Source organism: Puma concolor, chromosome B2 (genome assembly GCF_028749965.1).
Source record: "Puma concolor isolate L17-30 chromosome B2, mPumCon1.1.hap2, whole genome shotgun sequence".
NCBI lineage: Eukaryota > Metazoa > Chordata > Mammalia > Carnivora > Felidae > Puma > Puma concolor.
The window spans coordinates 103967625-104111803 of NC_141671.1; the positions used below are offsets into that span (position 1 = coordinate 103967625).

At 40.6% G+C, this 144179-nt stretch overlaps 2 long non-coding RNA genes across 3 annotated transcripts; both read right to left on the reverse strand.

Moving 5' to 3' along the window:
• Positions 1 to 2095: 2095 nt before the first annotated feature.
• On the reverse strand, positions 2096 to 6233 carry LOC147581155 (uncharacterized). The gene is made up of 2 exons (XR_015251486.1): positions 4035 to 6233; positions 2096 to 3792 (listed from the first exon to the last, which is right to left on the reverse strand). It is a non-coding gene; the product is annotated as an uncharacterized LOC147581155 (long non-coding RNA).
• A 1568-nt stretch (positions 6234 to 7801) lies between these two features.
• On the reverse strand, positions 7802 to 90490 carry LOC147581156 (uncharacterized). 2 transcript variants are annotated; one of them, XR_015251485.1, is made up of 6 exons: positions 90426 to 90490; positions 13098 to 13547; positions 10870 to 10995; positions 10603 to 10770; positions 9849 to 9943; positions 7802 to 8030 (listed from the first exon to the last, which is right to left on the reverse strand). It is a non-coding gene; the product is annotated as an uncharacterized LOC147581156 (long non-coding RNA). The 2 variants fall into 2 exon arrangements; XR_015251484.1 differs by lacking the exons at positions 13098 to 13547; positions 90426 to 90490 and adding an exon at positions 37615 to 38125.
• Positions 90491 to 144179: the final 53689 nt, after the last annotated feature.

The following is a 144179-nucleotide window of genomic DNA, read 5'->3' on the forward strand; positions in this document are numbered from 1 at the left end:
ACTTTAAAAAGTAAAAAATAAAAATAAAATAAAATTAAATTAAATTAAATTAAATTAAATACTTTCCAACTAATAACAGCAGAGCCATGACTAGAATTCTCAGCCCTTTCCAATGACAGCACCACTCAGAACCTGCTCCAGAGACTGGACACCAACCACCTCAGTGTGCGTTTACTATAGCCCTGTACCATTTTCTTGAATCATTGGTTGCAAATTCCACACCCCCTGCAAGGTGTCTATTTTCTTCTCACCGTCTCTTGAAGGCATTAGGTGTTGTAGGATAAAGTCACAGCCAGTAATTTCTCCCGATCCCTGGATATGTATCCCTAGGTCTTATACTCATATTCACCTCTTTCAAATTACAAAGCAGTTGATACATAGATTGCTTCCATTCCCTCTCTCAAAAAGTAAATTTCTTCCTATTTGCTGGGGATGACTCCTCCTCCTCTTCTTCTGTCTCTCTTCCTCCTTTCCTCCCTCCCTCTAAATTTCTATAGATTTCATATAGTTATCATCAGTTATTCTCCTTTTCTAAAGTATCCTCATATTATTTCTGCTCCCTCCTCCATCTTTTTTACTTTAAAGAAGAAAAGATCTTCCCTCTCATGTCAAATCTTTACTTTCCATTGTGACTTTTCATTAAGGGTCTGTAGTCTCTCTCTGCTCACTCCCATATCCCATAATCTAGAGCATATGTTTGTCAAGCTTATTGGGATTTCTTGCTCGAAAGTCACCGGGAAGCCACTTACTATTGTATCTAGCGCTCTTTTCTCAGCCCTCATTCCCTTCCTCACTCAAGAAGTGACACCCAGGTAGGGCGGGGGTATCTCTCTCTGCACACTCTCCCTTGGAGCTCATTGCCTCAATGCCATTCTCATTGTCCTCACAACCTTCCCTCAGGCTTCTCTGTTGTCTTTGTTTTCTTACCTGACTTTTAATTTTTTTCAATTAAAAAATGTCTGTCTTCAAGCCCTAGTCACCGTCCCTCCTTTATTTACTTACCTGTATTATGGATCTATTAAATTCCATCTTCTCACTAAAAGCTCTTCACCTTCTAATGATGTCCCTATTTCATGTATTGGTCATGGGTGACTCTCAAGAGATTGGAAGTAAAAATGGCTTGGGATTCGATCTGAGCTTTGCCATTTACTGTATCATTCAGGGAGAAGCTTCTTAACTTCTCGGAACTTCAGCACATCCTCCATAACATGGGCTTGAGATGAGGAAATTATAAGTGCATACAGTGCCATCCTGTAAAGGGGATCATGGGAAGTTACCCGCTGCCCACTCTGGAGTCCCACCCCACCACACACATCCCTTCCCCGCTTGAGGATTCCAGCACTGAAATCAGCACCAGACTTGAGTCCTTCCCAAGCCCCATCTCCCAGACCCAGTTTGTCAAGTCCACCTGCTTAACCCTCCTTCCTGTGGGTTTTCTTTCCACCTCCAGAACACAGCCTCATGGTTCACTGCTGGCTTGTAAACACAGTCTTCTCTCTAGTTCCACCACCTCCAGTTTCTCCCAACTTTCAATCCACCCTGGACAATGGCACCAGATTAATAAATATTCCAACACACTGCTCAAAACAATTACTTTCCTAGGGTGCCTGGGTGGCTCAGTCAGTTAAGCGACTGACTCTTGATTTTGGCTCAGGTCATGATCTCACGGTTTGTGAGTTTGAGCCCCACATCGGGCTCCACGCTGACAGCAAGGAGCCTGATTGGGATTCTCTCTCTCCCCCTCTCTCTGTGTTCCTCTGCTGCTTGTGCTCATTCTGTCTCTGTCTCTTTCTCAAAAACAAATAAATACTAAAAAATTATTACTTTCCCAAGGCAACCCACCTAATGAGTAGGACACAGATTTGAGCCCAATCTACTCCTGAGTCTATATTCATAACCACAAGCCTGTGCTATCTCCGTATCAATGCTTGGACTTGAAATTCAAAATCCTTCATGATCTGACCCCCTCTACCTATTCAAGCTTTCCTTCTGCCAGACCTATATATCAGTATTTGATTTACTTGCACTTCCTAACATAAGCTTTCTTTATCCTTCAGGATTCTTTCAGCTATGAGTAACAAAACACTAACTCAAGTGGCTTAAACAGTAAGGGGATTTATTATCTCATGTAACAAGTCCAGAGCTGGAATAGTTCCAGAAGCATTTGATATCACATTTGAACAATAATCCTAAGACCCAGATTTCCTCCATCTTCCCTCCACTTTGCTCTATTCAACATGATCTCATGTGAACTCTCTCTGTGGTTCCAAGATGGTACCTCAGTTCTAGAAAGCACGGATACAACCATATCCAATAAAAGTAAAGACAGCAGCTATACGGTGCACCATGATTTGAGTGAAGAATCTTTTCCCATACCCCACACCTGTACCCCAGCCTTTCCCACCAGACTTCCCTTGACATTTCATTGGCCAGAGCTTTATCACCATCACCGAATAATTTGTAAACAAACCACCATGAAGCCAGATACATTTAGAGGCTTCCAACACTTGTGAGATATGTCCACAGTGAAAATTACATTGTACATCCCAACTCACTACATGCATAAACACATTTCATAATTCATATATAAAATGCAAACGAAAGTTTTACAAAATAAAATACATCCTTACTATGTGATGCGTTCAGATATTTTCTATTTTATTTTATTCTCTAAACTACTCTACTCCTTTAATCAAAAACAAACAAAAAACCCACTAAATTGGTTTTGCAGCTCCCTAGTAGACTGACTGTTACCTGCACTTCAAAAAACACTGGCTTCTACTAATGAGAATTTACTCAAGTATTGTCAGAGAGAGGTGAACTCAAGAATATCATCGAGTCAGTATGGTGAAAGGGGAAATGACTCTTTTAAAGACAGCCAATCCTTTCTCATTTTTGTGTGTCTTAGATTATATATTTATCATTTGCCCACACATACGACACCCCTCACGCAACATTCATTTGCTAACATTGGGATGTTTCAAACTTGGGCTGCTTCAACGCACTGCTGAAAAGGCTGGGGTTTTTATTTAGAAAAAACTGACATCCTGCGGTAGTTTGTAAGTCACAGAAAATAAATCAAGCATTTTTTTTTTAATTTCAAGATCTAGTTTCTTTTGATGATACAAGTAGGGTAAAAGGTCATGGGAGTTCAATTAATTTACTTTAAAATGCTCCTTTTAAATGATGCCCAAGGAATAAATCACCAAAGATTAATCTGGAAAAACCGAGTCTCTCCCTCTTGTTTGGGATGTCTTAAGATCTGAGAACAGCTGGCCCCATCTCTGTTCTCTCTTCTCCTGATTCATCTTGCCCGTGATCCCAGGGAGAGGTCACCCTGGGGCCCTAAATAATATGAGCCTGCACACAGAGACTGCCACTTTCTCCCTGCAACTACCTTACCCTTAAGAACCCTGCCAAGCTCAGCAAAGGCTTTAAAGGAACTGGGCTTTGTACCCAGATCTGCTTTTCACCCCCTGTGCCTGGCTCTTCACACATCCATGATCATTTATATTTTTACAGTAACACCTTGGTGTGTCCAAGGTTCCTGAGCATCTGTTAGGAATAAAACATGGTGCAAGGCTACAGGGAACCCCACATGGATAAGCCATGATGCCTATTCTTAAGTGACTTGGAATCGAACACAGGGCCTAATCCTGCAAACAGCTATCTAAACAGAAATTTAATAGTGGAAGTTTCCAAGAAGGGATGTTCGCTAACATTTGGGGAGTGCCAAGAGCCAGATACGGAGTTAGGCCATTTATTTAAACTACCCTCATCAAAAAGCTATACCTCGGGGTGCCTGGGTGGCGCAGTCGGTTAAGCATCCGACTTCAGCCAGGTCACGATCTCACGGTCCGTGAGTTCGAGCCCCGCGTCAGGCTCTGGGCTGATGGCTCAGAGCCTGGAGCCTGTTTCCGATTCTATGTCTCCCTCTCTCTCTGCCCCTACCCCGTTCATGCTCTGTCTCTGTCTGTCCCATAAATAAATAAAAACGTTGAAAAAAAATTAAAAAAAAAAAAAAAAAGCTATACCTCTTTTGCAGTATTATCATCTCTGTTTTGCAGATGAGGAAACTGAGGCTCAGAGAATCCTAGTAACTTTTCCAGTGGCACATGATTAGTAAGCAGTGAAGCCCAAGGGCAGAGATCCTTTAGATTCCAACGTTTAGTGTTTTCTCTGGCATTTTCTCTGAGTCCACAGGCAAAAGAGAATTTTCCCCAGAGGAAAGGAAGGCATATTTGAAATGTGCTTTGAAAAAGAAAGATGTGTTTCCCAGTGATAGGGGGCAGTGCGGGGTGCTGGGTACAGAAGGCAAGGCTTCAATGAGTTTTGCAGGCTGGCAAGGGCAGGTTGGGTTCAGGGGATGCTAAACAGTGCAGGTTGGTTGCTATGTGAGGTGTGAGAGACCTCACAAAAGAAAGCAAATCTAGAAAAGTTGCTAAATTCAATTCCCCCAGTTTTTATAATCCAGTAGACATTGCCAAAGGAGGAAGGGCCTTCTGCAGCTTAACTGTTTAGATTGTAAGTCAGGGGGGCTGGGGGGCATACTGGAAGGGCCATACAGAACAGGAACCTGATGTTGTATTCCTTCACAATGCTCAGAACAAGAGCTCGGTGCTTTGCAGCTAGGAGGTAAACTGCACTTTACCTCAAATGAATGAACGACAGACAAACAAAGGAGGTTTTCCTGCTCTCTCTTGCCATGTTGTTTAAGAGGTGGGTCAGGGTGGGGTGCCTGAGTGGCTCAATCGGCTAAGCATTGGACTTCAGCTCAGGTCATGATCTCATGGTTTGTGAGTTCGAGCCCCACGTTGGGCTCTGTGCTGACAGCTCAGAGCCTGGAGCCTGCCTCAGATTCTGTGTCTCCGTCTCTCTCTGCCTCTCCCCCGCTCACACTCTGTCTCTGAAAAATAAAGAAACATTTAAAAAAAAAAAAAAAAGAAAGAGAAGAAATGGGTCAGGGTGTGCTGTTGGACAATGGGGACAGGGACAGGGACTGACAGAGCAGAACTCAGGGCAAGCTTGACTCGTCCCTCTATACCAGCCTCCAGATGAGTGAGCTAAACGATATGGCCTTTCACTGCTTCTCTGGTTTGGCAGAAGTGATGTGCTGGAGGGCAGAAAGTATTCAAGAGAGAACAGACAGAAGGTAGAAGAGGCAAACGTCCTACAGGATTGGCAGTAGGATCTCCATAGCCAATAACCCCCTGGCTCATGCTACCATACCTCTGAGCCACATTTTTTTACACAACAGCCCGGTATTTTCCTTTGGATGAAGGAAGAAAGAAACCTAAAATTCTGGCTGTGGGTTACTTTCTGCCTTGTGGGTTAGGTGACAAGGAGGTGACACTGGTGTGGAAATTTAGCAGCATGGTGCACCACAGTCGGGAAGCAGCTTTGTGCCAAAGCTCGGTTTCAAAGACTTTGCAAGTTGTTAATATATAAATTCCAAGCAGGAAGAGGCTCCAATGTGTGGCAGAACAGTTTTGCAAGTTTAGTTGGCTCGGCTTTACAGCCAGATAAAAATGGGCCCCCTTGAAGCCACAGTCACAACCTGAGCAAGTGAAGCCCAAACTGTGAGGGCAGTGAGGCGAAAAGGGACACAAAGGGGACACAAGAGATGGAGGGAACGTCAAACTTAGAGATACACCTGCTTCTGATACGGTGAAGGCCCTGAATGCTTAATAAATGGTCATGGTAATGGCAATAGCAGGAGTTACAGTCACATTAAACAGGAAGTTGCTGGTGCCAGTTTCTGTTAATAATGCTCAGTGACACCTTCCATTGGCCTTTATCTGCCAATCACGATGCAGGATGAAGGCATGCTGGCTACATTTAAGGTAGCAGAGGTTAGGGGGAAAATCTCAGAGATTTTCACGCTAGTGTTACCCAATAATTAGAAACACAGATATCGGATGCCGTGGCCTTGGATGAGTGTCACAAGGTTTGTGACTCTGATCTCATGAATAGGATGACTCCAGGTGCACCACAGTAAGTATTCTGGGTTTAATCCTGCAGCGATGTCCTTTTAAGAAGTATTACAATCTGGGGGCACCTGGGTGGCTCAGTCAGTTAAGCATCTGACTTCAGCCCAAGTCATGATCTTGTGGTTTGTGAGCTGGTGCCCTGCCTCGGGTGAACTGAGCCCAGCTTGGGGTGATCCCGGCTTCTCTCTCTCTCTCTCTCTCTCTCTCTGCCTTTTGCTCACTTGTGCCCTCTCTCTCTCTCTCAAAAAAGAAAAGGCACAGTAAATCTGGAAGAGCATGGTAATAGCCAGTATAGGACCCTTGTGTTGAGTTACCATGTAGCCGAAACTGTCACATGCTCACCTGCAGAGAAGTAAAATGTCAATTTCAACCTGCAGTGAGGGAAAACGTTCAGTTTGTAAAAGTCAGATAGGGTCTTCCAAGGTTGTTAAGGTGAACGTATATTACTTTATTAAGATACAGCGCCGTATTAATTGACACATTTGTTCATAAAGCAGGAGATATTTTCATTTACATCAAAACAATGGAACTAACATTAAAAACTGTTTTGAAATCAAAAGAATCCAGTGTCAGAGGCTAAGTGCACCAATGTGGTCCATAAACACTTATGCCCTTTCTATCTTCTCCTTTTCTCATGTCATCTTCAAGATGATGTTGATCTTTAAGCTGTAGACCTACACTAAACTCTGGGGAACACAGCACAACAGTCTCCCCCTTCCCCACCCTCCCCGCCCCCGCCCTTTGTCTGTCTCTTTCTCCCTCTACCTGACATCATAACTACACACACAAATGCATTCCCAGGCGTAGTCAAATTAAACATAACAAGAAAGCAGATTTCTCGAAAAGTCTAAATTCTAAGATGAAGAATTTGTTATGCTTCCAACTTAGGTCCATAGGAAAAGGTTTGAGTTCTTTCAATTTTGTTTTGCTTCTGGACAGGGAAAGTTCAGGATATTTATTATACGTTGGATGAAACTCACTGTTACTCACTTGCAAATCTAGTAACACTAGATTGAGGCATTTGCTGAAACTCTTTCTGCCATCAGTAACCTGCCACCAGTAACAAAATCTTCACCAGTCTGTCCTAGGCTATATTTAAGTGAAGAAATGTTACAGCTACAAAGGGATGATCTTGTGACTTCTGTAAAAATAAAATGAGGTGACGGACCCCTGGGTGGCTCAGTGGGTGAAGCATCCGACTCTTGACCTCGGCTCAGGTCGTGAACTTCCAGTTCATGGGATTGAGCCCTGCCTCAGGCCCTGTGCTGACAGTGCGGAGCCTGCTTGGGATTCTCTCTCTCCCCCCTCTCTGCCCCTCCCCTGCTCTCTCTCTCTCTCACACATTAAACAAACATTTAAAAATAAATAAAACGAGATGGAATTTTTCTCTCATAAGCTGAGCTGATGCCAAGCTGCAATGCCTGGTTTCTGGACTGTGGTTTGTAGGACATGTTATCTTAACAGAAGGCCAGTAAATGTAGAAACAGAGGATGCTATTTGAAGTCTTTGTAGTGTCTAAACTTTGAAAGGGATGCTCTTCTGGATGAATTGGTTGATCTGCCTTACTTCACAGGTAAGGAAACTCCAGCCTCAAATACTATTTTTTTTTTGAGACAGAGAAAAAGAGAGAGCATACACTCGAGTTGGGGAAAGGCAGAGGGAGAGAGAGACAGAATCTTAAGCAGACTCGACACTCAGCGAGGAGCCTGATGCGGGGCTCGATCCCACAACCCTGGGAACATGACCTTATGTCACCATGATGCAGAAAAACAAAGTAAAATTTGTCACTGTGAAATAATGGAACTCTCGTCTGAAAAAGGTAAAGACGTTTGCAATAGAGCAGATACACTTTGCTGTGTCAGGCATCAAGCACCATGCTTGTGGGAGCTTCTCCGATTGTGTCAGAGTCCCTTCTGCACCCATTCCCACCTCTGCCCTCAGGTGCTTCTCGTCCTCTCCTCTGCAGTGGCGTCTCCTAGTTCTTTATTTACTCATGCGTGGTTTCGTAGGCTATATTTGTAAGCTTATTTTCTTCACCACCTGTTAAAGTCATCAAGAACATAATAGTTTAAAAAATAAATTTGTTAAATGAATAGTGAATAAAGAATATATATATATATATATAAATTTATTTTTCTATGTCAAAACAACAAGGATAATAGTCCAGTCTAAATACTATGCTATAATATGTGTTAAATGTTTCATATAGGGCACTTAACCTTGTCAAGTTATATAGTAGTAGCTCGATGATATTTATTGAATGCCTACTCAGTCTTCTCCTGGAGCTGTCGAAAAGTGTTATCTTTCCACTTGCTAATGATTTCACTTTTAGTATTCATTGATTAAGAAGACATAAATGGATGGACAGATTTTCAGATGCTGACCTTACAACTCCACAATCTCCCAAGGGTCCCTAGCCCATGGGTTGGAGATCTCACGAACTTTAGATTGTTCCAATATCTAGAATGAGACTTACGATCCGTCGTGAGAGTCACTACAATGGAGCAAAGCACTCGCAAACATGAGCAAAGGCAAAGGTCTGAGAGCTAAAGAGACAGGAGAGGAACAAACAGCAGATCTCCATTCCTTTTTTGTCTTACTGAAAAGTTTAAGGGCAGAGTAGCTTCACGCAAGGCTGGATCCAGGAACTAAAAAAATACAAAATAAAAAGTCACCAAGACTCAGTTTTTCCCTACCTCTGGTTTTCTCTGAAGAACTATTGTCAATCAGGCTCTCTCCTCATGATGTAAAGAAGGTTAGCTGAAGCTCAATATAATAACTACTGCAGAAAGTGAGGGTCTTTTCCCCAGTGGTTCCCACAAAATCTCATGAGTGGCAGCAGGTGTATATGTTCTAAATCTGATCCACTCACTGCGGCCAAGAGGATAAAATGTGTGGATGGACAGGCATGGTTTACACGTGGGATGATGAGCCATTCGGTTTTGCTTGAGATTGTGTTGGCTTTACAGTTGCAAGTCCTGTGTCCCAGAAAACCCTTGGGCAAATCAGGATGGTTGGTCACCCAGCTTTCATACAGGGGACTGAGGATGGGATTATTTCTGAACTACAGGGGTTGAGAACGTGCATAATGGCAGGGAAAACGTTGCCTACACCTACATGTGAACTCTAGCTCTGTGCTAAATACAGCGGTTACAAGTGCACATTGTTGACCTGAAATGCAGTAATCTACATCATAGTCAAAAGTAGGTCTGAAATGGGGCGCCTGGGGGGGGCTCATTCGGTTAAGTGTCCGACTTCGGCTCAGGTCATGATCTCACTGCTTGCGGGTTCTAGCCCTGTGTCAGGCTCTGTGCTGACAGCTCAGAGCCTGGAGACTGCTTCAGAGTCTGTGTCTCCCTCTTTCCCTGCCCCTCCCCAGCTTGTGCTCTTTCTCTCTCAAAAATAAATAAACATTAAAAAAAGTTAAAAAAAAAAAAAGTAGGTCTGAACTGAGATGCCCATTAAGTTAAAATGCACACTGGATTTTAGAAACCTGCTATGAAAAAAATAACGTAAGTTATCTCATTAGTAATCCCGTTAATTAATAATATTAATTGACTTGCTGAAATGGCAAGGCTTTAGATATGTTGAGTTAAATGAACTATACTATTCTTTTCACTTTTTTAATGTGCCTATTAGAAAATTTAAAACTCACATTGTGTTTCTGCTGCACAGCACAGCTATAAGATTTTTAACAAGGTAATAATGTAATTATGTCGTGTGTAGGTGGGGACATATTTAAAAAGATGCCTTGAATGTATGGGCATCTTAAAGAGCAAATGATAAATTAGAGAACATCAGGCCCACAAACAATGGGAGATAAAAATACCAAAGTCAAGACCAAATTTATTCACTCACCTCTTCCTGTCCTCATCTGTGCCGGGATCAGCCTTAAGTCCTGGGACTTCAGGCCCAAATGTCCTTCAAGAGCGCAGAGACCAGAAGGGAAAAGACTGGCAAAAAAAGAAAATTGTAATGCAAATAATGTCAGTAATATGATAAACTCTCATGCCCCTGGTCTGTATTGATTTAATTAATTCTATCATCCAAGTAAGTTTTGTTTATTCAATACATACTGAGCCTTTCCTCTTTTTATTTCATGCCAAGTTCCTTGAGACTAGGAATCGTGTACTACTAAGCTGCATTGCTTACTAACCAATTGCTGTGGTTTCAGAGCTCCCTTTTTACATCATGATCAAATGTTTCTTCATCCCTTAGTCACTCTGACCAGAAGCAGGTGAGCCCCAGGAAAGCTGATGGGCTTACGTTCTAAATATCACCAATGTTCCTCACCAGCTCCCTTACCTAAGGAAAGTGGTTAACCACTCTGTGCCTCATTTTCCACCAACAGCACTGAGAAACAAGATCCTAGGTGACTCTTCCAACACACACACACACACACACACACACACACACACACACACACACGTCTTTGCTCGCAATTTAGCTTATTATTGTCAATCATCTGTAAATACCAAATGCTTACAAACACTCCAACTTACTGTCATTGGATTCCTTCGATATAACTATTTTCAGTCACGGGGAGGGTTCTGCATACTAGCGACTGGGTTCCCTCTAAACATCCTTGAGAATGTTTATTTGAAAAGATTACCTTGTTTTCCTTCAGGATTAAGTCATGGTCACCGCAGAGAGAGATGATTTGGAAAAATGACAAACAGTTTTTGATCGTTCCTCAAAGGCTGCCCTTGTTAAATGAATATGCCCACAGAAAAACAAAATGTATTCTAGCCCACACACGTTAGAGGCATTTTTCAAACACCTAGATTAGAGAAGATAGGTATTACAAATAACATATTTGTTGCATAGAGTGAAGAAATCACAAACTTGCTTGGATAAACACTATTAAATGCATACTTACCCAGTGGATTGCGACAGTGCCCCTCTGGCCCTCACTGAAGAGCTTGACTCCAGCTGTAAATTTGCTTGCAAAACTTCCTTGTCAGAGAACTCGCCCTGTTAGGAGGACTCAACCCTGGCTTCGAATCTGCAAGGACAGAAAAATCGATGTGACAGAAAAGCGGTTGCTTGTGTCAGGCCTAACTAAGGAGAGAAAAGGCTTTAAATTAATCATGATTTAGGGATGCTAGTGAGGCCGTACAAAGGCACATTCCTCTGGAGTCTCTGAGAAAAGGGGGGGAAAAAAAGAGCCTGGAGCGCTCTGGTTATGCTACCCGCGGATCCTGCCCTTCTGTTATAAACAGAATTCAGTGTTTATGGTGGGAGTTGATCTTGTGTAAGCAGATAAAAATGCATCAAAATCTACCAGCTGTTGGTTTAAGCGGTTATGCACAGAATCTCTCCACGTATAGGGTAAAGGTAAATGAAAGTTTCATCTTCTCTCCTAGAACCTGTGAACTGAGTTCCATAAGCTGGGAGGATTTTAGATTATATATTAAATTTTGATTCCCCACAAAAGCAAAAGCTGATTTGAGCTTCTTATCTGGAGAGAGGTTGAGCATCACCCTCTGGATGTGCCTTTGTTCATTCCTCACCTACTTTGTACAATCAGAGCATCTAAATATGAAAAAGAGGGGCACCTGGGTGGCTCAGTAGGTTACACGTCCGGCTTCGGCTCAGGTCACGATCTCACAGTTTGTGGGTAGGAGCAGCACGTTGGGCTCTGTGCTGACAGCTCAGAGCCTGGAGCCTGAGTGGGATTCTGTGTCTCCCTGTCTCTCTGCTCCTCCCCCGCTCATGCTCTGTCTCTGTCTCTCTCTCGCTCGCTCTCTGAAAACTGAAGATTAAAAAATGTTTAAATATGAAAAAGTAATTTGTGTGTGGCTTATAGTCAGTGTCTTACAAAGCTGTCACGAAAGACCTACTAAGGTTCTGCTCAACTGCCACCATCAGATGGCACCTGTGAGGCAGCAAACCTAATGCCACCTCGGCCATCAATCTCTGTTGGCTAAACAAGGCCGCTTCAATTAGGAGATGTCTGCCTCCATTACAGTTTGGGTAGTTGAGTCTGCATCGGAGAGAAAGACATCCTGGTCAACTGACTTCAGACTGACTTTGTTCCTGCACCAGGCATCACACCCTGTTAGCCCAACAAACATCAGCCATTCCAGGCTAAATTAGGAAAAATGCACCCCCCTCTAATGAGCTGCTAACCACAGGGGTGGGTGAACATGGGATTCAGTGATGGAGAAGGACAACGTCCAGGGTTGAGACATGTTCAGAGATAGAAGGGAACTTGGTCTTTCATCCTTAGGCTAAACCTTTGTCTGGCATCAGAGGCCAGGTCAGTGAACCAGATTCATTTGTTTCCATGGCCATCTCCAACAGGACCAGGATTTTGCAGGCCTTTAGAAAATCACTGGCCTGGGCCATTTGGCCACATTTGCTTGTCATGATGATACAGCGCTTCTTCCTCAGTTCTTTACTCTGTAAATAGAGAGACACCCCCTAAAGACCCAACAGCAAAAGACCCTATTTAAAAAAAAAAATAGTCCTTTGAGGGGTGTCTGGGTGGCTCAGTCAGTTAAGTGTCTGACTCCATCACGGTTCATGGGATCGAGCCCTGCGTCGTGCACTGCACGGACAACGTGGAGCCTTCTCAGAATTCTACCTTCCTCTCTCTCTGCCCCTACCCCACTCATTCTCATATTCTCTCTCTCTCTCTCTCTCTCTCTCTCTCAAAATAAATAAGCTAAAAAAAAAAATTAATGTTCTTTGAAAATAAATAAATAAATAAATATTAAAATAAAAGTAAACAATGTTCCTTTAGCTTCATTTTATAGTGACATCTCTGTCATCATAAAACAGCCCTGGGGGACAAGAAGTTCCACCAAACGCTATACAAGAGAAAGGTGTAGAAGCTGTTCCCGCCCCCCAAGGGCTCACAGTAGAAACCACAGAGCACTTCATCTATGCAGATGTAACCAGTACCTATAAACAACAGAATACAAATGCCGAATCCACGAAGCGAAAAATAGAAAATACAAGAGTCTACAGAAAACAGAGTTGTAGGGATGAATAATGTAAGTAAATAGATTTATTATACGTTTTCTTTTTCATTCGTGACATTTTGAAGTGTAATCCAGGATAAGGAAAAGAAAATCTCTGTGCAACTCTGCTGCCTCTTACCTTCAGTGGTCCTGAAACCAAAACGGAGACACGGCCAGGTAACTAACACGTGGCCACTTTCACAACAGACTCTTTTGAGCCGCACTGTGTATTAAGCCGTTCTCAAAAACAAAGCCGTTCTATTTCTTTCCACAGAGGAGACTTACAGACATCAGTGCAGTCTTCTTTGAAAATCAAGAACAGTCTTCATCTGCACCAAGGGACCTTACTAGGAAAGGTTGTGGGCACTCCCTCGGTAGAGATCTTTACAAACAGGATAACCTTTCACCTGTTTTGTGTGACTTTCCCTGAACACAGATAATAGGCAAAGAAATCCCTTCAAGACCCTCTTTAGTTCTCTCATTCAGGGGTTATTTTCCAGTCATTCCATCCATTTGCCTTTTCTGTATCTTGCAGTCAACTCTTGAGAAAAGACGATCAGAGCAGATGAAGCCAATAGGGTCGGAGTGCCTGATAGGATAGTGACATTCGAACAGTTAATAAATATGCAACCCTTTCTGTATTCCAAGAGCTACTTAGTACTCTACTTGAGTTAGTGGAAAGGAGGCAAAAAATGTTGCAATCTTCCTGTCTAGACCAAATCAGTAGCCAACTTTATAAAGAACCTTCCACGAGCCAAGTCCTATCCTGAGCATTTTACATGAATGATCATAATCTAACAGCAACTCTGTGAAATAGATATTTTATTATTCCCATTTTACAGAGGACACAACAGAGTCTTGGAAAGATGGCCTCGCACAAACTAACAAGACGGGGAGATGGATTGGTACACAAATTGATTCTTTTATAGTTCTGGAGGTCAGAAATTTGAAATCAGTCTCAGTGAGCTAAAATCAAAGGGTCATCTGGGCTGGCTCCTTCTGGAGGCTCCAGGGGAGAATCTGTTTCTTTGTCTTTTCCAGGAAGGATGTTGTCCTCATTCCTTGGCTCATGGCCCTGCATCACATAATCTTTTCTCTTCTTATCCTGCATCACATTGCCTTCTCCTTTTCTTTATCAAATTGCTCTCTGCTTCCCACCTAAGAGGACAGTTGTGATTACATTTAGATTCTATTCTACCCAGAAAATCCAGGATAATCTCCCCATCTCAAGATCCTCAACTTAATTACATCTGAAAAATCACTTTTACCATATATAGTGGCATGTGTAGATTCCAGGAATTAGGACCTGGATATCTTTGGGGGCCGTTATCTAGCCTGCCACGAATCAAACTATCTTCCACTTCCTTAAACACTATGGTACCTTCTTCCCAAATGAGTAATTCCTAACAAGCTGAGTGACTGATGTTCAGCAAGTGAATGGATATCTCCTAAAAACTAAAAAGGTTAAATTAAGTCATTTTTATGGACGGTAGCACAATATAGTGGCAAAGACCTGGACTTGCAATCAGTAAATGGAGTTCTTCTCATTAATTACACACGCAAACTTGGACGAAGCCCTGCATCTCTTAGAATCAGGGATCGTCAAGGGGTCTCAACATGTGCCAGCTCTGATCAAATCTCTTCAGGCTTCATGGGAAAGGGTGAACCCAGCTATCAGTGCCTGCCTTGCTTAATCACTGGAGTCCCTTTTAACTCTGACTTTACATGATCAGTGATGTATGAATTATCAATTGCTGCCTAAAGAATCATCTTAAAATTCAGTGGCTTACAACCACAAACACTTATTATCTAAAACTTTTTATGGGTCTGGTATTTGGGAGCGGCTTAGCTAGTGGCTCTGACTCAGAAGTCCCTCGGGATTCCTGCTTGGGGCTGCAGCCATCAGAAAAGGCTTGACAGAAGCTGAAGAGTCTGCCTCCAAGACGGCTCACTCACATGGCAGTCACCAGGAGGCCTCAGTTCCTTCCCACACGGGGTAATCCACAGGCTCCTGGAATGTCCTTATGACATAGCGACTGGCTTTCCCCAGAGCACATAAATGAAGAGAGAACGAAACAGGCGATGCCCCAGTATATGTTAGGACCTAGCCTTAGAAGTGGCAAACCATCCCTTCCTCTGTGTTCTGTTTGATACATAGACCTGCACTAACTCAGTGTTAGTGAGGATTATACCAGGGCATGGATACCAGGAAGTAGGGCTAAGGCCACGAAGGTTCAGTGACTTATGTGGACTAGTGCTTCCACAATTAGACTTTCGTGTGCATGTCTATCTAGAGGCCTCATCAGCCTGTGGAAACCCATATTACATAATTCTTCATGATGGATGAGTGGCTTTGTGGCTTTGAGAAGGGTATTAACATCACAAAACATATTTTTAAAAAGATAGCCCTGACGGCACAGCGGGTGAACTAACGTGTGTCCCTACTGCCCGCCGGATGCCCCAGCCGGTCATCCAGTTGGCTAGCCTGGCCTTGTAAATTTCACATGTCCTCGGTCTCTTCTGTCCTCGTGTTTTCTCTCTAGCCACTGTGACATTCCCATTGTATCCTGAACCGGCCAGTCACTCCAGACCATGCCCTAAGTAACCTTCCCAGCTCCAATGTCAGACGCTCCACGAAGCTTTCCCCTAATCCTGAGACAGCGCAAGTATCTCTTTCTAGCATTTTCATAGCACTTTATTCACCTCTCTGTTACAGTATTTATCATACTTTCCTTTCAATAATTCGATTTTGTTTCTTTCCCTAAATATCGTGTGTATCCCTTGAAGGCAGGGACCAACACCTCGCACTATGGTTAGGATCCCAGAGCGATCAACAAATTTTTTTTTTTAATTTAATGAATAGACTTATTTCAATAAATCATATTTCTAATATACTTAGTGAACACTAACCAAGGGAGAGGCCTTGTGCTAGGTCCCAAGTCATATAATAATTACCAGCACGGGCAGGGCCCTACCCTCAGGATACAGAGAGAAGACCCACAGACGTTGGTCTTGACAATGATTATGTCCTTGTTCTCTCTCTTCCCCACTGCATTTTCAATTTTCCTACCTCCTTCCCACCTTTTCCAATTATCCTTTCTCTTCTGACTCTTTCCTAAACACAGCACTGCATACATAGGCATTGCCTGGTCTCTCTGACAGATATCATGGCCAAATAGTTGGCCATTCCAGGGCCAGGGGCAGGGCCAGGGACAGGTTATGATGTTTATGTTGCTGGCAAACCCCTGTGTATATGAAAATCCATTCATTTCTCAACTCCCACTTAGAAAAGAAAAATGAGGGATGAAACAAGCATTCTCATGTCTGTATGACTCAAATTTTTTATCGTTTTCTGTCTTTACTATCTCAAGTGAATTGAAGGCTCAGTTTTTCTCTCTTAACATGTTGGTTAGAGTAGCATCCATTGTTTTAGTGGAAATGGCATGACCACCTAGATCATAAACTCCATGACTGCAAAAAAAAATGTTGTTTCCTCTTTTCCTTTTAAATTCATAGCTCCTAGAATATTCTTTGACACATAGTGTGTGTTCACTGAACATTTATTAAGTGCATTCCTCGAAGCCATGATTTCTTATCATGCTAAGTTTATAAATGACCTGTTCTCTTTCCCATTACAAATGGCTAGATGGCCTCAGTCAAGACACTTACTCTGAGTTTTCTTTCCTATAAAACAGGGACATCAACAGTTACCTCTCTTACACGAGGGTGTTGTGAGTATTAGAGAAAACTCTTGTAAAGCAGATAGTTCTTTATAGAATAAAACAGTGTCTTTATAGAATAAAACTGAACAAACGGTTTGATGCTGAATCCAGAATCTTTCTGATAATCTTATTTCTCTGAACATGTAGGTTTGGTGAATGCTTATCTCTGATTGGTTATAATCCACTGAATAGATTTGCTTTCCTAAAAGTCAGGCTCTTCATGACTTTTTGAAACACAGCATATATTCAGTCGATATTTATTAAGTACTTATAATAAAACTGCAGTTATGCTAGGCACTAGAAATACAAAGAAAAACTAACCCGTTACCTAAAAACTAGCCCTTTATCTAAACAACTTTATTCTTGGATAAGGAAGACAATATAACAAAAATTACAGAATACTGTGAGATATGCTAAGACTGAAATAGGCGAAGACTGAAATAGACATTCAGGAAGAGCACCCAACCCAGCCTGGGAGGGAGGAATAGCAGAGGTTTTCCAGAGGATCTTAGTTATAAAGGAGTTAGAAAGAGAAGAATTTAGCCAGAGAGGGAAAGGGATGTGCGACATTGGTCCGAGTAGAAAGACGAACCAGAGCAAAAGCATAGGGAGCAGAAATGACATGGTCAATTAAGAGGGTGCAGGAGATAACATTCTGATTAAAACATGGAATGAGAGACAAAATCCGGTCATGGGCTAAAGTCGTGCAGAGATGCATGGAAGTCAGATCTGACTTTGTATGTGTTTCTGTGATTTTGTATGTGGTGCTATGGATTCTTGACTATGCCCTTGTGGTTTATAGAGAGTCCATGAATAATTTTAAGCTGCTAACCTGGTAAATTGGACTCCATTAAAATTTAGAATATTTTTACCTCATCAAAGTTAAAAATATTTGCACCTCATTTTTTTTTAAATAAAAAGGCAAGTCACAGACCAGAAGAAAATATTTGCAAATCATGTGTTTGATAAAGGACTTGTACCCAAATAAGTAACACACACTTATGACTCAGTGATAAGACAAACATCCCAATTTAAAAAGGGGCAAAATGGGGCACCTGGGTGGCTCAGTCGGTTAAGTGTCCAATTGCCACTCAGGTTATGATCTCACAGTTCATTGGTTCAAGCCTTGCGTCGGGCTCTGTGCTGAGAGCTCAGAGCCTGCAGCCTGTTTCAGATTCTGTGTCTCCCTCTCTCGGCCCCTCCCCTGCTCATGCTCTGTCTCTCTCTGTCTCTCAACAAAAAAATAAATGTAAAAAAAAAAAATGGGCAAAATATTTTTAGTCATGTCACCAAAGAAGATATGCACATAGTTGATTAAGCACATGAGAAGATGCTAAACATCATTTGTCATTAGGAAAATGCACATTGAAACCATAATGACATGCCACTTTACATCTACTAATATCACTATAATCAAAAAGACAGAGAATGCAATACCAAGTATTGATGATGGTGTGGAGGAATGGGAACTCTCATATATTGTTGGTGGAAATGTAAAATGGCATGGATGCTTTGGAAAACATTTAACACTGTCTTAAAAATTTAAACAGAAACTTCCTATATAATAAAGCAATTCAATTCTCAGGAATCTATGTAAGACAAATGAAAGCATATGTCTACACAAAGACACGTCAATGCATGTTCGTAGCAGCATTAGACATAATGGCCCCAAACTGGAAACAATTTAAATGTCCATCAACTGGTAAATGGATTTTTTTTTTAATGTGACATATCCATAAAACGGAATATTATTCAGCAATCAAAGGATAGTACAACCGATGCATGCTGCAACCTAGACCGATCCCCAAAACAAAGTAAGACACAAGAGGCATAATTACCGTTTAATTCACTTACATGAAATGTCCAGAAAAAAAAAAAAAAATTTTGTAGAGAGAAAATGCAAATCGATGGTTGCTGGGAGCTGGAAGTAGAAGCAGGAAGGCCTATATAAAGTGCACAAGAGAAATTTCAGGGGTGATGGAAATGTTCTAAAACTGAAATAAGGTAAAGGTTACATTGCTATATACATTCACAAAAATTTTTGAATTATCTACTTACAATGGGTGAATGCTATGGGACATAAATTATACTCCCATAAAGCTGCTTTTTTAAATAATTACACTACATCAGAAGGTATATGGTCATAAACTAGTTAGTAAGCAAGAGGTCTGCTTATTTTAAAGATATCCTCAGGATTTAAAAACTCTGACCTATTTTTGAATTACTTTTCATCTGGACCCAATCAAAGTAATAGAAAGTTGATTTAGTTAGATTCCCCTAAACATGAACACATCTTCAGTGTGCAGGGAAAAAAAAAAAAAAAAAAAAACAAGTCAGCTCTCACATGACCCAAATTTGTTGGCCCATCTCTAAACATGAGTCATAAAGGCAGTTTCTTCCTTGCTTATGAAAATGTTTGAGGAAAAACTATGTGCTTGCTGTAGCATAATTGACCACAGTAATTATAGTTCATGCAAATTTACGTTGTATTTATAAGACTGCTGGATTTGGTAGTGGGAGATTGGGGTGGGGGGGGCAGTCACTGCTTGAAATCTAAGTCTTTAATCCACAAAAAGCCATACTTTTTTTTTTTTTTTTTTTGGTCCAAACTGGCAATTATGGGTTGTAGAAGTATTTGTGCTTGTTCAGATGTTCCGTAGCCAAGAATTTGAAGATGTCCCTTTTCTAAGTAAATCCAGTACTGAAGAAAAGTATTAAACTGTCAGATCTGAGAGCTGTATCTGTTTTTATGATTCACCATTTCACTGGTAAGGAGGTAAAGACAAGCTCATCTTTTAAGAGAAACCAATTGTGTCCGGCAGTTATTTAGGAAAAACAGTATGATTCCGATTCTTGGAGAAAAGAAGACATTGATTCCACTTATAATTTGGACTCCATCATTTAATTATTAATGATGGTTTCAGAGCTTCTTTTGGCTTACTTAGGGTCACCAATTTGATTTCAAACCAATAATAATAGCACAAAGATCCCTTGGGTTTCTCCAGAGCAACAGAGTGATCACATCTCTTAGGCAATTGCTACTTCAACTATCAATTGTGCCATTTGTTCAAAATCAACGTGTCACCGGGGCACTTGCGTGGCTCAGTTGGTTGAGCGACCGACTTCAGCTCAGGTCATGATCTCACGGTTTGTGGTTTCGAGACCCACATCGGGCTTGTTGTTGTCAGTGCAGAGCCCACTTTGCTTCGTATCTTCTCTCCTCCCCTCTCTCTCGGCCCCTTCTCTTGTGCGCTCTCTCTCAAAAATAAAGAAATCTTAAAAAATCAATCAATCAATCAATACGTCACCAAAGCCTTTATTTCAACCCAGATTGGGATCACAAGGTCATAAAGGCATTTACTCTTCTGGGCCTCATCTATACATTACAATATCAAAGTTATAAAGACCAGCTTTCAAGTTTGATATCCTACAACCATTCTGAGACAAGATCATTTCAACTAAGCTCATTTGGTAGACTATGACAGTGAAAGCAGATTGCCCTTACATACGATAACTTCCTATATGCCAAACATTTAATTTTGTTTCTGTTTCTCCAAGTAGGCAAAGAAAACAAAGAAAAGGAGGGTGTTGGGGCAACTGGGTGGCTCAGTCAGTTAAGTGTCCTACTTCAGGATCAGGTCATGATCTCGTGGTTCACGTGTTCAAGCCCCGCAGCAGGCTGTATGCTGACAGCTCGGAGCCTGGAGCCTGCTTTGGATTCTGTGTCTCCCTCTCTCTCTGCCCCTCCCCTGCTTGTGCTCTGTCTCTCACAAAAATAAATAAACATTGAAAAAAACTTAGAAAGAAATGGGGGGGGTGTTTAACTGTACATCTAGATCATTTAGTAGCTTATGCCTAGTAATGTTGGAAAAGGAGAGTTTTGCTTTCTTTTTTTTAATGTTTATTTATTTTTGAGAGAGAGAGAGAGAGTGTGTGCGAGAGGGGGAGGGACAGAGAGAAAGGAAGACACAGAATCCAAAGCAGGCTCCAGGCTCTGAGCTATCAGCAAAGAGCCCGACGCGGGGCTCAAACTCACAAGCCATGAGATCATGACCTGAGCCGAAGTCAAATGCTTAACTGACTCAGCCACCCAGGCACCTGAGTTTTTCTTTCTTAATCAGTGGTGAAAAGAGCCAGGAGAGTATCAAAGCCCCTCATTTCTGGCCCTTTTCCTCCCATCAGAGCAACTAAAGGAGATTGGCTCACATTTTAAAGGGCAAAATTCCAAACCCTTAAAAAGTTTCCCGGAACCTACATTCAGCTACTCAATCATCCCATCTGCAATCAGGTGACATTAGCCCTGATTGGCACTGAAACATTCGGACCTACATATGACCTGGAACCAGTCACTGCTCCGGCAGGAAGTAGATCAGAGGCACTTGGCTGAACCAAGTTTTTCTTTGCAGGGCTTAACCCGTAGCTCCATTACCCACTCTTCTGTCAGGTTCAATATTGTATCTACACTGACCTCTGGGTGCAGTTCTCTCACTAATCTGAAGCTCATCTGCTGGAAACACTTTGAATTCTTGTCACAACATGCATTTTTAATGTTTTCCTGATGTATGGCGACCTCTGACCCCTCACCCTTTCTAGCCTCTCAGAACTTTACGTCTCTGTACTGTTTTCAGACTCTGCACGCCTGCCATTCGCCCAGGGACCCCATACTCTGTGCTGGCACTAGACCCAGCCTCACCATGCCACAGAGGGACAGGAATGACTGGCCTTGCAACAAGGTGTTGAACTGCCATGTCGCACCACAGCGTTCCAGCCAGCCAGTTGCAATTTGGCAACATGAGGCTTTTAATCCAAATTCATGAGTCCCCTGTTGTCAACGTAACGAACGCTTCTTAAAAACCTACTCTCTGCCAGGTATTCCTGTGAAAATTACTACCTACACGTCACTGCCCAAATCCACACCACTCCCCACTCCCACCCCAAGATTTTTCTGGTTTCAGCTGGACCTGAGAAAGAGTTACGAGTGAGGGAAACAGCTAACCCCGAATGCTTTATTCTCTGAAGCATGAACTCAAAGTTTTTGCTTACTTATGAATCATAGTCATGATGACAATATCCTTTGAAGTTATTTTCCTTGAAATGCTAGTAAGAGGCATTTTTCCATCCATCTCACAGGGGTTTTGTGTAAATGAATGCTGTTTCTGGAGTACTTCAAAGGAAGTATAAATGCACAAAGTATTCCTGAGTCTCCTTCCATGATGTTCGCTTCCAAGGCATCTAGATAAGCACCCTCTAATAGAAATGGAATGTGAGCTCCGTATGTAATTTTTAATTTTCTAGTGGCACCATTTAAGAAAGTAATAAGAGGGGCACCTGGGTGGCGCAGTCGGTTAAGCGTCCGACTTCAGCCAGGTTACGATCTCGCGGTCCGTGAGTTCGAGCCCCGCGTCGGGCTCTGGGCTGATGGCTCAGAGCCTGGAGCCTGTTTCCGATTCTGTGTCTCCCTCTCTCTCTGCCCCTCCCCCGTTCATGCTCTGTCTCTCTCTGTCCCAAAAAAAAAATAAATAAATAAACGTTGAAAAAAAAAAAAAAAAAAAAAAAGAAAGTAATAAGAAACAGGTGAAGTAAATGTTGATAATATATATTTATCTAGTCCTTTGTATTCAAAATAGTATCATTTCTCCTGTCTTTAAAATCTCATGCGTATTTTAGACTTGCAGTACATCTCAGTTCAGAGGACTAGTCATTGAAAGTGCTCAGTAGTCACCTGTGGCTAATGGCTACCACATTAAAGAGGTCTAGATGCTCAGTTAGTGAAAGCCATCCAGAACAAAGCTAGAGACTTGGGAAAATTCTTTTAAACTGTTAAGTTTTTGTAATTGACTGAAATGTGCCCAACGGCCATGACAGTAGATCTTCCTTAAAGGTAAGCTATAAATCAGAAGTGATGTTTTCGATTTGTCAGAGCTTACAAAATCACGAAATTGATGAACTTGGTCCAAGGACTTGCTTACGTCTTGTGTAAATGTAAAAGGCTTTCTCTTACAGGTCTGGCTGGGAGAATTTAAGATGTCATAGTTAATTGGGTAAGGATTTTGATGCTAGACTATTCCACCTTTTGAACTGAGCTCTCTCAAAGGCACCCAAATGCGTTCTGATGAGAATCTCTGTATCAGCATCAGAAGACAAGTTAACAAGGCTATTCAAGTTAGACTCCATCCTTTGCCTATGTAGTGGTATGCCTAGAGGCACTGTGCCCTTGGAAAGGTCAGAGACACAGACATGTAGCCTGGAGGACCAGTCTACAATCTCCCGATAATTAAATTTGAAGACATAAAGTTCCTGACCCTGAAAAGAGAAGCCTTCTTCCAGTGAGAAAGAGTGAGAAAGAGTTATCTAGTCTCTTCCTGTGTGAGAATGTTTTGCCTCAATGTAAACAAACTAAAGAGTTGAAAAATGAGGTGCAAAAATGCCCTCTTCAGGGTAAACAACAAACCGGTTAGGATATGATTTTCTTGGAATGTGTTGCGAATTCCAGAGGCAGGCTCACACTTGTCAAAGAACAGGCAATCCTTCTGATGGACATAATAACCTCAAGACTTAGTTGGATACATTCATGCATTAAGCTTCCCAAATCCAAATCTGTGCTTACATTTTTCATATTTCTTATGTAACCAGATATTTTCTGCATCTTAATGGAAGAAAAAACAAGGCACAGCAAGTATTTGCTTCGAGAACAACTGGGTTCTGAAGACCATTAGAACCAACCTTATTTCGTTGCTTCACTGAACATTACAATCACTTTCTAGCACCTCTGATGCTAGTTTTGTTTTTCCTTTTATGATAACAGAAATCCAACATACTGACTAAAGAAATAAAAGTTTCTGAGACTATTTGAGTAACTTCGCACAGTCACGGTAGGGTATGGGTGATTCAGCTACTAAATATCCAGTCACGTAGAAATGTATCCCGTGTTCCTTATATTTCTATCTGGAAAGGCCTTTGTTAATGTTATCCTGCAAGCTTCTTGCAGGGCTGGGACTAGGGTGATGCTAGTGACTCACTCACCTCAGGTACAAAATCTAGGAAGGTGCCAAAAACACTCAATTAAAACAAAAAAGTTTTAATGCGACATCTTTAAAAAAAAAAATTGAAATGAATGTAAAAAAAAAAATAACCCTATAATGAACAAAATATCAAAATCTTACTTACATCAAGACAGACTCTGACCCTGCGCTGGCTTCCCCCCAATTCTGGCCCTGTTCAGGCCCCTGCTTGGGAGGAAGAGGGAGTGTTCTGTCGGTGAGCTTAAGAGAAAAAACAGAGCATGCCCTTCCTTCAAAATCTGCCAGCCTGCCCTGCTTGTCTGTGAGGTCGGTGTGAACCAGGTGGGCCCCCATGAACGAGGGCCTGCAGTTGGCCAGAGTGGCCAGGAACGCCAAAGTACTGGCAGGATTCATGTTCTTGCTACTTTATCACTGAGGCCTCAGATCCTTTAAGCTGCCCACTGTGCCAAACCACGCGGTCATCTTTCAACTGTTCACGTGGTAGCAGCTTACTCCTTCAAGGTCAGCGGAAGAGTCTCTCTCCAGTCTGCGAAGACAAAGGATGTGTCTGCGCATGAGGAAGCAGAATCAGGAGAGCAACAACCCCATCACCTTTGCCATTTTCTATTGGTTAGACGCCGGTCACATTCAAGAGGAGGAGATCATACGAGGGCGTAGATCACCAAGGGTCACCCTAAGGCATCTCTGTATAGTAACCAACCGTGTTACAGAGAAATCAAAAAGAGCTTCAGTGAAGCTTGAAAGCACCCTCAGGTCATATGACAAGTAAGGAGGCAGTTCTAGGATGAAGCTCAGTTCTGTCTGAGGACTCCACAGATATCCCACTAGGCCAGCGTTTTCTAAAATGTCTTCTGTAGAACTCCACTTCTGCAAGATGATATCTGAGGTACTTGCAGAGGGGAACTTTGGTATTTATTTATTTATTTTTTAACTTATTTATTTATTTTTTTTTTATAAGGGACTTTGGTATTTAAATAGATTTAGAGAACGCTGGGATAACTGAAGTTAAGCAGGGTTTTTATTATTTTTTTTCATTTTTATTTAAAAAAAAATTTTTTTTAATGTTTATTTATTTCTGAGACAGAGAGAGACAGAGCATGAGTGGGAGAGGGGCAGAGAGAGAGGGAGACACAGAATCTGAAGCAGGCTCCAGGCTCTGAGATGTCAGCACAGAGCCCGACGCGGGGCTCGAACTCACAGACCGCGAGATCACGACCTGAGCCGAAGCTGGATGCTCAACCGACTGAGCCACCCAGCCGCCCCAAAAAGCAGGGTTTCGTCTAGCACTTTTGTTGTAAATCCCCCACTTCCAAACTTCCGATTTCCCATCAATGTCTGAAGAGGATAAAGAAGGGTGAGCTTAACCTTGAAAGAGAACAGACTATCCCACACATCTTCAGGCAGAGGTACTATTACTGAAACAACTACTGAACGGTTCAGATCCAAATCTCTTGATTCCAGATCCAAATCTCTTGATTCCACGTGCTAGACGTCACGTGGCATCGTGTGTTAAAGAAAAGGAGTGGCTGATTTGCTAATCAGTCATTCTCTAGCAATATTCGTATCTGAAAATGTATCTGGTAATAAATGGGAGAGATCAGAACCCGCAGCTTTGATGGTATTCTTCCTGAAGTTACCAAAATTGCTTTATTTTATTTATTTTATTTTATTTTTTTTCCATTTTGCTACAGTCTCTTCCTTTCTTCCTGACTTCCTTCGCCTGGCTATCCATTCCCTGAGATTTGCTTTCTTGAAGGGACGAGGATGCTGCTAGCTGATGGCCAGGAAGTAGATGTCACCCTCCATCGAAGGTCAGCACGGAACTATAGCCAGCACCACGGGAAGGGGCCCTTTAGCAAGGAAACGAGACCATGCATTTCTCCAAGGCCATGGGACAACCAAAAATCTTTCAAAGCTGAACAAGAGGAAATATTCCAGGAATGGCTTTGTGGTTGATTGTACCATTCCCACAAAGTCTGAAGGGAATTTCAAGGAACCTGCCCAAATTCTGTCTGTCCATGTAAAAACTGTTAATCTAATCCTTTGTTTCTTCATTTCTGCATTAAGACCAGCGTCAAAAGGAGAACATAATTGGGCAGTGAGAACTGCAAAAGGAATGAACTGAGTTTTAACCAATAACTGAATAAAACTTAATAGTACACATACATAAAATGATTTTTAGGTTTTTTTTTTTTTTAAACAAACAAGGAAAGTTTTGGAAAACTTCCAGAAATAATCTTTCGCAGAAGTGATGGAGGTCGATAACAGTTTACAATATTAATCTGACCCTTTTATTATTATTATTATTTGTGTCAAAATCTCCTTGCTCTAGATCGTATTCTCTTTAGTTACTGCTTTTGATCTGCACTGGATTGTTTGCCTTTTTTCAGTTAATGGAAGGAATTCTATGCATGAAATGGTACAAACTAAGGTCAGATATCTGGGGCCAGAATGTCAGCAGGAACCCATGTACTGGACTGTGAGGGGTAAATCACCACTGGTCACAAAAAAGAGAGAGAGAGAGCGTAATTGAGAATTGGTTTTCTGTTTTCCTGAAGGAAGAGAATGGTGTTTTTCACATGTATATTTCCACTTAAGAAAAAAGCAATACAAGTAGCAGTTTACAATTTCCCCAAACGTTGGATTGTCTTTCTTTACCTCCATTTTAAAAGCAAAAACACTTTTTCTTCACCTGGTTAACCCCTGAGTTTCTGTCTTCCTTCTCCTTAAAAAGAGGATTTTTTTTACACCCTGTGTTTATATAATTTGAAGACTAGTTAGTATTCCGAACTTCAGTCTTGTTGCTGTCCTTTACCACCTACTAATGAGAATTATTCTTGAATAATTGCGGCCAGAAAACAAGATTCTACTTAAGACCGGGGAAGGTTAATTCCAGTTAGCGTAAAGGTCAGGAATTGAATTTATGGTGTTACTGTATTCAGCTACGAAATAATCAGGAAAAGCCACAGCTTTTTCTATGGGAACTCAGATTCCATGTGTGTTAACTCTAGCCATACTCCTTGAAGAGGCTGGACAATCAAACAACAGTGAGTCCTGGAAAGGACTAGGACAGCATTAATAGGAGTTAGAAACAATATATCATGTAATCCTTTAGACTGGGGGTCAGCAAACTTTTGTAAAAAGCCAAATAATAAATACTCTGGGCTTTGTAGACCACATCCAGTGTCTGTAGCATATTGTCCTTTGTTTTTCTTACAACAGTTTAAAATTTAAAAGCCATTTTTAACTCTTATACTGTACTCAAACAAGCCACATTTGGCCTAAAGGCTATAGTTTGCTAATTCCTGCTTTAGTCCATTTATATTCATTAAAATAAATTCATTTTTTTATATAGATTTAAAATTCAAGGCTCCTAGTTGTTTAAAAATAGCTCAATAGGGGCGCCTGGGTGGCGCAGTCGGTTAAGCGTCCGACTTCAGCCAGGTCACGATCTCGCGGTCCGTGAGTTCGAGCCCCGCGTCAGGCTCTGGGCTGACGGCTCGGAGCCTGGAGCCTGTTTCCGATTCTGTGTCTCCCTCTCTCTCTGCCCCTCCCCCGTTCATGCTCTGTCTCTCTCTGTCCCAAAAATAAATAAACGATGAAAAAATAAAAAATAAAAAATAAAAAATAAAAATAGCTCAATAAAGTAATGGGTCAAATGTGATAAAAAATTTCACGTTGTACAAATATAATCCAAGGTGTCAAGTCAAAGGGGCTGACTTACTTGCCAGTTTTTATTTTCTTTTTCTACCTCAAAAAAAAAAATTAAACTTAAGAAAACTATTGTAGAGTCTAATTAAAATTGTGTAGCTTTTCAAATAGGAAATTTTCTTCTTTAATATATCTGTCTAAAATTCATGAATTGTATGTTCAAAGGCAAAAGCTGCCTAATATCACCTTAGCTGGCAAATTATGTTTCCCATAAATACCAAGATAATGTTAATTCTTGGGTTAGTTATGAAAAAGGAGGAGGAGGAGGGGGAAGAGAATGAGAAAACTATATATGTAATGTTATAACCACTAAGTTAGAAACATAACACCAGTAATTAATAACAATTCAGTTGACCAGGTTAGCTTTCAAAACACAATTGATAAAAAGCAAAAACTTACTTTTCCTATGGAAAAGTAGTCAAAGACTAGTTACTTAAGGTGACTCTCCCAAGAGGCTGATCAAGCTAAGATTAGTCTTATATTGTGGAGTGGGGGGTGCAGCTGATCTTGGGAATACAGAGCCAACTGTCTTTCTCTGTAATTTCTTTGCAGTACCTTAATGTCAGGGAGGAATACTTCTACATTTTACATTTTATATTATGCCCACCTCAAACACCTGATTACTTTAAAGTCTTTAGGTGAATTTTGAATTCTACCCTATAATATAGCCACATCATTTTTATATCAGAGAATAGGAGATTGGTTAAATTTCTCCAGGCGCTACTCAAGTTCCCAAATGCCTACCCACGTCTACCTTATAGGTTCATCTGCACCTCCTGTGGAGTAACTCTGTTCCCATGTGGGCTTCCCAGGAGCCAACAGAAACGAACTAAAGAACTTCCCTTTCCAAAGCTCACCTTTCTGCCACAGTGACTGAGTCTCCTGTTAGGGACTCCCAGCTCTGAGCTAAAGCTTTTGGATAGGACAAGAGAGAGGACAAAAGCCAGACACCAGGCTTTCTGGAATGTGCCTAAGTCAAGATTTGCATATATCAGAGAATATTTTAAATGTGCCAGAAAACTGCTACTTAAAAGACAGAAACTAGAAGTCTCTTGGTAAAAATTACTTTTTAAAAAATGTTTATGTTTTGACTTGTTGATTTTAGGGATTTTGAGAAAGAGAGACGGGGGAAGGGCAGAGAGAAGGAGAGAGAGAATCCCAAGTAGGCTCCACACGGTCAGCACAGAGCCCGACTTGGGGCTCCAACTCACAAACCATGAGATCATGACCTGAGCCCAGGTCAAGAGCCCAAGGCTTAACCGACTGAGCCATCCAGGCGCCCTGCCAGAAGTTCATTTTTTTAACACAGATTTTTATATTGCTTACAGTACAAAATTACCTACTTAAGATTATACTATAACAATGACAGGAATACTGTATTACCACCCACTTTACAGAAAACGGAGCTGCAGAGAGGGCAAGTGAGTAACTTCCAGGTAGTCCCCGGGCTGGGATATAGTAGAGACCAACCTGAACCCAGGCTGTTTGACCCCGTAGCCTGTTTTAACTCTGTGCTCTTCGTGATGCTATTCTGACACAGAACGACATTAAAATGAAAACACTTCTTAGCATTTTAGCAACTTCTTACGGTTCTGCTTTATGCTGAAATTAGCCCTCCTTCTATTTAATAACCCCATCACTGATTACTATCGTAATGCCAGCTGAAATATTATACTATAAAGAGGAAAGAAAATGAGTACTCCTAGCTCTTCGCTTCCTATGGATCATTTATGCTGGTAGAATCTAAAGCATCACTCCATTAGCTTGTACTTAATAGCAAATCGTTTGGGGCCTGCACAGCCCCTAGCGATTTCACCAGCCACCCTCTGTGCTTCCATTTGTTAATGTTCACCTGCTCCCCCTCATTAATATGCAAACATGCAGTGACTTCAGCTTATTCCCAAAGCCTCGTCTTGACATGAAGTCATCTTTTCTCTCCGTGTGCTTCTCGGAGAGGCCATTATCTGAACTCAGAAATGTCCTGTAGCAAGATAGCTTTTTCTGAGGAATAGAAACATCTCATAACCCTGACGACAGAAACAAAAGGCATCATTGCCTGATAAAATGGCAGTCTAGCCATGAATCCCCATAATCAGCTATTTAAATCCCCATCTCACCGTGAGGTTTTGCTCTAGCATAAGCTATCATGCCCACAAATACTGACGAGCACATGATCGTCGTGGACTCTGGCTATAGAAAATGTCTGGCTGATGTGTTTCATGCTACTCTAATTGTGTTCCTTATATTTAACTCGGGTCACCTTTGTTAGAGGTGCCCCCAATCAGACCAGCAGTCATTTTTTCTTGCTGCATAAGCATGACAAAGTTCAAGTGCTGCCCCATTGTGACCTTACAGCTCTCCTAACAAAAACTTCTCTCTGCAACTACCGGGATGTGGCAAAAAGGCAATCTGAGCTTCCTGCTTCTGCGTGCTTTGGATACGTGACCTTTCCTGTCCAAAGTTCAGTGGGGGTCGAGGATAAAGTTCTGATTCCGGTATGCATCATTTCTGGTGTGTAGATACGAGGCACGTAAGCAAGCTTTAAACAAGAGGGTGTGTGATTTTTAAACTTGGCTGAAAATATTTTCATTGACCTTTTTCAGGAGTGTGAAAAACTTTCTGCCCTCGAGTGAACTCTGTCAATCTTTGATTGCGCTTCTGGTCTCCTTGGTATGGTTATAAGAAACAATATTGAAGTGTCTAATTCTTCTGTTTGCAAGCATCATGCACACAAGTGTATAATAGTTTACCATTTGTTCTAGCACAGAATTAGGACTGTATAGTCCTAATTGTCCATATAGTTGAAGCAGAAGCCCTTTAATGACGATTTTCTACATTTATCGAAAGGTAATGTTGTGGTGTTGGCCTGATATATGGGTGAGTTGCCTCCAATTCTTTGTTTCCTTTTGTATCAGACTAGAAGAAATTTCTATCCCAAACCTAGAAGTACCACCCGAACACCATCCTTTTAACACATCCTTTTAACTCCATCCCTTTAACATCATTTACCTTGGGTTTTACGAAGTGTTCCCCTAAAGTCTTACTTGTGAATGTCACTCTAAATAAACCACACTGTAGTTAATATGGAGAGGCAGCCCCAGACATGTGTATAACAATCAAGAGATCCAAAAAGAAGAGGTTTTAAAATCAAGATTTGAGTCAAGTTAATTACTTCCTACTGGTAAATTGCACCCATTATAAAACAGAAACATTAAGATCGTGTTGTGAGGATTAATGAGATCACGTTGGTTAAGCACTTTAAGCCCTTTGGAGATAGATTCCATCATTTTGCCACCTGGGTGCACGATAAAAAAGAAAATACCCCAGTTTTCTTTGAGGCACAATGTATAGAGTTAGCAACAGCCAGCAGGCTTTATCAATCTTTTTTTCTTTTATCTTTTTAATAACTAATATTGTTGGAGGAGGGAATGTTGCAAACCAAGGCTAAAAGTGAGATAAAGGCAGATAGCTGATTCCTGTAACTTCTACCCAATACATTAGACTTATAGCCAAATTTTACCAAATTCACTTGTCAGTCTACATGACAGAGCAAAATGAGCAAGAGGTTTAAGATGAGAACAAACTGGATTGAAGTTCTGGTTCTACTGGATGGGTAAGTCTCTTTACACGTCAATTTCTGCAACTCTAAAATGCAATGACAAGCTTCCTTCTAATAATTACAATTGAAATAATTCAGACCTACACTTTTATGGAGAACAAATGAAACTTGCTGAACAAAATATTTATGATAATAATAAAAACAATAATTGCTTCTTAAAAACATCAAAGAGATAATAAGATGCTGAGGAATTACTGGACCAAAATCTAAAAGACAAGATCCCTGAGAAGGAAAGCCAAGATGTAAAGCCACTTTTGCGCCAAAGTCATCTGCCGATCTAGAAAAAAATAAAACAGTAGCAAAACAAGCTGAGCTTTTGTTAGCCTTAGAGACTGAGAGGGAGGAGGCAAAGCCCAGAGTCTACCAAAGCTGGGGACTCTGATAAACTGATGCCAGTCTAACCTGGAGCCCTAGGATGAGGGGGCTCAAAAGTCATCCAGCCCTCACAGACCTGCAGGGCTCTGGGTATCCTAGAGAACCTCAGCTTTGGACTGGGATCAGGAGATTTTCTAAGACTCCCGGGAGCATGATGTGTCTGGGACAATGGTGGCCAATTAACTTTCATTCATAATGCAAGCTTTTAGATTTAACATAGATTTTCGTAAGTGCCTTAGATTTTACTTATACAGGGCTTGTTAATGCCTATTTTTCAAGTTTATGACTGGAGTCTGATGATACCGCTGATATCAATGGTTACGCATAATGGTGAATTAGTCTCCTATGTTATTCTTACTTATGTTACCTTCATTTCTTTCTCTCAATTTAGTATCTTTTCTTTTGCCCTTTGCCCCTTTCTCCCTTCAACTCCCAGGTTCAACATCCTCTCTCAGTCACCTTCACCTAAGAGCCTTCCCATAGCTTCTTCACCATATTATGAATTATTCTCAAGTTCAGTCATGTCACACAGGAAATAGTATAAAGAAAGGGCACAGCGGGATCACAACAACATCAAGGCGACTTTAGGACATGTGTTCCCTCCACAATTGTTCCTAGTATAGTAATTTTGAAGAGTTTGTTGTATTATGATATTTGCAAATTCATCTATCTCAATACCTTCGTTACTAGACGCTGAGCAGATGATATGTGACCAACAGTAGCCAGGTGCTGAAGAGAGTAGAAAAAAAAAAGCCCATTAATGATTCCCGTCCCTTAGGAAGCACTTCGTCTGCAGCTGAAGGAAAGAAATGAAAACATATTGGGCAATGAGAGAAACAATGGGAATTCAGAGAAGACTGTATGAGGAAACACTGTATGACTACCACTGGGAATATAAGAGGAGGCACTGACCAAGGAAGTAAGAGAGCAGATGCTGGGCTACCTGGGGGGCTCAGTCAGTTAAGTGTCCGGCTTTGGCTCAGGTCATGATCTCACTGTCCATGGGTTCGAGCCCCATATCAAGATCTGTGCTGACAGCTCAAGAGCCCGGAGCCTACTTTGGGTTCTGTGTCTCCCTCTCTCTCTCTGCCATTCCCCGGATCACCCTCTGTCTCTCAAAAATAAATAAAGCATTTTAAAAAATAGAAAATAGGGGTGCCTGGGTGGCGCAGTCGGTTAAGCGTCCAACTTCAGCCAGGTCACGATCTCGCGGTCCGGGAGTTCGAGCCCCGCGTCGGGCTCTGGGCTGATGGCTCGGAGCCTGGAGCCTGTTTCCAATTCTGTGTCTCCCTCTCTCTCTGCCCCTCCCCCGTTCATGCTCTGACTCTCTCTGTCCCAAAAATAAATAAAGGTTGAAAAAAAAAATTTTTTAAAAAAATAGAAAATAATGAAAAATAAAAAGAGAGAGCAGATACTATGCGTGAAAGCAAGGACTATAACACAGAGGACAGGGGCAGAGGGAACATGACCAGACAATAAAAATAAATAAATGAATCAAAAGCCCACTGTGTGTTGTATGCTATTCCACACGTCTTACAGCTATCTTAGACACCTCAGAAAGCCTTACCAGGAGGTATTACCATCAGTTACAGATAGTCAATTGAGGCTTAATCCATTGAGGCCAAACCACAGAGTCTATAAGTAGTGAAGCTAGAATTTGAAACCGGTTCATAAGGACACCGAAACCTGTGCTCTTAGCTACTACCCCAAAATGATTTTACCAGGGTCATTTCATGGAAGGCCTAGCAAGAAGGTAAACAGGGGTTATTGGCAATAGGCAAATGCAGTCAACCCTTCTGGGTTCTTGAGGAAGGAAGTGAAATGCTAAAAGCACCTTTTAGAGCAATTCCTCGGATCTTGACACGGAAGAATCAACAGAAATTAGTTATGACTAAATCAATTAGACCCAGTAGAAGATTGTGGGCTATATCCAAGGTTTGACGTGTTCTGGTCTGAAACCCAGTGGTGGGTGTGAGAACAGAGAGCAATTGATGAGTCTAAAAACTAGTCTAAAGGAAGAAAAGAAAGACATGTTGACATTGGCTAAACAAATGAAGAAGGAAGAAAAGCCAAAGAAAATCTTAGAGAGAAATGGCAAAAAAAAAAAAAAAAAAATTGACAAGATAACAGTAGAAAGGGAAGCAATCTCTATGAGAAGAAAGGGAGTTCAAGTTCCAATGTGTTCAGCTTGGGGCAATGGCAGGACGTAGGAGGAATGGTGTATCATGAGTATTGAGAAACCCTTGGATAAGAGACCATAGTAAGATGCCTGTGAAGGAACAGGAAATGTAAAACACCAGAGTGTCAGTAAGATAACTTATTTTGTTAAGTCTCAGAAGCTTCTTACAGGGAAAAATACAACAGAAGTACTTAATAAATAATGAGAACACTTCCCCTAGCTGCCACTTTGCCTGAATTTCTCTTCACTTCATGCTTTCCTCTTAGTAGGCACTAACTGCCAGCCATTCGTGTTGCAATATTACCTCCCACTTCTTAATTTCTGCCCGTGTTTGTTTGTTTAGATGTGCCTATGCCTTTAATCCTGCTTTTCTTCTGTGCTGTCTCAAATAATAAGAACAACAATGACTGGAATCTACCTCTTTCGGCCTATCCAGCAGTGATTGGAGTGATATCTTCCTATACCATGTTATTTCATAGTAAACATGACATTAAACTCAATTACATCGAAGATTAAGTTCTTGAAAGTCAGCCTTTCTAATGAGACTGACCTCATAACTCTTTGCATGACCTTTGTTGAATCACTTTGGGTCAAGGCTGAGCTACTATTAAAACAAACAAACAAACAAACAAACAAACACAAACTCAAAATATAGGGGCTCAACTACATGGAATTTTTTTTTCACCCATGTCATAGCTCAATAGCAGTTAAGGTCTGGTGGGATCGGTCTGATATCGTCACTGCATAGCTTCTATGTTAGAGATTAAGGAGGCTGTTCCAGTCACTGGAAAGGGGGCAAAAGAAAGTAGAGGGCAATAAGCTTCTTTTTCCCAAAGAAGTGACACAAAATGTACATACATCACTTCTGCTCATACTTTATTGCGCTGGACTTAGTCATGTGACTCTGGGCTAGCTCAAACAAAGCTGGGAAATATAGCTTCTAGCTGGGTGGTCTTGTACCAGCTACATGATTGTAGAGGAGAGCAGGCAGTTCAGGGCTTTATTATTAAAAAGAAAAAAGGGAGGATGAATTTGAGGGAACAATTAGCAGGCCCTACTACATCTGGGTTTAGAGCCCCACTCCTCATTATGCTGTTCTCTTCATTTAACGAGACCTCCCTCTCCAGGTGTCCAAATAATTTTTAAAACAGCTAATCTATTCCGTAGTACTGTTTTCAAATGGAACACATTACTATTTAGAAGAGCTGAGGGGAGTGGCTCAGTCGGTAGAGCGTCCGACTTCGGCTCAGGTCATGATCTCACAGCTCCTGAGTTCCAGCCCCACGTCGGGCTCTGTGCTGACAGCTCGGAGCCTGGAGCCTGCTTCAGATCCTGTGTCTCCCTCTCTCTCTGCCCCTCCCCTGATCACATTCTGTCTCTCTCTCTCTCAAAAATAAACATTTAGGGGCGCCTGGGTGGCGCAGTCAGTTAAGCGTCCGACTTCAGCCAGGTCACGATCTCGCGGTCCGTGAATTCGAGCCCCGCGTCAGGCTCTGGGCTGATAGCTCGGAGCCTGGAGCCTGCTTCAGATCCTGTGTCTCCCTCTCTCTCTGCCCCTCCCCTGATCACATTCTGTCTCTCTCTCTCTCAAAAATAAACATTTAGGGGCGCCTGGGTGGCGCAGTCAGTTAAGCGTCCGACTTCAGCCAGGTCACGATCTCGCGGTCCGTGAGTTCGAGCCCCGCGTCAGGCTCTGGGTTGATGGCTCGGAGCCTGGAGCCTGTTTCCGATTCTGTGTCTCCCTCTCTCTCTGCCCCTCCCCCGTTCATGCTCTGTCTCTCTCTGTCCCAAAAATAAATAAACGTTGGAAAAAAAAAATTAAAAAAAAAAATATTAAAAAAAAAAATAAACATTAAAAAAAAAAAAAGTGAAGGGAGAACTGCTTCAATTAGCAGTTGGAAGTGAGGGGCCAGAATTGGCATCCGAGTCTCCTCTTTTCCCTCCGCATCTCACTACACAGGAGACCCTTGATTCTGAGAAATAAAATTTGGAAACTGCCCTCACAGAGTTTTTTTAATCAAAAAGGAATGTGTTATGCTTCCTAAGCAGTCAGACCCAACCAGTGAAAATTACTCTCTCCCATTTAAATAATGGAAAGTCCTCTTCAAGTCCTGATTTACATCCATCTTGTCAGCTAAGTGAACAAGCGAGCTCAGAGCCATTTTCCCAGTCTGCTCTGCTAAGCTTCTGACCTTGCAGAACACCCTGCCAAGTGTGAATTAATAATCACTTTGATGCAAAGGGTAAAAGGGGAGGATATTTCTGTGATTCTTCCCCACAAATCTAATCTTGACAAATGGAATCGCATTATGTCTCATTAGCTAATAAACTATCTAGATTGAAATTGCATGTAGGGCGAGAAATGAACTCAAATTATGCCTAACACTCCTGGAAACAACTTTTCATCTTCATTTCAAGAATAGAGGAGATAAAAAAAAAAAAAATCCCTGAGGAAAAGTCAACAGAACTGAAAACAAAACACGAAGAAGTTTTCATTTTAGCCACTAATCCCATAGCCTTCCATTACTGAAATCTTAGAAAACATGGCAAACACCTTGACTGTGGGGGGGGGCCTTGGTTGATTATTTCAAGTCCTCTGAGCCAAAACCAGGCCATGAAGATCATCAGGGCTTTCTGTCAAAATCAGAATATTTAACAGCTTTCTTTCTTCCTTTCTTTCTTTCTTGTTTTTGTTAGCATTGTACTATAGTTTCTCATTTATTCACCCGTTTTCTGATGAAAGTTCCCAGTGAGAGAATCTCTTTCTTGAAATGCCCATGTGTGGGGTGCAAATCATTTACATTTCAAATTTCTGAATGTGGGGGTAAGTTATATCCAGCTACTTATTAATAATATTCCTAGGATTAGTTCAAAATGGGTCATATCAATACTTGTGAAAGGAAATTCTTTGCAGGACAATCTCATGGTCTGAATTAACAAAATGCACATGCTTTATCACAGAGTGACTTTGTCATGGCCTAAAAGCACTCGTATTTAGGTTATTAATACTGTATAGAATTCAAACAGAAAACTCAAAATACTGATGCACTTTATATTTGGAAGAGTAAAGCTTCTCCGTAAAACAAGAGGTCTCTTGTTTTATAAAGAAATAACTTCCAAGATATACTGATATTTTTATTGTCTTACTAGTGATTACTTTGCTCAAAAGAATTACAGAAGAATAATATTTAGGATTCATAATGAAACACACATTAGAGCATCTATAATTTAAGTTTTGTTTCAGTTTCAATTCTTTTCATTTGCACAGGACCTGATGGCAAACTCATTCCAGAAAATTTTAGGGTTTCAGAGATTGCTTTACATGTTCTATCAGATGATATTTAGATTATCAAAATACTGTTTTGCAAATCCTAGTCCTTGAAGAGTTATGAATAACCACTTGTATTCAGGAGAGAGAATCCGTGAAAACAAACCTGACGATACGAATGCAACGTGTTATTTTTCCAGCAATTCATATTCTAGGTGCCGGATCAAACCAGTAATTAAACTATCTGAGTCTTACAGAGACAAAATCAGATTAAAATCAAATTATGGCACCTGGTCAAATACTTTCCCAAATAAAAACAAAAAGAGAGTCGATAATCCCTTTTTAAAGAGGCCAGATGCTTCAACTCACAAGATAAACAGCATTTAGCAAGTCCCAGCTCAGAGGCAGTACCTGTTCCAGCGGTGCGATGGCCCTCACAGTAAACTTCCCTTAGCCTGTATCTTTCTTGTTGTCTTTAGTCTTTTAAGTGTGTGTATGTATATGCGCGCACACACGTATAATAAGAGTCTGTTTTTAAGTTTATCTCTGCATGAAATTATAGCTTGTCATTCCAGTAGAATACTCTAAACTTCTACAGGATAAGGGCAATGTCTTCCTTATTGACCTCAAATCCCCAGTGATTGGCACAAAGCAGGTGCTCAACGAGTATTTTAAAATGAATAAGTGAATGAATAAACCAGTGCCAGGATTTTCACTCCCACACCCTATAAAAACTACTTTTGTCAGGGTCACCAATTACCTTTATGTTGCTGACGTCAGCCGTCCATTCAGCGTCCATGCGGTTTTGACACAGCAGCCCATCTGACAAAGTTGGTCCCTGTCTCTTCTCTGAGATCTTCCTCCTACAACACTGATCCCTCTTTTTCAATCTGTTTTTGTCAGTTTCTCTTCTCCTCCCTGAGTTTTCGTGTCAGACAGCCTGGATTCGGGGGTGGTCCTCTTTTTCTCTATTCCTCAGTGAGCTCACCTAATCTCATGGCTTTCAAACGACATCACTAACTTTCAGGTTTATATCTACAGCCAGCTCCAAACTATCTAGTCACTTATTGATCTCCCCATTTGGATAGCTACTAGGCATCTCAAACTTCCTATATCCAAAATTGAACTCCTCCTCTCTTCCCTATTCATCCACTTACTTCTGCCCCAAACATGTCCCATTTGCACCCATCTTCCCATCGGTTCATGGCTTTTCTGTTCTCCAGGTGCTCAGTCACCCACTGCCCCTACCACCATGTGACTAGAAGTGCCATCAGAAGCAGAAAAACTGGCTTGTCTCTTCCTCCTACACTCCTCCTCCCACCATGCTTTCCATTGGCAGATTTTACGTGAAAGCCAGCTGGCAAGAGAGCCTAGGAATAATGGTCTGCAAGCTTCCAGACTCATGGTACACAGAGGAGAGTTTAGAAGCCTGAGAGTGGAGCTGAGCATCTGTGGACGCTATCTGCCACAGCCTACTAACTCATCTCCCTGCTTCCCCCCTTATCCCCTTGATTATTCTCACCATTGCACCCAGAGGCACTTTTTAAAAATGAAAATTAGATGTCACTCCTCTGCTAGAATAGAGAAAAATAAAACAAACCCTATTTGCTCTCTGTTTCACTGAATAAAAGCCAAAACGCTCACAGATGGCTACAAATAGAATGTGATCTAACCTCTGTGGTCTTTCTGACTTAGCTCTGTAGCAGCTAACCTGGCCTCCTGCTCCTGGGACACCTGTCCGCTCCCTTTTGCCCTTGGCACTGGTTGTTCTAAAAGCCTAAAACACTCTTTCCCCACGTGGTCACCCTCACCACTGTCTTTTCTTAGTTGTTACTTTTCTAATGAAATTTTATTTTAAATTTAAATTTTAATTTTAAATTTTTTTTTCAACGTTTTTTATTTATTTTTGGGACAGAGAGAGACAGAGCATGAACGGGGGAGGGGCAGAGAGAGAGGGAGACACAGAATCGGAAACAGGCTCCAGGCTCCGAGCCATCAGCCCAGAGCCTGACGCGGGGCTCGAACTCCCGGACCGCGAGATCGTGACCTGGCTGAAGTCGGACGCTTAACCGACTGCGCCACCCAGGCGCCCCTTAAATTTTAATTTTAAATCCCATCCCCAGCATTCCTAGTACCCATGCAATATTGTGATTCAGAAGAAATATATATTTTGGTCACTCAGTTGACTAGATGTGTTTGGTCTTTGTCCATAGTTCTTCACTCACTGCTCCTAAAACTCTTGGAATTTCCTGTGATGACAGCAAATAAGGTGTCCTTTATTATGTTAATAGAGTGACTTTTGGACCCCACCTAAGGGTAGGGGCTGGCTGCCAGAAGAACCAGCTGTGTGATTTAAAGGTTTGGAACTTTCAGTTCCACTAACCTCACCCCCAATCTAGAACCGGAGAGGGGCTACAGGATGAATTAGCCAATAGTTGATGAGCTAATCAATTGTGCCGATATAGCAAAGCTTCCATAAAAGTCCAAAAGGACAGAGTTTGGAGAGCTTCCAGGTTGGTGAACACTTGCAGATCCAGGGAGAGTGGTATGCCTAGAGAGGTCAGGAAAGTTCTGTGCCCTTTCCATATCCTTCACCCTCTACATCTCTTCATCTGGTTGTTGATTCATATCCTTTATCATATCCTTTAATGAACTGGTAAACAGAGGTGTTTCCCTGAGTCCAGTGAGTTGCTTTAGCAAATTAAAGGAACCTAAGGAGGAGATCATTGGAACCACCAATCTATAGCTGGTTGCCTAGACTCGCAGGTAACAGCCTGGGGCTTGTGCCTGGTCTCTGAAGTGGGGAGGTGGGATTGGGGAATGAGGCAGTCCTACAATACTGAACCCTTAACCTGTGGAATCTGATGCTATCTCCTAGTAAATAGTATCAGAATTGAGTTGACACCAGCGGGGTGTCCAAGAATTGTTTAGTGTTTTGTTGGGGGGAATTGCCCCCTACACTGGAAGGAAGTCCTAAAACTCTAAAAGAACCCCCTTCTCTGATTTCTTTGCTGTTGGTCGTGTTTTTAACACAACACTTATCACTTACTAGCCACAGAATAATTTACATGTTTAGTTTTTCATGTTTTTTAAAAAAATTATCTCTCCCTGCATAAAAAGATAAACCCCACAAAAGCATGAAACTTTGTCCAATGACATTTCATAGGCCTAGGCCAGTGTTGTAAAAGTAATGAAATCAGTTCCCCACATGCTTGCCCCAATGGACATCAAGTCAAGGCTATTAACCAGGCAGTTGGTTTGTGCCGAGAATAGAACACCTGCAGGACACTCTTTCATGACTTTTCTTGTTTATTCTTAACAGTTAAACTTGACTTTCATGCCTTCTCAAATAAATAGCTTTGTAGGAGGAAAAATAGAAAATGGATATTACAAGGAAATGGTAGGGTAGCTGCACAGTAACAAAAACCCAGTCAAACCGGCCGAAGCCGAAAGGTGATTTATTGGCTGCATAAGTGGAAAATCCAGGAACCGACATGGAAATGGCTTGACTGGATCCGTATACTCTAGGTGGAACACCAAGAATCAGTCTCTCTTTTTCCACATGACTTTTGTGTTGACCTTATTCTCAGGCAGGGACTCCCTAACTGCTGTCAAACCAGGCCATCAGCTGCAATAGTTTCCTTCCTGCTCATGAGGACCACAGTGGAGAAAGCGGCTCTTTCCTAATGCTTCCAAAAAATTTATCTGACTGACTCTCGTTGGCCTGGATGAATCCCTGTCCTTCTTGAACCAATCGCTCGGCCTGCAGTTGCCCTGGTTTAAGTCATATCCTGTTCCCCAAGCCAGGGGCTGGGGTGAACCCACTCAAATCAGATGAGAATGATGGATAAGTGGTTTCACAATGACAAGTCAAGAACTTTTACCAAAATAAGGAAGAAGGGACACTGAGCTGGCATTACAACTGATGTCTACTGTATTATGAAATACCCAGAGTTCTGAGAAAAAGTGAACAGAGTGTTGAGAGTGAAGTGATAGGAAATGAGGATGAGAAATTAGATTGAAGTCTGATTGTAAATAGCTTTTTTCCCCCCCTCCTTTTTTTAAAATTAGAAAAGCATGTGGTCTCAGAAGATCTGAGTTCTCGTCTCAAATCTTTCTGGAACTATCTATGTGATCTTCCAAGTAACTTAATATCTATATAAATGCGTCCTCAACTACAAAATGTAATTCGTCTAGAGTAATCTCTGCGTTTCCCACCAGCTCTGTCAACTGATGATTCCAGCGGGGCAAGGGGAGGTGTTGCGGCCAGCTAGTGTACCTACCATAGACGTCCTTGCTATCACAGAAGGGAAAGAAGAGGCAAGCACCTGTTCCCTTTCCCTTGCCACCAGCTAGAGACACTGTTTCATACCCACATCTAGTTCAGGAGAGCATTCTGACAGATGTGAAAATTAATCCAGGCGGAGAGAACTGGGTTCTTGCTAGTGCTTCCCAAACCTGGCCATGCTTCAGCACTACCTAGAGAACTCAAAAAACAATAGAGACCCAGGTCCATGCCTATGGTACTGACCTAGGCTCATGAATTTGTATTTTTAGAATTCCCCTTGTTTTTGCTTCCTCCTACTCTTCAGTCTTGGATATGGCAGTTTTCTTTCGGTCAAGATTACCAAATACTAATCAAAAATCTTATATATCTACACGCGAAGAGAGATCTTGATTTGGAAGATGTATCCGCAAAACATCGTCAGTTTTGCTTGACAGTAAAATATGGGAGGAAAGAGGAAACACCGCATTCACTAACACACTTGAGTGTTTTATGCAGAAGAGATGCGTTTCGTTTGACAAGAATTATGGTTTTCATAATATATACAAGATGCATTCTCTTTATTCTGCCAGTTCCAGAGAACTAGTCATAACTTTTCAATTTTCACATAACATCCAAGTCATAATAAGAATGAAGGCATCCTTCACAAAGCTTCAGTCACTGATTGTTTTCAATAAATCTCCAGAAGTGATGGCAAAATCAATTATATCCAGCACATCTTCCACTTTTTGTGATGAATTTTTGAATAGTTCATGACACTACATTTCATCAAATTCTTAAGTTTACGGATCAATAAGCTGATTTTGCCCTAATTTTTCTCAGAGCACTTTTCTTAGATTAGTTTAGCCAATATTTGAATGTTTTCAAGTCCACCATGGAGATGTGACAAAATTAGCCACAAAAGACGCCTGAATTCTGAGGAAATAATAGCTCAGTGCAGACGTGTTTACCTTCAATAGTGTTGTCATTCTGACTTCCTTGTCTGTGCGAACATATGCTCTGGGTTTGTCAAGAAATAGTTAAGTTCGGCGTGATGCATGTTCCTGGGACTAAAGGGAGGGAGTGCTGAGAAAGCCGAAGCACGATGTAAATACAGTATTTCCTTTCCACAAACCTAAGAAAACAAACAAGCAGCAGACGTGCATGGGCGCGCAAGCGCACACACCCGCACCTCCCCCATTCCCCCCCACCCCCCATCCCCCACCCCCACCCCCACACACGCTACATTTAGGATCTGTATGTAAGGTGTCCTGAGAAAAGTTTAAACAAACAGTTGTTTCGGGTTCAATGGGAATAATCTCCAAACATCAAATAAATCCTGACTTTGCTATAAGAACTTGAAAACAATCAACTCTGCCTTTACCCTAGACAATAAAGGTGACATTTCATTCTTTAATAAGGTAATCTCCTTGCCAGGGCTATTTTGGAACAGAAAGAATTAATATTTGAGTCACCAATTTGTTCAATCATTAATGTATCAAATATTTACTTAACCTCTTCTGTGTCTAGAGGAATCACTTGGTACCAGGGAGATTTTTAGTATCTTCTCATATAAACCATGACTGATACTACAATAGTTGTTTGAGTACATTTCCTGAGACCACGGAGTTGTCACAGCCCTCCAAATCAGAGGAGGGCTCAGAAGCACCTCAGGGTCCCTCCAGCCCAGATGAATCACCTATCAGGACCCACGATAGAGATGCACCTCTTGCCCATGTTCGTAGAGCGCATGCCCAGCGCTGCCCTCATCCTAATTCTGAGAATAGAGAGGCAAGTCAGACTCAGACCCTACCTGCTGGAGCTCTCATACCAATGAGGGAACTGAGTGTGTAAGATATACCATGCGTGACAGAAGCTCTGATCCTTGCAGGTGCACAGGGCTAGAGCACAGGGCAGGCAGCCAGCTCCATCTCTCAGACAGGAGAGGCGTTGACAGAGATGTAAAAAAGCAGGCAAGAAAGACCAGGTGTACGTGGCAGAGAGAAACATGGGTGCAAATGCAAAAACAAGCATGGCACGTTTGGTTCCGGGGGCGGGTAGCTCTGAATGGTTTGAGAGAAAGCAAACAGGAGGGATTACAGAGAGAGGAAATGTGAAGAGAAGAGAAACGGGTGGTAAGAAATAAGGCTGGGCCAGATAAGGAGGGCGTTACTTACTTTGCAAAGACTTTTCCGCATGTTACTTGAAAGCTAGAGTGGCACAGGCAGACCATGGCAGAACCATCCCTCCAGTGTTACTGTGGGAATGAATGCAGGTGAGGAAATCTGAAGTCAAGGAAAAGGTTAGAAGACTATCTGTATCATATAGACAGCCCTGATAAGGCTCCACAAAGGGTGGGGTGGGGGGGCTTCCAGGAGGAAAAAAGAGGGGTGGAGGATGCAAGGGAGGAATCAGGGATGACTGTCAATTTGCCCTTGGAGAAACAACATGAATGATGGCGGCTTTGCTAAATGTAACAGGAAGACGTAAAGACGTGGGGAAGGTAGGGAGAAGGGTTAGATGCTGAGCTCATATTTTTTCATCTTAAGTTGGAGGTGCTTGTGGATCCTCCAACAGAGGTTTCCCCTGGGCGAGGGGATGTGAGTCTGGACTGGAAAGACAGCTGAGGGCTGGAGATGTAGATTCGGGAAACCTCCGCGTGCAGGTGGCAGGTGAAGATGTGAGGGAGAAAGAGATCAATCTGGAAAGTTGCCCAGGGAGCGCAGAGGTAGCCTGAGAACAGAACTCTGAGGAAGGCCAACATTCAGGGGAAGAGTAGAGGAAATCCACCTACAGAGGAGAATAAATTGGGTTAGTCTGGGGGAGAAGCAAGGACTGAACAGTGATCCTTTAAAATAGCAACAAGGAGTTCATTAGTGACTTCAGAAGAGAATTTCAGTGCTGCATATGGACAGCAGCTAGATTAAGAGTCTAGGGGTGCCCGGGTGGCTCGATCAGTTAAGCGTCCAGCTTCGGCTCAGGTCATGATCTTGGGTTCGAGCCCTGTGTCAGGCTCTGTGCTGACAGCTCAGAGCCTGGAGCCTGCTTCGTATTCTGTGTTTTCCCCTCTCTCTGTACCCCTCCCCCACTCACATGTGCTCTCTCTCTCTCTCTCTTGCTTTCTCTCTCTCTCTCTCAAGAATAAATAAACATTAAACAAATAAATAAATAAGATTAGAGTCTAGAACAGTGAATCAAAGGCAGAGGCAGAGAATGTGGACAATGAAGCTAGACCAAGAGGGAAAGGAGAAAGAATGAATGCCACCGGAAGAGAAATGAGGCTGTGCCACAGTGATTTTATTGTACTGTTTTATGATAGAAGATGTTTATCTTCCAAGAGGAAAGAGGCACTAAAATAACGACTGGACAGTATACGTTAGAGGAAATCATAAATGGGTGAGGTCTCTGAGAAAACTGTACAGAATGGGTGAAGAGGGTGTAGGGAACAGATTTGGAGTTAAATAGAGAGAAGGCCACCACTTGTCCTGAGAAGGGAGGGGGAAGCACTGAGTGGCTGCAAAGGTAAATGTAATTGGGGTGAGGGGCCAGAAGTTGAGGGCCTTCATCCTGCATCACCATTTTTCTCTGTATACGGTCTGACTCATCTTAGGAGGGGGAGCATCTTGAAGGCTCCACTGTTGCAATCTCTTCCTTGGGTGACACGAGGAATGTGACCATCTTGTCACCAGAGGCTGACAGTTAAAATGCACAACTTCGTGGGGCCGGAGCTGCGAAAGGATCCCTCTTGTTAACTTCAGGGGTGAGCTTCACTGGGTGGGGATGAGATTCCACTGGGAAGTATCAGATGATTTGGCTGGAAGGTGGCAAATCTGGCAGTCAGAGGGCAGGGTGGAAGAGACAAAAGAAGGTCATGTCCCAGAAACATTGGGCCCTGAAGAATGTCAGGGTTCCGAGCAATCTCCAGAAAAGATGGATCCTGATTTAACGAATCAGGTGAAGAAGAAGGCTGTTGAAAAGCTAACCTTTAGGTATGATTTTCTGCTTTCATTTTGGCAGAAATTCTATTTACCTGAGATATTGTTAAGGAATGCTATCACATTATCAAAACTCGTTAGCCGTACATCAAAGGCCATCCTAAGCCTTCCAGGGTTACTTCCCTTTTATGCAACCTTCTCTCCACAAGTCCTTGTCTGGTCAAACTGCTGTATTCAAATATAATTTTATTTCCCTCTATATTCAAGGCTACCTTACTGTTTGCCTAAAATCCCTTCCCGGCTCCTATTTTTCTGGATTGTGTTCACCCTCAAGATACAGGTGGCATTTCTTCTTCTCCACCGTGAAGTCCATTGGTAGTTCTTCCTTGTGATGATGTCATATTTGAAGCTCCAGAGCAGGCATTGCGGATATCACTCTTTCAGTACTGGCAAACGTCACCTTTATTCTATTTCTTATTTGTCTTCGTATTTAGCCTCCAATTCGAATTGTGAACTCAATGTAGCTAAAATCCTTTCCTCCGCTTTTGTGTACCTCCTCCCTCTCCATCACTACTCTGTAACACGATCTCCAAAACCTTCCTCTCTGACAACAATCCTCTCTATGCCCCTCGTTTCTCTTCCCCTTCTTCCCACCATGAATGTTCTCCTGCTTCACCTTTGTTGCCTCATCCTTCCCTCCATTTTCTCTCAATTTATCAGTCACTTCTTTTTGTTTCCTTTTCTAGCCAGTCTGGATCTTATGGAGGTCCACCTCTTAGACCCTAATGCTGTTAACACCATCAGCTTCTTTCTAGTTCAAAATGGCCACCCAGTAAAACGTCCAGCCTCAATTCATCCAACCATCCAACCCTGACTACTGTGTCCAGATTGCTGACGTCCCTTGAACACCAGCACCACAGTCTCCTGTCACAACAAGGCTCTGCCATCTTTCCATTTAACCCCAGTCACCTGCTTCTCCCACTTTGCCCTGCAATCTTTCCAAAATGTTTCCACTCTCTTCTAGGAACTCCACCAATACTCCTCTCACTCACAACGGAGATTTACCTTCTAATTCACAGAGAAAATAGAAGCTATTTTGCCTCATCTCTCATAACATCAGGCCTCCCTTCTCCCAATACATTTATTCATTCCTATATTATTGCTTTTCTTCAATCCCAATGAATGAATTTCTTTTTCTAATGAAATATAATCGTGTTATATACATCATATTATATATTACCCTCCTCTGATTCCTCAAAAACCTTGTTCTTTTTCCCTTTCCTTCCTATACTTTCAGTTTCTCACTCTCTACCACTCTTTTCTCTAAGCTTATGAACATGCTGTAAGATACCCATATTTTTCTGATGAAGCTCTCCCTGATTCTATGTCTCATTCATCTATGGTCACATATTTGTATCCACTTACAGCCATGCTAATACTCTGTTCAATTTCTTTATTCCCATACTTATTGTCTCTCACTGCAAACCTACTTCAGAACCCTTGGCTTCATTGGAGTGGCTCATGCAAAAGACACAAATGACATCCAGAAGAATATTTAGTCCTTGTCTTTGTTGATTTCAGTACCTAACACTGTTGGCTATTTTCTGTATCTCTCCCAGTTTCTGAAAACCCACCCCTTCTGGTTTTTTGTCTGTCTCTCCAGCCATCCTGTTTTTTTTGGCCCTGTCTTGTTCCCTCTTCCTAGGTATTTCCCAGGACCATGTCCTCAATTCTCTTCCTTTTATATTATATAGTTTCCAACCTTAATTGCACATTGGAATTACCTCCAAGACTTACTTGTAATTATTGATGCCTCGTTCCCATTCCCAGAGATTTTGATTTATTTGATCTGGGGTAAGTTTGTACATCAATATTAAAATAAGATAAAGTAAAATAAAATAAAATAAATTTCACTGGTGATTCTGGTGCACCACTAGGTCTAAGAACCACTGCTCTATAGAGTTGCCTTGTGTAATTCTATCCATTTCCATAACTGCTTACTATCCATTATCAACTTGAGGTTAGCCAGCACAACAGGAGAAGAAAACCTTGGACAATCGTGTCATGGAGAGAATATAAATAGATGAAATATACTGCAAAATACTTTGAAAGCCAACTTATTTATAAAGACTTATTTTACATATTCAGGGACATATTACCCTTCTAGAGACATCATTCAAAAGTCCAGTGGTTTAAAATTACATTATTTAAAGAAAATTGGTCAAAGCCATCTTTCTCATGTTGCTGTCTGTCAGAGCTCAGCTCTTCCTTTGTTCAGATATGAAAACAAAGACTACACACCATCCGTTTCACTCTGAGAAACTTCTCCTCTTCACCTTTTAAAAATTTTTTTTTCAACGTTTTTATTTATTTTTGGGACAGAGAGAGACAGAGCATGAACGGGGGAGGGGCAGAGAGAGAGGGAGACACAGAATCGGAAACAGGCTCCAGGCTCTGAGCCATCAGCCCAGAGCCCGACGCGGGGCTCGAACTCACGGACCGCGAGATCGTGACCTGGTCGAAGTCGGACGCTCAACCGACTGCGCCACCCAGGCGCCCCATCCTCTTCACCTTTTAAATGGTCCAGCTGAACGCTGGCCTCGTAAAACCCACCTCCACGGGTAAACTCATTTTTGCTGGTTGACCCCTACCCTTCACTGTCACTGCCATTTTCCTTCTCTCCAAATCATGTTTTCTTCTTTCAGAGCCCCATACCCGAGTTCACATATAGTATAGTCAAAATACTCATTAAAAACAAAAACAAAAACAGGATGTCCGGGTGGCTCAGTCAGTTAAGAGTCAGACTGTTGGTTTAGGCTCAGGTCGCGATCTCGAGGTTCATGGGATGGAGCCCCGCATCAAGCTCTGCATTGACAGCACAGAGCCTGCCTGGGATTCTCTCTCTCCCTCTCTCTCTCTGCCCCTCCCCCATTCTCTTTCTCTCTCGATGAATAAATAAACTTAAAAAAATTAATTTAAAAAAAACACAACTTTCTGGCCTCAAAAAAACATGATTTGCAATTTGTGTTCACACCCACAGAATGACAGTTCTCCCAGGCCTGCCCCATAGCCTCACGTCTGTTTGGTAAGAAAGTGGGGTTCCCAAACTGTTATAACCACTATGTAAGCTATTGTAACATCCAGATGATAAATACCTTCTAAATGCTGCCTCATGGACATTTTATTTTTTCAGTTAATAAACTGTTTAATACTTTTTAAACCACATGGAATCCACAACCTGCAAAAAGTCTATGCCGATCACTACGTATATGGTTGGGGCTCCCACATCTACAGCTCTACAATTCCAGCTCAAATTCTCCATAACAGTTTCAGACTGTCTTGCCAGAGGTCTGCTGAAGAATCCACCTGGGTATTTACTCCACAGACATGTCACGCCTAAAATGTCCAAAATGAATCTGCAATCTCCATCACCCTTTCTCAGGAGCCTGTTCCTTCTCCAGACTGCCTCTTTTGGTGATTGGCACAACCAACCCCTTGTTAGCCACCTGGCCAAACCCGGCCGGTGCTCAGGGCCCTACACCAGTCTCTGCCTCTTTGCTGTTATCTTCCGTCCCTGGCCCTCTAATCTCTTTATCTCGTATGAAAGAGGGTGAGGGATGTGGAGAAAAGATAGAAATCATTTTTCATCATTGTTTCACGTCTGCTGTTGTCGCCAATTATTATTAGGTTTAGACAGACACATTCATTGTGGTCTCTTTAGCATTCTAATATCTCCCTACTAAAACTGATACAAAATCGAAACGTACCATAGCCTACCTGACCCCCAGGAGCTAATCCTTTTCTGTTTTTAAGATCCTCTTTTCCCTTTCTCTCTCACACTCACAGCTACACAGGCTTCTTACCATTTCTTGAACATGGCACGCTTGTTCCTGATTTGGAGCCTTTGCCACTGATATTCCTTCTGTACAGAATACTCTACCCCAGTCTTCATAAGGCTGGTGCCTTCTTGCCCTTCTGGTCTTAACTCAAAGACCTTGCCTTAATGAGTATCTCCCTGTCCATTACCCTAAGTAAAGCCAAGACCCCATAACTATCAAAACATCACATTTTACTTTCTTTATAACATATATTACCCTCTGAAATTACTGTGCCACTTAACTTTTTTAGTGTTGTCTGTCTCTCCTCATTAAAATGTAAATACCCTCTGAAGAGCCGTATCTTTATTGTTCACATCTTTACCTCCAGGAGCTAGAACAGTACGAGTGCAGAGTAATGCTCAATCATTTTTAAACTAATAATAATAAATACTAAGCTGTCCACTACACAGGGTATGTCCAAAACATTTGTTGGAGGTCAGGGGAAAGGGAACATCAAGAGAAATACTAATTTGGAACATATAACAGTCTGTTAAAATCCCCACATGGACGATTTGGATCAGAATTAAAATTAACAGAAATAAAACAACAACAACAACAATTTGTAGGAAGTCATGGAAACTAAGACAGAACACATTTTCAGCAATTGTTTTGAAATCCACCTGACCCAACCCTGAGTCCCTGGATAGAGAACGACTGCCTCAGGAAGCACATGTTTATGGTGTCCATTTTGTCATTTAATTGCACCATACCCGGTGTAGTAATCTGACTCTTTAACGTATGCCTTTTCTTGAGAGGCAGGGTGGTGCATTGCAAAACGTACTCACCGTGAGATCAAAGACCCATATCCTACGTCATTAACTAGCTCTGTGACCTTGGGGAAGAGCTAAACCTGTCTAACTCTGCTGACTAGTCTGTCTCCTGCCCTCCAAACCATCTAGGACACAAAACCCTTCTTTTGGGGTAGGATTTTCAAATGCTACTGCTTTTCCCACTTAGTACTTTCACCTGGCTGCTCTTAGATTTAGCCCACACTCAATTAATTTTTTGCACATTCCCATATATATATATATATATATATATATATATATATAGTCTTATTCAGGTTCACATCCCATCTTCCAACCCAACTCCTTATCCCCACCTATTCCCAATCCCACCTCTCCACAATTATGCATGCAGTTAAAAAATAAAAAAAGTTTAGGGCGTCTGGTTGGCTCTGTCGGTTAAACATCCGACTCTGGATTTTGGCTCAGGTTGTGATCTCATGGTTTGTGAGTTTGAGCTCATGGCCCATGAGTTCAAGCCCTGCGTGGGGCTTTGTGCTAAGGGCGCAGGACCTACTCGGGATCCTCTTTCCCTCTGTCACTGCTCCCCCACCCCGCTCACTCGCTCGCACACTCTGTCTCTGAAAATAAGTAAATAAAACTTAAAAATAAAATAAAGAATGTTTGTTAAAATGTTCACCAAAAATTTCTGGAAAACAAAGTAACAATACGTATCAAGTGCTTTAAAAAGAAAATATTCTTTGACAGAATTATTCTTTTAGAACCCTAATCTTAATAAATAATTTCAAACGCACACAAGAATATATGTGCAAAGATGTTTAATCCAGAGTTTTCTTAATTGCAAAACAAAACAAACAAAACAAAACAAAACAAAAGACACAATCCAAATAGTCATCAAGAGCAGAGGGTTGAGTAATTCATGAAGTATCCAATGATAGAAGCTATATGTATATGAAAATATCACATGATATACGATAGATGGATATTAAGCATTCTTGCAAAATGGTGTTTTTGTGGACAGGAAAGAAAAACATACTATTAAGTGAATAAATCAAGTTTTAAAAAGTTCTATGCATTATCATTCCAGTTGTACAATATTATAAACACACACACAAAAAGACTGAAAATATGATAAAATGTTAACCGTGAATATTCTTGGAGTGAGATTATGCATGATTATTTTTCTTGCAAGTCCTTTTCTGTATTTTAAGTTTCTATAATGTACATTCATTTCTGCTTAATAGCCAGAAGAAAAAAAGTCTCAAATCTTTGCTAATTAGTGGACTGATGAATTTTTAAAAAATTGTTATTGAACTCGTTTAACTATAAAATGCCACTAACAATACTATTTCCCCTCTCAGATCCTCATGTGTGAAGCTTAATGAAAACACTCTTCTACTTTGCACTCCGATTGTTAGTATTAGTTTCCTTCCGTAGGCTAGTGAAATTTTAAAGAAAAAATGATGATGTCTTCTATTTCTTCCCATTTAGTGAATTCCAGTGCACACAGTGAAACATGGCCAACACATAGTTGTTAAGAAATTATGATTTAGAAGCATTGATTAATTTTTGAACTCTGAAATTCACAGTAATGCAAATCAGTGCTCATTCATAGACATTAGAAAAGAAGAAAGAAAAGAGCTGTTCGTTCAGACCATACTGCATGTCAGATAATTCACATTTGTTTACTAGGAGCTATTGTATAAGACAGGGATTGTTAACCTTGCTTTCCAGTTTGAGGGGGCTGAGATTTGGAGAAGTAACTTCACTAAAATCACTGAAGTAAATTATATTCCAAGTACTCTCCAAATGTTTTACTTCCAGTGGGCCCTTCCCTACACAGAGTTCTACAATCCAGCTTGGCCTTGGGCCTTGTTTAGGTCAATGAGCAGAAATATCACATTGTTCACCATGAGCCTTCTCTTCTCCCTCTCCCATGAGGCCAACAAGGTCCTCAATAACAAGATACAGGCTGTGTCTTTATTTTAGTTTCTGGAATAAAGACACCAGGGAGCAAAAACACAGCCAACCCAATAAAACATGTAATGCGAGTGAACAATAAATCTTTATTGTAAACTACCGAGACCTGGCAGCTGTATATCCTAACCTAACCTCTGCTAAGACTCTCTAGCAACTGCTGAGGACAAAATTCAAACCCAAGTTTGTCTGGCTCCAGTGTCCATGTTCTTTCCACTACATCACTCTACTTTATGTTTTCAGTTTTTGGATGAAATTTATTTGTATGCTGAGAAAGAATGCATAATAAAACAATAGCTTCTGTGGACCAAGGATGTTTTGTAAATGCAAAACTGAAATAACCAGTGTTTTGTTTCCCCGTGATGTCTATATCTTCTATTATACCACAAGTAATTTTGAAGATCTAATCTAATACCCTGGCAATTGTCACTCATGCCTCCTGACTGACGTCTCGCTAAGATTTCATGTGTTGGGTTCACTTTATCACCAAGTGGATCCCTTGCCTTTTTGCTTTGGGAAGATTCATGGAGTTCACGGGTGTGTGTTACTTCTTATTTGTGAACCATTTCTGTGGGTGAGGAGAAAGGCTCTTTTAAAGTCTCTGTATTTGTCTTGGCAAGGTATTATTAAGCCACTCCATGGGTGGGGACCTCTCAGTCCTAGCATTGAGATGGCTCAGACCTATCAGGAAGCCTTTCCTAAAGAAATGGGGATCCTCTCCTACTGGGCGTAGCTATTTGCTACCATGGAGACTCAAACTCTTGGCAGCTGCTACTGGACTTTCTATAGGATCATAGAAAATTCCTGGCAAGCTCACCTGTACTATTTTGAAATCTGGAAACTGAAAGTTAGTTCCTAATGGCTCACGGTTATAGCAGTAAGATTGATGATCAAACCTAGTCAAGCTCATTAAGTTTTGACCTTGGGGCCCCAGAGCACACACATGAATATAACATATACTATTTCCTTTTTAAGGCAGCGTAGAGCCCCTGAATTAGCCCTTGGCTGCTCACCGGTCCCGAGTATACCTGAAGTCGCAGTAATTTTTACACCCGGTGTCTCTGGCTCATCTCTCACTTCTTCGTGTAAAATTTCAGCCTTCTTTAACCTGACATCTCTTCTCCCAAGATGTATTTGGGAAGTATCCCCAGCAAGGACCTCCTGTGCATTCTGGAACAGGTCTAATCTACTGGACATAGTATAACTTTTCCCAGGTTCTCTGATGGAAAACCAGCATGATCGGGAGCATCCGTCTCTACCACTATTTCCACTATTTCTAGATGACCCAGTCTTGCTAAAGGTGCTGTCTCCTGATACATTGACGTTACATGGCCCTCAACACACTGAAATACAGCTGTGTTCACACCCTCTGTAAGCTAGAGACCTGAATCACTGTGCCACCATCACTTGTCTTTATTTCTATCCTCCATCCCCTCCTAGGAACGATGAACAAGCTGTCTCCCCACAAAAACCATAAAGTAGGTTAAACTGATATCTCAACACCGCCCAAACCACGTCTTCAGGTTGCCCTCACTGAGGACCAACACGAATTTACCTTACAACTTTATGTATGTCTCTACCGCATCTTATGACTTTTCTTTAATTTATGCTCATGGTGTTCTCCTGAAGTATATTTTCCTTGCAGTCTAATCAAAACCTAAGGTGTGCAGCTTGATGAAATTTTGTATACTTCAGGGTGGCCTATTCAAAATAGAAAATATTTCCACAACTCCAGAAAGTTTCTTCAGTCTTTTCACAGTCAATAACCCTCTATTCAAAATTCTATAACCATAGATGACTTTGACCTCTTCTTGAATTTTATGTAGCTAGAATCATACTTTTACTTTTTGTGTCAGGATTCCTTTGCTCAAAAAATTTTTGAATGCTTTAGTAGTTTATTCCTTTTTATTGCTGAGTAATAATTAAATATATGTGTGCCACAGTTGGTTTTTCCATTCTTCTTCTGTCAATGGATTTTTGGGTTGTTTTCATTCGAGGCCTATTATGAACAATGCCACCATGAATATTCTTGTCTTTTTTGGATGTATGCCTAAAAATGAAATGGGCTGGCTGTACGGTAAATGTCTTCTTATTAGAACCTTCCAAACAGTTCTATAAGGTAAAATGCCATTTTATATTCTCACCAACAAAAAACAAGAGTTGCGGGGCGCCTGGGTGGCTCAGTCGGTTGAGCATCCGACTCCGGCTCGGGTCATGATCTCACAGCTCATGGGTTCAAGCCCTGCGTCAGGCTCTGTACTGACAGCTCAGAGCCTGGAGACTGCTTCGGATTCGGTGTCTCCCTCTCTCTCTGTCCCTCCCCCGCTCATGCTCTGTGTCTCTCTGTCAAAAATAAATAAACATTAAAAAAAATTTAAAAAAAAAAAAGACAAGAGTTCCAGTGGTTCCACATACAGAAAGGTATGTGGTGGTATTTCCTTGTCTTTCCAGTGAGTTCCTGAAAATCCGTGAGCCAATGAATCCAGTCATATGGCGATCATAACATAATTTCTGTGTTTAGGTTAAACAATAATTTTTTTAATTGAGACATAACTGACATAACATTATGTCAGTACAACTATGATTCTTACAGGCTTGTAGGCTTCTAAACACTAGAAGCTCTACATAGGTTTTCCTTTTCAAATATCAGAAAAAGAAAGTACAATAAAAGCCTGGAACTTTCATCCTAATGGCGTTTCTCTACGTGGGCTGTTACTGCTGTGCACGCCTGAAGGACAAGTTTTTCCTTTTGTCTTGACGTTTTTATTGCTTGATTGCTCATTTTCAGAATCCCTCACGTTGAAGGATAGTTTGTGATTTCACACATTCACTGACTCTCCCGTTGCAGCCTTTGAAAGTTAGGGAGATAAAAGTGTTATCACTCTGCCTGGAACTTCATGGTTGGCGACGGGGGCCGGGCGGAGCCAAACCAGTGGCCGAGATACCGAGGTTTCCCAGAGGCGGACCCTGCGCGGAGAAGCTCCCTGCTGGCCCGGAGCTGAAATAGGTTCCGGAGCAGCCCCAGAGCTAGAGCCAGAGAAATGCCACATCAGGAGATAGAGTCACTTGATCCCCCTCTGCCCCTGAACACACCTCAAACATGCAACAGTGCGGATGACACAGCAACGATGCTCTTTACCTCAACTGAATATTTCGTAACCAGCTCGACCCCGGCCCGAATCACCAGTTGGAAGGTGGTGAGATTCAAGGAGATGATTATTTCTTGAGAATTTGTTTCCTCATTGATTAAACAGACACCATCCCTTCATTGGAATCTTCCCATACCAACAAAATACATCTTAGGTTTCCCTTTACTCTGCCATATGTATGTATGTATATGTATATATGTATGCGTATATATGTATATATATATATGTATACTCTGCCATATGTATGTATGCTATGTGTATATATGTATGCATATATATATATGTATGTGTACATATGGATATATGTATGCATATATATTTATATATAAATTTATTTATATATACACATATTTATATATGTGTGTGTGTATGTGTGTATATATATGTATGCGCATATATGTATGTGTATACTCTGCCATATGTATGTATGTATATGTATATATGTGTGCGTATATATGTATATGTATATATGCATATATGTATATGTATACTCTGCCATATATATGTATGCCATGTGTATATATGTGTGCGTATATATATATGTATGTGTACATATGGATATATGTATGCATATATATTTATATATAAATTTATTTATATATACACATATTTATATATGTGTGTGTATGTGTGTGTATGTGTGTGTATATATATATGTATGTGTATATATATATGTATATGTATATATGTATGCATATGTATTTATATATGTGTGTATGTGTGTATATATACATATATATGTATATATATGTGTATATATATGTCGCGTTCAAAGCTAATAAATGCATGATTTGACCATCATATTCCCTGGATTAGTCTTCTATTTTCTCTGGGTTCCATACCTTGCAGTCAACAAGCATCTGCCTTGTGAGCTTGTTGGCAGCCCAAGATGCAGCTGTGACTAGTGCTGCTGCTGCTGCTTTTTATTCTTCCTGAAGTCACTTGCTTTCCAGTTATCTCAAACTAATTATGGGAATTTCTTAAAGCCACTTGAGGGAATGGCCTAAGTGATTCCCTAAGAGAATATCCAAGGCACATATGGTTCTTGGTCCACCCACTCTAAGTGGCTTGACCTTTCAAAGCATCAGTTTTCTCCTCTGAAAAACAAAATTCATAATATTTCCTTGTGGGATAGTTGTGAAAGGTAAGTAGACTAGTGAATGTGAAAGTCCTTTATTAATTTTAAGCATGGCAAAAATATTTTTTGTTATTCTTAAAAACAGAAAAATCAAAATGAGTGCATAGAACAGGATATCACCAAATGTCTGCATCTGAATGTATGAATAAGATGTGTAGCATTTCTCTCAAAGCGCTCTATACCTCATGTCGAGGGGGAAAAATAAGAAAAACCTTGTCCAAAAGAGAGTGAGTTGACAAAACATATGTCAAGATGATATCTGACAGAAGATGTTATTAAAGCCAGGGATAAAAGAAAGGGAGACTAGAAAACCTGAGAAAACAAAGGAGTTGGTACAGAGATGATAATGAATGAAATATAACTGTGCTCATAAAATCTAGCCATAAAGCTGTTAGGGTATATGATATCTGACTTCTCCAAGATACATAGTAAGAGTGACATTCAGGAGTTGTATAAATCAAAGAACTGTGTCAATTCTCTTTTCAGATCTACCTGATGTTTGCAGAACCTGTCCCTACTTACTACACATGCCTTGGGGTTGTGGGATCACTTTGAACCTTTGGCCCAAGATCCATTCTAGTGATTATATTTTAAATGCTCGGTGTGCTAGTTTATTGTCTACATCCAGGAGAGGCTCTTCTGTGCTCTGGACTATATTTGTCCTAGTTCAGTTCATCTTACTAACATTCCACAGGCATCTTGCTTTCTATATCCTCCGATAGCTCAGTAGAATTACACTTGGATAAAAAAGACCTGACTTTCAGGATCTATTACTGCTGATCAGGGCTTCATTTGCTGAAGTGAATTTGGAGGTGACTCTGATTAAAGTTCTCTGGCTTTGTCTCTGGTAGGATTTCGTCTACTGTAGATACTGTTACACTCCCACCTGACAAAGCCTGATTCACACACATACCAACCTTTTAAATGGATCCATTTAAAAATGCTCTTTGGATACATGAAAATATTTGCTATAGGATTTCTTTAAATAGCTCTTTTACCGCATTTGAATGAGATTTTATTTACCAATTTTCAGGAACACATCTATCACCGGTAAAATATGGTATCACTGCAGAAGAATAGCACAGGAAGAATATCCTTAGAAGTCTAAAGGCCTGCTTGGAAAGCATAAGAAAAAATGCCAAATATTAATCTTGCTCATAAAGAAGAAAATGGCCTCATTTTTTCCCAAGTTTTGTTAAAGTTCTATCCAAACATGTGACACCCAATATCCAGTGTCTTTTGCATTCTAGTTGCTGGAACTTGACAACTAGAGGTATACAGAATCATTTCTTGTTTGTTTGTTTTTGTTTTTAAGATAAACTCTCTTTCTTACACGTAAAAGAAAGAAAGCAGTGCCGAGAGGGAGTCGTAAGGTCAAATATTTATTTGGAAAATAGGGCGAAAGTAGAGTAGAAGCAGCCCTCAGTAATCCATGTTAATAAGGCGCAAGATTAGTTTACTTAATCCAGACAGTTTTATTTTATTTTTTTTTTTAATTTTTTTTCAACGTTTTTTATTTATTTTTGGGACAGAGAGAGACAGAGCATGAACGGGGGAGGGGCAGAGAGAGAGGGAGACACAGAATCGGAAACAGGCTCCAGGCTCTGAGCCATCAGCCCAGAGCCTGACTCGGGGCTCGAACTCACGGACCGCGAGATCGTGACCTGAGCTGAAGTCGGACGCTTAACCGACTGCGCCACCCAGGCGCCCCAAGACACTTTTATTTTAGATACCACATTCTACTTTTTAATTCATTTGTTCATGGTAAATATCGGTTTTCATTCCTTGTTAATAACTTCACCAATTCTTCTTCCTAAATTTTCATCCAATTTTTGTTTTCTTTTTTTTAAATTTTTTTTTCAACGTTTATTTTTTGGGGGACAGAGAGAGACAGAGCATGAACGGAGGAGGGGCAGAGAGAGAGGGAGACACAGAATCGGAAACAGGCTCCAGGCTCTGAGCCATCAGCCCAGAGCCTGACATGGGGCTCGAACTCAAGGACCACAAGATCGTGACCTGGCTGAAGTCGGACGCTTAACCGACTGCGCCACCCAGGCGCCCCTCCAATTTTTGTTTTCTAAGACCTCCGTGGTATTCTGCAGACATGAAGGAGTTAGATCACACCTCTTTAACTAACCCATCGAATTACCCAACTCCCCCCACCCCCCCCAAGCAATGTGCTAACCAGAAAGACAACCTATTTCAGTAGTGAGTAACTGCAGTTTGCAGAACTGGATCAACCAGACTCTGCTCTGCCAACGTCCAGGTTTCTGAATTTCTGTCCTCAGCGAAGCTCTGTAGGTTAGGGAAATATATTGGAGACACTGGAAGCTTGGGTTCATTTCTGACTTCTTCTGCTGTCCCTGCTCTCTTCCAATAGTCTTCAAACATGTACAAGACTCTCCCATAATCATTAAAAACAAAACAAAACAAAACAAAACAAAAAACAAAACAAAACCTTCTTCTTTGATCCCATTCTATCTCTTGGACTACCATTAAAATTTTTTTATTCCCTTCTTCAAATTCGTCGGAAGTGCAACCTACATTCCCATTTGCTTGACAAACAAGTGAAATCTGGCATCTGCTTCAGTACTCGATTGAAATTGCTCTTATTGTTCCTTCTAAAGTCACAAGAACTCCTAAGTTACCACCTCCAAAGGATATTTTCCAGTCTTTACCTGGGGAAGTCAGCTTGTTTTTTTTTGTTTTTTTTGTTTTTTTTAATTTTTTTTTTCAACGTTTATTTATTTTTTGGGACAGAGAGAGACAGAGCATGAACGGGGGAGGGGCAGAGAGAGAGGGAGACACAAAATCGGAAACAGGCTCCAGGCTCCGAGCCATCAGCCCAGAGCCTGACGCGGGGCTCGAACCCACGGACCGCGAGATCGTGACCTGGCTGAAGTCGGACGCTCAACCGACTGCGCCACCCAGGCGCCCTAGTCAGCTTGTTTTTAATACTCTTGATTACCTCCTGCTTCTTAAAGCTCCACTCCCTTGGCCTCCACGCTACCAGGGTTTTCCTTATATTTATGTAAGTCTTCCTTTTGCCTGTTTTCTCTGCACAGCCAGTCAATATTGCCCAGGCATATAGAACTTTATCTCACCATTTCCCATCTATGTTCCATCCCGCTGTGGTTCTATCTACCCTTGTAGTTCAAGAGCTGTATGTTTGCTAAGAGCTTCCAAGTTCAAATCCTTGGTCCAGATCTCCTGCTGGAGACTGAGATTCTCATGCTGAACAATAGGCAGAATAACACCACGAGAATAAACAATAACACTTCAAATTCAATATTTCCAAAGCTGAAATTATCAAATTCTCCCGTAAATTTGCCCTTATTCCTGTATTTTCTATTTAGTTTATGGTACTGTCATTCAAACAAATGTTTAATCTAGAAACCTGGGTGTCATTCTCCATTGCTACCTCCCTCAATCCTTAGATATAATCAATGAAATCACAAACTCTAGGTTATTTTACTTCTAAAATGTTTTGTTTATTACCCCAACTACTAGTATTATAACTAAGGCTCTTGTCTCTGCTTACACAGTGTAACATCCTCAATTATCTAATTTACATTCTTTTCATCTTCCACTACCCGCTAAAGTTCGATCTAAAGTGTCTATCTCTTTAATGGCTCCCTATCTCCCCAGAATGAAAACCAAGCTCCTTTACAGCGAACACAGCCCCTTGCCCACCTCCATGCCCTCATTTCTTGCCACTCAATCTCACTCTTTTAATTTTTTAGCACGCAGTCCCACACTTCATACTTCAGAAAATTCAAATGCCTATAGTTTCCCACACAGCATTCAATTTCTTGCTTTCATACTTTGCTCATCTCCCTTCCTATCTCTTCTTATCTTCCACTCACCATGGCCAACACCCCCCACCTGCCTAGCTTCTACTCATCCTTTGAGAATGAGCTAAATATAATCTCCTAAAGCTTTTCTGACAGCAACACCCTCTTTTCCACCCCAGGGTAGTTGAACTTCTCTCTTCCAAGACCTCAGATGTCTTGTATATCTCCCTCTGCATACTCATCCTCAGTATTCAGTATAATGCCTGACAAGAACTGGCTCTCATGAATGTTTTTTGAATGAATGAATGTGGAATAACAGGTTGGCTTCCTGCTGACTGGGCTTTTAGCATTGTATCAGTCTAATATATGACGTCATTTCTTTCCATTGTAGAGGAGACAGAGAAGAATATGACAAATGATTTTATCACACTTCCTTTTAACAGTTCAGCTTTATGATTTTGTTTGAAATATTATAGGCTAGTGGAAGATCAAACACATCCAGATCTAAATGTGGCCATCAACTTACGTTTCAAAAGTAATAATTTTAAAATAGCTTCCATTGTGGAAAGTGTGACAAGTTTCCTCCAAGAGAGGACATGGTCAAAGATTGCCTATAGGTTTCATGTCCTTCTATTACAAATTTTTCATAGGAGACACCAACAAGTAGGACTAAGTTTCACCTGTGTGTCTACTTTCTATCCAGCCACCAGTGCAGGGGTGGTAATTTAACTTGGTTAAAGTTGGTCACCAAAAAGAAGAGAAGGAAAATCTAAAAGCATGGGAACCACCCTTCCAATAACCAAGAGATAACATAGTGCATTTTTACACTATTTTAGCATTTTCGACTCCAGCAAAAAAGAACAATGCTTCCTGTAACTCATAAGTCAGCGCCTGGGCTTTGTCTCACAGGAAGCATCTGGGTGCTGCAGGTCAGAGGCGAGGAAGGTTACAACGGGCAGGTTTCACAGGGAGTGATTAAGCATGTGGAAACTGGAAGTTTCAGGGAATAGGACGTGAATACTTTTTAAGACAAGAGCAAAGAAGCGAAGACAACAGAAGAACTATCAGAAGATACCTGAAAAAGAAACCAAGAGGCTTCAAGACATAACAAAATAAGTCAGTGTTAAAAATGACAGAAAGGGAAAAATTAAGAGACAGAGTTTTTAAACTTAAAAAAAAATGTCAGAAGATATGCAGCAGTGACTGTGGATGATGCATCGAACATCCTTTGGGGGATGATGGGGAACAAGGAAATACTGGGAGGGAGAATAATAGTCCTTTTGGTCAAAAAGTTTTCCAGTTGTATCGACAAGAAAGTATTTAGTTCTTTCCCTCAAAGTGTTTCTTTAGTTAAATCTTACATTACATTTCACTAATTTTCATTAAAACCTTAAAATAAAGATTTTAAAAATTGTCTTAAATATCTGATTCTAGATAAGATACAACTCATTAGATTATTCCACCGACACTGGTTTATTTTCTGATATTGCAGTATCAGCCATTTGGAGATTTATATTCCACTGTCATCCGTTGGGTATCCTCCATTCAAAGTATCCAAAAACTCTCCGGGCTCATGTATCCCTTCAACTGACAGAAAGACTCAACCTTGCTTTTAATTTTCTGGTACGCTTTCCCCAAAGGCGTTTGACTCCCAGCTCAGCCATTAAGAATGCCCTAAGTTTCCTAAATGATAGTTTCTAAAGATTCAAGTTTTTATAACAGAATACAGTTTATTTAAAGAGTTTAGTTTTGTCCCTCTGGTAAATGAAATAATAGAAAAAGACATATACATATTATTTTAGATTAAATGCAAATGTGTTTGGTCTGATCTTGTAAAGCTTGTTCTATGGGATTGGATTAATAATTTGGAATAACACAATATATGTGTACCATTAATAAAAGCTATATCTTTAGAACATTTAGACAACATCTTTAAAATTTAGTATCGCCAAGTCATTTTATATACTGGAAGCCAAAGCCTTACATATAATAACCTATAATCCACAAATGTTTTAGGCCTAGAATCGGGGGGGGGAGAGCATGGTATTGGAGAGCCAAATGTATTGCCGTGTTGTAGAATCCTAAATTCATCTGCTTATTATGCAAAACAGTGATTTTTTTTATTTCTAAACTATAAACACACCTGTAAATGTTATAAATATAACATCCTCTTGATACCTAAATCAGCTGACTCTATCATGGAACCCTTACTCCAGACTGTTCTCTGTGAGCTATAGAGACAAAAAGCAAAAGATAGAAGAAAAGGCATCAGTACTTTATATTTTATTTGGTTTAAGCAGTTCTTTTTGTTTTAGGATATTTCCAGGCAGTAATTTCATTAATTTTCATGTAGGGCATTCTTACTAATCCAGTGAGAAAATCTTCTAATAATATTTCTCCATAGCAGTTGAAATAAAAATTAAGGTACCAGGAAAAAAAACAAAACATTCTCTGCCATACAGGAAAGTAGGACCTGGAAAATTCTAAGCTGAAGTATAGAAAATTACAGCCTATTCCCTTGTATTTTCCTTGTTCAACATCCTTTTTGGTAGGGACAGAACCTGGCTTCTTGGTACAATATGATATGTTATATGCATTACTTACTCATTGCTGGTTACAAATTACCCCCACATACAGTTTCTGGAAAGTCAGGAACCTGACAGGGGTTTTGCTGAATAGTTCTAGCTCAGAGGGTCTCATGAGGTTCCAGTCAAGTTAGAGTGACCGATAGTCCCAGTTTGCCCACGGCAGAGGAGTTTCCCAGGAAACAGAATGTCAGTGCTAACACTGAAAAAGTCCCTGAAAAACCTAGACAGTTGGTTCCCATAAATCAAGTGTCATTTGGGCCTGTAATCTCTAAAAATGACTGGGGTTAGAGGATCCACTTCCAATTCTACTCACACGGTTGTTGGCAGGAAGCTTTAGTTCTTTTCTATGTATTCCTCTCCATAGAGCAAGCTTATAACTCAGCTTCCCTCAGAGAAAATGATGCCACACTGCATTTTATGGCCTAATCTCCAACACATACAACCTAACTCCTGCTTTAGTCTATTTGTTAGAAGCAAGACAGTAAGCTTAGCTTACACTATAAAGTAAGGGATTATGGAAGGGGATGCGTACCAGGAGACAAGGGTCATTTTAGCTATCTTGGAAACTGGCTATGGTATGGTATGGTATCGTATGGATACTCAAGGAACATGTTGAAAACACCACAAGTCGTTCCCAGATGAGACATCAGTTTTTCATTCAACAAGCATTTGTTATGGACCAGATATCATGTTAAATACTCCTGTTTGAGCTTATGCCAGGAGAATGATGAAAGCCGAGGTCCCCAAAGCAGTGGGCTCTCTAAAAAAATCACTCCTATGGGAATTTTCATAGAAAAAAAATGGACTTAAAAGAATTTCAAGGCTAACCTTGAAAGGGACAATCAATTTAAAAAGCAAAAAGTCGGATAAAGAAACCATCCCATTTTGTAGCTTCTTTGGAAACTTTTTAGGCCAAATTCTTGGTATAATGTAATGTAATGCATGAGCTCTGGAGCAGACTGCCTGGGTCCAAATCCCACTTTTACTGTCTTCTAACTGCATGACTCTTGTGAAGCTACAGCTATAAAATGGAGATAAAATGGCTATAAAATGGCACCTACCTCATGGAGTTGTTGTGAGACCCAAATAAGAATTGTCTAAAGTGTAGAGTCACCTGGGTGGCTCAGCTATTTAAGTGTCTGACTCTTGATTTCAGTTCAGGTCATGATCTCATGGGCTTGTGAGACTGAGCTTGCCATCAGGCTCTTCTCTGACAACATGGAGACTTCTTGGGATTCTCTCTCTCTCTCTCTCTCTCTCCCGACCCCACTCATGCATGTGCATGCATGCACTCTCTCTCTCTCAAAATAAATAAATAAACATTTCTTAAAAAGAAGAATTGTATAAAGTGTCTAGAACAAGGCTTAGCATACAATGTGAACCCATAAGCCTATGTTAACGACCATCACCATTCTTGAACCCAATGTCCCTTACTTCTTTACCACTGGATACTTTTAGTCCCCTGTCCGCTTTGCAGATCATCTCTTCATTAACTCGTCATTGGCTGCCTTTCCTCTTCCCGCCCATGTTTCATAGGATCCTAGCTTCAGATCAGTTTTTTTCCCCGACACATTCTTCCTGGGAAATGCCATTCTCCACACAACTTCAACCACCACCTGTATGCCAAGGATTTCCACAACATATTTGCCTGTTCACACTCCTCTCCTGTGGGCTCCAAATATCAACTAGACGCATAAGCAATAGCAGCATGGAGATCTAAAGTTGTGATTACTACCATGCCTGCTCTGTTTCCTATTTGCTGTTTCCCCTTCCTTGGTAAATGGTGTCACTATCTCTCTAGTTGTCCAAGCCAGGGTTCCACCCAAGGGTCATCTAGGCATGTTCCCCTAAGTCACATTCAATATTCAATCAGTCCCCCATCTTATCCCTTAAAATTTTTCAATTTGTCTCTGTCCCACTGCTTCCATCTAATCCTCAGCAAGACCTTGCTACCCTCAGAGAAATTGGCATAGTATGCAGAAAGGACATGGGCTTCAAGTCCCAGCTCTGTCACTTTTTGATTATATGGCCTCGCTAAGCCTCAATATTCTTTCTTTCTAAAAGAAAACAACAACAACAGCAGCAATTCGAAGAAAAACAAAAACCTTCTCCCCACCACCCTAGGAACCTTGGAGCTCCCTACTCAAGGCTCCCGCAGTACCATCTACCAGGATTTTTATATCTATCCGACCTCCGCCCTGTTCTGGGAGCTCCTCAAAAATACAGATGTGCCTCGATGATTTTGTAGACCCAATAAAGTGTGGTGCCTGGCTCAGAGAGCCCAAAAGATGTTTGTGGAATGAATTGCATTGTGATCCATGGGCCTCAAGCTTTTCCAGTACCCAGGGTTAGAACCATCACTGTTCTCTTACCAACTGCATCCCTGAGCCCAAGTCCATGGATGTTCACCACATTACCCACCTTTGACCACCATGAACCACTAACTGATCACCTGCTGGCCATTTTACCTGAAACTGCCACAAGCATTCTTTCCAACCACAAGCATATTTGCACTCAATGGAATGAATTTTCCTCTTCTTCTTATTTTAATTGACTAATCAAATCCATCATAAAATCACTTTAAGCTGGTAAGAGTCATATTGTTTATACAAAATTTTTCTTCAAAGATAGGGAATTGGGAAGTAAATGGTATTCATCTCATTTTATTTTCCTTTAAAAAATAATAATAGGGGCGCCTGGGTGGCGCAGTCGGTTAAGCATCCGACTTCAGCCAGGTCACGATCTCGCGGTCCGTGAGTTCGAGCCCCGCGTCGGGCTCTGGGCTGATGGCTCAGAGCCTGGAGCCTGTTTCTGATTCTGTGTCTCCCTCTCTCTCTGCCCCTCGCCCGTTCATGCTCTGTCTCTCTCTGTCCCAAAAATAAATAAACGTTGAAAAAAAAATTAAAAAAAAAAAAAAAATAATAATAATAATAATCTCCTATGTAACTTTTTTTTCCACTGTAGGCCTGACAGTTGTGATAATGATTTGAATCAAGTTTGAAAAATATATAATAATTTTTGCTGATATAAGTCCTTGAAATATAACTGGGTTTCATATTGGAAAAAAGCATGAGCTCTTATCAGGCCTTCTCAGGTCTCAAACTACAAATATAAGTTCTGAGTGATTCAGGTGTCCAGTAGTAAGAATAGGTAGAAATATTCCAGTTACTGGCAAAAAACCACAACTATAATATTGTGTCTCCAGAATCTACAACTCTGCCAAGGCTTCCCCAGCCCCAGGAAGTCCCCTCAACATTCTGAAGTACTCTGTGACTCTGGCTGCTGAACTGGTTTGTCCCTAAGAAAATGTTCTTGTTAAACTCAGGTTATTTTTATATTTGTGATTTCAGAGCAATTGACATTTGACATGCGGTACGAAACAGCAAGATGTTTTATACAAAGCAACCCTCCATTTATCACAGGCTTAGTAACAGTGGAAAACTCCAATATGATTTCATCTCCTGTCTAGTTTGGATTTCTTCCCATAATCACTCAGACATGGTAAATGACATCATCGATGACAGGATAAATACTCTTAGAATGGACAAGCCTATTGACGTGCAGGTTAACCTGGATAAAATGAAACTAAATTTGTAAAACTTCATATCCTAAGATGGTAAACATGTGTAATATTTAACTTTGGAACATCAGGATGGTTCCTAAGATTTTTTTAAGAGGATTTTTTTTCTCTAGGAAAGATGTTTGTTATCTTCTCTCATTATTGTGGTTGTCCTTTATTTCTAAATTTAAACTTTATCCTTTGTCCTTTTAAAAATTGATTAAGATAGTGGGATATCATTGATCAAGCTAGCTGTGGCAAGCAACAAAAATAGTAATATAACTGATTCATGACATATCATTCAGGTTCTGTAACCATATTACAAATATATGAGAAACATCTCCCTTTATAACTTTTTTGAAAGACTGTTAAGCACTGGTCTGGTCTCTTACTCTCTATCCCCTGATGCATAACTCAAAGTTCTACCAACAAGGGGAACCAAGGAATGATTATTATTAATGATGATGATCAGAATTAACCACTTTTCAAAATTTTTAAAAAAAAATTGATGTCCTTTTCCTCACTCCCAAATGATCTAAACTTCATGTGAAAACTGTTAGAAAATGTCAGTAAACACAAAGGAGAAAATGTAAAATATGCATGCTCTCACTTCCCTAGAAAACCACCGTAACATTTAGAGATGGTCCATATCTCTATCTCCCTAACTCTTGAAACTTAAAAATAAAATATCATGCTCCATCTATATTTTCATAAGCATCGAAAATATTTCACGTCAATATCTTCAAGAATACCTCCATGCCATTATGAAGAAGGAAGCAGTCGACACGCTCCAATGCCTCATGCAGAGCATTTACACAAGTGTTCCATAAAAAATGAATGAAAGAATGAAGGAGCGAACCAATGAATCCATAAAAGACCTTATGAATAATCATCTTTGTAGAAAGCTCAATGATTGCTTTAACAAAGCGCCTTTGGCAAAATGAGAATAGATAATAGTGCCCACTTATTGGCATTTTTTTCGCACACTGCTAACCTTCACAGCAACCTGAGAAGGTAAGTTTTGTCATTTATGACCACCATTCCAATGATCTCTGAGAGAAGGAAAAAACTTCCCCAGTTTTGAAGTTGAGTCAAACCCAGACCTGATGAATTGAAAACCTTGCAGCTCTTTCCACCATCACACGTTGCCTTTCAAATATGGCTAATAGACTCGAGTGAAGTTTTGTTGAAAGGACATCCCTACCACCTACAATACAGGGAATTACATAGTGACAAGAAGCCTTTCAGAGCTGTGCACTGCGTGGACAATCGCCATCTTCCCCGGTGGTATAGTACAGCTGTTACCATCCATTTGTGCGGTGGCTGTTTCATACTGGTACCGTCAGGGTCATTGAAATCACAGACACATTCACTCGGAATAAAATGACTGGATTTTCTTTCTCTTTTTGAGAAAGCTTTTTACAATAATCCACTTAATCCCATGACTGATTTGCCATTGAAATCAGAAGCAGAGCGTCGTTTACCAGGAATTTCCTAACTTTGAAAAAAAAATTTAAATTAGCCAATAAGATTTTCTTTTTGCTCCTTCCTTAACGTTCAAAAAAAAAAAGTGTGTGTGTGAGTGTGTGTGTGTCTGTGTGTGTGTGTGTGTCTGTGTGTCTGTGTGTCTGGGAGAGTGAGGATGGAGGGGTGAAGCAGATGGATTCTTCCAGCAAAATGAATATTATTTTACCTCTGAGAAGAACTACAGTACATCCCATAAAAGCAAAGACATTTTGATTACTTAACAGTAGCTAAAAATAATTTATTTTTTTTTAAGACAGGATTTTGGATACAAGCGTTATATAGTTGTCAAAATCTAAAGAATGCACAACACCAAGAGTAAGTCCTAATATAAACTTTGGACTGTGGCTGATAATGATACATCAATATAGTTCATCAGATGTAACAAATGTGTTATTCTGATGGGGGATGTAGATAGAGGCAGATGCTGTGTGCATTTGGGGGCAAGGGGTAATGGGAACTCTGTACATTCTACTCAATTTTGCCATGAAGTTAAAATTGCTTTTAAAGAAGTCTTTTTTTTTTTTTTTTAACATACTGGCATGATGAAAATAAATGTACTCCTAGGTTGACCAAGAAGTAAACAATGTTTTCCTCATTCCAGTGGAATAAACAGAACTATGTATATATATCACTAGTCTTGCAACATACTCATTTACATGAGAAGTGATCCCATAGCCATAGATTTCTGCCTTAGTTCTCCCTGGTTTTGAATGACATCACAATCCCCCATTACTGGGCTGAGCCCAATGCAGTAAAAGCATCTCCTGGGAACTTAAAAGAAATGCAAATTCTTAAGGCACCACCCAGACCCACTGAAACAGCAACTCTGGCAGTGGGGCCAGGCAAGCTTTTAACAAGCCCTCTAAGTGATTCTGATGCAAACCAAAGTTTAAGGACCACTGATTTAGAGTACAGTGCCACTGTATTCTCTGGCCAGATCATTCTGAGTTGAGAGGCCCTCTCATTTCACAAACACGGAGCCCAACTTCAGGAATCAAGAGTTCAGTCATCTAAAAATGGGATAGCAATACCTACTTTACAAGAGTGCTATGACAACTAATATAAAATACTGAAAACGAAGCCTGGCACATATGTGGCTACTAAATATTAGTTTATTATCACTCCCATTGCTACCATTATAGATATTCAGCTTTTTGAAATGGTTCATGAGCATAATTTAAAAACTATGTTGGGACCACTGAACTTTGATGCCGTTAACTGCTCTTAAATTCTTTTTGTGGGGAAGTTTTTGTACTTGTCGCAATGATAGTAACCTCTCAACCCCAAAGTAGGCTCTACACACGGTTCTTCATTGTCTAGCCTAATAGAGCCACTGATAACAGCCTCTCCTCACAGGTGCAGTGTGAAAAAGATGTCGTGAACCAGCCTTGCTGGACACGATGCTGAGAACAGGAGACTTATTCAAACAGACGTTCAGTTATTGGGGAAGTGGGAGATGGATGATGGATGACAAACAGCTAAGGGAAAAGTTGTGAAGACACATTGAAGAAATAAGCTGTGTAGGAAAACAAAAGTAAGCCGCTCAGTCTAGCTTTGGAGACCTAAACAGGATATTTTCTACAAATGAAAGAGTAATAAAGAAGGAGGGAGGATCAGGGATGACCAGATGAATGTCAGGAATCAAAGATGGCACCATCACTTCAGTACATTTAAAAAGTAGGGAAGTTCAATGATTGGTTTTAGTCTGTGACCAAACTGCCTTGTCAAAAGGGCCTCATCAAATACTCTTGCCATGCTAAGATATTATAGACTCAACGAGGACAAAGTAAGGAAGAATCTGAACTAGAACAATCACAATGGCCACTGCCATTACCTGGTCTCTTAAGATTCAGATGAGATTGGTTAGCTCAGTTGGTTAAATGACTGACTCGGTTTTGGCCCAGGTCATGATCTCATGGTGTCTGAGTTCGAGTCCCACATCGGACTCTGTGCTGACAGTGCAGAGCCTGCTGGGGATTCTCTCTCTCTCTCTTCCTCTCTCTGTCCCTCCTGTGCTCTCTCTCTCTCTCTCTTTTCCTCCAAATAAGTAAAATAAACTTTAAAAAAAATTATTAAAATAAAAGATCTAGATGAGAGTGATATAAACTAAATTCTCATGGCTCAATGCCCTGTTAAGATTTCCATGTCTTTCCAGTAGATTTATGTCGCTATGGTCCTCATCAAATTAATGGAGTTTATGGATTCATAATAATAGCTAACACACATACTACTTACTTTGAGCTAGGTACTCTTCTCTGAGCTTTACAAACTAACTCATTTACTGTTCATAACAACCTTGGTGGGGGGTGGGGGTGGTATTACGATTACCAGAGGAAACAGAAACACAGAGAAGGTAATAGCCTCCTGAGAAAGCAGTGCTGGTGAGTGCTGGTGTGAGGTTCAAACCCAGACAGCTTGGTTCTAGAGCCCGCGTTCTCATCCACGGAGTTTTGCTGACGTAATGTTGCCCTGTCTTGCATGCGTTGCATCTATTGTCTACTTCACGGACTTGGAAATGGAACAACCCCTTTATTTGATAGACCTAAAAAAGAAAAGATTATGACACGAGATATGTATGTGTCTAACTGACTTTATTAGAGGTTCAAAAAGATGAATGGAGCAAGTCTGCCTTATAGCCATTAAAACAACTCAAAATTGAATTGTAAATGCCCGTGTACATTAAAGACCTTTTTTTTTCTGTCCTGATCTTCAGACTGAAACCAGGTCTCTGTTTTTTCACATCCTAATGACCCATTTAACTTTGTTCAGAAAGAAAGAAGAAAGAAAGAAAGAAAGAAAGAAAGAAAGAAAGAAAGAAAGAAAGAAAGAAAAACAGTCTGTTCCCTAAAACTCATTTTTATCTTGCCACCAAGATAATCATTTTTATTTATCCTTGTTGCCCTGGCATTCAGATAGCAGAGAAAGATAAAAGCCAAAATCTCTCTAAAGGGCTAAGAAGCTGGAATGATATTAACGATAGGCTCTAAAGTGGACCTGACTTCATGGGAACTCAATGTGTAAATGACTGTTGATCATGTTTTTTTTTTGGTTTTTGTGTTTGTTTATTTTTTACGTCGTGCACATGTATTAAGGGACCACTCTGTCAGCAACAGCACCTTTGAGTTTATATACCACGTGGGGCCCAGTAGACACCAGGATCAGCTGCACCAGGATGCCTCTTAGAGCATCTGCAGGGCAGGTACCTGATGTCTTACTAAGGTGTCAAGTTCTGTGACAGCAGTTTAAGGACCCTCTTCAGGGACAGCATTGTAGGTATGTGACCTGAAGGCCCTGCCTTCAGAACAGCTCCGCACTTAGTTTAATGCTCTGTTGTCACTACCTTGAAATTCTTAATAATTTTGAATAAGGAGTCAAAATAAGGAGTATTTTCATTTCGCACTGAGCCCCACACATTATGTAGCCATTGCTGGCCCCAGTAGCTGCCTTATATCCATCGTCTTACGTGCTAGTCAGCATAATACCTTCTAAATGGACAGGAAGGTGAGTTAAAACTGTCATAAGATATTAAGCCAAACAGCATCTCAGCTTGATCACACGCCAACTAGAATTTGACTTTGAACAGTATAGGTACCTTGGAGCCATGGTCCTCCAAATATAGAGCCCAGACATGTCAAGCCCATCTGCAAACTGTTAATCCTCCAAGAAGCAAATACAGAAACTGAGAGTAAGCATTTAGAATTTTTTTTTTTTTTTTTACAATTTGCTGTTGGCATGATGATGTCCAACTACATGATCATTTTTCTAGTCATTCATTTTCATTGGATTTTATAAAAATATGAGTTCATGACGGACAGGGGGAAGGGGGAAATACTCTGATCCCGGCCACAGATGTTTTGAAAAACACTGCCCAAATCAGAATCTCTTTTCCAATCAAGACTAAGAAACAGATCAAGAATACCAAGGAAAAAGACACCACAAATAAAATGTCGTATTGAGACGTTGAACTTAGGAATTTGAGGCTCTGGTAACGAGACATCCTAAAGAGATTTAAAAAATAAACAAAACACCTAAAATGTTTTAGAAACTCTTTCCTGCCTAACAGCTGCCATCAAAAACATAACTTTATTTCTTGGAAAGTTTTCTTGATGTTATTGAATTAAAAGTATATTCTTTGGGGTGCCTGGGTGGCTCAGTCGGCTAAGCATCCGACTTCGGCTCAGGTCATCATCTCGCAGTGTGTGAGTTCAAGCCCCGCGTCAGGCTCTGTGCTGACAGCTCAGAGCCTGGAACCTGCTCCGGATTCTGTGTCTCCTGCTCTCTCCGCCCCTCCCCCACTTGTGCTCTGTCTCTCAAAAAAAATGTAAAAAAAAAATTTTTTTTAAGTATATTCTTTGAACTTAAACGTAGGACTACTCCAGGCTGGACCTGGCCTTTCCACATCTCAGAAGGGTCCAGCTACACTCTGGGCATTATTTATCACCTGGGGTGCTGGTCTGAAGTAAAGATGGCACATAAAGACATCGCATGCCGATTTATCTTCTCTGGAGCTCAATTTTCCAGACCTGCTTTCTTCCTCTGTTGGTCGAGTATGACTGTTAGCTCACATTTCATGTAGGTGAGGAGCTACAGGTGTTTGCCTCTGGTCCAACTAGGATGCCTAAACCATCTGCTTTCATTTCCACTCCTGTGCTTTTTGAGTCACACCCTTGTCTACCCAGCGGATAAGAAAAGGCAGAGCAGTGACTATGGCTCACCAACTCGTTACTAAACTGAGTTTTGGCAAGATGCCATCCACTCACATGGAGGGTTGCCCTCTGGAAACAGCCCCACAAAACCCACTCTTATGCCCACTAAGAGGTAGTTTGTTGGGTTTGTTGTTCGTCACATTATTCCCTCGGGAGAAATTCCTGCCTGTCCTTATTACAATACTTTGGTTTTTCCTGTCCAATTAGTCTCTCTTTATGCCATGGCTGCTATAAGTTGTGTAAGTGATCAAGCAGCTTTCTCTTTCTTCCTGGCTGCTAGGATGCCAATTAGTACCAGATTCACAGTCCTTTTGTACAAACTGTGCAGGCTTTTATGGGATGTGTTTTTTTTTAACAAACAATGGTTTGTTCTTAGTTCCATGCTATCCACCTTCCTAGATTGCTTTTTCTTTTCTCGACTACTTATAATTTATGTTATATCTCATTGTAAAATACCTCAGTTGTTACCAAAAGGAGATATCAGGTAAAGAGAGAATGGAGAAGGAAGAGATGGGAAACAGATGGGGGGAAAAGAAGGATGGGAAGGATGGAGGGAACGAGGGAGGAAGGAAAAAAAATTAAGAAGAAAAGAGAAACTGTAAGGCAAGGAAGGGATAGGCCATATTTTTTTGTGGTAATAAACTGAAATGAGAGTCTTGCAGGATTCAAATAGTGAAAGGGTCATAGAAAAGGAAGTACAGATAGATTATTATAGTCATGAATTACATAAAAATCATTTCAAAACTGGGGCGCCGGGGTGGCGCAGTCGGTTAAGCGTCCGACTTCAGCCAGGTCACGATCTCGCGGTCCGTGAGTTCGAGCCCCGCGTCAGGCTCTGGGCTGATGGCTCAGAGCCTGGAGCCTGTTTCCGATTCTGTGTCTCCCTCTCTCTCTCTGACCCTCCCCCGTTCATGCTCTGTCTCTCTCTGTCCCAAAAATAAATAAACGTTGAAAAAAAAAAATTAAAAAAAAAAAAATCATTTCAAAACTAAAAATCGGGAACTCTCTAAATGCATTGTTCATTATTTGTTGCTATTTAATTATGTCCAAGACTTGAAATATGTAGCCAGAGATGGAATGAAGCCTTTCCTGTTGTTTCAGAAGTTTGGCTTCAAATCTAAGAACCAAAGGTGACTATTATCTCCCACATTCGAAAAAGATGTTCTAGACACATTCCTATAGAACTTACTACGAGGTAGCTAAACTGATTTCTTCAACTACCAAGTCAACCAGCCAACGCCAGCCTGGAGGAGTTGAAGATGCAATAGGGGAGATTTTTCCTGAAAGACATTAGTAGGAATGGAAAGCAATTGATGTTTTCCCTTGACTCCTCCTGGGGTGCATCCTCTCCTACACACACACACACACACACACACACACACACACACACCTCTGAAACTACAAGTGAGGGACTTGAGGGAAGCTCTGATAGAGACTGAAATCATCTTCTCTAAGATCCGACGGGCACCTCAGCCTCCAGGTGGATATTTGCTGAGCTGCAGACTCTTGGGTACCTGCCCCTTTAGAGAAGGCTGGGGAGAACTTTGCCTGTTGAGTGTCTTCAGGAAATGGGAGCCATGCATGGAGATAGACAGTGAGGCGGCTAGAGAAGTCTAAGGATGGGAGGCTGGCTGGAGGAAACTATAACAGACGATGAGGAGAGAGCACAGCAGTGGGGGAGATCCGCACTTCCAGAGTTTTCCTTCAGGCCAAGCGAAAGTTGCAGAAGGTAGCCAGACTCTAGACAGCTTGAAAGGGTCCCAATGGAGAGGATTACCAGCCAGCTGGAGGAAACCCCTGGAGTGGGCATCTGTAGTAAGACAGAAGGAAAGTTCTGAGAGGCGAACCAGAGGAACTCTCACCCGTATCAAGAAATTGCAGTGTGGACATCCCCAGAAGGGCCTTCCCAAAGAACCCAACCAACACACCTGGCAAAAGAGGAATCATTGGGCACCTACCCCAAAGAAGGCTGACACCTGGCCTTTGCACAACAGGCCTTTACTCCTTTTCTTCTCATGGCTGGGGGAGTAGAAGCCATTCCTGGGTCAGGCCACAGTTGAATTGAGTGCCGGCCTAATTTTGGTTTTGATTTTAATTAAATATTTTTTTATAGCTAGGAAAAACAAATACTGACGTAATTCCTAAAAGTAATTTCAAAAGCAATGGGATCTCTCATCCTGGGATGGAAAGCCTGAAAGATGATGGGCAAAAAGGTTTTCATGATTTATATGCTCTCAGGTCTAGCCCATTCAATAACTCACTTACATAGCTACATGACTTTAAGTATTCCAATTCAAAATAAAAGACAAAACAATTGAAATGCTACCAAAAAAAAAAAAAAAAAAAAGACTGGGATACCTAGTAATATAAACTACCTGTATTCGTGTGCCTGGACAGTTCAGTTGGTTGAGTGTCCTACTCCTGATCTCAGCTCAGGTTGTGATCTCCTGATTCATGTGTTTGAGCCCCGCATTGGGCTCTACACTATCAGTGCACTGCTTGGGATCCTCTCTCTCCCTCTTTCTGCCCCTCCCTGCTTGTGTGCTCTCTCTCTCTCTCTCTTTCTCTCTCTCAAAATAAATAAACTTTGAAAGAAAATAAACTACCTGTATTCTCCTCAGAGCACTTACAAGATGTGTCAATTAAAAATTATATTGATGGTATTACCCCACACCCTTAATTTTTCTCTTTCTCAGATAAATGATTGGCCTCCCATCTTCCTTCTCCTTTCCCAGATTATCCTTTTTTTTTTTTTTTTTTTACTTTTTTCTATTTAGCTTAATTAGAGTAAAAGGGGGAAAAAAAGGAAAGGCAGGAGTTTGTAAGTTTCAGAAAATCAGTACAACTTCTAAATTCATCAGGAACAGAACTTATAATAACATGGTCAGAGAGACATTTTCATACAACAGTGAATTCATTCAATTTTGTACGCAACACTCTATCCCATGCCTTGCTCGGAGGACATACTCCCTGACAACAGAAGACTTATATGCCTGATAGTGACTTACTCAGACTACATCCCTCTCAACAATGCAGCTTCATGAAATCGGTGTTCACCAGGCTTCCGTCTCAACACAGCCCCGCATTCTTCCTGCGGTCAGCCATGCCAAATGTTTTATCGTTTGGATATAAAATTCTCCACTAAGTAATCCTAAATCATTTGCAAATTGCTTTCATAACTGTACCCTAAATTGAGCCTTCAATTTTTTTCTCTCTCTCTATAAAATTGAGTTTTCTAAATGAGTATGGTTCATCTTCTTTCCTAATGACTACTTTCAAAATGTCTGCATACAGGCTATTTTAGCTTACTCGAAACAGGTGGCCAGAGCCAGAAAAACGGGGGGCCTGAGTCTCCAGCCCATTGAAACGCATTTCCTCCCTAGCAGCAGCTGCCCTTCTGGGCATTTTTTGAACTGTGAGTCCTCCCACTAGCAATACAATTAATCAGCGACTGCTTTTACGTTTTGTTTTTTTGTTTTTTTTTTTTTCAACGTTTATTTATTTATTTGGGACAGAGAGAGACAGAGCATGAACGGGGGAGGGGCAGAGAGAGAGAGGGAGACACAGAATCGGAAACAGGCTCCAGGCTCCGAGCCATCAGCCCAGAACCTGACGTGGGGCTCGAACTCACGGACCGCAAGATCGTGACCTGGCTGAAGTCGGACGCTTAACCGACTGCGCCACCCAGGCGCCCCCAGAGACTGCTTTTAGAGAAATGCATGTGAAATCGAGAATACACAATTAAATGAGACAAAAATTGGTCTGTACAGTAAACCAATTTTGGTGGACTGTATGTGATCCTTCAATCCACAAATTGTTCCAGAAATACATAAAATGAATGGTTTCCTATGTATCTTCTGATATCTGGTTACGCTTGCTGCATTACAAATCATTACAAAACTTGGGGCTTTAGAGCACCTGTTTTATTTGGGACAGTACTCTGTGGATCGGGAACGTAGGAAAGGCTTGGCTGGGTAGTTTTCGGCTGGGGACTCTCAAAAGGTTGCAGCAAGAGTTGGGCTAGGAGTTGGAGCCAACTTAAGGGTCTCCTAGGCTGGTCATTCCAGGTGTCTGTCTCCACAGTGCTGGCGGTTGATATCGGCTATAGCTGGGCACTTGGCTGGGGCTGACCAGAGTGCCAGCACACTCCATTCTGGAAGCCTCGGGTTAAGACTGTAGGGCAGTTACTTTCCCTGGAGCGAGCATCTCAAGAAAAACTAGAGGAAGTTGCATGGCTTTTTAGGAACAAGCTCCCAAAGTTACCCAGTGTTGCTTACCCTGCATTCTGTTGCTTACGAACTAGTTAGTATGGTTAGCCCAGATTCCATAGGACAGGACACAGACCCCATCTCTCCATGGGAGGAATGTCAAAGAATTTGAGTACAAGTTTTAAAACTGCCATATTTCAATTCATTTATTGTAACAACAATCCTTCTCCCACCTCATACACTAACAAGTCCCCTCGCACACAAAAGAAAGCTTCTGTAATTACATTCTCCTTAAAAAAAAAAAAAAAAATCCTGGCTGAAATGTAAAGCATTTGAAAGTACAGGATTTAATTATTTAGTTTAAAATGAACATTTTTGGTTGTTAGGGGGGGAAAAAAGTTGAAAGATATTTTGTCTTTTTTCACCTGGACGGTAAGGATGGAATTTAAACATTTTTAAATGGGTCTGACATTGCTTCACTGAGACTGAGAAGTCTCTATGAACAATTCAACTAAGATTTTGGTTCTAAGCCACAGTTTGATTAGCATTTTGACACCACATGCTTAAATAAATTTTCCAAAAAGATCCCGTTCTATTAACTACAAAATAATGCATCTCAAGGCTCCTGACAATGCCAAAGTCATTGAGAAGCATCTCTATTCCTTTTTCAATGCATAAGGTACTTAAATGTTATTGTTTTTTCATGGCTCTGGAGTTATCTTGCTTTGCATTATCTTCTTCCCAGGCAGACCAGATGCACGTAACTCTTAGTAAGGTGATTGAATTCATGATCTTTCCGGTAGAACTTCTGAGAGTTGGGACATTTCTTTTTTCTTTCTTTCTTTTTTTTTTTAGTTTATTTATTTATTTTGAGAGAGAGAGAGAAAGCACAGGTGGGGGAGAGGCAGAGAGAGAATCCCAAGCAGGCTCTGCACTGTCAGCACAGAACCTGATGCAGGGCTCAAACCCAAAAACCTTGAGATCAGGACCTGAGCTGAAGTCAGATACTTAACCAACTGAGCCACCCAGCTGCCCCTGAGAGTTGGGGCATTTCGGAAACTCATTTCTACCTGGAAGGTAGAATCACCTACCCTATCTTCCCTGTCCCACATGTCCTGTATGAAGTTCAAAAATAACAGGTTGTACACTTCATTGTTCACTTGTCTATCTCTTCTGATAAACTATACACTCAGTCAATGGCAGGAATGGAGGTTTCAGTCACCTTTTCATCCCCAATGGCTGGAACATAGAAGATGATTAACAAACATTAGATCATTCTATTTTCTTGTTTTTCTTGTAAAGGCATTGTTACTGAAGCTTTAAAAAAAAATGTATGAGTACATCTTGCTTATTTAAAAGCATGTTGAATACCGTGGGTGGGTTTTCAAACCTTTCAGGAACAACAGTTTTGGTTATCTAAATCAGTGGTTCTCAATCCTGAGTCACACTGAAGGTCTTGCAACGTTCCAGCTCAAACTACAGCTTAGTTTTGCAGGGATGTGCTTTTTCTGGTCCAGGATCCAATCCAAGATCCTACACTGCATTTAGTTGTCATATCTCCTTAGTCTGCTTCAATCTGTGACATTTCCCATTCCTTCCTGGTCTTCCATGACCTTAGCACTTTAGAAGGGTATTGATCAGTTGACTTGTAGAAGGTGCCCCAACCTGGAAGCATTTCATTTGCTGATTATTACATTGAGGCTTTTCATTTTTGCCAGAATACCATAAAAGTGGTTTGCCCTTCTCAGTACATAATGTCAGCAGGTGCATTATGTCAATATATCTTATTTCTGGTGATGTTAATCTTGATCACTTGGTTGAGATTGTATCTGCTGGGCTTCTCCACTGCAATGTTGCTAGTTTCACTGATGTAATTGATGAATTTCCTGGGGAAAATACTTTGAGACTATGCAAATATCCTCTTTCTTCTCAGACTTCTTCCCCAAACATTGAAACTAACTTTAGCATGTGTCCATGGATCTTGCCTGCAAAAATTCTTACCATGGGGGGTTCTAATGGCAATTTTCTATTTCCCTCATTTCTTCCACAGTTATTGAATTCATCTGTAAGGAAACACTATCCCTTCTTCTCCCATTTGTTTAACTATTCATTTATTTAATTATGTTAGTATGAACATATGGATCAAATTTTTGTAAGCTCCCAGGTGATTCTAATTCGTTCTCAGGCTTGAAAACCACCACTAGGTGATCTTTGAACCTGGCTCATAATGTGCTTCCCTTAGTTTGCCTGCTAATATAATGGTCTTTGTCCTTTCAATATGTGTATTGTTGATATGATCTGTTCAACAGGCTTGTTGATTCTCTAAAATTTCTAGAGAAATTCAAAGGACCCAAAATAGCCAAAAATTTTTGAAAAAGAAGAAACGTAAGAACTAGCACTACCAGATTTAGACTTATTGTGAAGCTACAAGAGTCAAGGCAGTGCAGCATTGATATAAAAATAGGCAAAAGATCAATGCAATGGAATAGAAGCCAGAAATAGACCCACACGTGTGTACAGACATATCTCTGAGATGTTGTGGGTTCACTCCCAGACCACTGCAATAAAGCAAATATCACAATAAAGAGAGTTAAATGAATTCTTCGGTTTCCCCATGCATATAAAGATATGTTTACACTATACTATAGTCTTTTATGTGTGTAATAGCATTATGTCTAAAAAAACAATGTACATACCTTGATTAAAAAGTACTTTATGGCTAAAAGATGCTAACCATCGTCTGAGCTTTCAGCAAGTCATAATCACTGATCACAAATCACCATAACAAATATACTAATAGTGAAAATACTTGAAATGTTATGAGAATTACCAAAATGTGACACAGAGACACGAAGTGAGCAAAAATGCTGCTAGAAAAGTGGTGCAAATAGACTTGTTTGCTACAGGGTTGTCACAAAACTTCCGTCTGTAAAAAAACATAATAACTGCAAAGCACAATAAAGCAAACCTGCAATAAAATAAAGCATGCCTGTAATCAATGTATTTTCAACAAAATTACTAAGACAATTCAGTGGGGTGAAGGATAATCCTTCTGGCAAGTGGCTCTGGAACAATTAGACATTCATACGGAAAAATATAAATAAATCTTGACCTTTTCCTTATAACTAATTCAAAAGGATCATAGACCTAGATATCAGGGCAAAAAGTAGACAACTTCTATGAGAAAATTTCAAGGAAAATCTTAGTGACCTGGAGTTTGGCAAAAGCACAAGCCACAAAAGGAAAAGTCAATAAATAGACTTAATCAAAATCACAAATTTTGCTCTTCAAAAGATAGTGTTAAGAAAATGAGAAGGCAAATTCACAGAGTAGACTTTTAGCTATAATATATGAAAAATCCTTACAACTGAATAATAAAAGGACAAATGACCCAATTTTTAAAAAGTTGAACAGACACTCCACGAAAAAATACATATGGTTAGTAAATAAGCAGTGTGCTCAACATCATTAGTCACTAGGTAAATACAAGTTGAAGCCATAAGGAGACATCACTATGGGCCTATTAAAAATAAGTAAAAATTTAAAAAGTGATCGTATCAAACGCTGGCAAAGACGTGAAGGAACTAGAACTCTTGATAAAAATGGTACACTCACTTTGGAAAACAGTGTGACAGATTTTTAAAATTTACACATGCATTTACCACATGACCAAGCCATTCGACTCTTAGATATTTATGCAAGACAAATGGAAATATACACCTATACAAAGACTTGTCCATGAATGTTCATAGTGGCTTTATTTATAATAGCCACAATTCAAATACCTATCAATAAATGAGCTGTTAAGAAAATTATGGTTTTTCCATACAATGGAATGTTACTTAGAAAAAAAAAATTTTTTATTAAATGAGCCATTAATACATGCAACCTCTTTCTGGTAAAGCACATGGGAACAAAAGAGTACATATACAATTCCGTTTATATGCAATTATGGAAAATACAGACAAAACAGTAGTGACAGAAATCAGGTTGGAGGTTGCCTGGGGATGGCAGGGAGGGACAGAAGGAAGAGTTTACAAAGGGACATGAAAAAACATGGATACGCTTGATCGTGAGCTTATCGTCTATTAATCACACTTCAAGAAAGCTGTTTTTAAAGAAAGACATTACAAGAAAACAAAAGTACTGGCCCCACACTTTAACCCATGTTCCCTCATGAACACAGATTAAACGACAGCAATGGGGAATCTGATCCTGGATCCCTTACCTAGAAATTTGGATTTAATTGATAAGCAATATGACATAGATTTCAAAACTTATATCACGGTTCCTCACATGATTCTGATATACAGCAAAATTTAAGAAATGTAGGGTCTGTTCCATGACCCTAGACTATACTGCTAGCCCTGAAAAATCCTCACTTAAATTAATGACCTTAATTACCGGGGCTCAGTGTTGGAAAAATATGAGTGGGTCATGTAAATCCATCATCACTTCCAGAAAACAACCTGAAGCCCTGAATATTGATGGCTAATCAGTAGTGCCATCTCAGTAAAATAAAGGATAACTTGTTTATGGAAAAGGAGTGAGCTGTTGAGGGTTCAGTGCGAGTGCTAATAACCGAAAAACACGCAACCATACCTGCAATGTGTAGGGAATAAGTAACTCAGAAAATAAACTTTTCTGAAATGCCCTGATGAACAGGAACAGATAAAAGGTACAAGAGAAGTTTTTTGTTGTTTGTTTCTTGTTTTTTAAAAAAAGAAAAAATTCAGAAGTTCTGGGCAATGGGTCAGGAAGTCAAGGAAGTCAACAACTTGACTCATCACTCTGAAAGGCATTATCTGTCAATAGAAGCTTATGTTCGCTTTCATTTGGCATCCTCTATATTTTTTCTATTGTATAGCATTCAGTGTTGTTTTCGTTTTTAATATACTTGTTTTATTGTTCCTTTCTTCAAAAAGATATCTGAAATTCTTTTCCTTCTTCTTATCAGCCATGTAAATAGTTGTGCAGTTTAATGTTTTGGTTTATTGGTTTATTAATTTTAAGGATTTAGGGCCTCTTTTTGAACTTCTTTTACCATAAGAATGTTTACATTCCTTTTCACCAACTACAGCTTATTACAGGGTGTGAGGAAATGAGTTCACTGTGCTCAATCCTCAGCTGTTTTCTTCCAGCAATGCTGATAAGGCCCCGTAGAATTCCTTTAGGAACAAGGAAAGAGACAGAAATTGTAGATTTCAGTCATCTGTCCCTCCCTAACGCTGACTAACATTTGTCCTGAATTCCACTGAAACACTTCGTAGATAATGACAAATCTGTATGATCCTAACTGAAAACTTGGCAACCTCACTATTTTATAAAGGCAAGAACCCAAGAGGGAAGCAAGAGCACTTCCAGATCATGTTTGACCTTCAACCGGTGTGCAAAACTAAAGACGCTAAAATCCCTGAGTTTTGTATAAGGAAAAACTCCAGTTCCCGGTATTTATTAGAAATGGCAAAAATTAATGTTTGTTTTATAATTCTTTAGAGCTGGGATACTACTTAACTAGGAAAGGTACAGGACTCTTTTACAGAAAAAAAAAATGAAATAAAAGAGCTCAGATCTACATCATTTCACACAGAAATATACCAGGTAACATTACATGTTGCTTACAACATGGATCAAAAATGGCTTCTGAATATTTGTAGCATTAAGTCACAAGTGGATTAAATAAGATCGAAATCTTTTTTTTTTGGTTTGTTTTCAACTTATTTCTGTTCATAATTTTTAATTTTGTAAGAATTTTACAAGTAGTGATTTAATAATGAGTCATACACAGGAAGTGACTCTAGCCCCAATTTAAAAAAATGGACACTGGTTCCACATGGCCACATTAAGAGAAATTACAACTTCCAGGTTCTCACTGTTGTTTGGGGCACAGTCTTAATGAATTAAGCCATAGAAGATGAAATATACTGGGGTTTCTGGAAAGAATCTTTGACTAAAGGAGAGAATGACCACATGTGATCTTGAACACAGTTTAATAGACATGAAAGTCATGATAAGGAGAGCATGAGAAAAAAAAATCAAAACAAATGGCATATATTATTACTGACAAGCATGAGGGCAACTCAAATACAGAGAATTGCAACGTAAATTTGTATGGCATGCACAGTCATGACCCAAGTCCCATATAGATAGAATGAGCCTATAATTTAATACCCAAACAGGATACTTTTGAGAGTAAAAGGGCACAATTAACAGCTGCTCTGGGGCAACAGGCATAAACCAGGACTATCTTGGGTGAACCAAGAAAGATATGTAACTCCTTACAGAGAGCAGAGGGTAATGAGATTTGAAGGAAGAGGGCAAGAGGAAGACCAGAATCTCTTGACAAGCTGCTTAAATATGAAGTGACAGGTCACTAGAAACTACTACAAAAGAGATCGCGTACGATAAAGAAAATGATATTTTTGGCGTTCATGCAGCTAATCAGATGAAGACAGACTAAAGGCAAGCAGATTGGCAAGGAAGTTGCTGGAGGCGGCAAGCTCGAGGCTGGGTGGCTGTAGGATGAAAATATGCCGAGAGTGAATTTAGGAAGCACCTGAGGGGAAGACATCCAGGATGGACAGCACATTCATTGCAGGCCAGTCAGGCAAAACAGTACAGTGATAAGACCAGCAATGTAGGGATGGGGGAAAAGATCAAAAAGAAACCTGGAGAAACGTCAGCACGGACACAAATGCTCAGGAAGGACATGCGAAAAATGTGGTGTGTAGATAGAATGCAAGATGAGAAATTAGGAGAGTCCAGGAAAAGGGTAAAGGAAAGAAAAATAATAGTGTGAGGATGATGAAAAGAAAAGAGTAAGTTTGAAAGGAAGAGCATCCAAGATGAGAAGGGGTTCAGTGATGTTAGTACAGTGTCAAGACTGAGAAGGAAAGAAAAGTTAGTGTATTTGACTTGAGGGACAGCATGAAAAGTTTTCATTCTGAGCAACTGTGCAGTTGCAACCAGAGTTCAATTTTTTGTAAATGTGGTTATGAAAAAGGAGAGATATTTCAGTCTTTAGAGAAATAGCTGTAATCCTTGGCACATGATACAAGGAATCAATTGGAAATATAATCAGAAAATGGGAATTTTATTTGCACAGCAAAGGAAACCATCAACAAAACAAAAAGGCGACCACTGAATGGGAGAAAATATTTGCAAACGATATATTTGATAAGGGGTTAATATCCAAAATATGTGAAGAACTTCTATAATTCAACACCAAAAAAAGAACCCCTTTGAAAACTCCATTTAAAAATAGGCAGAGGACTTGAATAGACATTTTTCCAAAGAAGATGCAGATGGCCAACAGACACAGGAACAGATGCTCAACATCACTCATCATCAGGGAAGCAAATCAAAACCACAATGAGATATGACCTCACACCTGTCAGAATGGCTAGTATCAAAACGACAACAAATAACAAGTTGGCAAAGCACGTGGAGAAAAAGGAGCCTTCCTGCACTGTTGGTGGGACTATAATTTGGTGCAACTACTGTGGAAAACAGTATGGAAGTTCTCCAAAAATTTTTAAATAGAAATAGCATAATAATCCAGTAATTCCAGTACTGGGTATTTACCCAAAGAAAACAAAAACACTCATTCAAAAAGATATATGCACCCCTATGTTTATTGCAGCATTATTTATAGTAGCCGAGATATGGAAGCAACCAAGTGTCCACTGATAGATGAACGGATAAAAAAGATGTGGTATATGTACGCAATGGAATATTATTCAGCCATAAAAAAAAATTAGATCTTGCCATTTGGAACATGGATGGACCTAGAAGGTATTATGCTAAGTGAAATAAGACAGAGATAGACAATTACCATATGGTTTCGCTTATATGTGGAATCTAAACAAAGAAGCTAACAAACAGAAACATACAGAGAGCAAACATGGTTACCAGATGGGCGGAAGTTCCTGGGGGTGCGGGAAATAGGTTAAAGGGTTTAAGAGGTACAAACTTCCACTTACAGGTGAAGGGGTTTGAGAGGTGCAAAATTCCAGTTACAAAATAAATAAGTCATGGGGATGAAAAGTACAGCATAGGGAATATAGTCCATAACATTGTGATAGTGTTATATGGTGACAGACGATAACTATATATGGTGGTGAGATAGCGTAATATAAAGAATTGTTGAGTCACTACATTGTACACTTGAAACTAATGTGACATTGAATGCCAACTATATACCAATTTAAAAAAGAAAGAAAATAGAAATTTTATAGAATTTTGGACACATGTGCTTGATGGCTGCTTTTTTGCTGCATTTATTTATTATTGAATTCACCATGCAAAACTCATTGTTTCACCTCTCTTTTTTTTTTTTAATTTTTTTTTTTCAATGTTTATTTATTTGGGACAGAGCATGAACAGGGGAGGGGCAGAGAGAGGGAGACACAGAATCGGAAACAGGCTCCAGGCTCTGAACCATCAGCCCAGAGCCTGACGCGGGGCTCGAACTCACGGACTGCGAGATCGTGACCTGGCTGAAGTCGGACGCTTAACCGACTGAGCCACCCAGACGCCCCATGTTTCACCTCTCTTAATACTCTCATTCTTGGTAACTCTGGGCTCTCCTTGGTTTACTGTTCATAACGTTACACTCAGTTTTGACTCCAAACTCCTATTTGTCAAGCTCAGTTCAATCAAATCCCATCCAAGCTAACCAAACAATTTTAAACTATTACTCTTTAATGAATAGATTCATTTTTTTACTGTGACATAATTTGAGGAAGTGTTGGGTATGAGAGAAGTCTCTCTTAATGGGATTACAGAAATGGGGGAGAAAATGGAAATATCCTTCAGACAGGTTCCTCCAATGACCTAGGAAATGTAGAACTAGGCCTGTCAGTCACCTGTGAAATTGAAGTAGGAAAGAATTCCTCTTTTCCTAAATTTCTTGACACCTTAAGCCAGGTTGACTCATTTTCTAATTAATTCTAAATTTTTTTGAAAATTAAATGTGACACATGAAATTTTGGTATTTACAGTCTTGTCCGATGGGACACATAAGATGGCCGAATTTGCTGATTATCTTTTTGTCCTCAAATAAAAATTGGATTGTACTCCCATTTATTGCCTTCTAGATGAATTGACCATTACATAAGAGTCCTAATAACTTTTCTTTTTGGCTTAATTCTCACCTTTTCTTGATAACTTTGTTCTGATTCAGGCCTTACTTGCTTTGAGCTTTTGTATATATTAGAAAAAGCAACTCTTCAACACTTTGCTTCGATCTGTTGGAAAATATCATAATAAATGTGAACATCTATAACATCTTTGATGTAAATGGTGCCCCTAGCGTTGTGCAGTATACAACCTACACAACCACACACAGCAGCCATGGGAAGTTGTTCTTTGTGCCTTTCTCTCTCTGCTCCAGTGCAGACTCACCTAGATGAGGTAAGACATAGACCTGAGGCCCAGAGGAATGAGGCAGCTCTTCCATAAAACCTCATAACACACCATGATAAAAAAGAGAGAGAGAGAGAGAGAGAGAAATAGAACTTCCTGGCACTTATGACCAGGATAACCTGAATTCTCAGTAATCTGCCCGGAGCTGCCAACCTCCCACTCAGTGGTGATGCCCTAGCATGCCCTAGGAAGGATGACATCAATGTTACCTCTGCTCAGGGCTGAACCTTAGGGAAGCAGCCTTGTTCTGGAAAGGAATTTCATTTTCTGACATTGTATAGCTAATAATTGTCTGTGCTTATACATATAAAGAGGGTGGTGATACTCACCTGCATACCTTACAGACTTTGAGGTTCTCAAAAGAGATAATCTATGTGAACATTTTATTAACTATAAGATGCTGAGACCAGATACACTGTTATAATCTTGAAACATAAAGATATTTAATAAAAGGCGAAGAAGAAGAAGAAGAAGAAGGAGGAGGAGGAAAAGGAGGAGGGGGAAGGGGAGGAGGAGGAGGAGAATGAGGAGGAGGAGGAGAAGGAGGAGGAAGAAGAAAGAAAAACTTACTTATAATTAGTGGGAGGAGAACTTTGGGTCGGGCTTACCCCCGGGCTTTGTTCTAAGAAGACTGAGTGCCAGTGCCCCCCTCTCTCTGTTCGCGCTTTTGCAACGGGTAGACACAATCTCCAAAAATAACCTGGCTGCCAGTTTAACCAGGTGACGCGCATCCAATCCAAACACATACCCGGCTCCATGCGCTACTCTGGAATGAGACTGCTTTAATTTTATGCAGCACCTTTCATCTAAGGATTTCTAAATATATTCTAGTCAGTAATTAAGTCTCATAGCATCGTCAGCCTCCTAAATTTTAGAGGAGTTGCAGAACTTTAAGACCAAAGATCAATGCCTGGATGGGAGTGACATATCATTCACTGAAGTTCATTCCTCTTCCCAGGTACATGAGCTCATCTCATTTTTACTTCTCTTCATTGTGAAGTCAATGTGCACAAACTGAATTGGGAACTAAGAGTCTCGACACGGTGGGCAAACTGTTAAAGACCCGGGCACCAGTTGTGGCTTTGCAGCCACCTGGACCTATGGCCAAGCCACTTTACTTTCCTGGGCCTCAGATTGTGCACACGTGAAGGGCCTGAGGTCACTGGACTCATTGGGTAGAGCATCGACAGGAGGATAAATACGAACCGACCCACACTGAAAGGAAGATTGAATAGCAGACACCTGCCCTGTGATTCCGATGTGAGTTCTCTCTCTCAGCCTTTCATCTTCTGTTCTGTATCTGGTCTTTGCCACCAAACCTCTCAACCTATTGATCTAGTGCAAATGAACAGTAATGAGACAGTGATTAATTGGTTCAAACCAGTGAAGATACAATCACGTCATTGTTTTGAATAACAAACACTTTACAGCAGAGCTTTCAGAAAATCTATCAACCTGATTTGGTTATTACTAAGATAACCTGAACCTCTTTTGTGAGTCGATTCTGGTAGTACCTATCTTCCCCCAAGCTTTCTTCTTGCTTCGTTAGATGCTCCTGACACTTAGAAATGCTACATACCCAAGCAAACTGTCATAAGATAGCTCAAAGCCTCCTTCCTGCCTGCTGAGTCCTCACAAATGTCCTTCATGCTTGGATTCCTTTGAAGTTAGCAGACAAGAATGCTTGATTAGATTTTTTAAGCTTCTCCCCTGACCCTCATTCCATGTTGCTTTCAAAAGCCTGCCATTGGATTTGTAATGAAGAGGTGGAGGGATGGAATAGAAAAAGGGCTAAGAGAGGATATGCTTTTTATATATCCTTTCTTTCCAGAGATATGGAGCTGCTGCTATTAAAGCACGGCTTTCACAGCATTAGTTTATATCTTATATTACTTTATATCCTAATCTCCCAAGCAGAAGCGGTCTGAAGAAGTTCTTCAGCTACTCAGTTCCTTTCAACTACATGGGATGCCTCTTCTTTAGAAACCGCAAGAGATAATCAATGCTCTTCTGAGGACCCTCCTTCCATAGAATAAGACTCCAAAGAAGTTTCAGAGTGGTACTTTGTGTTTTGTTTTATTTTAACTTGGGTACTGGCTATGCCAGACAGCTCACTCTTTTCATGGTTTGGGGCTGACACGTGACTCCTGTGACCTTCTCAGCATTATAACCCGAACATCGAGAAGGTAGGACTGAATGACCTTCAAGATCCCCCTCTCACTGAGAACCTGGATACCTTGGAGGACCTATGTGATTAAGAGTGCAAGTTCTGGGGTCAAACTGCTTGGCTTTGACTCTTGGATCCAACACTGCCCTGCTGTAATTTCTGTAATATGGTCTTTATTCTCTCCCCAAATATGGCCCCTGTGTCCATCAAACTCTGCTCAGATGCATATGGAGTGAATCCTTTCCCAGATGGTCTTGCTCCTTTCATCACCAGATTCTCTCCAGATACGTCACAATCCTTCCTCTCCATATGGCCCAACATCCCATGGCTGCATGACATACAACCTAACAGGGAGGGCCCGAAATACTGCAGCACTACCTGTCAAATTGCCTAAGTAGGGTTGGACAGGATCTGTTCATAAATTCAAGGTACTCTTGCTAACCTGTAAATCTCAGTGATAAGTTCAAGTTGGAATTAGTATGAGGTAAGATATTGGACGCTTTTGCGCTCCAAGTGAAGATAATCATTTACGTTTACCCATTTATCCTTTGTAAATGACCCTTATTTATTTCTTGGCATTTTTCTGTTTGATCGTTGTGGTGGACAGACCCTAACGTGACCCTCTTGATCACTGCCCCAAGGTGTTTACATACCCTTCTGCAGTCCCCTGCCCTTGAGTGTGGGTGAGACCTGTAACTTGTTTCTTACCAATAGAACAGAGCAAAGGTGATGGGATACACATGATTACATGTTTGTGGTTACGTTACATAAAACTGTAATGCCCTTCTTACTAGGAGACTATCCCTTTAGTCTTGGTTTGAGGAAGCTGGCAGCCATGTTTAGAAGGTCCCATGGCAAGGAGTTGAGGAATGACCAACAGCCCACAAAGCAATGGAATCTGACAGCCCACAAGGAATGAAATCACCACTGCCAGCAACCACTGGAGCTTAGAATTGGGTCCTCTCCCTGTCAAGCATCAGACGAGTCCTCAGACTCCCCCAATAGTGATCGCAGCCTTGTGATACACTCAAGAAGAGATATTAGCTAACCCGTGCCCCAAATTGGGATGTCAGAAGCTGAAGACAATAAATGCTTTCTTCAACTACTCTGTTTGTGCTAATTTTGTTATACAGCAATAGACAAGCAATACAATCCTCAAACTTTCTACTTGAGTCAAATTGTTTCTTCCTTCTTGTTTCAGTCACCTTGAGTTGCTATGACAAAATACCATAGACTGTGTTTCGTAAACAATAGACATATATATCTCACAGTTCTGGAGGCTGGGAAGTCCAAGATCAAGGTGTAGACACATTTAATTCTTGGTGAAGGCCTTCTTTCTGACTTGCAAACAGCTGCATTCTTGTTGTGTCCTCCATGGTGGAGAGGAAGTTCTGGAGTCTCATTCTCTTCTTCTAAGGGCACTAATCCCATCATGAGGCTCCATTTTCATGACCTAATCTAAACCTAATTACCTCCCAAAGTCTCACCTCCTAATACCATAGAATTAGGAGTTAGGGATTCAACATATGAATGGGGGGGGGGGGATATAAACATTCAGTCCATAACACCTCTCTTCCTATTTCTTGTCTCCATACTTTTGCCCACTTTATTACCACTTCCTGAAATATGTTTCCTCTTTTTACTTCAATTCTTTCCATTTTTCAAGGCCAAACACAATTGGCTCTTACTTCTCTGGACTTTTATGATATCAGACTAGAACATCAGTTCTTTAAGAGCTGGAACCTTATTTATTTAAAAATGCCACTACATGGATAGTGGTATTTGCTTTTTGAAACCCAAATGAATAACATAATGCCTTGCATGTAACAGAAACTCAGAAATGGTTATCTTTAAGTTATAATAGAGGAAAATATTTGTGTTGATGAAAAAGTGCAATGATACATATTTTTTAATGAAAAATTTAATTACTGTTAGAAATAAGTGTTAATAGCCCCTTAAACCAAATACATATTTTAGGGACACCCTAAACTTAAAATTCAGTTTAATACTCCATTCGTAAAAGGTACAAATACTCTGGAAGGAATTCTTGACAAACAGGTGAATAAAAAATAGCTTTAGAAATAACACTTCTTATTTTGCTTATTATTTTTTTCCTTTTGGAAATAAGTATTTCTTCCAAAATGCTACTTATTATAGAATTCAAAAAGTTAAAATGTACATTAAAATGTCTGTCTTTGGAAATTATCTTTAGAAAAAAAGATAATTGCTTGCTTTAAAGACAGAGTACATTTTAAATAATTCATTCATAAATACAAAAGACTCTTTAATATCCTAGTCTGTTAAAACTAACCCTCATTAAATTGCTCATAGTAGTGAAAAAGAATAGTCAGACACTAAAATGCTGAAGTTTAAAATTACCCCCGGCGCTAATGTTGTTTGCAGAGTTCACAGTGAGCTCAGGCAAGGCAAGATTTGGCCTCTCTCCTTGACCAGGGCTCTGAAACTACATGTGTTTGCACAGGGGTCTGTGGGAGGTGGGGTGACTCACCCAAGGATGCTCTTATTCATACAAATATATTACAGCACTGCTCTGAGACGCAGACCAAATTGCTCTTGGGCAAATCAGAAGAGTAGGAGCTTTGTCTGTATTTGTGGACTAAGAAAATATGCAATGTTCATTCTAAAAGAGCCGTTGAAACCAGATAAGGCCAAGGAGGAAGGAACTATGAGTCTAATATGAAAAGAATTATAGATAAGCATTCATTTTTACTTTGTTTAAGGAAAACTAAAATGGATTTGCCTTAGAAGAAAAGAGGTTGACAATTTCTGATGAGAAAAGAAGGGATAGTTTGCATTTCTACTCCTTGACCTTGTAGGTTCCCAGCATTGTTCCTCTTTTTGCATTTTATCAAACATACATAATGTAAGACACATAGAGGGAATGGACACGTACACATATGTTTGTGTGTATATGTATATATAGAAGGTAGAAGAAAGTGAGAGAAGAAGAGGGGGAAATAATAATTTTCCACCAATTTAAAATATCTTTCTACCAGTTCCTTTAGGGCTGAAATCCACTCACTCCCCAACACCCTACCCCCACCATTTAAGTATGTATACATTCATTTATGTTATAGAAGGCATAGGAGTGTGTTAAAAAGCTTGGCCATATTATTAATAATATGTTTAAAGTAACTGGGAAAAAAAAGTTATTTGTAACCTTAAGGCTTATATATTGGTATTAGAATATACAATGTCATTGAACTTGAAACAGACATGGAAAGTCTAAAGATTAAGGAAAAATGAATTTAAACCAAAGGACACATACCTCTATAGTAAATATGACAAATGCCCTTCATCTCATTGTTATTACTTAGCTCTAATGACACACATCACTAGGAGGTGAATGCCCATACTACTAGGAGAAGAAATCTGACTGGTGATGTAGGGTAGCCTGTGGGTATTAAGAAAATGAAGACTGGAACATATTATTGGTTTTTCTTAGATGATGTAATCTTAGAAGACTCTAGATATGTTGTATCACAAACCCAAGAGAAAACCAAAATACATTATCACACAAATATTTTAATTTTCCCCAACTAAGTGTATCCACTTAATGGTTTGTCATGAGTATAAAAAAAGTGTTTAGGGGCGCCTGGGTGGCTCAGTCATTAAGCAGCTGACTTTGGCTCAGGTCATGATTTCATGGTTCATGAGTTCGAGTCCCATATCAGGTGAGTTCTGCTTCTCTCTCTCTCTCTCTCTTCCTCTCCCTCTCTCTCTCTCTCTCTCTCTGTGCCCCTCTCTCACTTGCACGTTCTCTCTCAAAAAAAATAAAAGTGTTTAAAGAAAATCAAGTTTGGTAGAATGTTAACTCTTTAAAACTAAATTGTCACATGATTGGGTGCAACCTAGCTTCCAACGAAAAAATTCAAGATAGTCATGAATTAAATAATGTCACATGATTGTTTGGTTTCCTTAATTCTTTTTTTTTTTATTTTTTTTTTAACGTTTATTTATTTTTGAGACAGAGAGAGACAGAACATGAACAGGGGAGGAGCAGAGAGAGAGGGAGACACAGAATCTGAAGCAGGCCCCAGGCTCTGAGCTGTCAGCACAGAGCCCGACGCGGGGCTCAAACTCACAGACCGTGAGATCATGACCTGAGCCCAAGTCGGACGCTTAACTGACCAAGCCACCCAGGCGCCCCTGGTTTCCTTAATTCTTAAGGGCCATGAGAAGTCCTAACTGAGATCTCTCGTTCCCAACTGAAGCTGACCGGAATAAATCTCAACTGTTCAGCTGGTAAAATGCCTTGCTATATTTTTTCTTTGCTGACCAAGTTGGGAGAATTTGGTTGTGGTAAGTACCCTAGCCATATTGCCCTTAGCAGCACTTTAACTTTCAGTAATTTATGATTTATTAATAATTTATTAATAAATTACTTTCAGTAATTTATTATTTCATTTATGAAATGGAGCAAAGCTCCAACCTATTCGGAATTCCACCATGAAGAACCAAAGATAAAAAGAAGTGGTAAGAGCATTTTTAAATGCACCAAATTGGTCTTTCTTAGAACATTTGCCTTGGGGGGCCAACCTAAACTTCTGCTTCTCTCTCAGAGGGGCAAATGGCCTTAGGTAAAATCCCAGAGTATTCAGTTTCAGCTCCCAAAGCCATCAACAGTGGGGGCCCCTCTAGTCCAGAACAAATGATTTGCAAACGAGCTATCACATTCTCCATTGTGGATAAGAATCTAAGTCAGAGGGGCGCCTGGGTGGCGCAGTCGGTTAAGCGTCCGACTTCAGCCAGGTCACGATCTCACGGTCCGGGAGTTCGAGCCCCGCATCAGGCTCTGGGCTGATGGCTCGGAGCCTGGAGCCTGTTTCCGATTCTGTGTCTCCCTCTCTCTCTGCCCCTCCCCCGTTCATGCTCTGTCTCTCTCTGTCCCAAAAATAAATAAACGTTGAAAAAAAAATTAAAAAAAAAAAAAAAAAAAAAAAGAATCTAAGTCAGAAACAATGGTATGTTTTTCTTTTTACTTTCCTATTATCACAAATATAAAGAAATTCCAAAGAGCTCCGCTGTTTAGGGCTATCGGTCAAAACACAAGGCTGCAAAGTTTCATATGTTTGTGCTCCAAACTCTCTCTCCAGTGTCTCCCCTCAAATTCTTCTCCTCCTACTCCATCCTCAAAACCAAACCCACACATAAACATACTCCAAATCTGTCCTTTGAATCTCTATGAAGATTTTCAATGTCAATGGCTAATAATCATGTTGAATTATTCTTCCCATAGTTCTTTGCATTTTGCCAGAATCAAAGCCATACACTTAAGGGTTAACGGTCCACTAATGCTGTACCAGCCAGAGCAAAGACTAAGGTCTTGGAACATGAGAGACAGAAAGACATTTAATTCTTAATTTTACTAATTGGGTGGACTGTTTAGCACCTGGCCAGTAATCGGAGAGCCTGTCGGGAAAATGAATCAAGTCTTACACCATAAGATGGCCTATGGGACTAAAACAAGCTCTGGTCTCTATGTTAGAGACCTTTCTCCCCAGTTCTTCTTGCCCTGTTTGTCACAGGTGTGAAGACCCGCCACAGGTGTGAAGACCCGCCACAGATAGGGAAGCTGGCAACTATAAATTACCCTTCCCCCTTCATTCGGAGCTCAGATCTTTGGAGAAACGGTCTCCTCTGAGCCTGCCCGTGTTAAATAAATCTCCAACCTACCAAGACCTCCGAGTGTCAATTGGTTTTTCTGCCAGCGTTCCAGCCTGGTTCTCTAACACATTTGGTTCCCTGACCCGGAAACACAACCATGCTGGCCCATTGTTGCCACGGGTTTGGGAGAACTGCGAGGCAGTGACAGAACGAGGAATCGCAAGGAAGAAGGCGCGCCCTGCCTGAGTTTTGGCAGTCTCCTGCTTGGTCACCTCCCGCTGGCCCCCTCTCCGCCGTTCCTGCCAGACTCAAGGGGACTTGGCAGGTGAGGACCTGGACCGACGTCGGAACCGGTAGGGCTGGGGCCCAATCTAGTCAGGCCCACTGGCAAGAGTGGAAGGGGGACCTGATCACTCCCTAGAGACCTCAGAAGTCTCACAGGTAGGAATTCTGTGGGAGGGAATGTAATAACCTCTGGTGTGTATATGAGTGTGAATGTGCGACTCAGTCTAGCTTGCCTGCCGAGTTCAATTCTGTGGCTCCACGGGCGGGCCCCCTTAAGGTCCCCAAAAGCCCACGGAGTCTGAGTGGGCCCATCTGTGATTCCGTGATGAATGGCACACGGTCTGTGGCGGCATCAGAATAGTTTCTGATCATAAGTCACAAAGCTGAGCTTTGTCATGTAAGAGTCACCTAAGTTCCTTCAGGTTATAGCCAGAGGGGAATCTGACTGGTCTCCTCATTAGAGGGGGCACCCCAATCCCTCTGTCTGTCTTTGCGACTCCACCTCAAGGGAATATTATGGGGTTGGGACAGAGCAAAGAAGGGGGTTTGGGGAGACTATGGAATTAACCCTATGTGAGTTAGAATGGTCCACTTTTGGTATAGGAGGGCCCTCTAAGGGAACCTTGGATGTCCCAATGGTCTGTTGCATCTGGCATGTTGTCTCCAGAGATCCAGGTCACCCTGATCAATTTCCACACATAGACTTCTGGCTTGAAATTGCCCGAAATCCTCAGCCTTGGGCGCGATTCATCTATAGCAATCAGAGTCAGGCAAAGGTGTTAGCCACCTTATCCCAAGACTCACCCAGGAAACCAAAGAAGCAACCCACCGCACCCCTAGTGTTTGCAAGAGACCCAGAGGAAGATCCCATCTTTCCGCCACCTTATGACTCACTGGACTCCCTCCCCCCTGCCCCTGAGCTTGAAACTCCTCCCCCGTCTCTCTCTCCTCCATCCCTGGATGCCGCCCATCTCTCCTCCCCGCCCCCCCCCCAAACTCGGAGAACCCTCCCCCACAAGGACCAGCGGCCAGATTGCACCCTTGGCCAGGCACAGGCGCTCTCCAGATGCCGGTCCACATCCTCCAGTACCAACAGGCTCTCCTCTGGGGGATCAGAGAAGGGGCTGAAAAGCCCATGAATATGCCCAGCAGCAAAGGGATTCCCCTGGGGATTATCATAAGAGACTATGTGAGGCTTACACCCTGTTTGCTCCAGAGGCACAAGAGAGCCATGACAAAAGGATGGGGAAGGTCTAGCCGCCAAAAGGGGGGATGCCCTGAACCTCCTTAGCAAGGGGTCAGTGAGCCTACTGTAAGGAGAAAGGACATTAAAAGAATAAATGTCCCAACCAGGGAAAGTCCCAGAAACCCAGCTGATATCAGGAGGACCCTCAAGAAGGGGACCTTATTGGTCTTGCCAAAATAGAATCAGACTGAAAGAGACACTGACTCTCTCCCTGTTCCTCTGCCTAATAGATGTGACGGATTCTCCCTCACTTCCCAGGTTAACAGCTATAATTGGAGCCAACTGTGGTTAGTCTACCTTGGGATGGGGACTTTAAGGAATGTTCCCAAGCAGTTGCTGAAACTCCATTTGTTTTGGGGAAATTTCCGGACTTCTCTGGCCTGATATGGACTCCATATTTCCACTTTGGTGGAAAAAACATGGCGTCTGCGCCTCTGAGTTAAGGTTTTGAATTAGGTTTTCCTTCTCTGCCTTCTACTGGCACCTTGCCTCTTCTGCCTTCCCCTCCCCACCCCTGTTTCTGCACCAACTTGGGTGTGGTCTACAGAACTGATTCCTATACCCTCCTCAGTGCCTCAGGCACCATTGGCTCCTCCTTCCATCCTCACGGTCAAGGAGCAAATTGCACCCCCTTGGATATCTAGGTCTTTTCCAAATAGAATGAATTGCTGAAGCTTTGATTACTGAACATAGGTTTGTGTTTTTAACTTCTTATTGAAGAGAAATTAAGGCTATTTGGGCCTATTGGAAAACATGCTTTGTACTTAATTGGCTCATGAATTTACCATCTAAAAAATTCTGGTATAAACACCTCTCAGTTGGTTACTGAGTCCTCAATTGGAGACTAAGTTTTCCTAAGAGTGAAATTGTGCTAAGTGTACTTGACTGATGGAAATAAGGAAAGCAACCCTGTATGTAGGAAAGTAGGGGTATGTAAGAAAGATATAAGGAATGGAAATACATTTTTGTTGAGGGTAGAAGAAAGTAATGTTGTCCTAAATGAGACTGGTTATTTGGAGAGAAATGGCTTTGGGACAAAGTTTGAAGACAAAAAAAAAAAGTTGTAAAAGGTTCATAAAAGGAAATCTTTAAAAAGGAATTGTATGTGTGCTCAGGATGAACTAAGGTTGAGATGAATGGAATTTTAAAAGTACACTGGCATAAGGTTGAAATTCTGCTTTTCTTTCTGCTCAAATGACAAAGTTTTCTTGGACTGTTGATCTGCTCTTGACAAGACAATGCAAACAAAGGTTTGTCTTCCGGGAAAACCAAAGTTTTAGGTTTCATCTTTATCAGGTCTTTGATTACTTAGTTAAAACTTCTCAATGTTAAAGGAGCTAGGTTTTGGTAACAACTATAACATTCACCTTTAGGATCTTTTATTGCCACCTTGGTTGAATAAATAAAGTTTTAAGATTTGTAATGATCTGTAATCCTATTTAGGTTGTACTTATAACTTCCTAAGGTTTTACAAACTTCCCAGGATTTAAATGGTAAATGAGGGGCGCCTGGGTGGTGCAGTCGGTTAAGCGTCCGACTTCAGCCAGGTCACGATCTCGCGGTCCGTGAGTTCGAGCCCCACGTCAGGCTCTGGGCTGACAGCTCAGAGCCTGGAGCCTGTTTCAGATTCTGTGCCTCCCTCTTTCTCTGCCCCTCCCCCGTTCATGCTCTGTCTCTCTCTGTCCCAAAAATAAATAAACATTGAAAAAAAAAATTAAAAAAAAAAATTAAAAAAAAAATGGTGAATGAAGTCTTTTTCACCAATTAGGCCCTTATATTTGGGATGCTAAGTTACTTGGAAAAGCACTGTCGTACAATGGTAAACCTTAGGTTGTATTGCACAGCTAAATGCTGTAACTGCCCAAATATATATGCAATTCCTAAAGTTTTAATGTTTTGGTATAAGGTCATCACTTAATATTGTGATTACTTGAAGTGTTATGTGTCACAGAAATAACCGAATTTCTTTGTCAATTACATCATCATGAACTCTCATTAGATCTTTAACAGTGTCTATTTCTGAGATTTTGTCATTTATAATTGTTCTTATTCTCTCACAAAATGTGTTTCTTCTTCAAGGAGATTTATAAAAAGGACTTTGGGGACAAATGCAGGTATATGACATCCTTAAGATTAATATTAAAATGGGTAAGAATTTCCAGAACTAAAAGCTTTCACTCAAATTGAACAACAATTAGGAACATGGGATTAAATGAACTGAGGAAGATTATAGTTTTGCAATTCTTGTTGAAAATATTGCTGGTTCTCTAATGTTTGCTCTTCCAGATTAAGGAAAGTTGCTCTTAAGATAGCTATGATATACAGAAATGTCATAAAGTATTCATTTGTAAACTGAAGCATTTATCTTTTCTCTCTACATAATTCCCCTGAAATTCAAAAACTCTCAGTGAGTATTCTTTCTTTCATGGCAATTACAATTGTTTGCATAAGTTCAATAAAAATTTGTTCATCTTGTAACAGGTCACCATTGGAAATACTGGGTTTTTTTACCCAGGCTTTGACTGGAATATCATATTTGAGAGTGACATTTATAGACTCAGATAGGACCAGACAGCTTTAAGGAACTAAGGTTGGCTGTATGAAACATGGAGCTATAAAGCCCCTTGGAAATGTTGGCCTGATACCTTGCTTCCAGAGTTCCCAGCAGCCTCACCAGGTGAGTAAAGAAGGTCACTTCCTGGCAGGTGCAGGAACCTCAGGATATCTTGGGGACCTCATGAAGAGGAATTCACCCAATTCTACAGGTACTGCAGGCCTGTCTGATGGCAAGTATTTGGCTTGGCTTCTGGCCGGGAGAGGCTACTAAAAGTTCAACCCGGAGATTCCTTATAAAAGGTTCCAGCAAAGCAAATCTTAAAAGATCCTCATGATCAAACGCTATTCTTGCTGAGCTTAGATAAATAATCAGGCTAAGTTTGTTAAGACTGAACTTGTTCCACACATGCATTGGTCTCAGTTTGGCTATCTCTGGAAAGGGGAGTTTTTAGAGAGAAAAACTGTGTTTCAACAATGCACTGTTATGGATGTTAAATTCTAGTTATGATTGTCTTTAAATGTTTGTTGTTTGCCTAAACTAGACAACTTGAGGTGAACTTCAGAAAAATTGTCACAGTATTTCATATATAGGCAATCTTCTGTGCTTGTTATTCTGTGGGGATAAGACCCATGGGCATATGATTATTTAAACAACTGGAGGGGCGCCTGGGTGGCTCAGTCGGTTAAGCGTCCGACTTCGGCTCAGGTCATGATCTCACGGCTTGTGAGTTCGAGCCCCGCGTCAGGCTCTGTGCTGACAGCTCAGAGCCTGGAGCCTCTTCAGATTCTGTGTCCTTCTCTCTCTCTCTCTCTCTCTCTCTCTGCCCCTCCCCCACTCACACTCTTTCTCTCTGTCTCTCAAAAATAAATACACATTTAATAAATAAATAAATTAATTAAATAAACAACTGGAAAATAGGACGGATCTCTAAATATGCAAACCATATCTTCCCTAAACCTGATCTGACAGTTACCAGAAACTCTCCCCTTTCAAAGACTTGGAGGTGAACTTTACAGACATACAACCAAATAGAGGATTCACTTTCAGGTATCACCCCATGGGTCCATCACTCCAGAGTTAAGAAGGCCAACTCAGAGGAAGCCTCAACCTGGCGAGGTGATCCAGATCCAGTCAACCCGCTTAACCTGACCCTCAAAAAGACACTGGCCCCTGAGATCTCCAGCCCTGTCCCAGCAACACCCCAGAGACTGGCTGACCTGAGCACGGCAGAAGCTTGAGGAATCAACATGTGGACCGAGCCCGGGGCTTCGGATGCAACTCTGCCGGCCCTTGCCCCTCACTGGTGTCATAGCCCTGATCTTGCTTCTTGCTGTTGGGCTAATAGAGACTGCACCAACCAACTAGGACATGGAACGGATGGCAGACTCCCTGGTAACCTGACAAAGCCAAATAAACTCCCTGGTAGCAGTGTCCCTCCAAAATAGGCCAGCCCTCGACCTCCTCACTTCAGAAAAAGGAGGGACTTACATCTTTCTGGGGGAGTAATGTTGCTATTTTATAAACCAATCAGGAACAGTCAGGACTAAGGTTAAGAACTCAACGGAAAGAATTCAACATAGACAACAGGAAAATATCAGTCAATGGAGAGGATGAGATCTCACAGACCGGGCATCCTGGCTCCCTGCTCTGGTAGGGCCCCTCCTTTCCATAATTTTACTTATGACCATCGGCCTGTATACTAAATACCCTGGTACTTCTATTGAAAACGCTGTTGCTCGCCAAACTACAGCACATAACTTAGCCCTCCGAGGGTACCAACCCCTAAGAGCTAAAAAGTGACGCCTAATAGAATTTTTAAAAGGCATCAAAAGGGGGAATGTTGGGAAAACGAATAAAGTTTTACACCATAAGATGGCCTATGGGACTAAAACAAGCTCTGGTCTCTAGCTTAGAGACCCCTCTCCTGGGTTCTTCTTGCCCTGTTTGCCGTGGGTGCAAAAACCAGCCACAGATATGGAAACTGACAACTATAAATTACCCTTCCCCCCTTCATTCGGAGCTCAGATCTTTGGAGAAACGGTCCCCTCTGAGCCTGCAGGTGTGAAATAAATCTCCAACCCAACAAGATCTCCGAGTGCTGCTTGGTTTTTCTTCCAGCATTCCAGCCTGGTTCCTTAACAAGCCCAGTAGTTAAATCATCATTGCCAACAAGAGCAGAAAAAGGAAAATTCTTTCAATGGAATAAGTTGCTTTCACATCAACTAATCTAGTAGATGATTTTGAGATGACGTGGTAGAGTAATAAGTTTACAGAATTTGAAGGCCACAGTCCAAGTTCAAGGCAGTAACCACAAAGATTTTGATGTTAAAAGACATGTATGGACACAGGGCATGTTCACTGTGGAAATTTTGAAAGTGTGGAATTACAGAAAAATCCAAAGGAAAGAATGAAAATCACCTTCAGCTACGCTATTGAAAGAAAAAAAAAAATCCCTGTTATGATTTTGTTTTATCTTTTTCTGTCTTTACATCATGTACAATATAAATTTGGGGGGGTTACAAAGTTATGACTTGATCTTTTAATCAATATATAACCAATATTTTTAATGCCATTAAAATATTATTTCAAGGCATAGTATCCAATTTTGGCTACATCATACTCTAATCTGCCTGTTATTGACATTTAGGTGGTTTCCAGTTTTTCACTATCATAACAATGCTGCCAAAAAAGGATATCCCGGTACATAAAACATTTTATACACCGCAGTAATTTCCCTGACATTAATACCTAGAAATGGAATTGGTAAGGCATAGGGAATTAACATTCTTTTTTTTTTTTTTTAATTTTTTTCAACGTTTTTTATTTATTTTTGGGACAGAGAGAGACAGAACATGAACGGGGGAGGGGCAGAGAGAGAGGGAGACACAGAATCGGAAACAGGCTCCAGGCTCTGAGCCATCAGCCCAGAGCCCTACGAGGGGCTCGAACTCACGGACCGCGAGATGGTGACCTGGCTGAAGTCGGACGCTTAACCGACTGCGCCACCCAGGCGCCCCGGGAATTAACATTTTTTTTTTTTTAATTTTTTTTTTCAACGTTTATTTATTTTTGGGACAGAGAGAGACAGAGCATGAACGGGGGAGGGGCAGAGAGAGAGGGAGACACAGAATCGGAAACAGGCTCCAGGCTCCGAGCCATCAGCCCAGAGCCTGACGCGGGGCTCGAACTCACGGACCGCGAGATCGTGACCTGGCTGAAGTCGGACGCTCAACCGACTGTGCCACCCAGGCGCCCCGGGAATTAACATTCTTAAAACTGATGCATCCAGCCTCGTTGCCCTCCAAGAAGACTTTATCAATTTTATACTGCCACCAACAACCAGTTAAATGGCTGTTTTGCCTATGACTTTATTAAAATAGAGTAAATTACTTCGTATCTACCCATGTGTTGAGTTGAAAAGTAACGTCTGCATTACTTTCCCACGTGATGCATTTCTACCAACCGATAGGAAATTCAAATGTACAAACATTGAACAATAAACAAGGCATCGTTATACTTGAAAATCTGTTCCTTGAAAGTTTATAGGATCTCATCCATAAAACATCCAAGTCATGCTTTTCTGGAGGTAACATCAACAACTTCTGGCGGGTTTTTTTGGGTTTTTTTCCCCATAATTATTGGGGAAAATAGGTTTCTGTTTCTTTGAAGTCAATGTCATTACTTTAAGTTTTTGTAGAAATTGTCCATTTCAATAAAAACTGAGTTTATAAGTATAGATTTATTTTTTTAATTTTAATCGCCTTTATTTCCATACTTACTTTATTTTCTTATTTTGGTTTTGTTCCGCTGTTGATTAGATTAGCTAAAGGTCTGCCACTTTGGTGTTGCTATTTATTTTATTTTGTTTGCTTTAAAAGAAAACAACCAGATTTTGGATTTTTTATTACTACCATCTATTTGTTCATGTATTTTCCATAAGACATTCTATCTTATGTCTCTTGCTAGTTTGGTCTAGATATGTGGATGATTTCTTCTTTTCTATTTTCCAGTTTTCTAATTCTCTTTTTTTTTTTTTTAATTTTTTTTTTTTTAACATTTATTTATTTTTGAGACAGAGAGAGACAGAGCATGAACGGGGGAGGGTCAGAGAGAGAGAGGGAGACACAGAATCGGAAACAGGCTCCAGGCTCTGAGCAGTCAGCACAGAGCCCGACGCGGGGCTCGAACTCACATACCGCGAGATCGTGACCTGAGCCGAAGTCGGACGCTTAACCGACTGAGCCACCCAGGCGCCCCTCTAATTCTCTTTTAATGAGACCTATGTATTCAATTTTTACTTGCAATGATTACATTTTTTTCAGTTCTCAAATTTCCTTTTAACTTAGCTATAATTTTCCAGTTTCCTGCTTAAATTCTCCATTTTTTTCTTTGATTAAATGAATCAGGATATTTTAATATCTATGCCTGATAATTTCAAAATCTGGATCAACCGCGGGTCTGAATTTATTGTCTGTTTAATTTTTTTCTCTGGGGTTTTGGCCAATATGAGCAGCTATTTTTTTAACGTAATGCTGGACATTGTATTTGAAAAATAATTTGAAACTCTGGACAATGTTGTCTTTCTCCAGAGAGAATTTACTTTAGCTTTGGCAGTGAAATAAGGCAAAGGTATATCACTTTAATCTAGTTGATTAAAGTTGATTGAGCTGACACAAAACTGGGATCTTGTGACAGGGAAAACTGATTTCCTTGTGACAGCTGGCCAGTTAGCCCACACTCCTAGGATATAGAAGTTTTTGGGAGTCCTTAAGTATTTACCATGACAACTCTTCCTTCGTGGGGCTCCCATCAGCTCCATTAGACCACCCCAAACTCTGCTCAGCTTCTCAGCTTCTCATATACCACTTTCTGAAAAACTTCTAGCCTCTCAGAATTGACCATGCTTCTAATCAGCCAATGCCTTATGTGAAAAGTGGTGCCAAAAATAGGGTTTATCTCTCTGTGTTCTTCTTTTCTTCCAGGATCTTGGCCCTCGAGTCCTTGCTACCTGGTAGATTTTCAGTGTCTTCAAGCAGATTTCATTGTTGCTATTGGGCTTATTTAGGTTTTTCCAGTGGGTAGAGTTGGTTTAAAAGTGAATAGTCTCTTGGGGCACTTGGGTGGCTCAGTCCTTAAGCGTCCAGCTTCTCCTTGGGTCATGATCTTGTAGTTCGTGGGTTCAAGCCCTGTGTTGGGCTCTGTGCTTACAGCTCAGAGCCTGGAACTTGCTTTGGATTCTGTGTCTCCCTCTCTTTCTGCCCCTCCCCCATTCACACTCTGTCTCTCTCAAAAATAAATAATCGTTAAAAAAAATAAAATAAAAAAATAAAAGTAAATAGTCTCCCACGGCCACAAAAGGAAAATTTCATTGTTTTCTCAATAGTTAATTTCTGCTTTTGTCTTCATTCATTTCTTTAGTGTATTTTTCTTTGGTTTGTTTTATTGTGGTTTTTCCCACTGAGTTGAATATTTAATCTATCTTTTCTTTATTGCTTTTATCTTTGCCTTTAATGTAAATTCATTTTGACCTTGTTAAATAAATGTCCAGGAACAGTGACCAGCAAGATCATAGAAACTGATGTGTTGCCCCAAAATTAATCTAGTAAATACTTGATGATTTTCTGCCTGGTATCCATTATCTATCCCCCACTTTTTAATAGCACTCAGATTTGTTTCAAGTATCTGCTATTCTCCCTCCAGTTTGAGAGAAACTGATTTCACCCCATTTCCAGTCTTGGGCCCTGGAATGGTTTAAATCAAATGACACATTTCATTCTCCAGGGCACAAAAATTGATTTAGGTATATGCATTGATTTAATCAAATTCAGGAAGAGTAATTGTAAGATCTTGTTTGGAACCCTGAGACAGAAATACTTTTTCTCCCCTGTATATGAGTGAGAAAATATCAAATACTGCTTTCTCTGGTATTTGTCTTGCAACCATGAGAGAAGACTGCCAGGGACTAACATGATACATGTGTGGAATTGGACAGAGCTGGAATAATCACAGATCAATTGACCCAGAACCCTCATTAAACCATACTGGGACCCCACCTTCCAGCTGGACTCTTAAGTTATTGAGCCAACAAAGTCCCTTTATTATTTAAGTCATTTTGAATATGATTGACTTTTCTTTCACTCACAGCCAAATACATTCTAATATACTCGGGTACCTAACAAACACTTTATAATGATGGTGACATTAAAGAAATTGAAACAAACAAACAAACAAAAACAAAGTTTATGTTCATAAGACCATATCCACTGACCCATTAAGTAAAAATGGAAGCCATTTGTTTTTAGCATCTGGAATCTTCTTTTCTTCCTTTTTGTATCTGTAGGACCTAGTACACCGCCTGACATACATTTTCCAATAAATATTTAACAAGTACATGTTGAATTAGTGAATAGTTATGGATTTGAATATTGCGTTGTTGTTTTTTTCTGAAGATATTCCCATAGAGTTTCAAGTAGTGGAAGGATAACATTTTCTCAGTATGTAAAATGCCCCAACCCCATGCCAAGGAGGGAATCTTAGCACTCACATGGTCTCATTCTAATGAAATACTTTTTCCTAAGATTTTCCAGGTTCAAAGGGTATATGCATACATCATGAGTATAAATCCCAAGTACTTATAACAATGTCATGACCTATATCTTTCTAGAGTATCAATAAGAATAGCTGCAATGTGTAAGCAGTGTTTAACCAAGCCATCAACAATTTCGGTTCCATCATTTGTAAGATAAATTAAATGAATGATTCTAATATGACTTCCAGCTCCAAAAGTAATATGAGTTTATGATCTCGAGGTTGTTCCTTTACCATCAAAGTGATCAAACTCATTCACAACTCCGACTGTTCTTCTGACGGCTTCTGTGGCACTTTTACCAGCTCGGTAATCATATTCAGACTGCAAAACTTAATGATCTGGGATGTGCGTGTCCAAAAACCAGGAACGCTTCAAAAAGGGACCAAAGCTCAGCTGATTAGAGACAGCACGAATCAATCCTCCTCTCTTCACCACAGGGAGGACTCACAAAAGGTCTCTTCGGTGAAGACTGGAGATGGGTAGGCACAGTGTGCAGTGTGAGTCCAATCAGAGCAAGGAGTCAGATTAAAGTAGGGTTTATTGGTATGGTTCAAGTTGGGGTTAAGGTGAAAGGAGGAAAGTCATCATATACTTCGAAACAAACATAGTCCATGTTCTTATATTGTTCTAGTGGAGGAGAATTTGAGTCTATGCCAGGCTGATTGTAGCAAATGCTTGGCCTTCAAAGTGTTTCCCACCCCAACATCTGCCACAGGAGAAGAGACAGTAGCCAGTAAGGGGCTGTGGGGACTTAGAACCAACAGCACTGGATAGGGGAGGAATGGCAAGGGTCCTGGGTAGCAGCACAGGTGGCAGCCAAGTGGCAACTTGCATGCCAGATGGGAGAGTGTCACAAGCTGCCCTCTGGCACACACAAAGCCCATTTTAGAGAATTAAGGAAGCCCCGTACTTCTCAAATGAACATATGGTGCCAAAGAGGCAGGTATAAAATTTTACTCCGTGGAAAGTGATGAACAAAACCAAAACATTTATTTTTTTTTTTTACGTAGAGAAGAACTGTAAAGAAATGGAATTATCACTTAGTGATTTTCTAATAAAGGAGACAAAAATCCTACTGGAACTTGAAGAACGAAAACTGCCTAAATGAGCTCATTCTCCAAGATGGGTACACCCAGCTTCCATTTATAATCCACCTCCTTCCCTGGCATTAATTTTCTCCCATCTTTATTCTAGCTGCTCATTTCAGTTCTAAGCTTTCCCCACAAGTTACTCACTATCCTGGAGAAGCTTTTCCAATCCACCCACATTCTTGTAGGCATGGTAATGGATCCCTTCAAATAGGAAATTGCTACTTTAAAGATACAGGACACTTAAAGCCAAGACATTGAAAAGATGTCATTGTGAGTTAATACAACAGACAAACAGAATCTGGAAAGAATTCTTTCCAAATGTATTTGGACATGAAGAAGGAAGTGGGTCAGAAAATTATGACCCCTGTATATTTAGCCTAATCTACATCCTCATTCCAGGCAACTAATTGTGAGCTATTGAAAATGAAAGTCTAAAGAGAATGTCATAAAAAGACATTCTCATAGCTTCTCTGAAGATTCCATAAATAGATTGGAAATAATCTCCAGGGGACCTTTGCAACAGCTTGCGGACTGGTAGCAGTAATTAACAGAATCCAAACACAATGTAATCTACTTAAACACTATTACCATTTCTTATTTTTCCTTAAAATGATGATTATTTCTTGCTAGCTTCCTTGGCTCAAAAGATATATTTAAATTGCCCTACTTCTGTTCCCTCTATATCAAAAAGGAAAAAAAAAATGTAGCCTAGTGAGCCAGAAAGGAAAACAACATTTCTATAAGTATATAATCTTACTTTAAAACTGGCAAAGCAAATAGAAGTGACTAAAAATATTATATCTTTCTACATACATTACCTCCATGCGAAAGCATATAATATGTGGTAGTTGCAGTTATCGGCTCTTTGTTTCTTACTGAATGTAAAAAAGTTCAAGCATAAATCCTACAAAAGGGGATTTTACTTAGATATTAGGAAGAGTTATCTTCCTTTAGGGGATTCTGAAATGCTGGAAGAGGAAACAAGGAAGGTTTTGGAATTTTCTTTTTTATGAGATTATACAGAAGAAAGGAACAATTTTTAAGGACAGTTTATCAACAGTATTTCATAGAGAAAGAAAACATATACCTTCTCATATATCCCATAAACTGATTGATGGGGTGACACTGTTGTTTTTTTTTTTTTTGTTTTCGTTAATTTTTTTTAATGTTTATTTCTTTTTGAAATAGAGACAGAGCATGAGTGGGGGAGGGTCAGAGAGAGAGGGAGACACAGAATCCGAAGCAGGCTCCAGGCTCTCAGCTGTCAGCACAGAGCTTGACGCGGGGCTCAAACTCACAAACCTTGAGATCATGACCTGAGCCAAAGTCGGACACTTAATAGATTGAGCCACCCAGACGCCCTGTTTTGTTTTTGTTTTTTAATGAAGGGTGAGGACACTCTTTATTAAAGAAAATGCTTGCCTAGTAATGGTTCATAAATACTCTAGCCAAAATTATGAATTCGTTTTGTTCTTTTGAGTAGCAAGATGATTCCAGAAATTATTTCAATAGTAACCATTCATCGAATAAAATGAAGTTCAGAAAGCAATTAGGTTTCCTAGTCACTGGTGAGCATGTATATAAAGTACAGATTCTGTGGGGCCCCCTTTAAAGCACAGTTTTTGTTTCACTGTGATATCTAAAAAAAAAAAAAAAAAAAAAAGTATAATTTTTGAATATGTGTGAATGTGAATGTGTGTGTTCAAAACTAGCATTGAAATTAAAAAGAGATTTTGATCTAAACCCTGTTCCAATACATAATACTAATACAATGCCTGCATTAGTTTACGAGGGCTGTTGTAATAAACTATCACAAACTGGGTGGCTTAAACAAGTGAAATTTATTGTCTCACAGTTCTGGAGGCTCGAAGTCCAAGATCAAGGTGTGGACAATGTTGGTTCCTTCTGAGAGCTGCTATCAGAAGAAATCTATCCCATGTTTCTCGCCTAACTTTTGGTAGTTTGCTGGCAATTTTCGTCATTCTTTGGCTCAGAGGAGCATCTAAATCTAGATCTAGATCAATCTAGATCTATACCTTCATCTTCACATGACATTCTCTCTCTGTGCGTGTTCAAATGTCCTTTTTTTTTTTTAATAAGGACATTAATCATATTGGATTAGGGCCCACCCTATAAAACTCAATTGAATTTAATTACTTTGTAAAGACCCTATCTACAAATAATGTCACATTCTGAGACACTAAGGGTTAGGATACCACTATAGCTTTTTTTTTTGGGGGGGGACGGGTTGGGGGAGACACAATTGAACCGATAACATATCCCCTAAGAGACTGATTACATTGATAGACTGGAAGATACGAAAACAATCAAGCAGATGTAACCAACCCAGATGTGTATAGTACTTTATTATACAAAGATTAGTCCTCTATAATACCAGGACACATGGGCATTTTAATTCTGTCCTCATATTGAGCTAGCTCATGGATTCGTGTTTTAGAGATAAATCACCCATTGGTTACTTTTTTAAAATTCAGTTTTCGCAAAATTGAACAGACAATGTGTAGACACAGCAAAAACTAAACTGCCATACCACTGGAATGACTCAGAGCTATAATCACAGGTCACACAGGCACAACATTTTGTTCTAATGATGAATATCAAGTGGGCCTCACAAAGAAAACCCTTAAAATTAGTGGTTTCTCTGTGTGATATAGGCAGATTACTTCAGGCACTTCCTGAAACAGAATTCTTCCCAAGATGTGTATTAAAGTAGCTAACTTATTTTGACAGAATAGAGAATAGAAAATATTACAAACGAAAAGGGATTTCCAAGTTTTCTAGTCCAACTATAGATCTGAAAACTATGCGTCTGAGCAAATGACTTGTTCAAGGTAATCTAGCAAGTTAGGGGAGACCAGGAAAACAACGTGAAATTTGGTTTTCCCTCCAGGTTAATAATGTTCTGCTACTATATCCCCGTTATCTGGGAATTACCTCTCACCCTCAGAATTAGGCCCTCCGTGGCTACGTGGAGCTGAGAAATAAGTTTAGAATCTGTCACAAAGATCATGCGCTATTTTTGCACAGGCTAGAACTACAGTCACCCTTACGGATGCACACAAAGGCTGTGTTGTCTTAGAGCTTTACTTAAAATGTAGTATATAATTGTATCATTGTAATTATCTGCTTTCTCCTTTAAACCTTGAGTTCTCCCTAGATTACAGTATAACTGCCATGGTTTCAAATCTAAAAATCAGGACATGTAGTCTTATAATAGGCAATGTGTTTATCCCAATACGTTTCACTTGGCTCAGTATTTGTTTGAAAATCGCCCTTCTCTGAAAGTCTCAAATTGGTTTGGACACTTACATATAGGAGTGTTACATTGACATTCATGGTGGTATATGGCAATGGAACAATTGGAAGGGATATTTAAAGTCAGGACCGCCCTGGATTGCTGGTGGGGTGAAAGAGCTATTAGGACACCATGGTTATGTCAAAAGCTTGAATGGGCAGGGAAGTGAGAATGATTGTAAGAAGGGCTCCACAAAAAACTCTTGCTTTTTTTTTCAGTAAGTGACAACTAACAAAACTACCAAGGTGAATAATATGGAGTCATTTTTGTATAGGAATAAATACTGCCATCATCAGCACTGGGAGTAGGGCAAATGAGGCTAGGATGTAACATTTAAGGAAATGCTGTATTTAATTCACTCTTGTGAATTCAGAGCGTGAATTCACTCTGTCCACAGAGTACCTCCTTAAATGTTACATGTTAGGTGCCTTTTACCTCTTACCCCATCCTTGTCCCCAGGATGTCTTGAGACAATCATTGCTGCAATACTATATACATCAATTAATTAAAGTGCATAATGATTATTCTGAATCTCCGAAACAAAACACGAAATCACTTCAGTAATTCTAGTAAGGCAGGGAAATACACTTAAAGGTTTTAAATAATTTAAAATTTTAAGTTTCAGCAAACAAGCATTAAGCTTAAATTCTCTGAATGTGCAGTCGACCAGAATGCGTCATCCCCGATATCACGACACGACTCCCGCAATGACTGCACCTTATCGTTGGCACACCAACATAGATGGGCTTTCCCCTTTTCTGATTGGTCCAGAACAGTCAGCTGACCCACACTGGGCCCATTAAACAATACCTTCAGAGAATTTGCAATTTAGATACAGAGACTGGAGGCCAGCAGAACGAGAACATATTTATTACCAAGTCATAGAGGCTGGGTCCACACGTTCCTGCATCAAAGTGCTGGCCCTTGCTGCCTAGTCTTGGCGGTTCACCACTTAGAGCCCATATGATGGCTTATCATCTTTTCAATAAGTCACCCTTTGGGCTGAAGTTAGCCATTAGCTTCTGTTCCTTGTAACTCCCAAAGCCGAAACAGAAACAGACTCTCCTCCGTGGCAGGAATTGTGCTAGGAGCGAGGGTAATGAGGACCGACATAATACGGTTTCCACCTTTGCACATTTCACAGAGCATCCATCAATGCTAAATGTGGTATTACTCTCACTTATTTGATTATTGCATAATTTATTTATATAGGCCCTTATCTTTTCTTCCTATGAAGAATTGCCCTAGTGTTGTTTGACGCTGGAAATTCTAGGAAGACAGAGCCTATATACAGCTTGTGTATTAAATATAGGTTTTAACTAATGCTGATAACTTCATTTGTTCAGCTACAGGATACAATCTCTTAATAAAATGTTGCTTCATTTAAGGTAGCGTTTGATCCTGGTAAAATTTAAATATTAATCAGAGACATTTTGGAGGAAAAAACATTTTTTAAAGAAAAAGTTATTTTAGAGAAAAAAAAAGAAATACCATAACCATAAGGTTCCCAGACAGTTAACAAGGGAGAAAGGAAAGAAAGTCTTTTAAATGCAAAACGCATATTTCGTGAATTTTTTTCATACTTTGTAAAATACATTTTGCTTCAAACACGCAACATCTTAGCAGCTGGAAACCTGTTGTGTGTTTAATTAAAAGGCCCACACATGTGTTTACAATACATAGAACTGTGGCCTGTGAACGGATCCCCGGGGTGTTGGGTCAGACTTTGGCCTCATTGAACTCCACTCTGGAGGTCATGGGAAAGGGGGTACTTGTTTGAGTTTTCTCCTTCCTAGTTCCACATTTCCTCCGCCGGCAACCGGCGTACAAACAAACTCATGTTCCAAAGGTGACGGACCCCCCTGACCTAATCTGCTCTCAAGTGCCAGACCTGTCCACACGTCCTCTGGAATAGACCAGCGTGTCTAACTCCCCCGGGACTCCCCCTACGGGATGGCACAGCTTGTCTCCCCGCCCGCCCAGGCCAGGTTTCTCTGATCTATTTGCCTTTTGCTCTCTTCTTCCTCTGGGAAGGGAGATCCTGGGCACTGACTAGGGCAAAGAGAACGAAGCTGAGATGCTGATTCTCCCTTAATGAGCTCAAGTTCTCCAGATGGCAGCAAGCGCTTGCTCGTCATGCAAATTCTTGGCAGCAGGGAGCCTGTCAAGTGGCTACTGCTGCTTATTGTTACCACCACTCCCCCACCCCCTCCACGCAAACGCCGAAGAAATACCATCTGTCTACTGCGGGGCTGAGTGGTACTTTCCAAGTCCTGCAGTCGGTGCCGCTTAGCAGCCCTGTGCCGTACGTGCAGCCCAAACAGGAGTTGCCTCAAGATGGCACCCAGTCTGGAGAAGCGCTGAGCCAGGGAGGGCCACCCCAGCAGGCAATCCCCTTCTTCCCTGGCCTGGTCCCCACCTGGCTCCAAGCAGGGGCAGTTTGCGAGCCGACTTCTCCCGAGATATTTATGGAACGAAAAAAGCAAGACTGGTTTTGTTTACCCCTGCGGATTCTGAGAAAGGAACAAGAGGAACTGAACTAGCAACACGTCTCCCTCCCTAGTGACCGGTGTAACCGAGAAGAGAACTGGTTCGAGAGCCCACTCCGGAAGTGAAAGGCACAGACTTGAAGAGAGAAGGTTGCCTGGATCATGGAGATGATTTCCTTTTGCTTTCCTTTCTCTCTCACAAACATCCTAACTCCTGAGTAATAACGAGCTCTTCTCAAATCTAAAAATTTTCTTACGTACAAATGAAAGCTGTCGCTCAAAAGATTCCAACTCTAGGGAAGGCTCAATACCTTGTCCGTCACAGAATCCTGGGACTGCTGCAGTCATTCAATAACTGTTCATTTTTATTTTTACTGGTGTGCGTTTTGGGTCATATACACCAATGCAAATGAAAGCATAATCATAATATGCCATATCATTTCCTCATCCCTAACGTTTTCCTCTTAATCCCGGAGATACAAGAGTGGGTTTCCCATATGCCTAAATCCAGGTTACCCTACCTTCCTCTATTTGTGCAAATCTCTTTTATTATTTTTTAAAATTTTTAGTATTAATCCCCATAGACATAGACATCAACATGCACAAAGTATGTATAATCTCCACCTTTCTAATCTACCTTCCATATAGTTCCTTAGATAAGGATCTCTGAAAAATACGCTATACGTACTTTGCAGTTGTGTTCTTTTCATTTTGAAGTCATACATATATATGCATATACAGTTATACGTAACAATGCATTGTGTCATTCCCAAATTTTCACCAGTGTTATGCTTTTTGATCTCTTTTGCTAATCTTCCTCGCACAGGACATCGCTTTCCACTAAAGAGCCTCCTCATTCTACCCTACTTTTCACTCTGCTTTTGGGAGGTGGAATGACTTTGTTTCTTTTCTTTTCTTTTCTTTTTTTTTAATGTTTATTTATTTTTGAGAGATGCGCGCGCATGAGTGGGGGAGGGGCAGAGAGAGAGGGAGACACAGAATCCAAAGTAGGCTCCAGGCTCTGAGCTGCCAGCACAGAGCCGGAAGCCAGCCTGGAACACATGCAATTGCCCCCTACCCTTTTGGTAACATAACTAACGCTATGATAAACAGATCTTCCTACTGACAGGGAAAGAGTTCCTCTGGTGTGTACCTTGAGAGCGGGACTGTTGGGTCACAGTTACCTCGATGGTTAATTTTACCAAGTACTGGTGATTATTGACCAAAGTGACTGCATTATCGTCTCTCCACCAGCAGCTGATATTACAAGCACTTGATATTAGGAGGGTTTCTAATTTTTTGTCAGTCTGATAATGATGTCTCATGAGTCTTTAACTTAGTCAATATCTGCTACTTACTATTTGATCCCTATCCCCATGCTCTTTTGAATTCCTGTTCATTTATTTTATTCGTGATTGCCTGAATTTGTAGACTTTTTTGCTTATTTGCAGAAAACCAACTTGTACACTGTGTGTGCGTCCGTGTAATACAATTATCATTTGTTGGTTTGCACATTATAAGTATCTTCTTTTAATCTATAACTGCCTGTTAACTTTGCCGATGGAGTCCTTTGTTAAACAGAATGTTTATATTTGGATTTTGCCAACTATATCTTTTCCTCTTCTCATTTGTGATTTGGGATATTTTGGGGGTTTCCCCAAATGAGATCACAAAGTTAAATTCCTATATTTTTTTCCACAAAAGCTTTAGATTTTTGTCTTTCAGATTTGAGTTTAATCTAGTCGGAGTGGATTTTTCTTCTTTTCTTTTTATACGGCATGAAGCATAAATTTCAAATTTATTTTCCTTCGTGTGGTGACCTAATACTTCTATTCCTTGTATTAAAGAATCTGTCTTTTCTTTTCTAATCTGAGGTGACCTCAATCATATTCTTTCTTTCCTTTCGGGACTCTACTCCATTTCATAATCTACCCGTATGTGCCTAAGCTAGTACTTCATTTTTAACAATAGTTTTGTGATATGCCTTAACTTCTGTTTGGACAAATCCTTTCTTGGCTCCTTTTAAAAAATTACTTTAGGGGCACCTGGGTGGCGCAGCGGTTAAGCATCCGACTTCAGCCAGGTCACGATCTCGCGGTCCGTGAGTTCGAGCCCCGCGTCAGGCTCTGGGCTGATGGCTCAGAGCCTGGAGCCTGTTTCCGATTCTGTGTCTCCCTCTCTCTCTGCCCCTCGCCCATTCATGCTCTGTCTCTCTCTGTCCCAAAAATAAATAAACATTGAAAAAAAAAATTAAAAAAAATAAATAAATAAAAATAAAAAATTACTTTAACTGGAATGCCTGGGTAGCTCAACAGGTTAAGCGTCCAATTCTCGGTTTCTGCTCAGGGCATGATTTCACAGTTCATGGGATAAGGCCCCATGTTGGGCTCCACACTGACAGTGCAGAGCCTGCTTGGGATGCTCTCTTTCTCCCTCTCTCTCTACCCCTCCACCACTTGTGCTCTCTCTCTCTCTCAAAGTAAATAAATAAAGTTAAAAAAATTTTTTGACTGTTCATGGACCTTTATCTTCCTACATACATTTTAGAATCAATTTTTAAAGTTTACTCAAAAATCCTCCTGGGTTTTTGACTGAATTAAGATATAATTAATAAATAAAATTGTGAAAATTTGAAATACATATATAATATTAAATATATCTTTAATTTTACTCATTTTTTGGTCCATTTATTATGTTAATAGTGTACTGATTCTTTTAAATTTTCTGTTATATGTAAATAAGGACATGTTTGTGTCTACCCTTCTTGTACTCGTTATATCTTATCTCATTGACAAAAGCTCCCATAATGTTTTCTCATCACAATTGAAAATGGACATCTTGTGGGGTGCCTGGGTGACTCAGTTGGTTAAGTGTCCGACTTCAGCTCAGGTCATGATCTCAGAGTTTGTGGGTTCGAGCCCCACAATGGGCTCTGTACTGACAGCTCAGAGACTGGAGCCTGCTTCAGATTCTCTGTCTCCCTCTCTCTTCGTCCCTCCCCGTCTTGCGCGCATGTACGCTCTCACTCTCTCTCTCTCTCTCTCTCAAAAATGAATAAACATTTTAGAAAGAAAGAAAGAAAGAAAGAAAGAAAGAAAGAAAGAAAGAAAGAAAGAAAGAAAGAAAGAAAGAAAGAAAACGGACATCTTGTCTTCTTCCCAACTGTTAATGGGTTGGACCTGAAACTCCTCCATGAGGGCTGATATTTGCTGTAGGTTTTTGTCACATAGCTTTGTCATGCCCAGCATTTCTTATGAGTTGAAATGACTCACATTATTTGGTGACACTTCAAAAGCATAAAAGCTTACACTTTCAAGTAGACCACTACAAAAAAGTGAGTGAGCGAATCTCACTGGCAGTCAAAAACGCTTAAAGTTTCCGTCATCTTGTTGACACCTACTTTTTCAGATATGAATCCAGCCATCTTTTTGATGGTGTTTTGTATCCGTTACTTTCATTTGCTTTCTCATTTGACAAAACATGAGTTTCAAGACACAAAAAGCATTTGCTTCCCACTAATCCTACAGTAATGGAGTAACATACCTTAACTTTGACATGCTCTAACAGTGGAACACCAGCCTTGACCTACTTACAAGATCAGTATTCCCGTATTTGTTTTATTACCTGAAACTTCCCAAAACACTGCACTATATTCAAATCTCCATCCCGTGGTTCTTTTCTCTTTATTTTTTCCATGTAGCTGTTAAGGTCTCATAAAGTTAGGTCTTCATTTGTTTCCTAGTATTTGGGATTATACATGTGTCAAGTAGGTTTATTCCCGTCTTCAAAACCTCACTCCCTTCCTTGATAATAAGGGCATATGATTTCCTACTGCCATCAAATCTTTTATAAATGGGAGAATGAAAGGATAACAGCATAAAAGACGGTATGTTAAGCACATAATAACTCTTACATTTAAATGTGTAGAGTAGTTGGGGCACCTGGGTGGCTCATTTGGCTAAGCATCCGACTTCAGCTCAGGTCACGATCTCACGGGTTGTGAGTTTGAGCCCCTTATCGGGCTCTGCACTGACAGTTCAGAGCCTGGAGCCTGCTTTGGATTCTGTGTCTCCTGCTCTCTCTGTGTCCCTCCCCAACTTGTGCTCTCTCTCTCTCTCAAAAGTTAAGTAAATAAGTATTAAAAAAAATTGTTTTTAATAACACTGCTGTTGTGTTTTCTATATCAATTGGCATGAGTCTTAATAAATACAAGTTCAATTCAGTTTAATTTAATTCTCATTGATAGTGAAGACAAATATACTGGAAAAGACATAGTACAGTGGTTCTTTTATTTTATTTTTTTATGTTTATTTATTTTGAGAGAGAAAGAGACAGTGCGAGCTGGGGAGGAGCAGAGAAAAAGAGAAAATCTCAGGCAGACTCTGCACTGTCAGCTCAGAGGCCATGTGGGGCACAAACTCAAGAAACCGTGAGATCATGACCTGAGCTGAAATCGAGAGTCAGATACTTCACCGACTGAGCCACCCAGGCGCCCCTAGTCCAGTGGTTCTTAAATGTTAGCATATAACAGAATCATCTGAGGGCTTATGAAAGCATAGATTTCTTTTTTTTTTTTTTTTTTCAACATTTACTTATTTTTGGGACAGAGAGAGACAGAGCATGAACGGGGGAGGGGCAGAGAGAGAGGGAGACACAGAATCGGAAACAGGCTCCAGGCTCTGAGCCATCAGCCCAGAGCCTGACGCGGGGCTCGAACTCACGGACCGCGAGATCGTGACCTGGCTGAAGTCGGACGCTTAACCGATTGCGCCACCCAGGCGCCCCAAAGCATAGATTTCTAAGCTCCATCCCAGAATGTCAGATTTAGAAGGTCTAGGGTGGGGCTGCATATGCATTTCTAGTAAGTTCTCAGGTGTGCTGATGCTGTGGCCCAAAGAACCACTTTAGCATCCCTTGGTATGATTACTTTCATTTAATATTGATCTTCTCATAGACAAATAATTTTTTATTCTAGATTCAAGCTGCATTTTGTGTTTTGAGCCAACAATCATTACATCTTTAACTTATCCCACTGTATTTCACTGAAATGTATGAAATTGTTGCTATTCATCCAGTTTTAAGCATTAAAATTGAAATTGCATATGATTTAACCTAATTTTAAACTTAACCAAGGGAAAATTTTTTCAATGTTTATTTTTATTCAGACAAAAAAGCCTCCTGATTACAGCTCTCACACAGTCAAGTTCTCAGCCTGAAGAGTCTGGTTACTTCCTCAGGCTCAAGTTACATCTTGCTTAGTTCCACAGAGGAGGATAATAGGAAGAAAATGTTCTTTGCCTGAGATACAGCATACGGTTAGAAAATTCTTGAAAACCAAATAGTGTATCTTCAAAGGAGTAGGTCATAGCTTTTAGGGTTAATTTTCTTTGTTAGGCTTCTTTTCATGTCAAAGTACTAAAACTGAAAGTTTTTTATTTACTTTGAGAGAGAGAGAGAACGCAAATGGGAGAGGGACAGAGAGAGAGGGAGAGAATGAATCCCAAGCCGGCCCCACGCTGTCAGTGTAGAGCCTGATGCAGGGCTCGATTTCACAAACCATGAGATCATGACCTGAGCTGATCAAAAGTAGGTCGCTTAATTGGCTGAGCCATCCGGGCACTCCAAAATATCTTCTGATATGCCAGACAATTTGCATCAAACAATAGTTTTATGGGTTAAATATCAAGAAAACAGACGTTGATGAATAGACCATTTTTTCCTTAAGGTATGTATACTAGAGGTTTAAAACTCATAGCTAACAAGGCATATTCAGTATTGTTGGATTTAACTCAAAATGCTAAAAAAAAAAGAAATTTAATTAAAAAAAATATAATTGTGCAAATTTGAATATTTTTCTAAATTTTTCCCCAGTTTTCACATTCTTTTTTATTTTCTTTTAGAGAGCATGAGTGGGGGAAAGGGGCAGAGGGAGAGAGGCAGAGAGAGAGAGGGAGAGAGAGAGAGAATCTCGAGCAGAATCCACCTTCAGTGTGGAGCCCAGCACAGGGCTCAATCCCATGACCCTGGAATCATGACCTGAACCTAAATCTAGAGTCAGATGTTCAACCTACGGAGCTACCCAGCCCCCCCCCCACATTTCTTTTTTTTAATTCAGTTTATGGTTTGGGGGCGCCTGGGTGGCTCAGTCAGTTGAGCGTCCGACTCCAGCTCGGGTCATGATCTCGCAGTCCGTGAGTTCAAGCCCCTCATTGGGCTCCGTGCTGACAGCTCAGGGCCTGGAGCCCGCTTCGGATTCTGTGTCTCCCTCTCTCTCTCTGCCCCTCCCCCACTCGAGCTCTGTCTCTCTCTGCCTCTCAAAAATAAAGAAAAGTAATAAAAAAATTTTTTTTAATTTATGGTTTGTACTATGCCCAGAAACACAGCAGGATGTTCAATGATGTCCCAATCTATTAAGAAAATTCTTATGTTTAAGTCTTAGGAACGAAATTCTTGTTCATGGTTGGGTTTCCTATGTAGGAAATCAATTTGTGAGTCTAAAATGAAACCAATTTCCAATGACAGGCTTGGGAATTTAGCTATGACAGTCATACATACGAACTGCACCTGTCATCATAATAACTTCCAGCCAATCAAACTAACCGAGTCTTTGTTGTACCCAATTCTGCTGCAAGTGGAGAGCCAGAGATTCTAATCTTCACATTTAAATTGATAGTACCTGGGAAATTGGACTGTCAGTGAAGAAATTTTTTAATTGTCCAAAATATGTTTTGCCCTGTTGAATTTCTTCATAAATGCTATTTTTTACAAAAAAAAAAAGCATTTTGGCAAACAAACGATCATTTTTACCCTTGTCATAACATTTTAAAAAAATGACAGAATATTTTGTCATTCATAACCACAACTGTGTTATTCTTTTCTCATTATGTAGGTAATTTTATCCCATTCCGTCTTATTTCTCCTTTTTTTTTTTTCTTTTCCCTGAATAACACAACCTGGTACAAAATGGTTAGTTTTTGTTTAAATTTCTACATCCGAACTTTGCATCGTATAGTTGTGATATTGGCTTCTTCTGTCAGCAACTACTCTGTGATTCCAATATCTTTACTGGGTATGACTTGGGAAGTGGGAAGCTTGTTTTAACTTACATAAGAACATGGACTTTTAAAACAGAGAAACGTGCATTTTAATCCTAATTATGCCACTAATTATCTCTGTGACCTTAAGCAAGTAACTTACTTTCTTGAAATCTTAAATTTTTCCCTTTTAAAATAAGTATATAAAAACTTGCCTCTCTATGAGAAAAATCAGCACAGGTCCTGAAATTTAGGTGAAACACAAAAGTTTTGGAAGGCAATAGTATTAATACATTACCTGAAAATACCATATTTGAAAAGTTAAAAATATCGGATTAACCTCCATCATATCTGAAGCTGATTTGAATTTTAAGAAATTAATTCATCCCACAAGTATATATCTTGCATATCTGTCAAGTTTGGGATTTGGCTTGCCCATGAAATTTACATCAGAGTTTAGAGCTACCCATGGGAGCAACTTATAGGGTGAGTCCCTAAAACAATGTAACAGCCAAGCAGTCTACTAAGGAACTTTGTACGTAATCCACAAAATACTACTTTGGACCAGGTTTTGGTCTCTTTTTCCCCAAAGCCTATGTTCTATTGCAACATCATACTGTGAAATGGAAGGCTGGGTCTTACTCCTGGCAGAGCAGAGCTTTGTGATATCTCATCCTATCTAATATATCACATCTCCTAACATGCCATTATTTTACAGATAGCTAAGAAAGATTAAACAGCTGACCGTGAAATTATAGCTCATCCTTTTTTCTCTTAAAATTTTAATTTCATCCGTACTAAAAGAGCCCATTTAGACTCATTCAGAATTATATATTAGTCTTACGCATGCGTGCATAGAAAGGAAAACATAAGCAAAATTGATAGGTGAAGGCATCTGAAAGGCTTTTTCATATTTCAAGTTCAACTCTACTAAATCGTGTTTTGTACAAGAATTGTTAACGTCTGTGATTTTCCACACAAAAGCATCATCTGTGCCATTAAGAGCATTGGTGATGCAGCATTTCTTACAAAAGAGCTCTATCATCGTGTCCAGAATTTTCTTCCAAGCCCCTGGCACTAATCCTGCCAGTTTTGATGCACATGTGCAAACAATAGCATCCACAATGGGAGTACCACCTTGCCACCAGCAATTGTAAAACAACTAATTTCAGAGGTAAAAATATGAAAAATGTACATCTTGGAATCAGTAAAGTGCAGTGCTTGCCGAAAGAGCTATAACTGGTTAAGTAGAACTATTTTACTGGTTTATAGAAGTTGATATCAGTTTTTGAATATAAAAAGATAGTGTTCTGTTGATCTGTATTTTGTCCCATTTTTTTTTTTCTCCTTTATTCTTCTGGAATTACTTTTTGTCTCTGACTCTCCTAAATTCCATGAAATAGAAACTGACCACAGTGACCAAGGCAACTAGGGATTTATTTTTCTCACATCACAAGCAAGACTCGAGGTAGAAACTCTAGGGCAAGTGGGAGGCACCACAATGCGAACCAAAGATCTATGCCGCTATTTTTATCTGCTGAGGCTCAAATGTTGTCATATGGTCATGGTTGCAAGATGGTCAGTGCCTTATGGCCACATCCCCAAGAGGAACTGGGGAAGAACAAAGGGTGAACGTCATCATGGAAACACCAGTCCTTCTTCATCGGGTTTCTTCGTACATCCTACTGGCTGGCACTGGGTTATACAACAAACCTAATTTCAAAAGAGTCTGAGGGGAGAAATATTTTTTTTTAACTGGGAATATTGCTTCTCCAATTATATGGGGGCTCTCTTGGTAAAAAAAAAAAAGTGGAAGATGATTATTGGTAGGAAAGTAGCTCTACCTACTTACTATCACTCAATGGCCCCCAAAGTTCAAAAGTATGAAGTCGTATGCTTGCCATATGCACACGGAAGGTTTTGGTTTTGCTAATGCAATTGGGTAGGACTTTACTGGGAGTTAAAGAGATCTCTTTGATAATGTAACTAATTAATATATTGTACATCCTTGTCTCCATAAAAAGCATTAGCTGTAAAGTAAAAACAAATAAAAGACATCAAAACACTTAAGAAGAATTAAAGGCACATAATATTGTCATAGTTTTCTAATCCAGAACATTGCTTTACACATAACAAGCATTTAATGAATGTATATAGTATGAATCTGTAAGTATTCGTATCACTTTTCAAAAGACTCAGATTTTATTTTTTTCCTACATCACACTGGGAGGACAGATCCCTTTGAAAGTGATGTAATAATAATCCCTTACATGTGTATAACATTTAACCCCAGGTACTTTCTGCCACATTCAAATTTCAACTTCCAAAAAGTTAAATTATAAAAGATATTTACTGGGGCGCCTGGGTGGCTCAGTCGGTTGAGCGTCCGACTTCAGCTCAGGTCGTGATCTCACGGTCCGTGGGTTCGAGCCCCGCATCGGGCTCTGTGCTGACCGCTCAGAGCCTGGAGCCTGCTTCAGATTCTGTGCCTCCCTCTCTCTCTGCCCCTTCCCTGCTCATGCTCTGTCTCTCTCTGTCTCAAAAATAAATAAACATTAAAAAAAAAAAGATATTTACATATTAATCATAAATTGCTATAATCTTTCCACTAGCAAACAAAGCAATATGTCCTTTGATATACAGTCACACTTGCATGAAAGTTTCACTTCTGAAGTGTTTACCGTTGCTTCTTCACCTGTCTCACCCTCACCTTTTCTCAGCCTTTTGTTCCTCTTAACAGTTACTTTAACTCTTTCACCCATATATAGACTTGAACTTCGCTATTTTTCAGGAAATCCTTACACTTATACCATGATTCTTTGTTATTCCCTATACCAGTAAGGATAAACCATTGTAAACTCTCCCTTTGTAACTAGGCTGCCCTTCCTTCTCTCTCCATCTCCAGTTGTCTCAGTTTTCTGGATCCTGCTTCCACTAGGCACGTGCAGAAAATACACTTTGCTGTGATCCTTCTTACTCGGACCCTTCCCTTAGGAAGATACTGCCTCGACAACTGTATAATTCTACAAGTTTTTAATCCGGAGTCATCACTTATGCTATTCCACTGACATCTGGTTTGTACTAATTTTTAGGTCTCTTACAGACAATTGCCAATCATTACAATACTCGAACCTTCAAGTTCATTGATTTTCAATTTCACAATCATTATTAGACTTCATTAGATCTTACTGTATAGCACATTCCTGTGGAGGGTTTGGGGGGGTTTGGTTTTTGTTTTGTTGGTTGTTTTTTTTTTTTTTTTTTTTTACTGTTTTGCAAGACTTTTGAGGTTCCTTCTGTTTATAAAAGCCTACATAATCTATATTACTTTTTACCTCCATTATATGCTAGGCTACTAGGAATCGGGGAATTATGTCTAAATAATCTCTGTACTTCTACACCCCAGCAGGGTCTAGAAATACACAATAAATTGTTGGATGAATGAATGGCTCTCCTGCCACATTTTTTATTGTTCCCCTTTACAATTAACCATCTATTTAAGTGATGTGCTCATTTCACTAGTCATTTGACATGAGCAGGCTGAATCCAAGGAGCACCCTCATCATTGTTCCCGTGTTCAGCTTCTAAAGTAAACATACACCCATCAAACTTGAAGAACATCCAGATTGATGTGCCTGGAATCTTATTCTCTTTGGGCAAACACTGTGAGCTGCCTTCCTGTTTGCAGTGTTGTTTCATTAGGTCATGAAAAGGGCTCCATCAGAAGGCTGGCATGCCCCATTAGTGGAATTACACTCAACTAAGGTTCAAAAAGTGTTGGCAACAAAAAAACACTTGATCCATACTACTGGTTTTTATACGTTACTTTGCTGACTTCTCTACTGCCTAGGTTTTCATGTGCATCTTCTTCTCCTCACAGAATACCCCAAGAATTTTCGTTGGCCCTTGACTTCATGTCTCCAACATTTATTAAACACCTCTTTGGAAAAATGCACCCCCAACCCCACTGCTCATGCTCCATCCATCCCAGAGTCTAATCTCTCCTAAATTGGCCTACCCCTGATACTAATGCTAAACGTTTTTGTAGCCATGGGATTGTCCTGTTGGAAATGGTATCCACTGAAGGTAGAAGGTAATCTCGGTGGTAATGATACTGAAATGATGTAAACTATAAAACTGAAAACTATGACTTCAAAGACAGATTTTAGAGAGTGAATAAACTGAGTTCTTTTCTCCTCTGCAGCTACATTCTCCGGAGCCTACAATCTAGATATTATTGAGGAGAAAGACGACTACTACCATATGGAAGTCAAAATGAGAGTTAGGCAAGATGGTCAGCACAAGTTTGGACCAATGACTGAGGAACAACAATACTGAGGAGCACCAATAACCAGTCAGTAACTTAATTTCTGAGTAATAATTATACTCAGTTGCTATCTAGTATATTTAAGGAAGTTGTGTTAAGGGCTACTGGTCATGCTGTGTGGTAGTAAGGGACAGGCCCGTGTCCACCCGTTTCAGAAAGAGTCAAGGAGAGTGCAGTGTTCCTTGAAGCCAAAAGGAAATGGCAATTGTGGTTAGTGAGATCCCAACGGAAAGGACCAGCTCCTGGGGTATGTTGGTGTTCTGAGCACCAGCAACCCTCCCTACACTGGGATTTGTCCTCTACTGCTAAACTTGCAATCAAATAACTTGCTATTATTGGGGGCACCTGGGTGAATCAGTCAGTTAAGTGTCTGACTTCTGCTCAGATCATGATCTCACAGTTCACGGGTTCCATCACCACGTCGGGCTCTGTGCTGACAGCTCTGAGCCTGGAGCCTGCTTTGGATTCTGTGTTTCCATCTCTCTCTGCCCCTCCTCTGCCCTCTCTCTCTCTCAAAAAAAAAAAAAAAAAAGTTCAAAGAACTTGCTATTATTAAGAGATCTGGGGGTGAGGAATGGGGGGAAAAGGTTCCCACAGAGCATTCTGTGTGTTCCTTATTTTGGATAGAAGGATAGAAAAATGAACAACTCTGACCAGAAGGAGCTTACATTCTAGGAGAACAAGTAGCCAATGAAACAAGCAATTATACTGTAGTATGTGACATGAAAATAATACGTACAATGTGAGGGTCTATCTTTCTTGGATACCTTCAATAACATAGTAATTCTGTTTGCCTCTCCTTTTTAAGGCTTTCTTTGTTGTACGACAACAACCTCAGAATTTTAAAGCTTTAAACACTGCCTCCTATTACAATATAACAAACCCTGTGTTTACCATGTGAAATACCCTATAGTTTGCTGGGAGTCCTTAAAGCCATAGAATTAAATGATTCATTTCCTGAGAACTTCAATTATACTAGATTTTTAGAGTAATGGCTTTATTTTAATATTAAAATAATCACTGAAATATTATAGAGTGCAAAATTAATGATCAAATTTTTTAATGTCGCTAGAGAATTCAAAGATATTCTGTGCTAACTTACAGCAAAGGTTCTATTCCCAGACCCTCAGGAGTAATGGGTGCTTAGTGGAATATTTTAAGAAGTCTTAATTAAAAATTGTAGTGAGGGGTACCTGGGTGGCCCAGTCAGATCAGCATCTGACTCTCAGTTTTGGCTCAGGTCATGATCTCACAGTTTCGTGGGTTCGAGCCCCACGTCCAACTCTGTGCTGACAGTGAAAAGTCTGCTTGGGGTTCTCTCTCTCTCTCTCTCTCTCTCTCTCTTTCTCTCTCTATCGTTCTGCACCCCCCCATTCATGCTGTCTCTGTCTCTCTCAAAATGAATAAACTTAAAAATAAACAAACAAATAAACAAAAACTGTGATACCAGCCCACATGCCATGATTCTCCTTTTTAAAGCAAAAGATATACACATATACAAAGAATACATTTAATGTATATGTAAGTTATCAAGAATAATATAATGAAATACTGCATTACCCTTACCATGTATCTCATCCGGTCCCCCACACCACTACCCTGGAATTTTTACATTCCATTTTTTGTTCAATATTTTTTATGACATACACATACCCTAAGCAGTATATTGCTTTTGTATGAGTTGCATATTTGAAAAATTTTTATAAAGGTACTCCCACCGTATTATCCGGCTGAAAATAAATTTTTCACTCACATTGGTGTTTGTAGCTATTGTTTACTGATTTTCACAGCTGTATAATTGACATGGTATAAAGAAGACAAAACAAAGTTTTACATATTCTCACGTCAATAAACATTAAGTTTGTTTCCAGACATTCACTTTTATATACACGGCTGCTGTGAACATTATTGTACGTGTTTCCTGGTGTACATGAGCAAAGATTATTGTGTTTATCTACGAGGGATTTTCTGGGTCATAGGATATGCACATTTTTAACTCTACAAAATAGTGCCAAATCGCTTTCCAAACTATTTATACTATTTCCTTTCCAAAATACATGAGTTGTTATTGCTTTATATCCTTTACAATGTTCATTATTGCCTGGCTTTTTGATATTTGCCAATTTTTAGAGTTAAAATGGTATCTGAGAGTTCAGCTTGCACTTCCTCCGTGTCTTACAAAACTGACCTTTTATTCATGTCTATTGGCCTCTGAGTTTCTTCTTCTGTGAAATGATACTCAGGTAGTCTTCCTCCCCTCACCCCTGTATTTCTATTAAGTTATTCATTTTACTGGTTTTATTTTACTGATGTTGTATAACCGAGTTTAGTTAAAGGTGCTGCATGGACGATCTGTGCTTGACATGTTTATTTATGTGCTTGGCATGTTTTTTACGTCTTCTAATGAAAATAGTTCTTAACCTCAATGTATGTAGGTAATCAACCTTTTCATTGAAGTTTGTCCTCCAGTAGGAAAACTTCTTCCTATTCCTAAGTAGGAGTAAAGGTAAGAAATTGTTTCTCCTTTGAGGACTGAATATCATAGCAAATTGAGAAGGGCTACTGGCTGATACTCATTTAACAGACTAGCCTGAATAACCAACACTCCCTATGTTCTCTATAAAAAAAAAAATTGAATTTTCCAAGTTAATAAATTGCTTCTTTGTTATGGTCCATTGCAGACACCATCACAATATTTCCCTACATGTACTCTTCATTGCAAAGTGATCCAGCTGCCCTCTTCCATGGTGAGCCAGTCTCTCTTTCCATTCTTTGCATCTGGAGGATATCCACGTGACTGCCTTGGTCAGTGGAACTTTAGCAAATGGGTGCAAGCAGAGGCTTGAAAATTGCTTATGCTTTTGGAGTTTGCATTCTTGCAGCCTTATGGAATTCTGAGATATCTATGAAAAGAAGCCCGGGCTGGTCTGTCAGAGGAGAGAAACCATGTTTTATTCCAAACAAGTTACCCTAGTGAGACCATCTTAGGAGCCCCAGTTAAGCTAGCCAGGTCCGAAGTACTCAACTAACCCAGAATCAGGCGGACAATAGATGTTTGTTGTTTCAAGTTAACGAAGTTTGGGAAGATGTGCTATGCAGCAAAAGCTGATACATTACACAAGACTGACTTCTATTTCTGCTAATTACTTTATTTGTTTATGGGATCAGAGGCTGCTAGTGTCAAGAATTCATTATCTCCTTCCTTCATGTAGCAGATGTTCCCCGCCCCTTGATCTAGATACATGGGCAGCTCTGGACTACATTTTCCAGCCATCTTGCAGCTATGTAAGGCTATGTGACTAGTTTTGGGCCAGTAGAATGTGAGTAACAATGGCAAGTTTAACTTCAGGGTGTCTTCTTAAACATAATACTGTTTGCATTGGACTCTCTCCTTGCCCCTTCCTCCACTCCCCTTGTGTGCACTGGAATGTAGGCATAGCATAGTTCACCTTTAACTAAGCAAGAAAAGAAAACACCCAGGGGCGCTTGGGTGGCTCAGCCGGTTAAGGGTCTGGCTACGGCTCAGGTCATAATCTCACAGCTGGTGAGTTTGAGCCCTGCATCAGGCTCCATGCTGACAGCTCAGAGCCTGGAGCCTGCTTCAGATTCTGTGTGTGTGTTTCTCTCTGCCCCTTCCCCACTCACACTCTGTCTCTCTCTCAAAAATAAATAAACATTTTTTTTAAAAAGTTAAAAAAAAGAGAAAGAAAAAAACATCTCAGGGGTTATTGTTTAGAGTCATCTGATTTTGAACTGTTCTCTGAAAATTTATTTCTGCCATATTAAAGCCACTCTGTTGGATTTATTTATTATAGCAACTTAACCTGTATTTTAAATAATATATTTACCAAGAGTCAGTTGTGTTCATCTTCAAACTTATTTATGACAGATGTACTTGTTATTATAATTACATGATTTTTTAAAATATTTTACCCAATGAAATATGAGTGTAAAATAAAAATAAGTTATTGTTTCTATGATAACTAATTTGAATATTTTGGAGCAATTCAGTAAAGGCAAGTCACTAAGAGTTAGGTATGAATGAGACAATTGGCAATGACAGGGAGAAAATCATCAAAACCTGAAGGATTTTTCCCTCGGAAAATCACGATCAAAATGTCTTTAAATTCTCCCTTAAGGACAGAAGAATGTTGTAAGGATGTTATTATGTGTGAGATTTGTACAAAAAAAGATAGCTCTAAGATCCAATTGGTAGACATATTTAAAGAAAAGACTTTGACCCAAGATTATAAATGTAACAAATAAAAGTAAATTAATACGCTTTAGGATAGTATAGAACATCCAAAAAAAACTTTTTTGTTTTAACTATTATTCCCTGATTTGCCTATTTTTATTTTTTTTTTGATGAACTAAACAAATATTGGTCCTAATGACATTAGCTAAGAGAACACCCAACTGTAATCTCTTCAAGCATGTGTTGATCATGTCTAGATGAAGTAAAGTAGGATTGGATTTGGGGCAAAAACACAAGTGGTGAGAATGATAGCAACCAGCGTGAGCATGCACTTTGCAAAGGGAAACTACAACCTGACTCTAGGAAATTGTTGCCATGTGGCGTTCAACCAAAATTTCCAGATATTTCCATTTGGTAGAACTTAGACATTGGTGTGTGTGTGTGTGTGTGTGTGTGTGTGTGTGTGTGTAATCTGTAGGTTTTAAATGTCAATAACTGTGGCGGAGACTGGTAACTACCTATCAAAATACATTCTCCTCTTTCACTAGACCACATTTATCAAGCTTCTCTTCATTTATCTGGGGCCACATGACTAGGTTTTAGCCAATATCAAGTATGCAGAAATGATTGCTGTTTTCTTTCTGGGTCTGATGTATAACATGTTATGAGATCCTTTCTCCTTCCGCTGCTTGCAATGCTGATAACTGGAGCGTCCATGTAAGGCATGTAATGAAGAAGATAGAGTTGTCTTCATCCTAGGTCCATGAACGACTACATGAACAGAGTCCTTTCTCCACCTCCCAACCTGGAACACAGGAAAATCCAGTCTGGATTGAGTGGAGAATAAATGTCAATTGCAGTAGAGCAATTACATTTTGAGTTTATTGGTTATACCATTTAATCAACACTAACCAATGTGACTGTTACCAACTTCAATGTAAAATATTACGCAGGGCAAGATTCAGTCCTCTGAGCCCCCATTTTAGAACCTGCATTTAAGCATCTTCTTACATTCACCTCCCCTTCCAGAAAATGCAGAGGCCACTTTATTATTTTTCTTCCTTCTGAGTCTCTCTCCTTTCACAGCCCTTTTTGAAAAAGATGATGAACTGAGTTACTTCTTTCTTTTCTTGTTTTCATTTTACCCTTCTCCATTCTATTCCTTTCTCTTTCTTTATTCTGCCTGTATCATTGGCTTTTCATTTTAGCTTTTCCTTTAGATTCCCTCCTTTTGAAGCTATCTGCACAAATGTAAAAACATTGCGCGTGCCCAAACTCCCAACACCCACGTTCTGACAGTTCTGATTTCCTTGTCCATTTTCATTTTTTTCAGTGAGGTTTTCATAAATTATACCCACACCCTGGCCTTACAATCCTCAGCACTAATAAATATTTTTAAAAATAAATGGATCTGAAAGATGGCGATTGGAGCAGAGCCATGTGGAGAGGGACACCAGGTAACAATGCTCGTGTGCCAACAGTGACCCAAGTCCTCACCCCTTTTCCTGTTCCCTCACTCCACTTTTGCTGGCTTTCATCGCTATTAATTTTTCTTGCTAGCAACTTCTTTTCTAACAAATGGTCCAAACTAAATGGTAATGTTTTAAATAGATTTTTCCATGTGGTTCTTTGTAAAAAGTGCTAGTCTGCCAGAATGGAGCCCAGTTGTCACAACACTACCAGTAGCACTTGCTATAGATCGGGCACCATTCTAAATGACTTCCTGCAATTCAACGAGACTCACAACAAAAACTATGAGATTGGTAGTAGAAGTAGTATTGCCCCACTTTATAGATGAAAAAACTAAGTCACAAAGTGTCCGTGTAAGTTTCTGAAGACAGAAACTAGGTGAGACAACTAGTCAGATGAAGAATTGGTATCGGAGCCCAGAGAGATTGGCTCTATTCTGACTCTAGAGCCTTCTCGGAACCACAACACCACAAGCGACGATCCTAGGGCACAACAGAAGGATCTTTTCCAAAGTCCTACCAGAGAACCCCAGGTTTTGTAAGTCATGGTATAAGACTTGTTCCAATCAATCAGACATTTTCTCTGTACTTCCAACTGCCTTTCTGTGTTGGGCACCCACATCTTACAAAGCTTTACAACATACTGTATCTAATTAGAATCTTCCACAGAACCTCGTATCTCGCAATACCTTCATTTTTGGCAGACATCTACAAAACAAATACATTGATGGCCTAGTCTACATTTGGGTGCACCAGTTGTAATAGTTTCAAATTCTTGAATATTAAAAATACCTCTTGCTTAATTGTTTATGGACACAATATCTACATATTTGATAATATCTTTTTTTTTTTAACGTTTATTTATTTTTGAGACAGAGAGAGACAGAGCATGAATGGTGGAAGGGCAGGGAAAGAGGGAGACACAGAATCGGAAGCAGCTCCAGGCTCTGAGCCATCAGCCCAAAGCCTGACGCGGGGCTCGAACTCACGGACCGCGAGATCGTGACCCGGGTGAAGTCGGATGCTTAACCGACTGAGCCACCCAGGCGCCCCTTTGATAATATCTTTCATTTCCATCCAGAAGCTTTGTTAGGTAGATAATCGTAAATATTTTAATTTGGGGGGAGGGGGAAACTACATTGACTTCTATGTATCCAAATGTTTTACATTACAGCTGTTTTATTTATTTTGAGTACACTATGTTGAGGTTCGTGAAACACAGAGATTGAGATCTCAAAATCCTCCCATCACCTGGAGTATTCTTAGCTCCCTAGGGAAATCTAAACATCTTGGTCCCTCAGGAAATATTTTAAAAGTGCTAGTCATATTTTGTTTTGAAATTCAACATAAAATAGTATATACATCACCTCCTTCTCCAACAGGGTACAACAACTGGCAAAAACCTAATAAGGTAACTCCATGGGGTTGTTAAACCAGTGGAGCAAGGTAACTCATGAAAGAATAATCTGAAATTAAAATTTGACTAGAATGCCATTCTTCACATTTTTCCAATACCGAGATTATGTATTTGTATAATGCAGAACAAGAATTGTGGCAATTATCTGGATAATTTAGGCTAAGGACCACTTTCGCTGATAATAATCCACACAATTATAGTGTCTCTTTTTGGTTTGGCTTGAATTATTCAGGCAGCTGCCTCAATTTTTCCTTTCACTTTCCATCTATAGAGATAATACAAAATAAAAGGAAAACCATCATTGGAATTTTAAACAGTTTCACATTTCATTTAAACCATGAGACTTGTTAGGCTAGAGAAGTCATCTCAAGACGAAGGTAGTTCTACTGTGACCAAAACAATCTATTCGCAGTACCCTGCTGAAAGAATAACTAAGTTAAATCCTAGTTAGCATTCACAATGCTCTCTCCATATCCAACTTTCCAAAGTTAGGCAAAGAAAAATTATCAAACGTCTATTTTGCAGACAGGTACAGCAAAGATGAAAACAAAAATAAGACATTTGTCCAATAATAAACTTTTTTTAATACATGAAAAACTAGATCATTCTCTTCACATCAAACCCAATAGTCTAACCACTATAGAAACCCCAAAATAACAAAATTTTCTAATCAAGGAATTAAGAAGTCATACTTTTTGGTGGTTTTCTCCTTTCATTGTAACAGCCTCTAAAATATAGGAAGTTTTCTCTAGATTAGTAATATCAAAAACATTTGGAAACTTTCTTAAGTTCTGCCCCCTTAATATCTTGCTAGTAAGCTAAAGGTCTTAATTTTGAAAGTCAAGTAGCTTGACTCAGCCAACCAAAGCAAAATTAAGAGGAAAAAATAAGAAAGGGTAATAAGACTATATTTGAGAACCCTTATTCTTCACAAAATCAGTTGAATCCAATGGGTTGTTTTTGATGTTCCCATTTTGTGCTAAGCACAAATGAATAACCTCATCATGTAATTGAGTGAGTCTAGTGTTTGAATGGGTTCTTTGAATTAGAAACTTAATAAAAGCCTAATCTTCATCTTGAATTTTACTTAAATATAGTTATCTAAGCAGTTATCTAAGCTAAATTAAGCATGAGTACAAAGTAAATGCCAACTAACATGGAGATAAGATCCCAAAGTGGTTCTGAAATTTAGATCTAGGAGTTGGTCTCTCACCAGGTGTTGCTCTTGTGATCCTATTAATCAGAGAAGCAGATCAGAAACTTGGAAAGCATTATCTAATTACACAGGTCAGATCCCTATGGGGGATAGATCCCAGAGTCCTATAGGATCCGATTTCTAAAGGATAAGACTTGGACATATGTATTTTGAAATTTTTCCATATGTGATTTGATGCCTATCTTGGCTAAGAACTACTGGCTGATGTGTCAACTTGAATTTGCTAGAGCAATCAGTATCTTCCATGGTTCTGGTCCTGATACTCCTCCATTTTCATCACCCATGTGTTGCTTTTTTTTTTTTTTATAATGGTTCTACATCATCCCCTCATCTGCCTTGCCTACTTCTACACGTGATTACGTCGAGCATTACAATTATTCTCCCATGCATGGTGGAAAGGAAGAATAGAATGGCTGCTATAGACCAGGCTTTAAACTGGGAGGTGTAAACTCTTTAAGCTGAGAATTAGGCTCCTGGGAAAATGGCCTCCACCATCAGGGTCCCAGAGCCTTGTAGATTCTCCACATCGCCCATATTTGTCATAGTTCAGTGCCAGGGTTATGCCCCAATCCATCGCAGTTCTGATGAACTGTTGTTTCCCTTCACATGCCTTCCCAGGCCTCCCTTATCTCTCCCATATTGTTCATTGTGGTAACTAGCAGGGACTCCAATACATAATAGACTTTGATATTTATATTATCACTAAAACTAAAACCATCATTATAGGCAGCTGAACTCTAAAACTCAATTGGTTCTTTCTAATAAGGCCATATCACACAAGTATTTCTATGAGGATATTATGGAAATTTTGTTACATGGCCATGATTGCCCATCACACTTTAAAATGTTTATAGATAAACATATTGTACCTCTGTTTTATGGCACAGAGCTTTGTGTTTCTGGATTTGTATTTATTTGTGTTTGAGATTAGAACTGGAAGGTTGTTTTATTTTGCTAGGAAATGCCGCCCTAGCCCACCAACTGTGGGTCAACCCACCTATAAACAGAAAGCACCCATATTTTAAAAATTTCTAAAAAAGGACATCACCTTATCCTCCAGTTTGTTGATAGGTAACACATACAGATTAACCTTCGATCATGGACACAGGAGACACCTGCACTTCGTATTCTTTCCAGAGCACGACCCCAGACATTCTGCCATTCGATTCTTATGAAGAACTTATTTATAAATCGCAGCAATAATAATTACGGAAGGTTTCCTGAAGGACATGTAATCCCATCATAAATACACAAAATATATCTTTTCCTGCATCAAGCCGGACCTTCAAAGGCTATCTATCTGACTACACTGCTTGCTCCCTCATAAATATCTTACACTGTACTTGAGGTGGTACTTCAGGCTGGGCCACCAGTCACTTCCTTGGCTTCTCTGACAATAACAAAAATCAGCAATTCTCTCGGGTTAGCTCCAGTACTAACTGCAAACCCATGTGTTGAAGAAAGAACAGAACCACAATAGAATTAGGCTCCCGGGAAACTTTGCTCTGTCATCCGGAAAGCTCTACAGTTCCAGCGATCATCTCAAACCCCAGGTCCGCAGCAGGAACTTACTGATTCCACCATTTCTGCCCCTATGAAATCATCACTTCATCCCTCGCTCTGTGTGTCCTTTTCACTGTGTGCCTATTTATTGTTTCAGCTGCCTCTTGGCCTTTGCAACCTCACTTTTCTCTCTGTGCCCTTTGGTTCCTGCTCACACTTCCAAATAATTGCCTCCCTCTGTGTATCTCTTATCTTCAAATGCTCCAAAAGAAAACATCCAATTGTTTCCTCTCAACTTCCATCATCCTTTCTGAGCAAAGCTTTTTTGTCAGATGTCCTTGTAGGCCACTAGCCAGTCTGTAAACATCAGTTGCTCTTGAGTCAAGTGCCCTCCCATCTGCAGGCCAATTAGCTGTGGCCATAATGTTTGTAATTGGGAGGTTGAGTTACCGTGTGTGTGTGTGTGTGTGTGTGTGTGTGTGTGTGTGTGTGTGTGTTGTAAGGAAGGCTGTACTGTGCAGAGCATGGCTATTTGTGGTCAAACCAACTATGTACGTTTTACACAGATCCATAAGAGAAATTTCTCTCACATCTCAATACAAGTAAAAGCTTGGCTTTTCATTAGTTTCTGTTGCCTCTGCTCTTTTGAATATCACAAATTTTGTAAACAATACTCTTTAGACTGGCTACTCAAACATTCAAGGTTAAATCTGTCAATCATTTCTGACAACTACGTAGGATTTTATGGTCCGTGTCTGGAGCTCACCCTACCTGTACTTTCATTTTCTTTTCTGTCTTCATTTTACTTCACTTATTCATTCTCATTTTTTAAACCTTTTGTCATATACGTCTATTTAAGCCACACCAAATCTTAATTTCAGAAGAGATGAGATATAAAAAATGACAAAAGCTATAATTATCTATTCATATAATTTTCCATTTCACTAAACTATAAATTTTATTAAGGAAAGCAATCATATTATCATCTTTGTACCTATAGAACTTCATCCAGTTCTGATCCGCAGTAAGGATTTATCAAACGTTTGTTGAATGAATGAACGGTTCAGTGATTTTTACCAAAATATTGGATAAAGATAAATTTCATGCTGCAAGTATTGAGTAAAATACGCATTTGGAAATAATATCATTTTATGGAAATTGGCATATTTTTGATACAATCATGGTAACATTATTGTCAGATCTCAAATTCTGATTTATTCTAGCTACAATATCTCTTTTATTTTCATCAAACAACACAGCTATAGTCACTAACAGCATGAAAGTGAGATTCTTTTAAGTTCATGAAGTTTATGAGAAAAAAAACATGAATTACAGTGAAGACCAAAGCCAATACTTTAAAAGCAAATTGAAAGTTCCTTTAGAAATTGTTTTGGCATTACTATTCATCATTGTGACCTGACTCTGAATGAAGTTGTATTTTCATGTTAGTGTCCTTTGAAATATGTAATTCCATAAGCATTCCATTGTGGTAAAAGCTCCTGTGTCCATCCAAACAGAGAAAACACTGTATCACAAGTTACTCATGGCAAGTTTTTGGCAACTACTTAAAGGGGACAAAGAAGAGGAATTTAACAGAATTCAATCAAAGGCTGGAGATACACATGAGAGAAAAACAAGGCCGAACAGAAAACTAGTAAAGTCAGCAGTATGCAACACTTTACAGGGTTTTAGAACTGCCCAGAAGGAATGCTGTGTGTAGCACGATACAACAGCTAATTGATATGTGTAACTACTTTAAGTTAAAGTAAAAACCTCGCTGTGCGAGACAGTAGGAAATCTGGCATGAGGATGTCATGTCATGTTTCTGGAGGGATAAACAGCCAGCCGGGATTTCTTTCCATTGCTTACGAGAGGCCAGGAATGCCATAGCGTCCTAGGGTCGGCTGGTGGGTGCGTCCTGTACAGTTTCAACACGTCGCTGAGGGTAACGTCCTGCACCACGTTCAAAGGCTGCCTGGAGAGGAGAGCAAGCCTTGCCTTTGCTGTTGTTCCTCCAGTGCCCAGCTCTGAGCGCCCTCTTATACTGGAAGATAAAAGCCCTTGACCTTTTTACTTAAAACTGAAGTGCAAGATCATAGGAACAGATGATAGTCTACGTACATTCCAGGTCTCTCCTGGAAGCAGTGACACATTCTCTGGGTTTCAGATTCTTATTTAGAAACTTTTAAAAGGGAAGCATCATGGAGGGTGAAATTTGGACTCCTAAAACTCTGCATTAATTATATACTGACTCGGCACTCTTAAAACAAAGCCCTTTGACAAGCGGCCATCAGATACCTTTCAGAGGGGGGAGTCTCGGCTGTTATTCTCACAGCGCCCGTGAAAGAGCACTGATCCTCTCTGGCTGGAGCTTTTGTTTCCAGCCCTTCTTTTTCAATGGTTGTCATGGAATCAACTTATTAACATATGAAAAGCCATACACAACTCTTTTCCCTTTACCCCTACCTCCCCGACCACCAAAGCCTGTTGCTAAAGCCTTAGTCCTTAATATTCATGTAAAGGAGGGTGGGGTGTGAGAACAGAAATAAAATTGTCGGTAAAAAGAAAAAACAAAACAAAACAAAACACAAAAAACTAAGACGTTTTCAATTTGCATCCTCTGGGGCAAAAATGGTTGATTTTTTTTTTTTTTAAGTGAGAACGTTCTCAATTTCTATCTTTTCACTGACTATCCCCCAGATTATGATAACTGTAGTCTCCTACCCTATCACAATGATTTATTCACCAGAATTGATTTTAATTGCTTCATGAGTCAAAGGAAAGACTTGCATGCTTCTCAATGTACTATGTCAACGGCTTTTGCTTCATTTAGGGTTAATTTCCGTGGTTAATTCTCACATGCTCTTAAAAATAATTTCTAAATTCCCTTAAAATTTTCACTTCACAATTTTCTTTGAAATAATTTTTAAATTTCTCTAAAATTTTCTGGAAGTGACAGAAATTTGTATTTGATTTTGTTCAAGTGAGCTTATGGGTTTGCTGCCGGGCAGCTCGTGAAAAAGGCTAGAGTTGTGTTTGTCTTAGAATTGTCTGAGTCCTTAGCAAGAAGCCACCTCTTGTCTCTTCCTGTGTATGTAGTCAAAATGATACATTGTTTTTTGCGTGTAAAAGTAAATCTTGCCAACTCCCCCCAAATACGCTTATGTAACTGACTTGGAAAGGCTCCGAGAATACTAACAGATAGAGAGGAGACTTCTTCAAACAAAAACAACCATCTCATGAAGCACATTATAGTCGACATACTACAGTTATGTAGACGAAACTCCAAATACCACCTGCAAAACATTCTTGCACAGCATATAGACTTAACCATTTTCCAACTTCCAGGCAATTTCGCAACCCCGTCCCTATTTCAGTAATCTTTAGTAAACTTATAGTAGGCTGAATGATGAGAGTCACTAAGTGCTAAGAGCTTTATATGGCTGATTGAATACTCATGACAAACATAGGAACAAAAATGGACCACTTCTTCACTTTGGGGACTTATTATGCTCAACTGGGAACATTCTTTGAAGGAAAGAAATCCTGGTAAAATAGGCCAATTTGGACCAAGTTGATTTGGATAATCCACCTGGATATTCCACAGATTATGTAAAATAGGATTCCTTTGGTTGTCATCAGCAAACAGCAAATTCAAACAAGAAAGCCAAAGGCGAGGATAGTCATGAACTCTTGTAAGTAGAAAATCCCAGAGAGGCCCTGACTTTAAGCATGACTAGATCTGGATGTCAACGAACATCCAATATTTGTCTGATCCTGTCTCTCCTCCCTCCCTCACTCCCTTCATCTCTTCGCCCTATTGGTGTTTTGTTTTGTTTTGGTTTGGTTTGTTTTGTTTTGGTTTTGAGAGAGAGAGAGAGAGTGTTCCTGGTAGGGGCAGAGAGAGAATCTTAGGCAGCCTCCACTGTCAGCACAGATCCTGATGTGAGACTTGATCCCACTACCCTGAGATCATGACCTGAGCCTAAATCAAGAGTCAGACACCTAACCAACTGGACTACCCATGTGCCCACGCCTTGCTGTTTTTTGAAAGGGCTGCCATATGCACCCTTACAATGAAGACTCCCTCTGAGCACCCCAAGAAAATGGCTGAAGGAAGTTCCAGATTCACATCCATTCTGAAAGAGGTCACTCCTCTCGCCTTGTTCCCATGTAACAAAACCAGGGAAAGATTCTGACTGGCCCTGCTTGACTCATATGCCCAATTTTAAACTGTGTCTTTAAAGCTAGGGGAATATTTGCTGCAGCCTACTGCTATGGCTGGAGGTGCAATGTCTGTTATGCAGTAGGAGAGATGAGAAAGCTTCCTGAGAATGGGTAATAAATCTATAGCTACTTATAATCCACACAGGCCTTTACTCCTCTGTGTTTGAAATGAAATATAACTCAAGTTCACTCGGGCTTTCTCTAATAACCAGCTTCCTTAATTATCCAAACTAGTGAAGGTAGTAGAGGTGTGTTTACTATCCTGAAAATGGAAAGTATTAAAATGTCCTTCAGTAAAAATTTATCTGGTACCCATGCAATGCGAAGTCTTTGACAAGCTGGAATGGATGGATCAGTGCTGGGGAGACACAGTGGAGGCCCAATTCGATTGCGATAAAGCTCTTTAAAAAATAAAAATCAATCAAGATATATGTACCTAGTTCCTACCATGAGACCCACGCTGTGCTTTGCACACTGGAAGAGAAAAAAAAAATGACAGACATCCAGGCTATCAGACGATAGAAGTAACATGTAATGAGTTCTCTACACAGCCTGGAGGGTAAACTGAGAAATGAATTCGGTTCTTGTCGACCAGGACAATCTATAAGAAAGTGATAAGGTAATGATTTAGCTTGTGTCTAAAGGAAGCCTTGAGCTTAGGCTCCCTAACTGCCCTCTGAGCTTCCTGGACTCTGTGATGTCCTGCAAAGCCCCCATGGTAACAGAGGTGGGATGCAGGATTTGGCTTACCTGGGATCGGCATGAGGAATCTGTAAGACTACATGCTCATCTCCTGCGTGCTTGCTGCCCTTCTCCCAGACTTGGGACGGATGTTCATGTGCTCATGTGATTTTTAAAGCTATCAGGACTGCATTGCCGCCTCCATGTGCTTACGGTTTTCACCTATTACACATCTGGGGGAAAGATGCTGTGCAAGAGAAGCCCAAGCCCACTTTACGACATCTCACCACCCCCCAGTCACCGCACAAAACAGAAATGAATGGGAATCCGGATGTGCAAATCTAAAACATCTCCTCCTGTGTGAACCCGTAAACCATTCTGTCACACGCACAAAGGCCTGTGTAGGCAAGAAGAGCCACCATTCTTTGGAACATCATTATTTGAAGACTTGTCAGGGCCTTAAGGAGTTTCTGCAATTCTGATTCACTGCAGTCACTGATCTGTTTTTTTCTGGGGGGGTAGGGTGTGAGTGTGTGTGAGTGTGTGTGAGTGTGTGTGTGAGTGTGTGTGTGTGTGTGTGTGTGTGTGTGTGTGTGTTGAACCATTTGGGAGAGTTACCCACTGATAATCAAATGCCACTACACTCTGTATTCTTACCCAGAATAGCTCATTCAACCGACCTAAAAATATCCCTATACGCAGTGAATTATATTTCACTAAAAACATTCATTAGACATTCATATTTCTCTTAATAAATTAAAAAGCATCATTAAGAACTATCTCTAATTTCCTATCCCCTATATGGAGTCGCTCATTTCCAATCAAATAGTCCTTCTTTCCTTCTTCAAAACTCAGTTTTGGCACACCTCCACAAGAAACCTTCCCTTATTAAACCCACCCTACTTTAATCAATGTTTCACTTTAACCTGTATAAAAATCTGTGAGATTTGGTGGATAGTCGATCAATTCACAAATAATTATTGGACATTTATAGATGCTTAGTACCGTAAAAGTATGTAAGAAAACAGAGAAAAAGCATAAGACCTCGTCTCTTCCCCCAAGAAGCTTACAGTCTTGCTAAAGAGATAAATAAGATTTACACATAAGAAATATTTTAAAACAAGATAATGTGTGGTAAACCCAATAATTGGTATGATTCAGGTATAAGTAGAAGATTTCGCCAAATCACAATTGGGGCAGGTGGCCACTGGGGCAGGGGAGGTGAGAAAAAGCAGAGGTAAAGAAAAGGAACAGTGTGTGCGAAAGCATCTTGTGCTACATTGCCAGAGTATAAAGAGCAAAAGTCTCTGCTTTCAAATCCTTTTGGAATGACGAGACCCATAAACAGATAAATTGGAAAATAAATAATACTCATACCGATTTGTAGAAGTGCAGGGGCAGATTTACCAGACACACAGGGTGCTGGAATCTGTTGGGCCCTGTGGAGTTTCCAAGGTAAAGTGGGGAAGTTATGGTGCAACCAGGAAGCATTCTAGGCAAGCAGGTCTGGGAAGCTGCCTAACAGGAAAGGTACCTGAATCTCCAAGGCTCCAGTAGCTTATTGTGATTTATTTTCTCATTCTAAATAAACATTCACTTGCTTCCCTAGTTTAGTATTCTTTATCATAAAAAAGCTTCCCTAAATTGCATAAAACTCCATTTCCCAGCACCTGAATCTACCCTGCTGTGAAGAGACTTGCGATGGATTATTTCTCCACAGAGATAGGCCTTGACCTGGGCTTTGAATAGAAAGCCCCCCTGCTGAGCAGACAAAGAAATTGTATTCCGAGTAGGAAGGTTTTGTCTCTGGGATGACTTAAATGCAGACTTTCTCAGAAACAGAGGTAGACTAGATGGCCATGAAAGATCCCTTTCTGTCTGGTGATTTCATAATCTTATAGTATCAGATACTTACATTGTATTAAGTATCACATACCTACACTTAACACAGATCACATTGCCTTCGAATCACACACTCGCAGGACATTTGCAGGACGGGAGTGTGACCCGTTGTTAAGCACAGCCCCGGGTATATGTCGGAATTTACGCGTAAACGTCAGAATTGAAAAGCTGGTTACTAGTCTCAGAAATAAATGTCATTCAAACAGAGGCTCTGAATTGTCATTTCCCTCCTCGCGTTTGTGCAGATTTAAGCTAGGTGATCCATTTCCCAGGTAGCATTTTCTATGAAGCCAGTAACGTATCTTCCTTCAAGTGTTCTGGCTCAGGACCGTTATAAATTACAGAACTCAGTTTGTGCCCACCACAAGTGCTATGGAAAGCTGCCTGGTATAATTGACAGGTCTCAGAACCTGTGGTTGAAAGACCTGAGTCTGAGTCTCAGATCCACCACCTTTTTTTTTTAATGTTTCTTTTTTGAGACCGAGAGAGCACACATGGAGGAGAGGCAGAGAGAGGAGGACAGAGGATCTGAAGCCGGTGGGCTCTGTGCTGAAGGCAGAGCCCCATGTGGGGCTCGAACTCACAAACCGTGAGATCATGGCCTGAGCCGGACACTTCACTGACTGAGCCACCCAGGCGCTTAACCCCCAGATCCAGCACCTTCTTGAAAGTCACCTGATAAATGTTCACTGTAATTTCCATCCTGAGCGATTTCTGGAAGGAGTAACTGGATTAATCTGTCAGATGCTCAAGGCCAACGGTATTCCGTGGTCGGAGTCTTTGGGGATTGATTGCTCTGGCAGTTGTTATATGTGAAATATTTTGAATTCCATCCTGCATGGAGCACAGATGCTGGTGAAGAGTTTGCCTACCACTGGCGGAGCCTATGCGGGGCAATCACAGCTCCAACACAGCTGGCTGTTGGCCGCAGTTCAGTATATAAACATCTCCGGGGGGCATGATGGTTTTGAGCTCCTTGTGGTGGGCACAAGGGCTAATGCCCTAATGAGAAGCAAAGCTGTCAGGCTAGACCCAAAGGCTCTCAATCCCGGCTGCACACTGAATTATCCGGGGAGTTTTTAAAAAAACATTTGTGCCTGGGCCCCACCCTAAATGAATTAAATCAGAATTTCTATGTGTGGGATCATGGTGAACCCTTCCCAAGTAATGTCTCTATGCATCCAGAATTCAGAATCATTTCATTAGACTTCTTTTCTTTTTTTTTTTTTTTTTTAACGTGTATTCAATTTTGAGAGAGAGAGAGTCAGAGCGTGAGTGGGGGAGGAACAGAGAGAGGGAGACACAGAACCGGAAGCAGGCTCCAGGCTCTGAGCTGTCAGCACCGAGCCCCGATGCGGGGCTCGAGCTCATGAACCGTGAGATCATGACCTGAGCCGAAGTTGGACGGTTAACCGACTGAGCCACCCAGGTGCCCCTACACTCTGTTCTCATTTAGCATATGATGCCAAGAGCACCTTACCCTGTTGCCCCTGCATCTGCAGGCACTGTAGCAAGTGTCTACTTTCTAAGTGAAACATCCTCTTATAAAGGACCTACTTTATACCTACTATCCATGACTCCAAGCAAGAGGGCCCACTGCTTCATGCCCTACATTTTATAAGGCCCAGTCTGGTCTTTCAACCGTGCTTCTGTTCATGGGAAGAACGGTCCACGGGATCAAGGGGTAGTCTCACACACATACACCCTCAACTATGCTTTGTGTTCTCGAGACCCTGGAGTTCCCTTTCCAATCCAGCAGAGTCCATTTCCAGGACATGGGTCAGGCTTCTTTCCTGGGTCTGTCCACCCGAGTACTAACTGGCACACCTCTAAGCAAAAAGAACTGGCCCAGGGGGACTGTTGGCGGGAGTGTCAATGGAACTTTGACACACAGGGTAGTGTCCCACATGAGGTTGGGAGGCCACACACATTGCAGGATTGAGCCAGGTATGAAGAGAAGACCGTGGACCCAGGATCAAGGGCAGTGGGCTGAACAGTGAGAGGCCAGCTCCCACTGGCCATTGTGTTCCAGAACGGATCTCCAAGGAGTCAGAGAACTCTAAATCTGAACACAAAGTCTATCAATGAAAACATCCTAGAGTGATAGTAGACCATATGTGGTGTTTTACTTAAGCGTTTTCAAGCTTGAATAATAACTTTTAAGGATTTAAGCATGTGGCACGTGGGCCTCCATTTGTACGCTTACGCCGGGCCACGCAAATGTCAGAGGCAAACCCAAAGGACACATCTTTGCCCTACTTCCCTCCGGGATGTTTTCTTATTTGAAATCAGCAGCCATGGAACCTTTCCAAGGCTGTTTAAATGCAACGAGAATGTGGTCCATCAAAAATGCTGTCTGGTTTTATTGCACACAAGAGGTTGTTAACTCTGGCAGTCTCACCAGATTCGGGTATGTTCTCATTGTCTCTTCAGTCTCCCCAGCCAAATCCTAATGGGGGAATGAGTCTGTGCCTATGAGGTCGTCGGGAGGGGCTGTGGAACATGCAATCAGGTAAATCATCAAGTGTTGAGCCGAATGATAGACAGCTTCTGCTCCTCTGACTTCATTTTCAATTTTGGGATTTGTTTTGTTTTGTTTTCCTTTCTTTTGTTTTGCTTTTTTGGCAGCAGGAAAGAAAAGGAATGGTCTTTTCCTCCTATGAAACCTGGAGCATGATAACCGCTCTGGGTCTACACGAACACTGTCGGAGGCTCTCAGAGAACAGGGACGGGTCATAGCCTACATATGAAAATGTGTAAGAGACCATCATCATCCCCTTTCCCCCATTTGTTAATCTGGCAGCACTTACGAGGGTGTTAGAAGGGAAGCATGGCTGTGTCTTAAGAGAAGCTACAATAAGGAAGTGGTGGGAGTTGGGCAGAGCAGGCCAAACACAGAATTCAGTTCACACTTTATAAATCTAGCCCCAGTGTATGTGAACCGCTTCGTCAACTAGACTATATCAGGCAAGGAAGAAACTTAAAGGAAAGCAAGAGTTATTCTCAGGCAGTCACTTCTGCCAGTGAAATGAGCCAGGAAACCCACAGGGGTAGGAAATTCCAGAACCCAGGCAAATTCTATGGAGACCATGTCTCCACAGCTGCCCAAGCAGCTCATGCATACTGCGCACCATGGGGGTGGCTAGGCCCTGAGAGGAAATGAAAGTCCCTGAGCCCAGGCTTCTGGGGAACAAGGCATAGGCCCCAGGACAGGCAGGGAGTTGGTGGTGGGGGGGTCCCTCCGGGTCTACAGAGGCCCTGAAATGTGGTGGTCGCTGGTAATTCTATGAGAACAGGCAGGCAGGAAGGAGGCTGGCATGGGAAGTCGCACTCTCACAGATGTTAGCATAAAAGAGCCTGTTTACTTGGTGATTCGTATTGTGAAATAAAAGGTTCAGGTTTCGTCTGCTTCGGGAAGAAGGGTTATTTTCCCCCACGGTGCGGTCTGTGCTGTGGCACTGAGAATGAACAGTGCTGACCGGCTTCCCTGATGCCTCTCTCAGCAAGGTGGGAATCCAGACTTGGGTTGGGTCATCTCCTCCGGTGCCGTGATAGGTGGGGGCTGGGGACCCGTCTGTATTTCTGCATTGATGCAATAAATAAAGGGCAGAGGAGTCAGCTAGTCTCGCTTCGGGTTCTCTGTATGGGAGCCTCCCGAAAGGTCACCGACACCAGCTTCCTCCCAATGCCACTGCAGCACTGAGGGTGGGAAGGACTGGCTGAGCTCAGTCAGATGCATAAACTGCTCACAAGTAGGAAGAGATGGCTTTGACCTGCACAGGCAGCCCAGATCGCTTTCACCGGCAAGAGGGAATTTTTATCGGTTCTCTGCCTCATCTAGTTTAACGATCTACCAGAAATTCCTGGGGGTGGACTAGAGATGTCTTCACTTTCCCTTTCCAGAACTGACTTCATACTTTGCTAACATGGACCTTTGGCTTGTTATTGGCAGACATGTGGGTAAATGGCCCAATCCTCAGTAGACTGAGGTTCATAGAGCGTGTGTGGGATGAGCCTCGGATGGGACTGGAAGAGCAGAGTGGACCGATGCATGGCTCTTCTGCCCCGGGTCCGGGGAAAAGGGTGAGCATTCTGGACCCCAGAGACGTGCTGCTTCTCTAAAGCCTCGGTTGACAAGGGCAAACACCACCTAACCCCTTAATCCAGTCTCTAGAAACAACGAGATCATCTGTCACCATTATTTAAAATGCACAGAAACCCAAACCAACAAACAAGCATTAACCCCTTACTTCTAGCAGGCATTGTGCTCTGCAAGGGATAAAATAAGCCTCTGAAGCAACAGCTCACAGGAACTGGAAGAGAGCCACACGTGGTCTCGGCGATGCCTGGGACACGAGCTGAGGTAGGAATCTGAGACAGAGATCTCCAGCTGCTTCACCTGCCCCCAGTCTCAGTTGGCCTGGGAAGTCCCTTTCATGTCCTGGGGCAAGTCCTATGTAGCATTATCATGGACAACACGTTCATGCAGCCACAGAGCCACAGACAGGGTGGGACAGTCAGCTTGGCAACTCATTATCACTAATCTATAAACGCCCCCCAAACGTCGCAGCAATCCATGTCCACTGATTCCGTCCCAGTGTGTTTGAGGGAGAAAGAAAACATCCCTTAGTAGGACAAACGTATTACAGCTGAGTATCTTTGAGAAATGGCAGGAGGGTCATCAATCAAAAATCGTGATCACAGCTGAATTCTGACCATGGAAAGTGTTCAGCACAGTGGTCTTTATAAGAATGTTTTATTTTGTTATCTAAATGTTAAACACTTTATTATGTCATAAACAAATTGAGCTTAGAAAAAGCACTGAAGAATGGAAAAAGGGTTATCAATATTTTTCCTGCGGAATGTTCCTACTGGAAATGAAAGGAAACTAATTGGAAAGAACCTGGTTTATATATAATATTTAATAAAAGATGATTCATTTCTCTGTATTCCCAATAAGATGAGTATTGGGCTATTTTTTAAAATGTTATTTTGAAAGACTATTAAATCATGTAACAGCCCAAGTTGCCTCAGGTCCTAGTCAGCCCTGGTGGTATTCTTTCCAAAAAAAAAAAATTTTTTTTTTCTAGA